Below are 144,179 nucleotides of genomic sequence, written 5' to 3' on the forward strand. Positions count from 1 at the left end.
ACCATAAATATAAGCACTGAATCTTGCTCAGTTGTGAGATGTCTTGCTGTGTTATTCAGTGCTGAATAAATTATCATAAAACAATGAAAAAGGTGAAACTGCTGGTTCAGATTCTCAACAGAGAATCTCTCACCCACTTTACATTTTAAACACTTTCTCTACGCAGTTGTTTTTTTTATTGTCACAAACGAAAGAAATATTTGTCCTGTTAACACTCAGGCCACTGACCTCATAACTGTAATTTATTAATGTGCTACAATAATTTAGAAACCAAAGCTAATTTGCTTACAATTAGTCTAACCTGATCATCACATAAAACATAAACTAAATGCTTAAAACACAAATCCCCACACGTCTCTGACAAGCTTAAAACCCGACAACTGAATAAACAACAAAATCATGTTACCGTCAGCAGAGATGAGTTCCAGCATGAACTTCCTGTTAATTAACATATACAACAATGCCTGTATGCAAAATTTAAATGGTAAATGGACTAATTCTTATATATGATGTTATATAACACTTTTATACTCTGAGCACTCAAGGCTCTTTACACAATTTGCCTCATTGGAGAGCAGAATGGAGCAGCCAGGGATCAAACTACCAACCTTTAGTAGATGACCTGCTCCACCACCTGAGGTAAACCTACCCCACTTATACAAGCTAAAGTCATGCAAACCAACTCCTTAAACCCAAACTGCAAACTCAAGTTGAATGTTTTTAGCTGGGTGTGGTCAGTATTGTGCTGCTACTTCGTTACACTTCTGGAGATCAGACCATGCACAGTATGTTAACTTTCTATGTTTTGTTACATTGACTAACTCATAAGACCCTCTAAAGCCAATATTATTAGTAAGTCATTAGGTTCTTGTTGCACTCCAATGATCTATTCTTTATCTCCTCTAAGTATTACACTTGTTTTTCATTTTCTCCACCTTGTTCCTCTAAAACAAATATTCCATATGCATCTCAACCCTGCTCTGTCCTGCCTAAACAGAAGCATCTATCTGTGTGTGGACAAGGCTTAAAGACTCTTGAGCATATTATATCACTATCATATCCTACCTATCAAACCATCAGGCTCCAGGCAGTGTTAAAATAGAACAGAAGTTGCACCGCGCTGTGCAATCTGCTGATGACAGCTGCAAGTTGCTTTAATAATCTAGGATGAGTGAGACTGCAGGAATGACACAGGAATCAAAGCTCTAATCCTCCACGAGAACAATATTAGCAAAAGTTGTGACCTGTAGTTCTGAGTTCATATTCAGCTGGTTGAATAGTAGTAGAAGCTATTGTAGTCTTCACAAAATGACAGATTCAAATGTCCATTCACTTTTTAATAAAATTATATTAAATGCTTCAGAAACCATTTAATGTGATCTCATCTGATATTATACATATATACAAGAATTATACAGTCCTACAAATTACATCCATATCTCCATATTCATTTCATGTTTCTATGAGTTGATTATTAGATATTATAATATTTTATGTCCAGTTCAGCGTTAGGTGAATGAGGCGTAGGCAGAGGAGAGGTGGTTCAGTTCCTCTATTGATATAGCTTTGTGTGTTTCTGCCAGATGTCCACACAGTAATTCAGTTAGTGCGCAGAAATGAAGTTAGACTTTAGCTGCCCGACAGTCCACTCCCATAAACACAGAGACACATATAAGAGGTAAAGGGGAAGAAGCTGAGTCATAATTCTTTCACTTCTCATTTTCTGATCAACCTCAAATGACACTCTGAACACAAAATTTAAAAATCACACGTATAGTTTTTTTTTTTACTATACATATTCAAATCACACAGTGAACAGTAAGCTCTAGAAAGATATGATTACAGTCAGAAAATGGCTGCCTTCATGACTCAGCAGTAGGAAGTGGGGTTGTATGTCTCGCAGACAATGCCTGGACTGTCCAATATGACTTTTGACTGATCTGTCTGAGGGCGTGTGTGGTTATTATTAGCAGCCTCTTGAGCCAGGAGAATATGAGTCTATCTGAGACATGCACCTGATCATTGCTGTGGACAAGCCAGCTGAACGTGCCAGATGACAGCCTGCGGTCAGTTCAAGCAGTCCTGAGTTGGGTTGGTTGAGCAATTGTGTGGGTATCCCCTTTTTGTCTCACATACCCAACCAACTATTTAAATGTCTTTTTGTCCTGAAGCCCATTCGTAAGAAAAAAGGAATGCTACGACTAATTACAGACATCACTACTCTACCCCCTGACAGAAAAAGCAGGCTGTGATCTTCCTCTTTATCACTTTAGTGCTGTACTGTACATTCATATAAAGAAACATCTTAAAAAACATATTTAAAAAGAGAGAGAGAAATATCCATATTGGGGTTTATAAAATACACATTTACTTGGTTTGTACAAGCCTGGTACTATATATCAGCAATATTAAATACTGGCATAGTTTCTTTAACACTTTGCTTGGTACAAATTTTTGATGATTTCATGTTAATGTGAACTAAAATCACCTTGTTGAATCTATGCCACAAATAATTAAAGGAATTCTAAAAGCAAAAGAGAATCCATCCCATTATTAGCAATGTGTACCTCATAAAGTGTCCAGGGAATGTAGCGATCTGTTGTGCAGACCTGTGCAGACTGGATTTCTTCAAAGTGGAGAACACTAAGGCTTTTCGAGTGAGGAACTACAGGTTTTGGCACTTCTGCGATTGCGTCATTTATCCCTCAGGTTTATTTCTTGAAAAAAAAAAAAATACTCAGAAAAAAGTTCATGTTGGCATGTTTTCACGTTGAAATCATTTGAATTCGTGGGCACATTGTGATCTACAGTTACATAGCTACATGCAAATGCTCCTGAAAGCAGCTGTGTAAGATGCTGCTATTCATGGAAAGTAGCTCCACATATTTGACCTGGCAGATTTTTATGCCAGATGCCTTTCCTGACACAATCCCCAAGGGAATTGGATCTCCTCTTGAGACTGAAGCAGGTGTGTTTTTGTTAGGGGAATGTGTGAATCCATACAGTATGGCGCCACCAAGTAGCATTATTGCTTTCCAGATACAGATGTTAACACAAATTGTTAACTGTGGGATATATATGTGCAAAGCAACAGCTGACTATGGATAATATAGACATGTGTAGAAACATTTATTTAGCTGTATTGTTAATTTGTTTCAAATATAATTTTATACGCTCATCACATCTTCCAGATGTACTTCCAATCGCACTTTTGCAAATCACTCTGCTGCACTCTCAGTTTGTAGGCTGCGAAATAAAAATAGACTTTAACACACTGGCAAGTAGAATGAGCTTGGGAAGGTGTGCGTCTAATTATTTCTCTTGTGTTTCTGAAGCTCATTAAAGTTGTCATACATTGTTTTTCCTGTAATCGCCAAATAATTATCCTTTGATACCACATACTGTAAAGCTTTGTTTACCCATCATCACAAAGCAATTATCTTTGATTTTGAGACATATGTTGAGATGAAGGAATAATTGCTTGTTATATTAAGATAATTGGACAAATTGTTTTCTTGCGATTTAACTCCAGGAAATCAGCATGTTGTTTTAGAAAGTCAAGTAAGTTCAAATGTACTAACATATTTTTAAAACCCTCTTTAGAAGTAGATTGCATCCACTAGGCAGGCTGCTTCTTATATTTAATGGTTAAAAGCTTCAGCTCAGTGTTTAGTGTATTGTGCCACTTTTCTTGGAAACAGATGACTTCACTTTAAACACTAGACTGGAATCAACAGGGAGCAGGAAACCACCCTGCCAAATTGTTCTTAAGCACCATCCATCCATCTTCTTCCGCTTATCTAATTCAGGATTGTGGCTGAGCTAGGGCCTGTCCCAGCTGTCATAGGGCAAGAGGTGGGGTACAGCTTGGACAGATCACCAGTCTATCACAGGGTTAACACAGAGAGACAGTCAACCATTGAGGCTCTCATTCACACCTACAGCCTATTTAAAATCACTAATTAACTTAACATGGATGTCTTTGGACTCTGGGAGGAAGACAGAGTAAGTTTTCTATTCATGTATATATGCGATTAGTCTCAGATGGCTCAATATAAATAAAAGAAATTTTCTGAAACATTTAGCTTTATCTGTCCTTTATCATTGGGTTCAAATGTGGAAAAACCCCACAAAAGCTGTGAATATTTTTCCTTTGCGGAGCAGTCACACATCACATTTTATTGCTCTGCACTTAGTGGCAGTTACAGCACTGTGCAAAACTCTCAGGCCACCCCTCATTTCTCTATATTTAGCTTCCCTGGACTCAAATACTCTTGTATTTTTTCTAACTTTTGTACAGTACTGTAAGTCCATAAGTATTTTGAGAATGACACGCACTCTGTATACTGTCACATTGTTTTTAAAATGAGAACTTAAGATGTGTCTGAAACACAGACTTGTAGCTTTAATTTAACAGGTTTTAACAAAACTGTTGCATTAACTGTTTAGGTATTACAGCCATTGCTATGCAGACATCTACACTTAATCAGTCACTGATAACAAAGAAGTTTCATCCAAGTGTTAAAATCACTCCATATATTTAAAATCATATTGGTCTGTCCTGTTACTTTTAAGCCTCTGAAAACTGGAGACAAACACTAATACCAAACACTCTGGTGCCCTCTAGTGGTGGCAACACCATGATGCATCAAATCAGACTAAAAAAAAAGGAATCCAAATAAGTTACACAAACTCAAACTTTTTTCTGTAGGTCAACTCGTCTATTTAATATATAAAATACGGTAAAACATACGCAAAAAGGGGAGGGTAAGAGGGGACCAATGGATACTTTGGTACAATAACAAACACTTTTTTTTGTAAAAGCAGTATAGAATTTGTAATAACATATCAGTGCATACTTTATTTATGAAAATATACACAAATTGTATATCATTCTCCAAAAACAAAAACAAAATTATCTTTACAACAAAAAAGCAGACTAGCCGAACACAATATATTAGCTATAATTTATTTAAACTTTTTTTTCTTTAATTTCACTTTTTTTTTTTTTATGTAATCCTGTGTGATGTGTTTTTGTGTCAATATTACATTTTATTTCCTATAACATGATTCACACTTCTGTTGTTTTGAAACGCCCATGCATTGACATAATTGTGTCTGGTCAGAAATAAGTTAGACGTGTCACGCTGCCCCACCCCCTTTAGACTCAGAGGTTTGTACATTGGACTCAAAGTTTTGCAGCATTGAAGCGATTTGTCGACTCAATCAGCGATTCCATCCACAGCCACACGTGGAAACTAATATCACTACTCGTGTGTTGCTTGTTACGTGTCATAAAAATCGTGCAACATTAGTAACACCCTTGTTGAAGAAGAAAGAAAAATCCCAAAAAATGAAAACAAAAATATATTTATAGAATATTCTTATATAATAAAATAAAATTCCAAAGAAAACAAGAGGTCTAACCTACACAAAAAAACCAAAAAACAAAAACAACAACAAAAAAAAAGAAAAAGAAAATGCAGAAACCTATATCATCATGACAGCTGATAAGAATAATAATAACAATAATATCAATTGTCAGAGAACAATTAAAAACAGACTGTCACCAGCACAAATTAACACTGGAAAGTGAGTGAGACTTCTAAACATCATTGTACAGGAGCATATATCTCTCTTTCAGGGGGGGATGCAAGTTCTTAGAACGGCTTCTCAGCACGATTGTCTGTTGTGTGATTACAGCGACCCCTAGTGTTGTTCTAAAGAACATGTTAGGGCTTCACGAGGGCTCTCACCTGCCTGCTCACAAACAATCTCATTTCTTGGACGAAACATAACAACTTGCAGACTTTTTTTGTTTCTCTTTTTTTTTTTTTTGTTCGAAGCTCAGGGCACAACAGTCTTAACAGTCAAAGTGTTTACACTCTGGGGATTTATGTTAACTCTGCCAAGCACTCAGAAAAGCAATATTGACACTCAGACTTGTCACAGAGGATGAATGTGTGTGTGTGTGTGTGTGTGTGTGGGGGGGGGGGGGGGGGGGGGTGAGTGAGTGACAGACGGAGAAAAAGGAAATGAGAAATCACTGATGAACTGAAGGGCGGATGATGGCAGTAGTGTGTGGGATGAAGCTGCAAGTCGAATAGAGTTGGGAGGGGGGTTGGTGGTGGTTGTGTTTCTCATGGAAATGACCCCAAAATAATTTGACTTGTCATTTCAGCGCTGACACCCGCTATCTGGACGGAGTAAACAGAAGAGGAGTGTGTAATGAAATGTGTGCGTGTGTTTGTTTGTCTGGGTGTAAGATTAAGCTTCCAGAGAGGAGGGGAGAAAAAAAAAAAAAACCAAGTGAGTGACAGGGGTGAGAGAGAGGTGACGAGGGCCTGCCCATGAGAAGGATGTGGTGGCTGGATGCGGTAAAACCTAAAGTCGACAAGTCTGCGTTGGATTTGGGAGGTAGTCATTAAAAGATCAAGAGTCATTCTGAAACCTCCGGCTTAGCGACGAACGACACCCAAACGCCAGTGCTTTTAACAAGCAAATGGACGGAGGCTGAGAGTGCTTTTAGGAAAAATAAATACATGAATTTGCACTTTTGACCACCACGTTTAAAAAGAAAAAGAAAAACCTAAATCAACCGTTGCCACCTTTATAGAGTAGAAAAATTACATCCTTCACTTCTCTTTTCCTTCATAGTCTTCTTAAACTCTCCATAATATAAAACTGCAGCCAACCAGTGACAGGCGAAGGAGAGATCCTTTAAATATAGAAACATGGCTTTTAATTGGAGGAAAAGGTAAACCTCTAAAAGGAGAAGAAGAAAAAAAAAAAGAGGGATCAGGGAAATCCTTGGCTTGCTTAATCATAAACTATCTATATGTATTTATTCTAGAGTTTGACTGATATGGTGGTAGCGGATAATAATCTTTTGCATCAAGTTGCACAAAATACCCAATATTTGGCAGTCGCTGCACGAGGAAAAATTCCAGTAAAGTTTAATTTAGCTAAATGATACAATAGGAATGGCATTTTTTTTGTTTTTTGTTTTTACTAATCTTTAGTTTTTAGCAGGTTTCAAATAAATGCTTCCATAAAAGATTCATTTGAAAGATGAAACTACATCAGCAATGACTTTGAAAGATTTACAATTAGTAACTGAATTTGACGTAGACAGTGCTACACAGCTATAAGAAAATTTCTGTTCCAATTTTTATACAACATAACTCTTTTGTTTGAAAAAAAAAATGTAAACAACTCCTTAAATTGGACTTATGATCCTTTTCCTTGCTTTCTATCCAACGTATGCAGCTCACACTAAACATATCCAATCCTTTCAGCCCTAAATGTTCGATTTTTGTTTTCTACTCTTGGTTCTTTACAAAGCCAGTTGCAGCAGTCATTTGAGACACAAAGCACTGGCCATGGCCACCTACCTGCTATTCCAAGTCTTTTTCTTGTGAGGGGCAGGCAAATAGAAAAGAAAAAGTAGTTGGCTTAAAGGGAGAGGGGAGGCTGCTTTCACAGAGTTGATAAACTGAGGGTCTGCAAAAAAGATATACAAGGATTTATTTGAACTGTGAGTCATGCAAAGCTGACTCACAGTTCAAATAAATAAACTTTAAGTTTGAAAATCTGGAGCTGGAAATGGGAATAAGAAGTCTCATTTAAAAAACTGCTTCAATCTATTAACTTAATATATTGACTCTTGCAATTATTGAATTATTAATTTAATTAATTAAATTGCTCCAATTAGGCAACCACACTGAGACCCTTACTGTAGCTTGTAAATTACTTAAATTAAACTACATCAAAAGAGAATTTTGAGAAATAAATAAAAATTGCAATATGTTACATGTACCTGCCATTTTTAGGTTGTTATCCAGCCAAATACATCAGTCTAACTCTAGTGTGTGCGTGCTGTGCGTGCGTGTCAGAGGTGGGAGTTAAGGTAAAGTGCCCTCCATCAGCAACAGAGTCCTAATCATTGCTCACTCTAAACAGTCCGAGTCACCACGGCTACGTCTTCCCTTCCTGCTTCTACAACACCCTCTCTGGGCTCGTCCACATATTACACTTTATATACACACATAAATAATAATAATATAAAAGAGACAGATCCACTGAGAATCAATGTTTGTTTGTTTTTGTTTTTTTCCACTTCCTTAAGGGATATCCTGCCGAATATATAGTTTATATATACAATCCCTGTCGTCTGGTCTAGTCTCTTGCCCCAAATGCAGAGCTGCCCTTGCTACCGCCTGAAGCTGTTTAAATATATACTTGAATATGATTTTTTTTTTAACCTTCAAAAGAAAAAAAAACCTTATCCCTGTCACACAAAAGCCACAAAGGTTACAGATTGCTTATATACATGGTACCTCACGATTCTCCTCTTTGAACATCAGCTATCTATTCAAAACATGAATTGCTCACAAAAATAATTTCACCTGTGTGCGTTGCAGGTGTGTGTTCAAGGATGAAATTGAAAGTGAAGATTTATCCAAATTCACTTGGTTTAAAAAAAAAAAAAAAAAAAAAAAGCAAAAAAGAAAACAACCAGTTGAGGTAACAAACCCGTATACACACACACGCACACAAACAAACCAAACACACACCTTTCTCAGCATCTGTAGTTGACACGATGTGGGCGAAACGAGGAGAATCTGCGTCATGTGTCGTTGAGCTGTGGCAGCTCGTCCCTGATTCAAAGAAAAGCAGTCTTTTACCTCGGCAACAAATCACGTTCCTCGTTTTACAGCTGGTCTGCGTGGTTCTGATTAAATAAAGACCCCTGGTGGTCGCCATTCTTGTACAGGACCCAATGCCGGCCATGTTGATGGAGCCGCCGACTTGACTGAGAAGGGAGGCAAGTTATTCTTTTAGTGTCTTCATATTCAAAATGAATCCAAACTCTAAATGTCAACAGTCAAGACAGAGGGACAAAACTCCACGCTTTAAAAAAAAGAAAAGGAAGAAGAAGAAAAAAAAAAAAAAAAAAAAGAGCACAGCTGCTCCTCTTAGAAAACAAACAAAAATCTAGAGTGATAGCAATACAACTGTGGATGGGCGGATGTGTACATCGATGTGGACTCGTTGGTGGCACCGTTTTAATACAGCGCTGTCATATTTGATCAAAACCTACCAGACAGTAAAGATATGAAGGTGAGAGATTGCCACCAGCCGTGAATCATGGCAGGGGCATGCTGGGAAACCAAGTTTGGCTTGTCTGCTTTTCCAGAAACTGTCAAGAAGTCCATGTGGCCAAATTTAATCAGGCCACAGTTCCTAACCACTGCAGCCTGATTACAAACTCATTCACTTCTATCCGAATCCAGCTGAATGATGCGCAGCATGGTCTTTTTTTTTGATAAATAATTCCTGGTCTTGTTGGGTTTGGTGTATGTCAGTGAGAATACATTACAGTTCAAACGTGACTGCACATTGCTATACGAGTGAGTGTCCACATGTGCGAGTATGTTAGCATGCTTGTGTCATGTATGTATCCATGTGAGGTTTACTGTGTAGACAGCAGGTTACTGGGTTGGTGGTGGGTGGATTTTGTCTGTGCGTATGCAATGTGGATATTGGGGCTGCTGGAGCTGGTGGGGCATGTACACAATCCACAAGTACACATCTCCATCCTCCATCTGTCCATCGATCCGTTTATGTGACCCAGGTGTCCAGTCTCATTCTCTTGACGTTGGTCCCATCCTGTTCTTGAGGCTCTGCTGATGAGGGCCGCAGAAGGACCATGGTGGGCTGCTGGGCTCCGGCGCCGACCTGGTGGTGATAATCCAGACCCCCACCTCGACCCTGGGTGCCATCGTCTCGGTCGCTGCCTTCATATGAGCTGCCGTTGCTGCTGAGACTGTCAACAGGTGAGCGGCCTTGGCCTCCCGCTTCAAGACGCAGAGTACCAGGGTAGGCGATGGACACCAGACCTTGTCCCTGGAGTTGACTCTGGCCCACTCCAACTCCAGCCACCCCACTGGTGGAGCTGGGAGTGCTGCGGTCACGGTTTGGTGAGACGGGTTCGGACTTGATATTGACGTTGGGGTTTGTGTTGACTGTCAGCGCGGCACCCTGTACTCCCACTTGCCTGGAGAAATGACGGATAGAAGAAGAAAGAAAAGAACAAGAAGCATTATGTCAGTATGAAATTACACAACTACACGTATTATCCATCAAAAGTACATGAGAGCAGATCTTCATTAGACAAAAGTTTGCAGGGATGGAACACAGAGCTCAGCCAAAACTGTAAAAGAATGGTCGCTTTAAAATGAATGGATCAAAGAATTCAGTAAACATATGCTGGACTTGTAAAATGAAAAGCAGGATTTTCAAGCAAAAGGCACCCAGGTAACACTATACACTCGGAACACGAAGGCGTGTGTGGACTTAAGCACATGGAGAACAAAGACACAAAGAACAGATAAGGCTACATTTAAGGGCACATTAAAGCAAATTCAGTAAGCCATGCAGCTGAAACACTCGGATATTAGGTTTGATCCCATAAGGTCTACAGCTGAACATCATACTGGAGCATCAAAAAAGATACTCAAGTCATTATTCAGTGGATGCAAGTAGCTAAACAAGAACATCTGCATTTTGTATTTGCTCTGTTTTATATCTTTGTTTGTGATACAACAGCTATTAAAGGGCCTAAAGAACATGTTTCCTAAAATAAATGAAAGAATGACACATCACACATTTTGAAGGGTTTAAATATGATAAGAAGTACGACAGAAATTAAATATATTTTAGTTGTCGTTTGCTAAAATTATGTTTATTAAAAAAAACTGGGAAAATCTGTTGCAGTGTAAAAATATAAAAATATTGGAATTGAAATGTTTTTACACGTCTATTTTAAAGTTATATTTTGTCTTTGCTGTACTTTGTATTTTATTCTTATGGGAAAATTTTAGGCACACCAAGGAGCAGTGCAAACCAAGACTACAATTAACACACAACCTGTAAGGCTTTTGGTTCAGGGTTTTTTTTTTAATTTTTTTTTTAAACACTATACTGTTATACTATCCTGTCATACTTGATCTGGTAAGGTTGCTTTCCTCCATGCCTGGGCCACTTCCACAGCTCTTTAATGAGCAAATCTCCCTTTGTGCTTGTGGATTTTTATCTCCATCTGTCCATTTTTTCTGCCAGGTGCGCCCCTGATTCCTTCTCAGAAAGCAGCTAACTTTTACTTTCCCTTGTACTCAAAAGAGCATCTTTTTCACAAGGTCACAAATTACGCATCCTCCACTCTTCTATTCTGTTTTCGTGTGCAAGGTCATTGCCATGTTCGTTTTTAGCTGCATATGCCACAGAGCATCTTTCCCGGCCGATATGGTCCATGCTATGAGAGCGGCATCGGTATTATATTCAAATAGACAACTAAAGCAGCAGCGTGATCTTCCTTCCTTAATGGCTTTTTTTCATGCTGTCCATAATTTTTTTTAGCATTAAAACCAAAATTTCTCTTGTGCTGTTCGTTCCCCCCGGAACATTTTAACATTATGTCACATTTGATTTGACTTAATTATTATTAGTTTACAAATCTATCAGCAGTTCTCTTAAACCTCCAAGTAGCGCCAACCAAGAGCGTCACAGTAGAGTGTAAATTATGCTCTATTGTTATATATGATAAATTGTATTCACTTGGTGTTTTGTAAGTTAGATCAGCATAAAACGTATTTTCCAGATAAACAGAAAATATTTAGATTCACACGTGAAATGTTCACAGGTTTTCAAATGAACCAATCCACACCTAACTCCTTGACTGCGCTGCCCTAAGATCTTCAGGACAATTATATGCCAAAAAGCTTTCGTCTTTGTCACCATCTCTGCTTTTACCTGCCAAAACTCTTTGATCAGCACCACCTCACCCTCCTCCGCTGGCTGGAGGCTGAGTCGAACCTGTCACTGTGGCTGACACCGACTGTTGACGCTGCGGTGTGGCTCGCTCCTTTTAACGCAGTCGACATGATTTTTTGGATTGGGCTCGTTCTATCTTTCCCTCTCCTCCAGCTTGACATGGTGGATCTGAATTTGAAGCTCCCAATTACTGCGTTTCGCCCCTTGGGTGTGTTCTAATATGTCATATCATGAGCCATCTGCACCACTGTATCTCTAATATTCCCTCAATTACTGGCAGACTGAGAGGGGAATTTAAGATAGGACTCCTCCAGGCGATCTGGGTCCGTGGCACTCAAATGTGCTCGCTGTCTTCCTCTGTCTGACACACACTTAAAGTTGTGCACTCTTCCTGCCTTACATAAAAATGCTCCTTCCCTCCCGTACTGTCTTACAAACACACCTACACACACACCTACACACACACACAACGACACAAATCCCTTGGTAGGACGATGCTCACGCAGTCTCTCTCGTACCCACTTCATCAAACCTGCGTGTCGTGGCTCGGGACGGTACAGGTAGATGGATGATGGTGCCACAGGGGTGCCGTTGCTATGGCGAGTGAAAACGGCTGAGTCAACAGTCCAGTGACAGTGATGAAGGCGAGAGCGGCAGGCTACCCCCGAGCACTAACAACATGGTGAGCACAGCCAGAAGCAGACACTTGGTTACAGTGCGGTTTGTTGAGCTGCAGCCGTGTTTCCCAAAATGCTCTGCTTTTCTCAGGATGAGAATTGGGAAGAGAAAAAAAAAAAGTTCATCTTTTCAAGAATTTTAACTCCAATCAGACTGTTGACCTGTGCACTATCAATGAAATACTAGTCTATTAATACTGCTGATCTTTTTAAGGGGTGTTACAGATCAAGATCAGTTTACTAATCACGAGTAGGCCTACTCATCAGCTCAGCAGGAGCTTTTTCAGGACTGAGAAATTAGCCCTGGTGATGTAACAGTGATGCTATCAGTATTACTTTGGCTTAACAGAAACATTTTACAAACTGAAGTACAGAATGAAGGAATAAACAGGTACTGGCGTAGCTGACTTCTTGACTATTACTTTTGAGTTCAGCTTTCTAAATGGTGTTCTGCTGAGGATGTCCATTACTGAATCTTAGCTCCTCAGTTAGTAATTGCAAGCAGTTCCTTTGTCAGATTAGTTTAGTTGAACCATCTTGGTGGTACATTAAAAACAAAGGAAATATTATCTGCTTGACGCCATGATACTTTTGTTTCTTTCTTACTACTAACCACTGCTGTTTTGGAGTTAAAGTACCAAAAGGTTCCTTTGTGAAGCAGATATTTTGGGAAAGCGGCATGCTGCAGCTGTGTGGCTTAAGTGTAAAGAGTACTATACCAGCAGAGGCCCTCCTCCCTACCAAAGAGCAAGTTGGGCTGAGAAGCCAAGCTGTGGAGGGAGGTGGAAAAAGAGACAAGCAAGTTTTAAAAAGCTAAAACAGCAGGGAGACAGTGGGACGGAGACCAGTCATGGTCAATCCAGACACGCTTACGACAAAAAACAAAGGGCCTTAACAGCTGCTTCGGTCAGGCTGGGATGTTGTTAGAGGCAGAGTCGTGAAAAGCAAGAAGTGCTTAAGCCTGTGCTGAGAAAATGTGATCCACATGCAAAGCACTTTTACAGACACTTTCAGTAAAACTGAAATGGTTGAGTTTCCTAAAATGGGATCAGGCAAATTGGCAATCTGTAGTACAAACTCTCCTTAAAGGAATATACCACTAATTTTCTGTGTAGTTTGCAGAGACCTTTATACTTAAAGTCATTTTTGAAATTCTATTCTTCTTTAACTTTCTTTTGCCTCTGCGTCAGTTGTGAAATTGTAATAAATTCATGCTAATTAGTCTGTTTATTAAAGTCTGCTTATTAAAGTTGAGTCCACGTGGTGCCAAAAATCAGCTTGCTGTTGCTAAATAAAGATTTCTGAGCCCCATAAAGTAATTCTGCAATTTAACAATCTAACATGTGACCATCTTATATAAATGTAATGGATAAATAAACAAATTACCCACATGGCACACACTTAATAGAAATAAAATTGTATTTTTATTGTACAGGTAGAGGGATGTAAAATGAATCCCCCGTGGTTTCTAATCTAGGGTTTGAGAAAATACTGATTCCCACCAGGAGGTTTAACTGCTCAGCCTCTGACAGCATGTACGCACCATGCCCTGCCAACAAACAGTGTGTCCTCTCAGCAATTTATCAGAGTGTGCACCGTCTCCAAAAGTTCTTCCTTTTTTTCAGTTTGTGTTTACGAGTTAGGAAACAAGTATAACGAAAAAGAAAAGCTGGGCACAAAAAAAAAAAAAAAAAAAAAGAGTTGGAAACCAATAATTTTTTTTAAGCTCCGTACTGATTGATTAGTAGCTATGTACATTAAAACATCACTTGTGTACTAGCAAACAGCCACCCCTGAAAGTGGGTCTGTTTGTTTCCTGTGAATGTCCCAAACGGAGGCTGTGTCTGCTGATAACACATCGACTCAGTGAGGAAACAAACCATGGCGACATGTCCTGCAAAACCAGTATGCAGAGACCACTTCTCCATAAACACAGACAAGCTGAATGCAAGGCTGCGCAGCGAGGGGATTTAGGGGCAGCCGTGACATTAACATTTAGATTAGGAAGTCAGGTCGAAGATGAGAGTCAACAGGTGTACACCAAATTAACTGAGCCTGACCAGGAAAGCAGGAAATAAGCAGAATGACAGAACTAGTGGAAGAAGGGATGATTAAAACGAGGGAAATGGAGAGAGTAAGTTGACAGGAATCATTTAAGCCTGTGGTGAGGAAAAGTGTGGCCGACAGCGAAGGCGAGGCTCGCAGCCAAGCTGTCAATCACCATTTGATTGGAGGAGCTTGTTTGCTCGCTGTGAGGCTGCGGTGTGATGAAATCAGAAACAAAGCAGAGCAGTCTGGACTGCAGAAGAGCCCACGTCTGCTCATGCTGTCCTTAGGAAGGCACGATTTTCCGTTTTGCCGAGAGAACAGTTTGGCAAGCTGGGAAAGCATCCCACATTTTCTGTGGTGCTTGCTTGTTTTCAGTGGCAATGATTCTGTTATTCTGATCCCACACACAACACTGTAAATCCGCCTGGTGTCAATTCCAGTGTCACACCTGAGGTTGCTGAAACTCTGCCACAGTCAGCATCTGGGCGGCATGATTATGCAGAAAATGGGAGATCCTGCTTTTTCGTATTTTGAGGAATGTCTTGGTTATTTTATTATGAAAGAAATCCTTTGTTAGAGTAGCTCAAAAAGCGATGAAACATGGCGATCAAACAATTAAGGAGTAGAGCAAAGCAAAAACGCCAACTTTCCGCAGTTCCATGAGCTCAAACGTAAAACTTCCTGCTCCTTCTGTTTCTTTTCTTTTTGCAAATACTTGAACATACTTGAACTTTGAGCTTTTATCTTCCTACAAAATTCCTGAAAATCATTAGTATGTTAAGAATATTTTTGATATGAAAAATGCTCCATATTGCTGTCGGTATAAGAAACAGTTGTTGTATTATTACAGCCAACGCTCAAGGAAATCACTGCTGGCTGCTTTTTCAGGATCTCCAAGTGGTTCAATTGATTTGTTTGCAGAAGGATTTCATACAATCTGGACTGCCATTTGTTAACATTTACAAGGTGATATGAAGAGTTCTGCTGCATATGAGCTGGTGGTGACTGTTAACTATATGCTGCTTTTTCAAAGATGCTCAACCCCCTGGAGTCACAGCTGTTGTATACACTAACAAACAACCCATTATCATATTTTCCTGGATGATTTTCAGCTTGTCAGACAGAGGAACAAATAACAATCTCTTTCCTGACAGCTAGAATTATTCTAAGTGTCTTTAAAAAAAAAAACAAAAAAAACCCAACAAAAAACACATTTCTCTTATTTGTTTTATTTTGAATCTGTTTTGTGATCAAGATTCGAAGCCAATGTTTAATTGAGATACATACATTTTGAACAAGAGGATAGCAGCACTTTAACGCCCTTGTCTGTGTGTATACGAGTATTTTACAGGGAATTAAATATCAACTGGAAATAAACACGTCTTTTTTTTTCTTTTTTTTTTTTTAAGAAATAGCTGCACTTGACAGTGATTCTATACCGTCGAGCTCTAAATTATTCTTTTAGTCCCACTAGTGTAGGAAATTCAGACCAACGTGTACCTGAGCAGTTCAATCTTCTGTCTGACTGTCAGCTGAGAGTGACAGCTAAATGGCTGAAAAGTAAAATTTTAATGCACTAACAATGCTGGTGGCGCAGAGCTGTGCGCTGGTTTTGTGTTAGGAATTGAAAGCAGCACCCAGAGACTACTTCCATTCAAGAACATAGCAAGGTGCTGCTGCTGTCACACTGAAGCTTCTTCCTCTTCGTTGATGACACTTCCAAAGAGCTTCAGATCTAAGCTTTAGGTGGCATAAAAACTCCTAGAACCAGACTAGTCAAATGATAATCTGAGAGGGAAAAAAAGGTGCTTTTGCCTCAGCAGAAGTGAACGAGCGGTGATACACGGAGAGAGCAAAGCAACAGGCATCACATCAAACATACAAATGGAAAGAGAAGACTGGCTGATATTGTGTTTGTCATGTAATTGCATCAATTTTGTATTTCTTTTGGTTATTTTGGTCACAAACTGTCAAGTTATTATAGACTCATAATTCACTGTGGGAGTATAATAATTTGACAGATAAACAGTGTGGCAGAGCACCAGATGCTATCATGTCATTCACCTCAGGTTAGCAGCAAAATTGGAGATGCAGTTAACCATCTCCGCATTCTGTTTCTCTGCACCCCACATGCTGTGGAGAAAAAGGGGGGGAGGGAGGACAAAACAAGAGGCAGTTACAAGCTGCTCCCCCACCCACACATTAACCTAGCAAACCCAGAATGGTCACATAAAGACTTAGTTGTACCAACTTAATTTGTAAAGTAGAAATGCAGTTGATTAGACTCAGGTAAAGGTCACATCAGTTCTGCAAGTGTAAAAATAATATCGTGACATTTCACTTTTTAAATCGCTTTCATGGTCTTGCAAAGCACCAACAAAGGGAAGATAGGTAAAAAAAAAAAAAAAAAGCTAACCTCGGTTAGAAGGACTTACAAAGAATGTCTCAATAATAAAGAAACATACTCCCAAACACAAACACTGAACTCAAAGAACGGACCCACCTTTGTAGCTGTGTTTGCAAAAGTAAGTTAGTTGTTTTAAACCTAAGAAACTTTTTAAGGAGCTGTTTTTCTTCATCAGTTGTCTGCTTCCTGTACTGCACTGAGCTGCAAAAAAAAACTGTTTACAAAGTAGCTTTTGAGTGCTGTATAATCGGTTAAAATATGATGGCTTGATTCAGCTACTAATGGTGTGTGTCTGCTCTGTAATGACCTCGCTTGTTTGGAATTTATAAGTACGTCTGACTCGTTATAGATCTGGTCATCTGAAGGAGATAAGAACGTCCTTAGAGCACAATTTAACCATGCAATGCAAATCGAGCCTAGTGTGTCTGTTAATACGCACCAACATACACATTATTTTTGTTTTGTTTTTTTCAAAGGCAGTCTGTGGTTTCACAGATGCATTAGAAGTATCCATCACTGGATAGCCATCAAGACACCAAGAACAATGGGACTACTAAAGTAAGAAGACGGACCATCATTCTAGTGATGATTCCAGGCTTTTTTTGCTTTACAGCAAAGCAAAATATAAGGTCTGAGGGCACTCAGACCAGCTGCAGGGATTTATTTTTTAATTACAAATTAGCTCAAATTCTTCAGGGTAAACTTTGTTCTAAGAGTAACCTATTAGCTGGAAAATTAGGAAGACTTGAAAAATGGGAACGTCCAAGAGTGAGTCCACCTTTAAAGTTTTAAATCTAGAGTGCCACATAATGCAGCTAGAAGCAAAGCCTTGCAACCAGAAGCTAAAGACTGGGACCGCAGTGGGAGGTGGAGCTGAGCAGGGGGAAGTATCTAGGTCACCACGAAGATGAATAAACCGCAGCTTGGGTGATGTTACAGCTTTGTATACGACCATGTGCTATGGTTTGTGTAATGGATCATGTGACATGTGTGGCTCTTGTAAAAGTTTTACTGCTCAGGTATTTCAAGGAGAAGGTTAAAGGTTGTAAGATTAATGGATTCATCTCATTAACGGTGTTTTATAGTAAGAAAAGGGAGCTTACACCAAGTTGCTGAGTGATGCCAAGCTCAGTTGCTGTTGCTGCTGTTGCTGCTGCTGAGAGACTGCTGGTTGCTGTTGCTGTTGCTGTTGCCAAGCAGCCATGTTGCCAGGCACCAGCCCCGGTGGCGTGAACGTCTGGAGCGCTGTGAGATCTGCGCTCGTCAGCTGGTACTCTGAGATTAAGGGATGGAGGGGGAGACGCAGAGGGAGAAAGGCAGAGAGAGGAGACGGAGAGGAGGGGTGAGGGGGATTGTTTTACATCATACAACTTTCGGGTGCATCAATATTAATCAGCGCTAATCCATATTAATGGAGACCTTTGAAGTAGAATCACTCCAGAAGCTCTCACACAATGAACAAAGTGAATATTCATAGTGGTTTGTGGCATCACACTACAAGACTTCCAAGTTTTGCTGCCTTCCACAACTCACCAGTGTTGTAGGCCGTCTGCATGCCGGAGAAGGGCGCTAGGAGACTGGGTGTTGCCACGGAGACCACTGGTGTGGTGAGTGGCTGTGCCACCTGGGAGCCGCCTAGTCGTTGAGCATTCTGGGAACACAGAGAGATGGACAGAGGAAGCTGAACATTGGGGCAGGTGAAGTAGAAGAAGTGATTCTAAAAACAAAGTCTGCATTGAGCTACTGACAAGTAGCAAGTTGATTTTCATATGCAACATTTCCTCTTGGTATAAACATCTGCAAGTCTCTCTCTGCACAGTGTAGTTAATCCATGCTAAAACACTTGCACTGTTAAATTCACAACCAAATCCTTCTGATGTTTTTCATGTTGAGGAATCTCTGATAAGACACGCAGTATTTGAAAGAGAGGGTTTGGTTATAAATCTCAGATGGATGTTTTAGCCAGAATGGTTTCATAGATCCAGTGTTGCGGCTCCATGTCGTGAGAAAACCTGGTCTGGATCCACAACAAATCATCTCTTTTTCTCCTTATATGGACTGAGTGTAGAGGTTCACGGCACATGACTTCATCCATTTTCAACAGCAATAATGATAATGGTTAGCATGTGCTTTTCACTGTACAGCAGAGTGGAAGCAGAGACTGTAATGTACCCAAGGTCAGCTACTACTTAAATAATTTTACTAAAACCACAGCTTGCTCTACTTCTATTTCAAATAAAAACAGACACATTATCTCCTGCATTCTACTCTGTGCTTTACAAAGTACAAGTGCAGCAACTCTAATTAACTTCCAGCTCTGAGTTTTACTGACACTTTAGAGGTTTTATTAAGAGATAGAAGCAAAGAAAACCTAATAACTAAAATCTAATATAATAAACATTTAGTTGATTTCACTTGCGCCTGTGCAGGGCATTGGAAGATTCATTATTCACCATGCCACAGCCAGAAGCATATCCGCTTCCAGCAAGAAAATCCAAGCACCTCAGTTCTCTCTGAGGTGTTTTAACTTTTCTGTGACACTTTAACATCGGCGTGCAAGATGAGAAATGTCTCGCATCTCAAGGTGGCGTTGGCACGGCAATGCTGTCGCCAGGGCCGGGTGCTTGTGTTATGTAGCATCACGGTGGAAGGTGTTATGAGAGGCATCGCTGTGCCGGAGAATCATGCTGACAGGAACGCATGCATCGACAAGGCTGACAGAAGAGAGACGAGAGGGGCTGAATGTGTGTAAGGACGTGTTTTTATTTAGTGCGTGCATGTGTGTGTGTACAGAAAGGAATGCAAGGCATGAATAAACAATGTGAGGTGTGCGTTTGCTCTGAGGGGTGGGTATTGGTATATTTATGCAAGGAAACACCCGTGAACCTGTCAACATGCATGTGTGTGTGCGTGTGTGTGTGTGTGTGTGTGTGTGTGTGTGTGTGTGTGTGTGTGTGTGTGTGTGTGTATGTGGACTGAAGAGGTCAGCGTATCTGAGTCTAACACGTCCATCTGTGTTCCAGGTTGGAGACTTTGTGAGCTTTCCTCACTCTGATCCTCAGAGCATCGACACTCGGATGAAACCAAACATGCACATGCTGAGCAGCTTTCACACACAGCAGAGAGTCAGGTGGTTGCTCCGGTTCCCTTGATGTTTTCTCTCTACAGTCTATTTGTGCTTCACAAATGTCACTTTAGGCTAGGCTCAACTGTCCCTTAAATATACACATTTTAAAATTCAATTTGCTTTCAGGTTTTCCTTCGCAATAATTCGCAATAATACTCCATCAATAACAAAAACTGGAAATCGTGAAAATGCAAGTGCTAAAAGACCAAGACTGTTTTCAATATATTTCAATTCAAAGGATAAAAAGCACAGTCTTTGTAAAAGAAAATACCTGGTCTCAAATGTTTTGGTAATATTTTACAAAGAGTACTGAGATTTAACCCTTTAAAGAATGAACCATGAAAAAACTGTCATGAAATTGTAAATTTTTTTATAAAGAGTGATTATTGAACCTTCAGCCAAATCAAAAAAATATAATAAATAAATAAATAAATATATTAAAATGCATTATTTATTTACATTTTTATTATAGTTGCTATATCTGGCATTTTCTCCACACAATCTATTGCTTAATCGATTGCTTTTCTTCTATACTATATATAAACTTTTTAAAAAATTATATCAAACACTAAGTTCTAAGTTCATTTTAGGTTATGTTTCCCAGACTCTTACGACCTTTGGTAAATACACATTAATTTGCAGTCTTGCAGAGAGTTGTTTAAGGAGACGGACAACCTGTCATGTTTTTATGAATCTTATTTTAGCTAAGAAATATTAAAAAACCCTCCTGTTAAAAGAAGATTTACACTTTTATGATTTGTGCACAGATTAAACATACACGATAAATTCTATAACACAGCTTTAGGGATGTTTATCACTAGTGTGCAGCTAAGCTTAGCTGATACCACCTTTTTCCAGTCTTAATGCCAACCTAAATGGAAGCTTCATATCACATCTTAGAAAGCAATACAGAGATTATCATTAAGCAGCTTTTGGATGTAACTTTATATTTACATAGCATCACATAGAAATGTTATCCATCTTTTCATCTGACTCTGAAAGAAAGCGTTTTTTTTGTTTTTTGTTTTTGTTTTTTTTCCCCCACTGGTCAAACTCTGCCTCGTGATAAGCTTGTAGCTAATAAAGTCTAAAGACGTTAAAATAATTAAACAGTGCCTTTTAAAACTTTATGTTCTGCATAATTGAGAGCGCATCTCATGAAAAGCTTTTCAGTCTAGTCGTATTGTAGCCATCAATATGCATTTAGTTCTCCGTTTAAGAAAATGATGTCTGTCAAATAAATGGAATATTAAAGTCCTTTCAGTCCTTGGGCCTAATGAATTAAGCATGCAAGGTATGTGGTTATGCAGAGCCTGCCTTTCTTGTATTGTGTATTGTTCCGAGACTTTCCCTGACAAACTTGAAGTTCAAGTCAAATCTTGTAGGATTGAAACATCACAAGTTCAAGTCTTTTCATGACTTTAATCAAGCCATAAACTCTGTTGGCATTTACAAATCTTGTGGTGAAGCTTGTAGTGAAGCATAACCCTTACAGTCAAACTCATCCAGGAAAAGAAGCAAACAGATGATTTCTCCACCGTCTGTGTGTAGCTCTGATGCTCCAGTGGCTTTACGCCTACTCTTCTCATAACACCAGTGCCACTGATTCAACCCTGAAGTGATGCGTTTGCTGACCGTGTCACACTCATGCTCGGTGAGATCACACACCACATCCATGAGCCTAAAACTCTAAAAGTCTATTCACCTCACTCACCAACTCCAGCTCTTCCTCAGTCTGCACGGCCGGTGGAAGAGGGGAGAGTAAAAAACAAAGGGCTGTTAAGTTTCTATAAAATCTAACTGGTGTAGAGATATGAACATGTTATGGTTACTTTGAGAATAATTATAGAGATGCATATCATGGTAATAAGATACTGAAAAGTGAAGGAGAAAGACTGGATCCAGAAGTCAGCTGCGGATCTGTCTGTCTGCCTTGTTAGAGACTGTACACCATGTATGGATGGACATTGTTGCTTTATTGTGTTTACAGATTTCTGGCTGTAGTAATAGAAATTATGTAATAGTGAGAAAGTTAGAACCATATTTAGAGAAGGAGAGCAGACATTATTATATTTTAAATTACATAAATTATTTCACTTTCTGGCCATTAAAAGGCACAGTGGCCACAGCAAAAAAGGAATCTGTGAACATGTCACACATGTGAGAACCACGTGAAACATTTTTATTTTCATCTTCTAAGCCTCTCAGTTATTCCAGACTACTGCCGAGTCCATCACCTGCACAATCTTCTTGTAGACTATTTTCTTCAGCCTGATGAATGTGGACAGGTTGTTCGCATCGCTGGAATAATTAATAACCAGAGTTTTCATATAAAGTAACTCCTCATCTTTATAGTTAGATTTAGAACAAAGGAATCTAAGGGTAAAGTGTTTTAAACACTTCTAATTCCTGCTGTCAGAACTCAGAAATGTTCAAAGTTGGGTTGTGTCAGTTGTCGTTTTTAAGTGACCCAAACAATTATTACTTCAGCTGCCAATGGCGAGTCCCCGCAAAGTTGTGCAGCAGCAGAAATAAAGATGAAATGGTTTGGCAGTTTCATTGCATGACTCAAACTGGAAGTGGCTAAAGAGAAGTAGCAGTCGTGGAAATATGTTTTCATGATATGACACATACTGCTGGAGGCAGACAGGAGGTCCTCCTGGACAGTGACTTGCACAAAGATCCTGACAAAAATCTCCCACTGTAGCATTTATGTCATTTTTGTAATACATTTAAAATCTAGATTCATCAAGTTGCTCATTCAACATTGTGGAGGTTTGGACTATCAATGCAAACTGAATAGGATAGAAAATATGAATGGTTCACCCACGAGGCAGGCCCCTATTGTATATATTATAGGCTTCATCAAAAGGCACCGTAACAAAAAGAAAGGAAAGATTACTGATACTCATCATTGAGAGACTGGCTGTATTACACTTGAGAGATTAAAACACCTGAAGCCTTCATCGCATAATTTTGACTAATTCTGAACTGAAGTGCTGCTTCCACTCATGATCTCCTTACCAGCTGCATGAGGCTCTTGCCACTCTGTGAGGTGATGACCCTCAGGTCCGGCTTACGGCTGTTGACCATCTGAGGGCTGGGTGGAGGTGGAGACTTAGCCGGGACTACTTTCCCCAGGCTGTTGCCATTGGATACAGAGAGGAGGCCTGGGGAGGCCCTGGCACTGATGTAGCCATTAGCTGGAGAGAAACAAATAAAGAAAGTGAGGTTCAGTGCAGAGGAAGTGTAGAAGAAGGTTGTGTGTTTGTCTGTTTTGATGCTTTTTATGTTTCTACCTGTGAACTAGTGACCTTTTGTGCTTGTCTGCCTGGATGTGTATATTCAGCTCTGCATGCGTGTGTGAGAGAGCTCTCATTAGTGAGTTGATCGCTCTGTCGCACCACATGCTCATCATTGTTTCTGTACCTCAAACAGCTTTTTTCTTTGCAAGATGATTCTCTGCAGCTTCTTCACATCAAAACCATGTCATGATCTCTCCAGATCTATGTTATTTCTTTATTTCCATGTTCACACTCACTCTCTACACATTTCCTCTTTTACTTTTACGTGTCTTGGCACTTGGTTAAAAGAAAAACATGCAAATCTTTCTGGACACCTGCCATCTGTGAAACACTGTGAAAACCCCCCACTTCCTTAGAAACTTAGCTTTCATTGCCACTGAATTATTGCTAAATTGGTCTCTATGACACAGTCAAAAATCTTCCATGCAGTTTAACGATTACACTGTACTTTCAATACTGTGACTGCATATAATGTACATGTGTAAAACCATTATATTGTATTTACACACATGTAAATTATTACTTGTAGCAATACATGATATTATAAACTGTTTTTTGAGAAAAACAAAATAAAAATGTTTCTTTTATATAAACTAAGGTCCATAAGGTTTTGGAAAATAACAGTTTTTGTCATTTTTCTTCTGTACACCACCACAGTGAATACTCTGAAAATCAGATGAAGGGACAAGGCAATGTATACAAATGCATTTAATGTCCTTACAATTCATGCAGTAGCTTTTTAAAAAACATCTTTTTTGCATCTCATTCACCAAAATTGGAAAAAATGATCATTACAAAAATATTTACAGACCTAACTATTAGGGGTGCAACGATATTCGTATCGATATTGAACCGTTCGATACAGTGCTTTCGGTTCGGTACGCATATGTATCGAACAATACAACATTTGTAATTTATTTTATCAACTTTCCTTCTGACGATGCTGTCTGTGTTGAGCGCTCAGTGAATCTGTGTTCGACTACTCCGCCTAGGCTGCACTGTCGAGCGCAGATCCACTGAGCGCTCAACACAGACAGCATAGTCAGAAGGAAGAGCGCAGGGCAAGCTAGCGAGACAGAAGTTAAGCTCTCCTTGCAACAGGCAAATTGAACCTCATTCAGATCTGGCGTTTGGAATTATTTTGGTTTTCATGTGACGTATGACCCTGAAGGTAAGCGAGTCATGGACTAAAGTAAAACAGTATGTTGAATGTGCCATGCAATGCTCAATTACATTGGTGTGAACTAGTGTGTTAGCGCAGTTAGCTCGTTAACGTGTTGGCCGTCTAGCCCCATGCACGGAGTGATCGGCGGTAGCTCGTTAACGGAGATTTGCCGTGTTGTGGCGTTAAGGTAATTTCAACGAGATTAACCTGAAAGCACTAGTGGGAACACAACGAATACGACTGCACATTTACGCCGACATCATCCTAGTGCAAAGACAAGTGGAAGCAGACAAAAAAAAGCAAGCATGCTACTAACTTTAGCCGAGTCATTTAGACAGCTGTTAGCACATGATTCTCCTTATGCTGCTGAGAATATAGCCCAGAAGAAGCGGATAGTATAGCTTTTATTTTGGAAAGAGCCATTTCTCTGTAATAAACTCTCTTTTCCAAAGATGAGTGATTCCTCAATCAGATACAGGGCTCGCAATATCGCTAGCCCGACGTCCCGGAGCTAGCGATTTTTTCAGTCGGGCTACCAAAATCTATCTCTTCCCTGCCCGTCGGGCTATTGTAGGAAAAATATATGTCAATGCTTTTGCATTCTTTCAGAAATGTAGCTGGGTAATTATGTCATTGGCATCGGTGAGCCACTGTCAATATGTGACATATTGAAGTCGCGTTTGAATTTGCGCTTGTTTTTTTGCTTTCACTTTGCAATCGTGCGAACTGTGTATAGAGAGCGACAGCACTGATCTGTGAGTGATGATAATTTGTGCACCAATTCCTCTGACATCGTCTTATTAATCGTTAGCTTACTATGCAAACATGACAAGTGAAATCTCCCGCAGCAAGCTTAAACATGTGAGAGGTTGATCGTGCAGAGAATCGCTGAGCTTATGTGAGTGAGTGTGTAAAAGCATTTCAGTTCTGCTGAGCCAAATAAGACAGGTCAGGGTGAAGAAGTTACAGCCAAAGAAAAGCTTACCACAAAACGGAGAAGTTATGACAAATCAGACTATGAGGCAAAAAGAAAGTGCAGCTTTATGGTTTCATGGACAAAAGAATTTCTGTGGCTGCAATATGATGAGCTAAATAACCAGGGCTGCACATAAGTGGTCCGCAGGTGCGCATTCGCTGTCAAAATAAAAAACACGCACAAGGGTTAGGGTTAAATTCAAAAACTGTACTTTTGAGTTAAAATATATATTTATAATTTTAATAAATGACAAATTAAAAATGCATGAACATTTTTTTGTATCGAAAAAATATCGAACCGTGACACCAAAGTATCGAACCGAACCGAACCGTGAATTTTGTGTATCGTTGCACCCCTACTAACTATGTGTAAATTGATCTAAGGGACTTTATATATAATATTTAACTTCATCTCTTAAGGCTTTCCTTCCAAATCATTTATTAAAATGAACAGATGTCAATTTGCCAAAAAATGAAGAATTATCCAATACACAAGATGCTTAAAAGAGTGCATATTAAGAAATTAACCCTGTTCTGATCTCACATGGAAGTCTGGTAATGTTTGTTTTGTGTTTTAGTTAATGAGAAATGTATGAAAAGTCAAAGATAATTTTTTAAGGCCATCTAGTCCAGATGAGTAGCTCACTGATAAGTTTTTAATAATTTCAACAGTGGAGCTTTACAAGGTCTTAAATATGCACAATACATTTAATTACGTTTAAGGTTAAATGAACTGGTTTTAGTCTTTTCATGAGGCTTGTTGACAGTATTCAAAGATAAAATAACTTCTGGTTTGCAGTGTAAAAGTTCTCTCCCCCTTGTTCTTTTGATCTTTAACGTCGATCAGGGCATTCCAGTAACATGTCTGGCCACATTACAGCATGCTACACCTGTTGAACGCACCCTCCTTTGAAATGGCACAACTGCCACATTCCAAACCTGAACACTGCCACACAACAGTTACTCTAAGAAACAAAGCCTGATTCGTGACGTGCTTCTGTCACAGAAAAACACTGCACGATACAATGCTGCTTCCTCTCCCATATTTACGTTCTTTTCTATTAGTAGGTTGTGTAGTGTATTTAAGATGGGTGTCGTTGGGGTTTTTTGTCTACTGTGTTTACCTTTGTTGCCTATTCATGTTAAATCAAGTTTAAAAAATTAAAACGAACGATGGATTTGGTGGTGATGTGGAAGATGGAGGATATCTGCTTGTCATAACAACAAGGCTCCAGCAGACAGCAGCCTGTTCGAGGCTAAAAGACAAGTAGGCTCAAACAGAGACTCAGTCACAGAGTATATAAAAAGGGGGACAGCAGGGACTTTCCCAGCCCTAATACACACACACACACACACACACACACACACACACACACACACACACACACACACACACACACTTCCCCTTGGACAGACAAGGGATATGTGTGATAGCAGTTCTCCATGACGCTGCCTCCAGACACAGTGGCATGTGACTCTGCTTCATCTCAGTCTCACACACACACCTCCCATAAACGAAACCTCACAACAACAACTAGAAGCGAACACTACCTCTGTTATCAGCTCAGCGGGAGGGAGACCGGGCAGAGAGGGAGGAAAGAGGAAAAGCACAATAGGAGCAAAGGAAGGAGTAATAGAGGGATAAATGGTGGAAAAGGGAAGGAGGCTTGAGAAGTTAAGGCAAAGCTTCTTAATGTGAAGCACCTTTAGACATCATGTGAGACAAAGAGACAAAGAGCTTTATAAAAAAACAAAAACAAAAGAAAGATATGAAGATGAAAAGTAGACCCGGACAAATAGATTTTAAAAAGAGTAAAATATGATTAAATATAACCTAAATAGGATTAGATGAACATTATGAAAGAAAATAAAGTTACAACACAGCTATAGTGCAGTACATGATAAGACCAAATTTACCCAAATTTAATTTAATCAGAGGCAGAGGCAAATAGAAAAATCCTCAGACTTGATTGAGCTGCCGTAGACTTGAACTTATCTGAGACTTTGTTGAAAATATATGAAGGAAAAAAACCCTGAATGCTGAGTCTTCATGTTTAGTTTTGACTCTGGGGATATTAAGCAGACCTGTTCTTGTCCTAGAAGATTTGACAGGTCTGGATAGTTCCTGACAGAGCAGTATCAGATTTGTTCTTTGGCCCTAAAACATGATATAGACAAAGAAAGAAAGCTGGAAACAAAAAGAGATAAAGCAGAGCTTAAATAATTGCACTGTATAGTATTACCATATAGTTTATGTTATTTCCTCCAAGTAGGAAAACAAAACAAATCTTCAATAACCCCTCAAAGAAAAGAAAATGATCATTACAAGAAAAAAAAAGAAAAAAAAAAAAAAAAAGAAAAAAAAACTATTAGCCTTTAAACTGAATTTCAAGTGTGAAGAAGGAAGGCAAGAAATGATAGAAAAAAGGAGAATTAAGAAATTACTCAGAACTGTGGGAGGGAAAAGAGAAAGGAGAGAAGGAGGAACCAGTATGGTCAGGAACAAAGGAGACAGGGAACAACCAAAGAGTAAGGTATATGGAAAAAATCATTAGGAGGGAAGGAGAGACAGGACAGAGAAGGTACTGGAAGGACATGTGAATGCTGGGAGGAAAAAAAGATGTTGCAGAATGCAGCAAGGTAGAAACAGATGGAATGAGACAAGCCAGGAAGATAACAGTAGAGGATGTCAGAAGAAGGTACTGTAAGTCAAAAGACAAGAATGAGATGAAGCAATACGAGATGATAAAAGAAGAAAAGGATGGTGGAAGAAGTAGGACGGGAAGCAAGGAAGTAGACAAACTATGACCACGACAAGAGGACAAAGGAAGCTAGCAAGGAAGAAAGAAAGTGGGCTTGAAAAGTCATTTGTAAAGAAAAGACAAAACAGGATAAGGATGGAGATACTGAAAGCAACAGGGACAGAAGAAGGGGGGAAGAAGGAGGAAAGAAAAGATGCCAGCAGGTAATGAGGTAATGAGACAAGAAGCAGAGGGCATAAAGTGACCACATATTAGATATGACTGAAACAGAAAGGGAATACAGGAGGAGTGGCAAGAAAGCTACTTAGGAAAAAGGAATGAAGCACATAGGGATGAAAGGGTATCTGGTTACAGAGGCGGGGGGGGGGGGTGGAAATAAGTAGCAACAGAGGAGGAGAAGATAATAAGGGAGGAGTAGAGATGAACAGAAAGGCTAGGAAAGGGAAAAAAAGCATTTAGGAAATGAGGGACAGAAGGTAGAGAGGTAATGCGAAAGGAAAAAGAAGAGTTTGTTTTTCAGCATCATCTGACCAGTGAGAACACCTGTGTCCTGTTGACGCACAGTGAACCCTCATTACATCAGGTGACTCGGGGAAATTCTGCGATCCTCCGTGTGTTTCATGCTGCACAATGTGCACCGAGCACTTGTGCATGTCTCTGATGGAAATCTGTTGCTGTTCACATTGTGTTCATGGCTCTGTGTAAACAGAGAGGGTGGTGGCGTCGTGGCGATCCAGAGTCAGGAGTTACAAACAATGTGAATACGAGTGTGAGCCTCTGCTCGAGTTTGTGACGCGTTTTTCACTCGCCCTCAAGCCAACTCCAAATCCCCTTAGAGAAAATAAAGATGGAGTGCTGAGATGCTTGTGTAGCCCTGTATGTGCATGGATATCTGCTTACACTATACTAGACAAGTGTTGGTTTTAGCTGGAATTTGGAGATGCAGATTACTGACACATTTTTGTGTTTACTGAAGTCATTTTTACAAGACTCCAGATGCATTCTTGTTTGGACACTAAGGGATGAAAAATGGTAAATTGTGGAAAAATATGTAACAGCAAGGAATAAAACACAAAGACAGTATAAAACATGGTCCCCCATTTCCTTGGAACTCTGAATTCTGAAACATCAACATCAGCTTTTTGAATGCTGCCATGCTTTCTTTTTTCATTTTGTTTTTTTTATTTTGAACGACAGAATTTAACTATTCAATTCTTTTTTTTTAATTACTGGAAAAACAAAATTGAGAAAATAACTTGAAATTTCGAGTTAGGCATCTTAAAAATTTGTGTTAGCTCTGCCAATCAGGAATCTCAGTGAAGGAAGTAATTTCCTTGTTACACGGAAGCAAATGGTGCAGACACGCACAATCAAAATCCAGGTAACATGGAGATAAGCTTCCTTATTGGCAGCACTAACTCGAGATTTCAAGTTTTTAACTTAAAATTTTGAGATACCTTAGTGAAATTTTTCAATTTTCTTGGAATTTGGAGTTAGGCATTTCCAAATTTTGAGTTATTAATTCAAAATTTTCTACTATAGATATAAATATATATATTTTTAGTGGTGGAAACAAGCTTCCATATTTACCTTATGTGGATTAAATGAATTAGAGGAGCAGATTCTGATTAGGAAGCCTATGAAACAACATGGCCACACCATAACTCATTAATTCAAGTGGATGAGTTACAAAAAAACCACCCCAATCAGAGCTGTTATAAAGGGGGAAAACAATGCAGCATCTGCTATAGGCATGCTTTCAATTGTTGTAAAGTCTGGCAATTTAACACAGCAGTCTATAGCAGACTTCCTTTTGGAGTTAGCCGCAAGTGGTCAAAAGAGAAATGTCAGTTTTTGCCACGTCCTCTTGCCTTCACTTTTCAGCTTTGGAGGTTGGCCCTGACCTTCAAAATGTACTTTTAAAAAACTGAAATCTACAATACAAATAAATCTGACTTATTTTCTAACATAACCAGCAACACAAAACAACTTAGCTTTACACGTAACTGTGAAAATCAACCGAAGAAGGATGTATAATCCCATATTTCTAGCTGTATCTAGTAACAAATATAAATTTGTCTTGATCTGCTGAGGTCTGGAGCTTTCTGCCTTGCCCACAGAATGCATTTGAATCGAGGGCACAAATGAAAATGGAAAAATGAAAAAAAAAGATAAAAACCTACAACTAAGGTAAGGCAAAAAACAAACATACACATTTTTAGAGGAAAAAACTGCCCTACTTACAAAGAAATGTGAATTTTGAATAACAGAAAAGAAATTCTTTTGTGTTTATCTCTGGTCTTTGTTTTAATTCCATGCTTGCTTGTTTTCTACCCTCTCAGTATCTCTTTTACATTCTAATATAATAACAAACAGAAACTAAATAATTTTTATGTTTTCCTAAAAAGAACTACAAGAAAAATGTTAGACTTAACAGAAGAGTTCAAACTTGCAGATTTGTTTTTGTTTTTTATTCCAAGCAGTTAAAAATAGCATACGCTTATTGAGTTGTGGACCCCGTGTTTTCGTGCCGAGTCGTGAAGTGACTGTATTTTAATACTTCGTGTGTTTATATTTATTGTTTACACTGAGCATCCAGAAGCTCACATGAATATAAGTCCTATTCTGAGCATGAGTCACAGAACCGCTCTGAGACATCTGTGGCTTTATTTGTGTACGTTGACTGTTCGAATGCACTTTTCCATATACTTTACATGTGTTCTTGTCAGTGTCCGGGTGAACATGTGTGACTACCGTCAGTGTGTGTGTGATGTCTCTTATTACGCGAGGCTGGGCGTGGGAATGTGTGGAATGCTGGGTGACGTCAATGGTGACATTCCCGTAGCACTGACTCCCTGGACAACAGCTGAGAATGACAGATTCAAGAGGAGGGGAGGGGAAGAGGGAAAAAAAAAAAGAGGGGAAGAAGGGAGGAGAGAAGAAGAGAATGGAGAAGAAGAGATAAAAGGAGTAAAGCAGAGAAAAGAAGAAGATGGGAGAAAAATCTGAAGAAGTGAGGAACTTGAAAAGAGTGGGTTGTACAAAAAAGTAAGAAAGTAAGCAAAAAATAAGACTCCTAGGTATAGAAAGAAGACAGAAAAACTGGGATGAGGAGAGCAGCCATAAAGTGAAAGAGGAAACAAAAGATCTGGAAGAAGGGAGGGAAAAAAATAGGTAACACTGTCAGGATGGTAATGGGAGACACAAAAGATGAATAAAAAAAAAGAAGAAGGAGCAGGCAGAGAGTGATTAATGAGATGAAGGAGTGAGATGGGAGGACGGAGTGGAGCAGCCATCCGGGTGGATCAGGTAACCTTAGATGAGTTCTGGTACAACGAGGTTTCATATTTCGACACACGAAGGAGTCGTGATGTGTTTACAGAAGTCCTCGTGGTCACATTCATCCAAATCGAAACACAGATATCCACCTACCTTCTGAGGGTCAACTCAGCACAGCCATTGACAACTAAACAAAGGCTTATTCTTACAAGAAAAATACAATGTGTGAAGAGTTTAATAAAGTTAACAATGACTCATTTCTGAAATACTGTTAAAAACAGCTCTTTGATCTTCAATAACAAGTCCAATTTACAGCATTATTAGTCAGGACATGACTTTAAATGCTTATTTATTGAATGATGACTTGCTTTTAGCAACACTTGGTAAAAAAAGAAAAGTCTCCACACTTTCATTAATAGCTTTGAAAAACTAATATCAATATTGAGCCTTGGCTTTCGAGTATTCCTCTCATACAGTGCAGGGAAGTTAATATAAATGCATTGATTCATTTTGGCCCACCTTACCCTGAGACAATGCGTTTATCAAGTGAATATAGACAGGAAAAAAGCTCCACACCTTTCCACCATATCTATTACTATGGGTTTGCTGGCAGTATCTTTCCCAGCTAATGGGATTTAAGGGGAGAGCTCTGGCTAGTGTCAAAGTCACCTCTGAGGAGAGTCCTTTGCCAAGACAGGGGACAGTTGGATCGGGGGGTGGGGAGGTGCTGAAGGTGGTGGTGAGCGGGGTGGGGCGGTAGATTATTCTAGAGAGAAGATGAGGGGGAACAGCTGAGAGAGACAGCATGAAAAGGGGGGGAGGGAAGCAGTGCAGCTAGAGGGTTGAATTGCGGGTGAGGGGTGGTGGGTAAGCACGGGAAGTGGTTTAAGTGAGGGGAGTTAAACAGGCTGCTCTTTTCAGCGCCAGATGACGTTGGAAAGGTGCGGGGTGGACGCCATTAATCCTATTTTTCAGATTTCCAGAACAAGATTTGACTGGTTGTTCATTTTTTTTAAGCTTGCCTCATTACAGACCATTGAATCACTCCTACGATTTGTTCAGTGATTAAAACAGATCTGGTCTTGTGATCACTGGAGTCTGTTTCCCTTGGTTGGAGAAACAATCAATCAATCAAAGCTTTGTAGGTCAGGATTAATATACAGTACAAATGCTGAGCAGACGTCCGATTCCACTTTTATATTAAGAAGACGACAAGAAATGATCCTAAATGATAAGAGTCTTAGTTTTGCATGGATGGAAAGAGCTTCATTGACAACGACTGTTAAACTGGCTAGTGCTTAAGTTATTACACTCTAGCTCCCAGCTAATCACGTTCTGACACTTTGCTTGTGTCCGTATGTGACAAATACTATTTTAAAACAGTGGCTATACTTTTATTGTTGATTTCTAATATTAGAAAGAACAAAAACAAAGAGAAGTGATGCATGGCACAATCATTGTTTTAATTTTTTTTAAATTTGATAAACTTTAGCTTTGTTTTGGTTTGATTTGCTTCATTTCCTTGGTTACCGTCTCACGCCAGTGACAAGATCAACAAAGCATTTTTGCCAGATGCCGAGGGACTCCTACTGAACTTCACTGGACTAACCCGCACAATTTAAAGTGGCATGCAGTTTGGCATATGAAATCTGTGGGTGTAAGTGCGTCACAAAAGAAACAGTGACTGATGATGTCTACGTTAGATACTAAACAGGAAACGGAGCTGACAGAGAGAGCTGGTCAGTATATGTTGTTGTTCATTTCTTTCACTGTGATCCTCTGATGCACTGAAGGGTCAATAACAAAACAGAAGATGCCCGTATACACGCAGCCTCTGTCCACCAATCAGGATGCAGCATTAAGTGGCCATAATTGGTGTCGCTTAGCATTGCCAATCAATATCCAAGTGGCAGTTTTGCCCATTTTCAATGACACTTGTGTTATGTTTAGAGGGACATAAATCTCTAAACTCTCTTCTCAATGTACCACAGTACTCACGATGATGAAACCAAAATTAGTGAGACTGACTATTGATCGTTTGGGTCAAAATAAAGTAGAAATAAGACCCTTATCACCCTCACCAGGTGACATCAGCACAATGTCAGGCTGAATAAATGAAGTGAAACAACACGGCACTTTAGTGCGATTAGCATAGCTCACACCACCTTTTAAAAAAGGACAGTTTACCCACAGCAAAATAATATCGACAAGAAAAAGCATCACATTCAGTACATAAAAAATAGTGGAAAAATTTAATTCAATTAAAAACTCATTAACAGTATCATAATTTGAGTATTTTAACATGCTATCGGGTGTTTTACATTTCTTTTTTTTTTTTAAATATCAAAGCTGCCAATTAAAAGTGAATGACTGTCATAATAATAATAATAACAATGACAACATATTCAGTAGTGGATTCAATCTTTTGTATTCAATACCTTGAGTTGCACCACAATTTAAGCTGCCATAGAAATCATGAATCTGAGTAAACCTGAACTTACAGTTTGCTTCAAATACATTTATCAGTACTCGGCTCAATTTTCATAATTCATTAAACTGGCACTAAAAATGAAATTTCGAACTCACTTTGAGATTCATGTGTCACATTAAAGCCGGTAGACCCCAGACTGGCTTTCTAATATTGCCGAAGATTTGAATTTAAAAAACAGCTGAGAAGCTTCACAGAAGTTATTCTGTAACATCGACAGTTTCTTTTCCTCTTTTTAAAGTCTCTGCTTGCCTTTCTCCCTCACAACCTGAAACCCATTCTGTTCTTTGGACTGTTGACAAGCAGCTTGTACTGTGACCCTCAGCTGTCGCCAGTCAACAGGTGTTTCATGCTTGTGCTTGCATTTGTGAGTTCGTGTGTGTGCGTGTGTGTGGCTGTTTGAGTTGGCGTCCGAGTTGTGTGAGCCTGCTGCCACACAAAATATTCTGCATTGCTCTGTCTCTACGTCAGTTTCAGAAACCATGTCTCTTCAAAGAGTCCAGCCAAAATACAGAAAGCAAAGAGGTGTGTGTGTGTGCGCGTGTGTGTGTGTGTGTGTGTGTGTGTGTGTGTGTGTGTGTGTGTGTGTGTGTGTGTGTGTGTGTGTGTGTGTGTGTGTGTGTGTGTGCGCGCATCTTTGTACCAAAACTGGGAAGAAAGGTAAAAAGATAAAAGAAAACATTTACTTACGGACTGGACTCGGGCACGCTCCATTAGAGTTCCCCAAGTCTCCCCCTAACAGAGCACCTGGGATAATAGGAAAACACACCACGGTCACATAAATAACGCTAAATATTACCTCACATCAAACAGTTAATCTGAGTAGCACTAATCTAAAATGATGCATGAAAAATGAAATCATTAAATCAAGTATCATTAAAAAGTCCTACTGCAATCGATGCTCATTTCACTCACTGAAGGACCATAATTGGTTTCAATTCTGCATTTCCAGTTAATGTTTAAGTGTTAGTTTCATTACTTCTCAATGGCACTTATGTGATATTTTGAAGGGAAAAACTCTGAAAGACTAAATGCTCACCTAAAGCTAATTAAAAGTACAATATTATTTAAAAATGAAAGCTCTTCATTGGGAGGAAGACAGTCCATGTTTACAGTGTATTTAACTGCCAGTCAAACTCTCTTGTTACATATTTAAGATCATCAGAATAAACAAAATGTTATATCCAAAGGTATTTCCTCATTCTCCTCATAGGATTACTATGAGGCTACTGGAGTGCTTAGAGACATTATTCTAATGTTAATTTACTATAAATGTGTGAATGTTGAAGCAATTCTACTTTAATCATAAGTAGATGAGTTCTCCTTCTCACGGTTATTGATCGGCACAAACCCACAGTGATATTAACAAAAATCCTGACTTTGGAAAATAAACATCAAACACATTTTACCCTTGCAGTGTAGGTTTGAGAGATTTATCTTCAGAGATTCACAAGCCGGTCTTTAAAATGCTCTGTGTCCGATAACACCAATGTGCGAACATCACAGCATCATATGTGCTGCCTCCTGCACGCTCTATCCAAGCAGCTCTCCCGCCTAAATCACACAGAGTATTTCCAGTAGCGCGAAGGTGTCTGAAGCCGACCATTTCCTGCTGTCTGTCACATGTGAGCAAGGACAACTGTGGAAAATACTTTGCTCTGATTCTCCTGAAATGTGCATGTGTGACAACTGATTTTTTATTTTGTTTTGTTTTAGCTTAGCCCCACCAACAGCGCATCGCATCAAAGTGAATATCATTAAAGAAGCTGTGTTGCTGCTAAATGTTTAAAAAAGCAGGTTTGTAATAACACAAACTTGTGAGAGAGTTTTTCAGTATTTTTCCCAAATAACCAAAAGCATAAAACGCATAAAATAGTAATTTCACTGTTGTCATAAAATTAAATCTCATGTGCTTTGTCTCTAAGCACAGGAAACCGAGACATTTTTATACACTGCAACAGCTACATACATTTATCTTCATTCTAGCAAACATTATGCTTGCTTTTTCCTCACATCGCAGGCAGCATTTTTTCTGCACTGACACTTATTTTCCCTCGGTTGGTGCAATTTCAGTTCTTTGGCTCCAATGCGCTTTAGAAATTTGGGGTCATTAGGGGTGACTGAAAAAAATCTGGCTGGACAGACACATGGAAAAACACCAATAAGCAAAGACAATGAACCCAATGCAACTCTGATAATGTGGGATGCATAAAAGGGTACAGCGATGTATTTGCACTGCTGAGGTTATGAGGAGTAAGGGGAGGGGAGGAAAGGGGCGTCCATTACTGCTACGTGAAACCCACTTGCCTCAGAGAACGGCATGTTATGAAAGATGCTGTAATGCATTTGTTGCGAGTTACATCACCTAATTCTGACTTGCAATGAGATTACGCTGGTCGGAACAAAGCTTGATAAGTAACCTTGTCTGAGTCGCAAAAATGGGGCACGAATCCTTTTAGTCAGAGGTTGAAGGATTGGTTTGCCACACAGAGGCAGCGGGCGCACGGTGTACCAGCCAACCAGTCATAGAAATGATGGATGTCTGTCATTATAGGTAGTGTGCACTTATTTCAACAAGCAGAGGAGTTATTTAGACTGATGGAGCATGCAGGCTGCACAACACATCACTGGTCATTTTGCTGCTTGTCGACTCAGAAGATTCTCTATTAAAACGCTGCTGTTACATAAACCGTGCTTCTGCATAGACCGAGGGCACTTTATGAAATGGTCTTTAAGTAACTACATCACTATGACAACCATGAGTTTAAAAGTGGTTCAAATCATTTCAGTTACAAGAGACATTTAGAAACCAGTACAATAACATGTTTGTCCACAGACTGACTGCTTGGGATGCAAAAAAAAAAAAGGAAAAAGAAAAAGAAAAAGGAAAAAAAATACAATTATTAAATGTCAAAACGAAACATTTGAAAACCGATAAAAATCAACTGTACGGAAAGTAGGCCAAACATCGACGGAGAACCACCAGCCACAGGTTTACACGGGGATTTGAGCCTCATATGCATAACACAGAGTGTTGACAGATGCTGCTAATTAACATTCAATGTGGCGTGACCCATATTTACAACAGTTTGCAGGTCATGTAGTTACTGAAAGTCCTTTTTCAAAATCCTTGAGACTAAGTGATTGTTTAATGAAATCAGCAATGTCTGAAAGACCTCTTTGTTCAATAATGTTTCCCTTCAAAATAAATAAAAACCGCTAAACTGTATTTCAAATGTTCAAAAAGACATAATTCAAGGCAAACTATTTTTGTCATCATGCAACGACACTAAGAACATTTTCCACTGACATGGCGTTGGTGCCAGTGTACGACTGGTTTCTCGCACTGTCAAGACTAAATAGCCCACAGAAGCACCGCACCACAAATCCAGCGCGCCCCATCATCAACATCGGCAGAGAAGGGAAATCATCAACGTCTGGCAGATTCAGCCTACAGAATCTGTATGCCATATTTTACACCCATGGAAATCACCTCAAATTCTTCGAGTAACAATGCATAATGACCGGTTATCAAACCTGACAAAATGTGGGCTGATTTCCAAAGACAGCAATGCAAAACTGGTTGTGAAACTGCACTGGCACCACACCGATAAGAAGAAGATGTATAATGACACCGTGGTTGCACGGAGTCTTTCTAAGAGGTTCAATCTGACTTGGACTCTATGACACAGGGGCAGCTGCAGTGGTCAAAAGGTTTTCCAGTTACTGTTACTTTTGTTGCATTTTTCCCCTCAAAAAACAGTTTTTTTATTTTTGTCTGTCATTAAATATGATAATCTCTTTGTGTGAGCTTTCACAGTGAACATGACTACACTTGTCAGGTTTTACAGAACTCTAAGGTTACACAAGGTTACGACTGAACTGCATTAAAAGCTGGAACACTGAATGTCAAATGGTTATCGGCCATTTTACTGAACAAAGAATTGCAGAATTTTAAGAATGATGTATTTCTGGCATTATTTAGATTAGGGGTACAAGTATGCACACATTTGAGAAACAGTGGCAAGCTGCAGCCACTAAAAGAAGAGGTTTTTAGTGGGTGCAGCCGAAAACAACAAAATATGAGATTTTAAAAGTTTTTTTTTTAAAATGTAAAAAATAAATAAATAAATATATAATATATTATATATATATATATATATATATATATATATATATATATATATATATATATATATATATATATAAAAAATCATATTATAAAGACTTAATGTAGCCAGAAATTTCTAGTCTGTTCATTTTCTTTTTAAATATTGTCTCCATGTTTTCTCCAATACTTGTCAATCAAGCAGTGTGGGTGGCAGTCTAATGGCTTTTTTTCTTTAGTTATCTTTTGAAGAAGTTTTGAGATTTTGTCAGTTTGTCTTCTTTGTTCTTCAGTCTATCTCAAAACTGTCGATGTTTTCAAAAAAAGTAAAATTCATCAGTTGCCTAGCATCAGAGGATCCTTCACTGACAAAACCCAATCAATGTTTAGAACTGCAAATTGAAAACCTACACTGTTGATCGATCAATCAGCTGCTGGTATTAAAATTGGAAGTTTATGTATGAGAAGATGTTTCAGATGATTATTATAAGTTCACATTATCAATCCACACAGAAAACAGAGCATTTTATTTTGTTCATGCTGTTTCTTACCTGCACTGGCTGGCCGCTGTGGTAACCCTGGCGACACGGTGTTTCTCTGCAGAGCGGGTTGCTGTGGGGAAAGGAGCCGGGGATCTGTGAGGGTGGAGGTGACAAAGGAGGTGGTGGTGACCAGGGCGCCGGAAGGGTTGTTACTGAACTGAAGGGCCGCCGCTGCCGCTGCGTTCTGGTTGGATACTGGCACGGTGACTGGCATGGAGAAGGTGGGCTGTGGGACTGTAGACTGGTGGAATGACAGGAAGAGGGCAAAGATTAGAGTGTGGCCATGTTTATCCACCCTCACATATAATTATATATTATAAAAAAAATAATGAACAGGTGATCAGTTAGTGATCAGCAGCAGTGCAAACAAGCCTGCAGGTCACACACACACACGCACACGCACGCACACAGCTGCAGCAATAAAACCGATCACAATGAGAAGAGTCTTCCCAAAACGAAACTTTAAAAAGTTACACAACAAAGGAGAGTCCTACTTTAAAGCAACAACATAAAAAGAAACGCAAGTGGAACATCTTCTGTTTTGCACGCTAATTATTGTTTCAAGAATTTGTAGCTATTCTTTCAAGCTTATTTCACCTTGATAAATATATTTTTCATTTAAAGGGCAATTTGTTGTGAAATAATACAGTAGTGAATTATTTCAGTAGTTCAGAATTACTTGAAAAGTAGAATTTTTTTTTTTTACCCCAAACACTTTATCTGATTTGAATTTGGCTCGTCTTCAAGACTGTCTCCTTTTGCTCTGCTGGGCAGCTTTCAGTGCTGTTGCAAAATTTGATTTTAATTAAAGAAAAATGTTTGTATTGTAAATTTTATTGTACATCCAATATACATACGAAGAAGGAACTTTTAATCCTTGCATAATGACTGATGTCTCCACTTTTTAAAGTTAAAAAACAGTTAATAATTAAATAAATAAATACAGAGGGGGGGGAAAAAAATCACTCTTCCCAAAACTAGAGCTTTGTATTCCAAAACAGGTCAGTGCACAAGAATAAAAATAGTATACAAAAAAAATTGCAAAAAACTGATTAGCATTGGGAATATTTGTTTCCTACACTGATAGATATTTTCACCTGTTTAAAGAAAATCAGATTCAAAAAGCTCAAATGCTGACACAAAAATAACTTCTTAAGTAGATCTTTGTTTTTCAAAGAAATCATTTATCATCATTAGCCTTAATGGCTAAAGTAATGAACAATAAACAGGAGTCCATGAATTCTGAATATCATATCATATGTTTCAGATCTAAAACTTTGCAGTTAGTAATAACTTTTAAATCATACCCGTAAGATATTAAAAATGATCCTCAATAACTGAAATCTACCTACACTGCATTGGTATTCTGTCACGGTGAAGATTTTTTGATTCTTTGCTTGTTTGTCAAGCTTCACTCTTGAGGCAGGAAATCAATTCAAAAGTATCAGACATGTCTGATGTTTGCTGTTTCTACTGTGCTTTAAAAGAACACAATTTTGTTTTGGAAATAAAACTCTTCAAAACAACCAAAAACACACACATCAAATCTCAAACACACGCAGACGCACCCAAACGCAGACACACGCACACTCACTCACTCAGTTGTCATGCAAGGTGACTTGGTGAAAAGGCCAAAAAGCTGTCTCGCCTTTCACTTTTCATGCCAGGTTAAAACTTGTCGCAGCAGCAGCAGGTTATTGCATCGGGTTATTGGTGACATTTCATAGCGTGCTTGTCACATTCCAGCAGCATCCCACCACCCCCACTGACATGTGCTCATCACTGGGGATTTAAGGAAATATTCAGCAGGAGCTTGCCTACCAAAATGGGCTTTACAATATTACTCTTGTTCTCAAAAATCCTGAAGACAGTCCACCTTTCTGTTCAAAAACGTATCAACTGCACTTTTTTTTTTTTTTAAAAAAAGAAATGATCAGTCTCGTCACCTGAGTTGATGAAGTGTATGACCAGACGTCCCCGAGTGCAAAAAAAGAGAGAAAAAAAAGGAAAATCAGGGGCAAGGACCTCGGGTTGTCCAGCAGTCCGACCCATTTCACCCTGTTCCAACTCAATCTGAAATAAGGACTTCTATATATAGAATATGGGCCACCGCTGCACTGTACTGTACTCAAACTGCCTGGGACCCAGTTTAATATCAAGGAGGACGAGGGCACCTTCCTGCCCTTGATCTCTACCTCTTTTCCCTCTGCACTGCATTGGAGATCACACGAAAATAAGGGAGTTATGGGACTGAAACCAAACCAAGTGCTAGTTTATTCAGTCAAATCTCAAAAATTGTTACTTGATCATAGGTTTTCCTCAAACAACTAAACAACTTTTTCCCAACTAATAAAGTGGTCTTTTTATATAAACCTCAACAACAAAAATAATCATCTTTATTCATTATTTTATAATTAGGGTTTTTTTTCGTCACACAAAGTCTAAACAGAGTAAAAACTGGCCCTTTTTTCATAAAACAAACAACAAATTATAGTTCCACAAAAAACCTTTCAATTTATTCGCTATGTTAGCCTTGAAAAATGACTAATCTTTATTAAATCTTCCAAATACATGAAATGTAAAATTCACTCTTCAGCCTACAAAGAGGAAGTTTGCAAAGCAGGCTGTACAGAGAGAGCTGTAAGTGGCTAACAGGGAGAGTGAAGAGAACGGCTAACAGCATTGCACCACTGCACACAGGCCAAGCAGAAGGTAAAGGAAGGGCATGGATAAATGGGAAAGGGTGGACAGAGGTGGGGTTAATCCAAAGTGGGCCAGAGGTGTATGAACGCAGAGCATAAGGATCCAGAAAGAGTTTATCCCTACAGTGCTTGGGAATGTTTTTTTTTCTTTTCAGTAATAGATTTCATTATATATTTTTTCTTACTGGGAGAACAACTACAAACAGAGGACAGAGCTGGAGTCTTTGCTGACGGCCATTTTTACCAAATACAAAGCAATCAAACTGTCACCTTTACCTGAGCCTGAAACGCTCTACTTTCCCATTAATCAAGTCTAAAACTTACTAAGCTACAGTTAAACTACGGTTAGAGAGAGAGAGAGAAAGTCTGTATTTACAGATTTAAAGTTGGAATAATGGAACTGTGGTTTTAAATAAATTGACAATAAGTAATAGCATTCAGGACAGAAAATATCACTGAAGACAATGTGACCTTGATGGTATATTTGTGGTGATTTGGAATTATGAAAAATAGGATTTGAAAAAATCTAATTAGACGTTAGAAGCAGAGTCAATTTTTAATAATAATATAATAATTATAAATATCGTTTAAGCCACTTTAAACTGACCTATGAATCATTCAAACACAAGGTTAAGCCAAGGTATGAACCAGTGTTGTATCAATCAACCATCTATCAGCAGTCTTTTGCAAAAACATAATTTGTTCCCAAATTTAACAGTTGAACTACAGAAGATTCTCAAAAGTAATATATTTGGCAGGCATAAAACAGCATTTTTTCACAAACAAGGTGATTCACCAAAAATTTTGAATGTAGGGAAAAAAGGATAAAAGAGGGATAAAAAGCTGAGGTATAGCAAATAAGACAAGGACTGGACTGAAAAATCAGTGGCCACAGCTTTTATGAATCAAAACTTAAAATCTTTGCTTCAAATGTATGTTAGTTACATGTACGGCCATCTGTAAAACATGGTGGACACTATATCATGGTTTGGGGCTGGATTTAATTTCAACTAAAGAAACACAAAAAAATATGACCCACCATGCAATACAATCTAGAAAGCATCTGATTGGTAAAATCACTATTTTTCAGTAGAATATATCTACAGTAAGCGTCTAGCTGAATAGAACAATGTACACTAGAACACTATAAGTCAAGGATTGGCCTCCAAACACCTAAACACTGCTGAAGCAGTGTGGGATCATCTTAACAGAAATCAAAAGGCAGAAAACATTCAAAGAAGAGCTTTGAATGTCCTTCAAGAAACCTGGAGAACTATTCCTGACGACTACTTAAAGAAGTTCTAAGAAAGCTTGCGTAAGAGAGTTTAGTAGTTATACCAGATATTGCCTTCCAAGCTTGTAATTGCATGTTTCTGTACCAACTTCCTATTATCCTGACTGAATATGAAAAATGAGAAATGACTCAAGAGTACTATGCATACCTTAAAAAACAATCCTCTTCAGCTGTCTGTCTCTTTATTGGTACTTTGTAATACATTTAGCCATCGACTGTTTGCTGCTCGCCACCATTCCACAAGACCTTCATATCTGTATCAGCCTCTGGTTGCTAGGAGATTGGTGACATAACTCCAAAACCTCTTCATTTATTCTGTAAATATGAATTTTAAATTTGTCTTGACCCTGCTCTCCACTGTGCTACACTGAGAATTAATCCATGTCTTTGGCAAATTACAAGAGAATTTACATCTGCCCACTCTGACTCCATTTAACACTGCTGCTCCTAATTGCAGAGAGGAGGGTTAACTGGGTACTGCTCCTCATCCTGTGGATTTAGCACAGAGGATGGGAACCATAGAAAAAAATAACAAGAACCTGTTAGGTAAATAATTGACTAGGAGCTTTTCCAGAGGCTCATGTGAGGAAGCTTAAGGCCTCTTCTGTGTGAAGAGAACAAAAAGAGGGGAGAGAAGGCTAACCTATTTTCCCTCGGAGGAGCTCTCTCAACAAGGGTGTGTTTCCTGGATGCAAGGGTAAATCAGAATGAATTAAACTCATGGCCTAGTTTCCCTTTTCCTCCCTCTTGTCCTGAAAGCCTTTGAAAGTTTTCTCTTTTTTCCCCTTTTTCAACTGTAGGATTGTCGCATCGTATTTGTAAGAGGCTGCAGATCTGAACACAGATGCAACATTGGAAAAGTGTTTGACGGACCTTTAGATGTCCCAGCAGTTGACCAGTAAATTAGCTTTAGTTGTTTAGTTCTATGCCCCCCTCACTCTAATTTCTTTCTGACATCACCAATATTTGATCCTAAATAAATAAAAAGAGGCTGAATGACTCGCAGCTCACCTTCTCCAAAACATCTGATTCTCACTGAAAATTGTTTTATTTGCAGCTCTTAACAGAAACTATTAATAGGGATGCTGAGAGTCCTCATGCTTTCATGGCATGAAATTCAAAGCTAAACTAATCTCAAAACTAAATTAGATGTGATTAAGTGTGCAGCAGTTTCAATAACACCATGTTTCACTTGACATTCATACCAAGCTTATACAGGAGACAAAACATTCAGCTTCTTGCTGAAAGGCACCATGGAGGTGGTTGTTAAAAGGCAGAAATCTATTTCTTATTCAATTTCCTGGCCCAGAATCTCAGAGCCAGAAAAGGATCAAACCAGGGGCCCTCCGGTTAGGAGAAAAAAAACAAAAACCCAAAGCTCTTTTCTCTTGCCTATTACAGTGCCAGTTTAACAGGAAAAGATACGTTAGCTGGGGGCTCGTTTAGCCAAGTGTCCTGCCCGTTCTCCCTCACCACTCTCTTCCTACCTTGGGAGGTATTTGAGTACAAGTGGGATTAAGCTTGTATATCCCGGCCCCTATCTGTCATGCTGGGGATTATGATGCTGAGGGGAGGAGTGGCAGGTGGTGCTGCATGTTTCTGATTACTGGTTGACCGTGAAAGGTGTGCTGGAAAACCAGACAGGTAGGCAGGCTGACTGGGACACCGAGGGGCAGAGTGATGTCGGGGCAGCTTGTCGCTAGAGTCATTTGCTAGCAGCGTTACGCTAGCATACAAATGGCATGAGCCAAGAGCTGTAGCTCTCTAAGTGCAGTAGATTGAATCCGCTTCTTCTTCTTCTGTGGTTTTCTCTTTTGAGAAAGTCTTTTTAGAGCTATTTGTCTCACACAGCACAGAGAGGCTGATGGAGGCAGGGTGGATATCAGGAGGGGAGAGATTCACTGAGCTGATTAATCTGAGAGGCAGCTCATTTTCTCCATTATGCTCTGATGTATGTGAGATTTTAGTAAATTAATATTAACATTAGCACTTGATGTCATTTTGAAGAAAGCCTTTTCTTCCCTCCAAACCACCAGTGTGTTTTTTATACTAGTTTTGTCCATAAAACTGCTTTTAATTTAACAAATAGTGTGTTTCAAGCCTTTAAACTGAAAACCAGGCGAAGGCATAGTCTTTCCATCGCTCTAGCTGTAAACTAGATATGTAGCTGACAATGCATACATTATACATTGTTCATAATTATATTGCTTTTCACAGTCCTATTTTCATAAACATATGAACAATTACAATTACAATTACAGCATGATTATGAGACTAGTCATGCATACCACAAAACAAGCCTAATACAGTAAAGAACAACAATAAGAAAAAAGAAAAACGCCTCCACCCTCCATAAAGGTGTAACACCAAAGGTGTGACTGTAGTAAACAACTACTGCCTAACTATTCTGCAGAACCTCAAAGTGACTGTGTCCCATCCCAAGCTACCAATCAGGGGGCCGGCAGACAGGAAGAGGAGCTGTAAATTAAGTGCTAGTCATTAAAGTGACATTAATGGCATTATTGAGCAGAGAGGAAAAAATGAATCACAGAGAAATTGGCAAAGAAGTAGAGCGGTAAAAGGGGATTGGCAGAGCGCCAGTCAGGAGGCAGAACCTGGATAATGTCAGGAGCCCATCGGAGGAACAGGACTACACTGGGACTAAAGTGACCTCAGTAATGCTGCTAATAACAGCCGGTTATCAACTGCACTCTGGCTTTCTATGTGTTATCTGAGAAACAGACACAGCCCTGGTGGATACAGACTATCTGAAATTGCAACGCTCTTTCTTTAATGTTGCTAAGTATTACACAATTGGTGCATTCAGTCAAAAAAAAAAAAAAAATCTGACTGCTCGAAGGCATGCTCCAAACGTGTTGATTATTACCATAAAACATGATTTCCCCTTGCAATATTAGTTGCTATGCCAACTTTTGTGAGAACCAGGGACCTAGTTATCGCTCCTCTCCCTCTGTTGTTTATTCTTGTACGTTTGCGAACTTGCAGAGGCATCAGAAACATTGTATTAAAAGCCATAATACTCCTGAGAATGTGCTTCACTGTGATGACTGTAACTTCAGATGAATAATCACAGTTAGCATGCCCTATTTGGTGTCATGCTGCTTTTTTAAGGATCACTTTCTGTCTTACACATGCGCAGCGCTGCAAAAAACAAAACAAAACAGCAAAAAAAGAATATTATTTGTCTTTTTTATGAGTCCTAGGAAATTTAACTGCAGAAAACGAATCTCCATGTACCCCATAAATTATGTCTATCTGAGCTATGTTACTTTAAAGTTATTATATTCGTGTTGGTTGTTGAAAAGACCAAACAACATTGGAAACACAACTTTAGGCTTTCTTACAAAAAAATAATACCATTCCATTAATTAATGATGAATGTGAACATTAGTTAAAATTTTACTTTTAAGAGGCTTCCCTTATGAACTTGGCTGCTCTTATTTCTTGCTGAAGCACACACCATCAGTGGGGTGGGGTGGTTGTGGGTAGTGATTTGGGGGATGGGGATAGGTGCTATTGGTAAGCGGTGAAGTAGAGAAGGTAAAGGAGTGGGGAATGGTGAAGGCGAGTGCTCTGTGAGTAGTCAGGCCACCATCAGCAGCCGGAAATCTCCGGTTGTCCGGTCAGCGGCAGCAGCAAGGTACCAACATGAAGAGGGGGCAGGGTTACGCAGAGTGGTGGGAGGTACTCACTGACAGCCTATAGTTCTGCATCATTTTATCAAACTCCTCGTCAATTTTTTTGTATTTCTCTTCAGTGCGGGGGGTGAGGGAGAAGGGCTCCTCGGGGTCTGGGCTCTCAGAGTCCCGGTGCTCTTTCTTGTTCAGAGCCTTCGATCCCCAAACAAAAGAAGAGAAGGCAGACAGGGAGAGAGAAAGAGAGAGAGAGAAAGAGAGAGAGAGGAAAGTAGAGAAAAAAGGGAGAAGAAGAAAAGGGTAGGTTAGATAAGGTGACAAAAATGTGATTGTACTCACGCCGTAGCGCTTGAAGAGGCTGTCCAGGTCCTCGGTCTTGCGGTCATTTAGCGGGCTTTGGTCGATGGAGTCATCGCCGTCGGGCTCAGGGCTGTTGCAACCGTTAAAGCCTTTCTTTCGCAACGTCTGAAGCGGTTAAAGAGGGGTAGAGGAGGAGAAGGAAGCACATTTACATTTCATTTTTCCATGCACATATTGAAATTAGCACACAGTGAAAGATTTTCATTTCTCAAACACAAATGAACATCTTGATTGCATAAAATGTGCTGACTCCTACGCTATTCATTGTATAAACATGAGCCAGCTAAGGTCAGATGGAACAATTTGACCCTGATGATGACATAAAAAGAGTTTGTCTTTTTTTCCTTGCGGCACCTTCTGTGAGCAGAAAAGCTGCCTTACAGAACACACATTCTCAACTTCAACCTTTGAAAATCCTCTGTCGATTTGTGAGGTCAAAGTTCGTAACATCTGCCACCCACCTGAAAGCAAGTTATTAAGGAAGAAACTGTACTTGCTTATCCAGCAGGTGCACTCAGGAAGTTATGGTTTAAAGGGCTGAAAAACTACTGAGTCTTATTCCAACCGCAGAAAGCTTTCAAATCGGAGGATGTGGTCTGAGAGAACAAGGCCAATAAACTATGTGCATGTCAGAAGATACAGCGAGGCATCACACTTGTGCACACGTTGGCTAATCAACAGTGTTAGTAATTGGTGTGAAGCTTTGCACTGAGGAATGTGGTAAAGTAAAGCAAAAGGGTAAAGGGTGAGCTAGGAAGCATGTGCCGGTATTAGCACTTCAGCTAACGGCAGACAGGTTGCGTCAGTGTTCGCACACTTTGGAAAGGGCGAGAAATGGAAGAGGGAGACCGACGGGCGAGAGAGGGAGATAGAGGCTCTTATTTTGAGAGGATTGTGCTAAACAAGATTTGCTGTTAAGTAGCTTTGCCTGGTGGGCCCTTGACCACAGAGCCAAGCAGAGAGATCCTCGTAGCAAAATGGATCTTAAACTGGAGCTGGAGATCCTACTGTGGTCCAAATACAAGCTTTAGCCTTGAGTGGTGCGAAAAGAAAGAAATCCCTCGCCTTGAAATCTATCCCAAAGGAAAAATAGACTATAACCATGGCCAAAAAAAAGAAAAGAAGAAAAAAGACTCTAGTTCTCACTCCAGCAAGTCATTCCATCCAAAACATTTTTTTATTGAATAAAAAAAAAAAAAAAAAAAAAGAAAAAGGAGGGGAGGGGAGGGGGCATCTGTCTGCGAAGCACTATATTTTAAGCAGCACTCTGTAGAAATCAACTGATTTCAAGAATTATCAAATGACCTTCAGTGTCTTACAAAAAAGAAGCATCATTAAGTCATAGGAAAGTGGCTGTTTAATGAACAAGCAATCACAGGAAAAGAATTTCTTTAAAAGCTCGTAAATCTAGTTTCTAGTATTAACTGTAATGTGCAGTCATGTGAAAAAAGTGAAAAACTAAGTAAGCTCTTATTGCTTCCATTGGTATTATGAGATTAAGGTGCTGCTAATCATATGTGCTTGATTAGATGATCATCAGCAAGTGTGAGCACCTCTATAAAAGCAGGCATACAGATGTGAGCATCCCAGCGAATTCCCCCCAAAGTGAGACCGTGGAAAGCACAGAGAACAACAAGAGCTACATCTCAGAGTCTACAGGCCAAAGTCACGACTTTACAATTACAAAGACACTGAATGATTATGGTTGGTTTTGAAGGGCTGCTGGGAGAAAACTACTTAGGTGTGGAGATGTTTGGCCAAATTGCACCACATTTGTAGAAAACCAAACACAGCATATGAACACAGAGCAAATACTAACAGTGATGATTCTGGCTTGTTCTGCAGATATGGGACCAGGGCATTTTTCAGTGATTGAGTCGACTATGATTAAACAGCTAGAACTGGGTCATGCAACAGAACAATGATTCCAAGTACACCAGCAAATCTGGTGTCTCGATGGTGCAGTAAAACCAGACCTCAAGCTCACTGAAATGCTGTGATGGAACCTCATTGAAAGGTGTGAATAAACAAATGCCTTCGTACCTGAATGAACCCAAGGAACACTGGAAAGAAGAGTGGGCCAGAATTCCTCCACAACGATGTGAGAGAATCATAGTCACACGGAAAGTGATTACTTCAAGTTACTGCTGTTAGGAATGGCTCTACAAGCTACTGAATCATAGGGTTGGGCATAGTTTTTCCACAGTATTGTGAAACAGTCCTTTTTCATATGTAAGTGTAATTTGGGGGTTGAACAAAAACATGTAGTCTACCTAATTTGTAGTTCAGTATGTAAAACAAATAAAACCACTGGCATCTTTTGACATTCAATTACACACAACATATAATGCAGGGCACTGTTACATGTATCACCCAACAGATATTATATTCAATATCTCATGCACCCTTTACTTTCTTTAATTAACAAGCACTTGCCGTGTCAGGTGCGACTATAGTCTAGTGGCGGTCTGATTAAAACCTAACCATGTGTTACATGAGTGCACAGCACACAATCATTGTTAAGTGAGAATGATTCAACTGCATGCAATTCAGCCTCTAAAGTGAAGCTGGCGGGAAGTTGTTGTATCGAGAGCTCCAGACTAAACCCCGAGGAGGAAGAGACAGAGATTCTTTTCATTTTTGATGTATTAGCCTGAAATCCTAAAAACAGGTGAGGGCAAGAGGGTAATGATGCCATTTGGATGTAAGGGTAAAAAGACTTTCAGTGTTAATAACAATACTGCTCTTTGATATGAATCTCATTAAAAACCAAAGCCATTATTATTATCGCAGTGTCAAAGCTGCTTTTTTATCTACCCACAGAAACGGGTTATTAGAAAGATTTGTTCCAACATGGAGACAGTCTCCTGATTCAGCTGTTAACTCTCACCAGAACAAGTAAGTGCTCTGATCTGCAGCTTAATGTAAATTTCACACACAGGAGCAGCCACCATGCGCTTTGTTGTGCACAGTTCATAGAAAACACACTCTGCTGAGGCAGATGTGTGTGCGCACTGACCTAAAAATTGAGAGAATAAAAGAACTACATAAAATAAATAAAAATAGAACAACTTTCAACTTGACAATGACGGCATGTGACAGAGGGCTGTGTGGAGGACGTGATAGAAGCGTGGACCTCCTGCCCTGACTGTCAGGACACAAAGAGATAAAGAGCCTGCAAACAAAACTGTGATGACACTGGAGCCATGTTGGTGCACTGTTCACATGTAGTGACACACATTTGTACTTTGATACTTGTGAGGAGAGACAAAGTTCCAGTTTTGCATTTCCTAAGCCTAATTTAAAAGGTAGATGGTTACACCAACCAAAAAATTAATCTCCTTCAATTTAAGCTTTAGTTCAATTAAACCTTGATCCTACTTTCATAGATCTGCGACCAAAACGTCGTCAAATATCAGTCCTCATTAGAGTTGATATGATGAACAGGGCCAAAATACAAATGGATTTGGTGATCATATACTTTTTTTTTTTTTTTTAAATAATAAGAACAAAAATAATGACAATAAGACCAAACATGCAACTGTCTTTGGGGTTTGGACAAAATTCCCTAAATGCCCTCGATCTTCTTAAAATCGTCCCATTTTAAGTGTGATTCATTTGAATTTCTGTACTTGATTAAATCTGGCATTATTTGTCATAAAGATGCAGCTATCATGCATATGCTATTATACGCCATGTGTTATTAACTCTGACACAAACATCATTTCCCCCAAAGGACAATAAAAACATTTCTTACAATGCTTCCACTAATGCTTCCAATAAGGACAGTGTTCATTCATTTTCATTGTCTTTATGCCATCGTGGCAATAGATTCACCAGTTAGTTGGCATACAAACTTACCTTCATCTGTAACTTCTTCAGCACGTAGTACTGAAGTCTAAATGCTTCTGCTTATTGCTTTTCCTAATTTGAGGCCGTAATTATCCACTGAGATTGCTAGCTTACTCTATTTTCTGCCAAAGAAGCAGGCCATGGAATAAGGTCAGAATGACACTGCATTTCAGTTCCACTGAAGTACAAAACGCCCGACCCATAAATCAAAAATCTGAACGGATTACCACTGGTCAAATATTCCTTTGTTTCCTCTCCATCTGACACTTTCAAATTCATATAAAAAGCAACAATCCTAATGGACACACTGACATATGGATGCAAACAGACGTACAGTAGGCTTCCTTCTCACACTGTCTCTACTTGCTTTCACACACACTTGATATTTTTTGGACATCACAGGCTTGCCTCTCTGTCTTTCTCTCATGTAAACTCCACTGATATTTTGTGAACATTACAGTGTAAACATGGGCATCTTTCCCCCTCTCTCACTCTCTCTCACTTTCTTTGTTTGTTTTCCCACTCTCTCTCAGACTGAACATTTTGTGTTACATTGCATTACATTCACATTCTCTCTTTCGCTCACACTCACACACACCCCTCTGTTGTGCACTGATCAGCTTGTCTCTCAGTCAGCCATCTGTTCACCTGTCCGCTGTCTCCCTCTCTCCCACTTTCCCTCTCGCTCTCTCGCTCTATTGTGTTGCCAGGGTAAGATTCACCCTGCAGAGCACCACGCCAGCCTCTAACTGGCTATGACTGCTCGCAAGCCCCGCCCCCACCTCACTCTCTTCGTTCCCCTCTGGCTCGCTCGTTCGCCCACCCGCTGTCCGCCCGCCCTCTGTTTCCAGCTCTCCATGAAACGCTGCTGCTGCTTTGTCCTGTCTCTTTTTGTCTTTCTCTCGGCCTCTCATCTCTCAGCCCACCACCTTTAACGTAGCTCTCGCTCGCTCACAGTGCAAGTGCAAACTCTCGCACTTGTCCTTCTGTGTTTTTCCACCCTTAACATCTCTCGCCATTGCTTCCTTGAAATGTCTCCATACGCAATACTCCCCAGTCGCTCATTTCCTCTCATCAACCTTCATTCTCTCCTCTGTTTCAGTTTCTTTTCCATTCCTCTTTTGCCCTGTCTCTTGTTCCCAGAGCTTTTCCCATCATAATTTCCTTCCCTTTTCCTCTCTCTTTCCTGCTCCAACCTTTTATCCCTTACTCTGAAAATGTGTTTGAAGCCTCTATGTGTCTAAGTCGTGAGTGAAAGTCACTGTACGACTGCATGCATAGTGTCAGTATTTGACGTTTGATAACAGTGGCAATAATACTTTGAGTGTATCAGGTTCCCTTCCTGGTTTTTTGCATTTCCTTTTATTTTTCTCACTTTTGCCTCTATCAGCTTTATCGTCACATTCATTTGGAAGGTGCCAGAAAAACAGACCTTTACCTAAAACATACATGTGTGTTTGGGTGTCACCATATCTAGCCATGTATAAGTTTAACAGATACACACACTGCCTCTGAAAGCAACTCTGGGCTCTGTGACTTGCCCAAGGACACTTTGGGAGGTGGGAAGGCCCAGATATGAAACTGCCGAACAGCACCGCTTGCACAGTTTTCCTGTTTAGCCACTTTAGATGTTTAAATTCTTATCTATGATAAAGTAATTGTTCAACATGGCAAAAAGACCATGAAACCTATCTTTGTTATCAAGAAGAACAAAGAGTCTTGCAACTGATAGCGTAACCTCTACACAAACCTAATCTCAACATCATCAAGTTAACTTGGAATCAGCTGTAATCCACAGAAACTTTGGCCAGTCCTCCAAAACAACTGGAACAATCACAACTGCTTTAAGAACAAAGGAGGGTCGGACTAATCACTGATTTGTACTGTACTTTAACTAAAGTTAAAGGATGTGAGTCACCAAACTATTGTCTGGTGTTCATAAGGCCACTGATCACTCCTCATTAGAAAAATTTATCTGAGAATTACAAACCGATTTCAGTGCTATGAAGGCAAATAAGACAGATAAAAATACAACTGACTTCTAAAGTGGCATTTACTTTACATACGAGTACCAAATTCCCCACTTTGACTTAGTGTTGCTGCGCTGCAGGTCAGCACAGAATCAAAATCTATGTAAAAGGAAGGTGGCCACTTGACTGGATGAATTTTGAAATCTATTCAGGAACCAAAGACTGGATTTTGTTCTTCATCACTTCTAACAGAAGTATATTTCAACATTATGCACTCCACACTGTATATAAATGCCACTTGTTTTGCACATATTCAACTCTGTATATTTTATATATTATTATTATTATTATTATTATTATTATTATTATTATTATTATTATTATTTTATTTTTTTTACTATTTAATTTGTAAAAATGTGTACACACACACACACACACACACACACACACACACACACAGAGGAAAATATTTAGTATACACATCCAGAAATGCATACACTATTATATATTGTACATATATTTATTAGTTTCAGGTTGGCCATTCTTGTATTTTGCTCGTTTGTGTTGTTGTGTTTGCACATCTCTGTTGCTTGTGGGGCTCGCACACAAGAATTTCACTCGCATGTGCTGTGCCAGTGTGCCTGCACATGTGATGTGACAATAAAAGTGATTTGATTTGATTTGATATTAGGAAGGGATGTTTTAGTGACAAACATGATCATGAAGGATAAACAGAATATTAACAGAGACATGTAAAAATCTTTCCTTTAACTGATTATTATAGTTTTCTAATCTCACTGTCTAACACTTTTATTTGCCCGGTACAGTATGTGCTGTTTATTGTTAGGCTTTCTTTTGGACTATGACGGTGCAGGTTATATGGTCCCAAAAGTACTTAGGTAGCAGGCAGAGTCCCTGCTGTCTAGGCCTGGTAAGTGCAAAGCAAACTGTAATGTCACCTCCCATTGTGGCTTGTCAAATACAGAAATGCAGAAGAAAGTCTCTCCCTCTCTCACACATGCAGCCCCCTACAGTCAGTCATTTGGGGCATCGTATCCACAGTCTCAGCACAGCAGTGGCTGCCAGGCTCCTCAGATGTTGTATTATAGATCAGCACTTGTTTTTTCTCATGTCAGTAACCTGCCAAGCCGTGAGACGTGAGGAAGTCATGTCCTCGCTGCCCACAAAAAAACACACACACTCGCTATCATGCGGGTTCAGAATGTATTTTTTTGAACGCCTTGTTAAAACAGAAAATCAATAAATAAAATAAAATAAAACAGAAAAGAACGTAAATGCATTTCCTCGTCCTGCTCTCTGTCATTTTTGTATTTAGATTAATTATGCTTCCTGTTCCTAGTGCTCCCCTGTGTGAAGTATTAATTATGCATTAATTTCAGGGTCAAAAGCGCATTTAACATGAAAATGTAAATGAAAACTCAACTATATGTTATGCATTGTGATGGTCTAAGTAAGTGGGTTTTTTTCTAATTAAAGTATAAAATTCAGGAAGTTAGGTTGGAATAATCATTTAAACATTTGGACAAAGTTTAGTTTATGACTTGTAGACTTCCTTTAATTTCTAACCATTTAGTTTATTAAAAACCATCACTGCATAAACAGCCATTACCCCTCCAGCTCTCACTGGAATTATTTGTCCATGAAAATAATGGACTTCTCTCACTTAGCCCTCAAGAGGCCTCTGGATGGTTTGCTATGTATCAGAGGAAGCTGATCGTGCATGATGCCCTACGTCAACTACAGATGACCTGTAAGCCAATCAGTCTTATTGATATATGACCGCCTACACTAATGACAACTAAACAAAATATTTCGAAGCCTATTTTTCTGCCCTCTAGGAGTACGTGTTCCTCATTCAGAATCTCCATAACACGCCTCATTCTGGGAGTGAGTCACATATTTTATAATCAAGGACTTCCAGTACTTAATATTGTTTTAATGAAATCTTGGCCCCTTTTCAGCACAGGGCTGTTAATTATTTCATAAGGTCAGGATCTCTGTTCTGAACACAATGCTGTGAATGTGTGGTATAATACTGACCATAACTGAAGGCATTGTATTGCATTCCTTAACCTTGAAGTTCAACTGCAAAAAACAGTGAAGTAATAATAAGAAATAAATTTGAATAATTTTGAGGCAATGACTAAACATAAGACAAGTTTATATCTTGGTTTCAAATCAAGTTGTGTGAATGTATCAGGTCACAAACCCCCAAAAAAATCTAATTTAAAAGGGAGAACACATTACAATTCTACTTGTAACGTAAAACAAATAAATAAATCCAAAAATCCTAATTATGGTTGAGCTTTGGGCCTTTCACACAAGTTTTGTGATTCAGAAACTTGGAAGAAACAAATCCCAGTAAGAGTGGTGACCACTAATGTAAGCACCAATAAACCTTCCTATGACCCCTTCTACTCCAGATTAGGACCTTGGGCATGGCAGGTCTTAGCAGGAGGACCACAGAGTTCAGACAGCAAAGAAGGATTATATGAGGAGCATCTACGGGACAACACAGGCATCAGCTTTCTGCGAGAGGACGTCAGAGGAGAAGTGGGCATGCAACTCTGCAGAGGGGTGAATTTCTCACTGTGCACTAAGTGGGGTAATCTGGGGTTGTATACTATTTGTTTGAAGCGCTATGGGCTATTGTAGCAACAAACTCAATCTGTTGCTTAGTAGGAAAATACTGACAAGTAATGTTTCGCAATATGTGAGTCTCCCCTGGCTGCAGCCCAGGAGGATCAGGGCGGTGCCCAAAGTCCTTAAGCACGAGCATTGAAGCTCTTGGTGAGATCTGTCTTCCCTGAGCCGCTTAAAGGAAAAAGGGCATCCCCCTTCTCCGCCCATCTTGCTTTCTCTCCTCAGCTATTCATCCCCACTCTTTTAGCATTGCGCTCGCTTGTGTTCCCTCTGTCTCTCGCTCACTTCCCTTCTTTGCCCTGATTGGGATCTGTAGTCAAGCGGATTAACACATTCTGACAGGAGAGGCAGGCTGCCCACACACACTTTCAAGCAGCACGTGCATCTCAGAGAGAGGCTGTGTGTGCATATGCACAGCCTCTCAAGCTTGCACTGAAGTGAAGGAATGTCTAACTGTGTGATGAATAGAGTCCACACACCCACACCCATATACACACCTCAATATGAACTTAAGTGCATCTAGGCATTTAGGCCCAGAGGTGCATGCATGTACAGCATAGACAGAGCAACATACACGAAGCATAGACTGTGTACGCACGTGCACGTATCAGTTTGCGTGTGCCTGCGTGATTATATCCACACTTCATAATTTATACTCAAAAGCACTTGCAGAGGCAGAGCAGCAAATGGGCACATTTTGAGACTATCCAATTATCCCCTCTCTCTTCTCCCTCTCCCTCACTCTCGCGCTCCGTCACTCGGTATGTCTCAGCTCTGTCCTTGACCAGCGATGTTACACCATGTGCCAGTGCAGATAATCTTTAATAATTATTGTATAATTCGCCAATCTTGTCACACTGACTGTTCGACTGTACAGGGCGCCACTGAAAGCCCCTCACCCTCTATGTCTAGCATTTCTGTAACGCACGTCCAGTCACAGTTGCGGCATTTAAATGTACAAAATGTACAAAATGATAATTATCATTTATTGCACATGGAGATAAAAAGTATTTTACAATATTCACAAGTCTGTTCAAGCTGTTTAAACGGCGGTTCTCTTTTGGACAAGAACATGTTAACAGATTTAGGTCATTTTTACTTTGCAAATTTTCTGCATTTCTTTACAGCAATTATTTAATAAAACTAAATAATTCTTGCTAGTGTTTCACAGTAAGAGCCCTTCAGAGAAGTAAAGACATTGGGCTCTTGTCCCTTATAACTTGCCAAGAAAATATCTAATGAAATCTTAGTCAAAACTGAGTTATTAAAAGGATACATGTGATGATCTTCTTTATTTTTGTTACAGTCAACAACCAACACTATATTTATTCTAGTAACAAGTACTTTGAGGGCATCCAAAGCCAGATCTATCTTATTTCGCTGTGTCACAAAGCTCCATTGTTTATCCAAAAACTTTCAGCAAACCACACATTTGTACTGGGGAACTTTTCCTTTCATTGCCACAAACACAGACACTGTTGAGTACTTTCTTTTGACCAAATTCTACATGGACATTCCTAACTTGAGCACCCAGCGTGTATTTATCTGCCAACAAGTCCCCAACAAATACACTGTTCGTTACAGACAAATGTTTACAATAACTCTGCTTCCAAAAAGGTGATTACACTGTGTGAAACAAAATTCAATGATTTGCAAATGATTAAAAGCCTGTAAGTGATTTAAAAAAGTAAAAACTAAACTAAACTGAGAAATGCTATTGTCAGTGATGTTCATTTTGAATTTTATGCCAGCAAAAATGCTTTAAAAACGTAGGACCAGGGGCATGTTTACCACTGTGTTGCATCATCTTTTTTTTTTTCAAATGTTTTGTCAGCCAAATGTTTTCCAATTTCCAGCTAATGCAGAATATCAGCTCCTTAACAGCTGTCAATGGTTCTGCTTTTCAACAACCTGTTTTGGAGCTAAATATTACACATTTCCCTCCACTACGTTTATGCAATGGTTGTATTTACTCATTACCTTGGAGATTTAGGTTTCCCATACAAAAAGTGACAGACACATTTAAATAAGCTGCAGTTTTACTTAATTGCTATTTTGTGCAGCTATTAGCAGTACACTATATAACGTATTCTGAAAAAGGTTCTGAGGGTTTTATTTTTAATACTGAAATGACTCATGCTACTCTACTGGTAATGTGAAATAGCAAGAATTCATGGAAAATGTCAGGGGCAAACGACACTGATACCTGCCCAACAAGGTGGTGTTTAATGCAGTACATCTGTGGAAGGGGACAGTTGAGGACAAATGCTGGCGAATGTTGCTTAATGCCTCCTGGCTTATTAAGAGAATGGGTGGCAGGCAGTATAAAGGCCGGTATAGGCAGGAAGCTCCCATGTAGGACACACACACACACAAACACACACACAGAAGCTGACACAACCAAGAGGCTCACCAAGCCTGAATATTGTATGAGGCGTTCTCATGGGCCACTGCAGAGCGTGCAAACAGAAAGAGGTGGACTTATGCATGCACACATACACACTCAAACATAGATACACACACACACACACACACACACACACACACACACTAATGAACACACAAAAAGAGACAGAATGAGACAGAGTGGCACACTCGAAAACACAAACACATGTACGCACACAAACAGAGCCAGTGGAGCTTGAGCTGATGTGGCCCGGAGCAGCCCAACGCCCAGCCACGACACACACACACACACACACACACACACACTTAAGAGCCATCTGCAGCTGAAGATACAGCCTACAGAAAGGCTTTACTGCTGACACTCTGAGACAGACAGAAAGAGAAGGACAAGAAAGAAGGGAAAAACTGTCGTGACCGAGTGAATCAGGAGATTACGAGGAAGCGAAGCCAGGAAGGGTAGAAGGAAGAGAGAAACTGACAGACAGAAAGGTGAAGGGAAAATTATGGCCTCAAACTCTCAGTCTTACCTTCAGCCCACTCAAACACAAAACTGCTTCACCAACACTTTCACTGAGATTTCAGCAATTACTGAATGCAAGCCCTTATTGGATGAAATTCCCCTTAGGAGCATTCTGCTCAGGCCCCAAAGATTTCATGCCTCTACACAACCAAATAATAACCAATAATGACAAATCCCAAAACTCAGGAAGTTTAGGAGTATGTTCAGACAAAGTCCCCTTTGTGAAATAAATTAGATAAATCTGTTATTCATTGCATTTTCTTTAGGCTTAATGTAGCTAGGCTGGCAAATTCCTTTTTGTCCATGTGTGATTTTAGAGTGCTATTTTGGCCATTTCTGATGAGAACCAAATGATCCCATCAACAGAAAAACAGATGGAAATCAGATCTAGTTGAATGTGGAATTTACTTTCTGCTATATATGAAGTAATTCAAGCTTCAAGTATGACCCTCTCTTGTATTCAAGGAAAATGGTTTCCCAACAGTTCTGGTCTGAAAAGCTTTTTATAATCAGAAATTCCTCAGGAAAACTGTTGGAAAGAGGATTTAATCTCACAGCCAGAGAATACTCAGATGCAAACCCAGAGCTGGGACTTTTGTGATCCAGGACCTGAATTCAATCAATGAGTCCTTCAGGTAGGTTCCTACAATGGAAAATAGCGCTCTCCATTCAAAAACACCTTTAGCACATAACTGTAGCTAGCCATTGATTTAGGTGTTTGTGGACAGTTTGAGAGAACTTGAAAAAGAATTACGCCTTAAAGCAGCAGTTAGAGGTCAGATGAGCTTCTGAGCGCTTCATAAATCTAATCAAACAATGTTTGCAGCCTGTGGGTTTCTTCCAATAACGTATTTGAAATAGCCTGAAAAAGGGAAATAAAACTCATCATTTGCTGTCAAAGTTCATCACTCCAGGGACACAGGTTGGTATCGCTTACTTCATAAATGTAGTGAATCAAAAACTAGTGGAGAACAAAAGGTTCGAATAATATTTATTGCTGTAGCATCAATCTCAATTTTATAGGACTACGTTCTGCAATTTAGAAGCAGCTGATAAAAGAGGGAATCACTCCCACTCTATTATGTTGTTGTTCTCAGGCCATTGCCAACACAAGGTTTTATTCCAAAATCATAAGGGCAATTTGACAAAAAATTCAGATTGGGAAATTGCTGCTGACACAGATCAGGTAATGCTAGTGCCCAACTAATAATGGCCTAAATCCATTCATGAGCTAGCCATCTCATTTTTTCAAACCTTGCTGTTTTGCTGTGCGTTGTTTGAAATACGATTTAGCCCGAGCATTCAACATGACAGTAAAGCCATGGCGGTGACTGCATGTTGACAATGTTTGTGGTTGACTGATCGTGAACTCCTGCAGCAATATTCAGTGAGAAAAAAAACCTCAAAGCCAGGCGAGATCCAGCTTTAAGTCAACGCTCCATATGAAGCGTAAGTGCTGTACTGCAGTGCACACGGCTCGCTGAATCATACCTAACCATCTCGTGTTGAATTCATAAGAGGGTCCTTATGTATAAAAGGGTCAGCAAGGCATGTGAATATGTTCCATGTTCGCCTGACAAGCTCCAGCGAAGCCTTTTCCCACAGGGAGGAAAGACGTTAGGAAGCAAATGGATTCCTATTACAAAAACATAAAAATGGAACTGACGGACTGCCCTCACAATTTCTCTGCTGACCTAACCCGTTGACCTCTCTTCTAGTAAATACGTAAATGAACAAAGATTTTTTTTCTCAGAAGTTTCTTCCTCTAACTGGTGGGCATTTTATGCTGAAGTGGTTTCCAACTGGTTCTAGGCGTTGTCCTTTGGCTTGTTGGTGTTTTGTTGTTGTTGTCAGAGAGGTCTCCAGGTAACAATACGACCAAAGCCAGAGTGTTAAGGGGGGCGGGGGATAAGATGGGGAGGCCCAGCTGTTCCTATCTCTCTACTCCCATTAAGCTCAAAGGCACCGAGCCAGAATCCAACCATAAACAGCACTGGGACTGACTGGACTCCACAATTCTGAACTGGGCAATAGTAAAGAAATACTAAAATATATAGTTACTTTTCAGTAACAAGGGATTTCAGGAAAGAACAGTGGGTTATAAAAAGTTTTTTAAAAAATGTAATGACACCTCTAAAAATGCAGTGTTTAACCACTTCAGTTTCTTAAAGCCTAATTTATAATGCATAACAATTTAGAAGAAGGTTAGATTGCTACAAACACTGAAGGTTAGTGTGACTTTGGCTTCTTTATAGATTAAACATGATGTAATATATCACATCAGCAGATTTTTTTTTAAGCTAAGCTACCTTAATCACCCTCTGCCTCTAACCTGCCTACAAGTAAACAGGCATGACAGTGATATCAATCTCTAATCTTATTCTTGGGAAGAAAGTTAATCAATACACATCTGAAAATGTCCAGCTTCCCCTTTTAATGACTTGATGTACAATAAACTATGATACTCAAAGCCTTATTGCAACAGAAGGCAACACAGTTTGTTCAGGAAGTGTATCTAGGTCAAGATTACTTTAAGCCTAGCATCTGCTAAAATAAATAAATGTATTAATTAATTAAAATAAAGGTAATCAAATGGAAAGTGGACCTTTTAAGGATGTTAAAAAGATTTTGAGGTGTTAAAGACGCAGTTGTTTCCTGCTGTTTGACCCACTGCCCTCCCTCCCGTCTCCACGCTTTACCTCGATAATGTCAGCGTTAGTCCGGCTCTCGTGTGGCTCGTTGTACTCGGTGTACTTCAGCAAGACCTTGTCCATGTCAGTGCTGGCATACTGGAACAGCTTGTTGGAGTGGTTAAAGATGATGAGAGCGATCTCGCAGTCGCACAGGACGCTCAGCTCGTAGGCCTTCTTCATCAAACCAAACTTCCTCTTGGTGAACGTCACCTGATGACAAAAACGAAAACTGAGCTGAGAGAGCTCTAACACAATCTTAGTAAAATTATTCATAGTTCCCTAAAACAATTGTAATTTTATAACATTATAAACGACACTCTATTAATGAAGTTAAACTGAAATGAAAACAAGGGCATTATCTACATATTCTGACATTTTATTTCTTGTTCTAAGGCAAGAAGGTTTTCATGGAGTCTCTTGGTCCTGAATGATGATGTGGGCCACGGAGCTAGAGTGTGGATCTGGCAACAAGCCACAGATTATAGATTTTTAGTGAAAGATCTATTTCAATTTTCACGAGAGGAAAATTTTCTTCAGGGTCTGTTTAGAGTAATGTTCACTTACGAAATTAAAATGTCAAAATGTACAGGTCGCAACCATTTACAGAAAAAAAGAAAGAAAAATACATGCTGATAACCATATTTCTTTCATTCAACCCAAATCGCATACTAACGCTAAGACAAACTGGATACTAAACCTAAACTAAAGCCAATATTTTGAAAAGGATGCAGGCGGTGCACACAAGTTCTACTCAGCATTTTTTTTTTTTACAAATAATAAATAAAAGAAATGAAGCAAGTGAAAGGGATTTTGTTATTTCAGCTTGAAATACAACACATTTTGAATGTGTTTGAATAAAAACATATAGATATAAATAAAAAAATCTGTTCACCAGAATTTAAAAAACCTATAATCTGCAAATAAGACACAAGGCATGATGAAACTGAAAGGAACACACTGGGAAATCTGTCAAATGCTGAGAGTAAAACTGATACTAAATATGACTGTAGAATAAGCGACAGCTAGCATCTGTCAAAGCTCCCCTAAAGCTCTCTAATTGTCATGTTATATCCTGTTTTATCTGATGAAAAACCAAAGAGTAAAACTGACAACTTGCAGCTTTACAGTAAATTATCTGACCTCACTGTGACTCTCAATCTTGGCAGGAAAGTAAAAAAGCACATTTACGCAAATGTTGAGCTTTTCCCCCTCAAGACCTGACTTAATATCATTTTGGACCAGAGCCATTCAAACCAGCTTATTCTCAGTTAAACTGAAAGTGTAATTTGAGCTTTTTGCACTTCCAGACTCTAATGACGGCACAAATCGTGCTCTGAAGCGTATGGTTTGGGTATCTGAGACAAAGCAAGACTGACTGCATGGAAGCACTGTGTATTAAACATACAAGATAGAGACATTTTCAGGAAAAAAAAGACTCCTAGACAGAATGTCTAAACATGCTCTTTCAAGTACTCAGATTGTATTTTGTGCACAGACTTTCACTTCAGTCCGTACACTCCTTTCTCTCCCGTCACACTCGCTCTGTGTCACTTTCACACTATGATATGCTCTTTTCCATGCTCTCTTTCTATGTCACACACTCTCTCCCGCTCTCTTTTCTGCACTTTCCTTCTCTCACACGTTATTTCTCCCTTTCCCTTATGCGCGCACACACACACACACACACACACACACACACACACACACACAAGCCCGCTCAGTTGTGAACAAGCTGAACAGAACTGGGAGTGTTGCTAAAGCACAGGGTCCCTTGTTGTCTGCCGGTTGGCTTTAGAAGCGCTTCCCCGCTATAACCAACTGGTATTTACAATCCAGAGAGATTTGGCTTTGTTTGGATTAAACACACAGGATTGCACAAACACAAACACATGCAAGGAGAAGAAGATTAGCAGAAGAAAAAGAAGAAAAAGCTTCAGGTACTGCTACAATATCGAGCATTTGATATGGGAGAAATGGAAATAAAAGTCAATGTGTACACAGATGGTGTTGAAGAGGCAGAAAGATTTCAAGCATGCTGCACTTCAGGCCACACCCACGAATGACATCAACACATTTTCCATCAGACGTGCAAGCCAAAAACCTGCTGTGACATCAATGATTGTGGCTGTGACCTGAAGTGCAGCATGCTTACAAGTTTCCTGCAGTTTACTGCACTTTCTTATGTAACCTTAAGTCCTAAAGTCCCTTTAAATCTTTGATTCTCATTCTAAGAAAGCTTTTTGTTCTGTACATCTGGAGATTGGTGACGTTTACTGAGGGAGAGGGAGTCACATGTTTGACCTTGAAGATTTTTAGCTATTTTACATTAATTTCAGTAATGGACTGATTGGTTTACTTTTTTTGCTTTTAAATTGGAAAAAAAAATCAAGAATATTTCTGACATTTTTAATATTAAGTGAAGTGTTTTTACAAACGTTGCACTGATTTCACTGCAATTTTTTACAGATATTCGAGACCTTTAAAAAAGTCTTCATCAAAATTTAATCGCATTTACTAGGCTTTTAAGAGCAAAACTGCAACCCTAATGGAATAACCATCTTCTGGTTTTATGTTTAAGAATGAGAGTGTTGAGCTTTTTTTGTCCATTTATGGTAATTACAATGCATTATAATATATCTGTCGCCAAATAAACGTATTAATGATATTCTGATACTGCCTCTAGGGTTTACCTGCATCGACAGAGGCCACATTTCTGTGGCAGAAGGCTGCTCCGCTGGCAGCTGAGTTCTGAACTGAAACTATAATTGAAATGAATTGAATACAGAAAGAAAGAGAGAACAAATAGAGTGGTAGAGATAAGATAGAGACACTGAGGATGAAAGCAGGAAAAGCAGCAAGTGAGACCTTCAATCTGTGCATCGTTCTCTCCTACAATCACTTCATCTCTTCCATCTCTTGCTCCTTTCTGCACCCGACATGTTTAAGCCTCCCTCATCCCTCCTTCTCCTCTCTTATTTTCTCGCCCTCGTTTTCTCTTCCTCTCTTCTCTCTCTCTTGCTTTTTCCACATCCTCCCTTCCTCCCTCCCTTCGCACTCGCTCACTCATTGCTTCCTGCTGCCACAAATCAAATTATATCGGGGTCGTATCCATGGGCAACCGACTCCTCTCCTCCCCTCCGCCCCCCATTTCCCACCTCATCACACACTGCTACCATCATCTCACCCCCACACCTCCTCCCCATCTTTATCTCTCTGCCTATCTACATATCTCTCCACTCCTCTTCCTCTCTTTCTCTCTCTGTCTCACACACACAGACACACACACAGAATGAGCAGATAAATTATGTGGCGATGTTGGTAAGGGAGGAAATTACAGTTGTGCGGGATGACAAGACTGGTGATGTAGAGAGAAGCCACTGCAAACAACAACTGCTCCCTAAAAAAATTATAAGGTCATCCACCAGTGCTTAAAGCAAACAAAATCAGTCCCACATCCCAAACAAAACCTCTGTCCGTCTTTCTTTTTTTAGAAAAAAGTAAGCAGTGGGGTAGTGACTTTTGGTCTGAGCTTCAATCTTGCTGTTTACCACAAAGGATAAACAAGCTGGAGGTAATTGACATTAAGAGCTGAATTGCCAGGTAACCAATGGCAACTGAAGAATAAGACATCCTCAGTGAGAAGAGTAAGAAAGAAAGGGGGCGAGTGGTTTCATTTGAGTGCGTGTGCGTGCGTGCATGTGTCTTGGCGAGGTTGTGGTTGTGTGGCAGATGGATGAGGAAACCACCACTGACAACCACAACCTCCTCTTGCTGTTTCCTGTAGCCAAAACCCTCTCTTTCATTTGCTAGCTTACAGTCTCGCTCACACATACAGTTTGAACAGTTGAGGAAAAAATTAATTAATAAATAAATAAATACACCGGGTCTCACTATACTAATCAGTACAGGTACGAGCTTTCAAGGATCTACAGAACAATGATATGCTATTTTTATTTTAAAATGTTAAGCGATTCAAAAGTTATTGTAAATAAAACTGTATCTACTGGAATTGCATTTGTTGTGTGTAAAAGAGAGACAGAATTGAACTGTAAATTGCCATTACAATATCCTCTTCACTTTTAATTAAGGTGCTCCTCTAGTAATATTTTAATTGCCAAGAACTGTGCTACAAACAAACAAATGAGCAAAATAATCAGCTGCTTCTCCAGAGTCTCTCTTGTCCTATGGTATCGCTACACTGTATTGTCCTTCATTTTTTTCACATATGAATTCTGGAAAATGTTGGGAGAATGATGCTGGACCATTTGTCAAAGCTCTGCTTTTCCACAGCACACCGCAGGAGATAGTCCACTTCAGAGAGAGTTTTTACTACTGGAAATACTGATTTAGGCCAGAACGCCGCCTGGGTTGAGTGTGCAGGATACAGTACACACAGTATCCCTCTGCTAGCTATGAATTCACCAGACAACTATGTGTGCCATCGGTGCAAATCGGTGCAATAGCTGACAGGTAAAAAAACAAAAAAACAAAACATCAAGTGTCTAATATTAGTGTGTTAGAGATTTGTTTTCTCATGTGCTATTCTGTTGAATAATGCCTAGAAGTTTAGAGTTACAGTGCATGTGCAAAATTGAATCTTGATCTGCTTTCCAACGTGGGTTATCTCAGCACAGGGGTTTTTCTGCACGTTGGACTACAGTTCACGATGAACTACAGAACAGGATGAGAGCTACAAATTGCAGTCTAAGAGAGTGGCATTGGATCCATTTATATGCAAGATAAGAAACTATGGAGAATAATTCAAATGGTATCGAGATTGCTCTTGATAGTGCTCGGGTCAACTTGCAGTTAGCTTCTTTCTCTTGCAGCCTCTTCTAGCTCTTTTTGAGGGGAGCACTAAGTGTTCCAAGCTACCCAAGCATGTTTTGGGTATACCCTGGGGTCTTCGGCCAGAAGGACATGCTCAAAAAAATCCCACCTCACAGATGCCTTAAGAGGCTTCCTAGTCCGATGCCCAAACCACCTCATCTGGCTCCTTTTAATATGGAGGAGCAGCAGCTCTGCCCAGACACCCTTCCGAGGAAGCTCATTTCCACTACTTGTATCTCATTTTTTCGGTCACTACCCACAGCTTGTGGCCACAGGTGTGGGTAGGAATGGAGATCAACAGCTTTGCTTTCACAATCACTTCTCACTTCAAGAGAGCAGGCCGATACAATGTCCACATCGCTGCGGACACCACACAACAGATTGATGCTTAATGCTTCATAAATCGTTAGACTTTTAAATACTTCTTTATGCATGACTATATTCCAACAACTACTAAAAGTTATCTGTTCTAAAATGTTAATCCTGTGGACTCTCAGTAAATTTGCTATAACTACAACTACTTCAGTTAGGAGACTGATTATTCTTCAACAATGGGCTACACTTGAAAAAAATTTAGATCAGCTGAAATGCTGAAATTCAACTTATTTAGCAGTGAAAGAAAAAATTCTGCACAATTACCTTTTTCCATTCACAGATATTTTAAAACATTTATTGAAAGCTGCTTCAAGGCTCATAAAAAAGTACTGCACATGAGATTTTTTCATGTGTAAAAGATCATGCAGATTCAGAAACATGGCTTAGAATTGTATGTTTTGCTAGATGGAAGCAAAAAGCAAATGCTCAACTTTGTAGAACAATCTTTAGCTTGGAAAAGTTCATGTTCAGATTTTAGCTGAATTATGAACGTATGCATCAAAGCTGTAACGTTGGCTGGGGGTGCCGCTGAGGATTAGTTTACACCTGACTCATATCTATTTATTTTTTTTTCTACAGATGGGTATGTGAATTCCCACTGGAACATTTTGCATGAAATTGCCCCAATAATTGATCTACAGGCCTACAATTAATTCAACAGCGATGTTAAAAACCCCCCAAAAAATTAATGGCACGACAAGCTTAAATTAGTTTACTTTTAGAGTCAGCGACAATACAGAAATACTCATTACAATATGCTAAATCTGTATCAGGAGCTGGTTTAAATGTTAAAATCAATAAATATTTGCATAAATGTAAAGAAGTGCTTTGATGTGTCTAATAGCTGATCATCTGAATTAACCATAAACTGATAAAGTCCCATTTGCTTACTGCACATGCATGTTTTATTTAACAGTTTCTAATCTGAATGATCAGAAAATGCTTTGCAATGGGAGTTGAGGCACAAGGGTTTCTTAATATTTAAAACTACACATCATAGAGACGTCTGTGAAATCACGTTTTCTCCAATCAGTTTGGTATGATGGACTAATAATAGTGACGCTAAATGCACGACTACAATACTCATTAGACTTAACAAAGAAAAACAGATGGAGAAGCAGTGTACTGGAGAGCAACTGCCCCAAAATCTGATGCAAAATCAGAATCAAAATATCATCTCTAACTTTGGGGTCAGTGTTAGCAAAACAAAAAGATAAATCTTAAGCGGATAGTTTATACTAGCATCCCTGGAGTAATAGTTTTAAGTGAGTTTTCTTGTTCCTTGAAATTTAATTTCCAAAACAAGCCGATGATGAATGTAATTCTTGCATTGCACTATGCACTACAGCTGTTGCTTAACATAAATCTGATTAGCGATTCAGGATTCTTTGATTTCTGGCAGCGAATCTTTCTTCTTCTTACATCTTCTTGCTAAAATGGGTCACAGTGTTAATGAAAAGTCAACTCTTTCTGTGTTATCTTTGATGTGACAAACACTCTTCCATAAAAAGAAATAAACAAATAAATCAAAGCATTCCAACATGCCAGTCCTGTTCTTTTTCATGCGTCTTTGTCTTTGTAAGAAATGTGGTATTTGAGATGTTGTCATGTTTCCAGCCGGGGCCCACACTCTGAACGCTGTTTATTTTGCAGAGCTTATGGCAGCATCTCTGAATCAACATGTAGGAGGGTGACGGGCTGCATGTACTCCAAAATTCATTTGATTTCCTTTCAGAAGCTGCACTGTTCATTAGCTGAAGCAACACAGAGAAAGCATCTAAAAACCACTTATTTCATAGTCTGTTCCATATCAAACACTAAATGTCATTGAGAGAACAACTGAATCCTGCTTTACTGTGTCAACTGCTCTCACTGAGAACATCAGATAAACAAGAAAAAAAAAAGGGGGGGGGGGGGAGAAGGTGAAATGTAAATGCTCACTACAGCTTCGGTTCGATAGGAGCATCAGAATGTCATCACGCTGACTGGTTTGACAAAGTGATTAAGAAATCATTTTCTGCGGGGAAATCGCTTGATCGCAGTCAATGATTAATTTGGGATTGTGACATTATGATCATGTATTACCACAGAGTTCATCACCTTATTGATAAACTGTTCAACACCTGACACAAACACTGGCTGCTCGAGCAGAAACAGCTACAACCCATTCCTCCTTTATGTCCAATTGTGTACTGATGAATAACAAGTCATCATACTTCACCGACCCCCTGCAGGCACTGCTTCCTCTTCTTTATCGAAATGCAACCTGCTAAGATTGATGAGAAGAAAACTGAGGATGATTTTCCAAACCCTACGGCCACCTCGCTTTTACACTGCTCGGGTCTTATTCAGTCAGGCACCTTGTTTCTCTCCCTACGCCTGTCTCCATCTTGTTTTTCTTCTCTCTCTGTTTTTGAAGGTGGGCACGTCAAATCCATTACTCAATCTGCTCAATGGAGCGAAGCCCATTTACCAGTTGACTCATTTTAGATGGATCATTTACCCTTTCATCCTCTCTGACAATGCCACTGATGTAACCAGAGGGACCGAGTCTGTTTTTTGGGGAAATATCATACTTTTTTTTTTCTTGCCTTTTTCCACTGTAGGAAGGGGAGGTGTCAGAGAAACCCCCCGACACATATGAGCCTCATAAAACACAATGCTATTATACTGTTCTGTTGTGGCACTCTTGAGAGAGCTGCAACTATGTTGTTCATGCTACATGGGACATATGAAAAACGGAAAGGATCCCTGTGGGAATTTCTTATTGCCTGAGCTAAAGTATTCTGTCACCACAATGGAATTCAGTGCTGGAAAAGTGAAAATGATCATTTCTTTCTTAGATCTGAGCAGGACAGATGAGAGCTATACAGAGAAATCAGCTCAGTGAAAGCCTGCATCTACTGGCTATATATGGGTCATTTAACACTCCCGACTGGATCGTGAAGTTTAGCTCAGAAATTAAACAAATATGTGTGTGGTTGTTAATTTTGTCTTTAGCCTTCAGTGTAACCATTTAGCTACAGCATAGCTAATGAGTGCATTAACAAAGTTAACAACAATGTCTGGACTGTGTGCTGCCTGTGTTTTCTGCTGCAAGTTTCTCAAGCAAGTGGAAACTGAGACCGAAGAAGATAAAGTAATGACACAAACTGTCCCACGATCACTCCAGATGGGTCAAATACAACTGCCTTGTGGTACAGTGGTGCTATCAGCAGAAGAAACCCACTCGGCGACATATCAAAGTCATCTAGTGTTGTCTGTGCAGAGATACTTACCCCATTTTAACAACTGCAAGGTCCAGCTTTATTATAAATGTACATCATAATGTATAAGCTGTGCAATTCATTTCTTATATGAACAACATAATGTCTATAGCAATGGACCACATTTGCAAACAAGCTATTTAATGTGTTCATTTTATATTACAAGTTCCTTACAATAATTATGCCAGTTTTTATGAAATTAAGCTCCTGAAAAAATTAAATAAAACTCAATATTAAATCTTGATTACCTAACACTGCATGACATTTATCATATTCTTCACTACAAGGGCGTTTGGGATTTCCTTATGCATGCACATGAAACAGGGTCAATACAGGATTCATTTTCAAATACCACAGGACTGATCCACAAATCCAGCTATTTATAATTATCCAGCTACTTATATTAACTTTGTTGAAAACTTTAGTTCTTTAATTTTGGTTTCTGAAACAGGAAAGTTTAACAGGAGTTTCTTTCCATATCATGACAGTTCAGGTCATTTGTTCTAACCTGTTTGTTGCGTTCGTCAGTGATCCTCTGAATCTGGATCTTTTTCCTCCCCATGGTTCTGGTGTTGCAGTGGGAGGATCAGGGGAAAGTGACAAGATGTGAGGTCACGGATGGCTGCTGTTACTTTTCCTCCTCTTTGAATCTCTATTCGCTTTCAGTTTGCCCTCGCTGTGCACACTGACCCTGTTTGAAGGACCCAGGCAGGGAGGCTTTCACCAGCAAGATAGAAAAAAACAAAAACAAAAAAAGAGGGAGAAGGAAGAAAGGAAGAACGGGGCTCTGTGTACAGCACGCTTTTCAGATCATGGTCCTGTTTCTGGGGGCAGGTCATCCACACTCAAGCTGAACTAGGATCTTCTGCCCTCCCCTTCACCTCAGCTGGGCAGCTTCTGGAAAACAACACAAGAGACATTTATCAGGCTGAGAGAGACAGAGATTCTGAAAAGGGCAAGGAGAGCGAGGCTTTGTTTGTATATTATGACCTTATTTAGCTACTACAAACCCAACATATACAAGAGAATAAATGATGCAGCAATCCATTTGAGGCACTATCAAATCAGAAGCACATTTGGCTGAAATGAAGAGTAGGTGAGGGGGGTGGGAGTGTTTGTGGCTCTACATGCAGAGCAAGAGGCCCTCAGGGGCCCGCGAGTCGGGAGGCTGTGCTGTGTCAGCTTCATTAGAGGCATCACCGCCACATCACTGATCTGCTCGTCGCCCACGGCAACCGGCTGCCCGGCCCAGGCCGCCTGACACGCCGAATGTGAATCCCCGATCAGAGGCACATTAGAGAGTCTGCGGATTCTGCTCATTTCCCATTTTCAAAACACCGTCTTATGCATTGATCATTTCTCTACAGGAAGCTCAGTAGTGACAAGACAATATGACGATCTGCACTATGCTAAAGGGAATTATTCTCCCTTTAAATCCATGAAATATCCATATAAATAATCAATGTGGTTAAAATGCAATTTTCAGTCTTTTCAAACAGATTTTCTCACGAAAGATACCAGACACATCTGCAAACAAAATGAGTGGGCAGATCTCCAGTGACACTTCATATTTAAAAGACAGGATGGCGAATGTCATTTTCTGACCATTAATATCATTACGCCTTATTACCTAAACTGAATGCTGACCTAATTCCATGCAGAACAGCGAAAGATGACGAGTGTAAAAACGTGTGTCTAATTCACTCATACGTCTAACTAACCATGAAATAAGGGTGGTCTGGGATACGCTACGGTGCCTGATCAAAAACAGAGGATGGGTACATCACGAAGTCCATATTTTAAAAGGGCAAGTCAGAGCAAGAAAGCCCAGAGTGTTTCTGCAAATTCATGCAAACTCATGAATGAATGAGACGGCAGCAGCCCAGGAATGGCAACAGAGGCAAAGACCGTTTTAGGCCCTGTTACTGCTATTTACGGTTCATCTTTAAAAATAGCACTCATATATATATATATATATATATATATATATATATATATATATATATATATATATATATATATATATATATATATATATATATATATATATATATATATATACACACACACACATACATATATATATATATATATATATATATATACACACACACAGATTGTGTGGACACACAGCACAGGCTGCACGTGCGCACACACACACACACAGTGGCAGCCAAGTGGCAGAATTACAGAGCTAAATCATCTGGAAAGCAGCAAGTACACACATCAGGTCCGCAGCATTGTTTGCATTCCCTCTACCTGGGAGAGCAGCAGCAGAAGAACGCCCTCTATTTACATCCATTCTTATGAAACAAAGAACGTGAAATAGTCTGTCATGAGACTGACATTCCTTTTGTGCTGCTGTGGGAGCTGCACTGCATGCTCGTTTAGAGAGGATGCAATTGGCTTAGCTTTGGAGATGAGTTGCCTATGAATTATGCACTGATGGGAAAGAGTGGAAGGGGGCTGAAGAAAGAGTGTTATGAATGTCATAATTGCTTTGTAAAAAGGCTTGATGGAGAACTGGAGGCTGCCTGAGCCCGATTTTTTACACTAAGCATCTACAGTGAGCTGCAGGAACTGAATGTATTATACTGGCAAGATCTTTCACATATTTTGTTCCAGCCCCTTAAACAAAATTATTTTATAAAAATCCATCTCATCCGCTTTCGTTCATCCTCCTCGTCTCCATTTTCAGTATCACCAATTTAATAGGAAAACTAGCAAAGGATAATGAATTCTACCTGGATCACCTAATTAGTGTACTCCTGGAAAGAGCAGGCATTTCTTTATGTTGCACATTCATTCCTTTCATTCAGCTTCAAATGAAGGAAAGTAAAGAAGTGGTGGCGAAATATTTTAATAAAATAATAGGGTGTGCGTTCATTCTCTCTTTGTCAGCCACAGAGAGAGTAGGGGACTCACTGCAGTTGCAGTGAAGTTCAAAGGCAGCAAACTGAGGGATTTGTCTTTAGGCTGTGGGCTGATCACACATGAAAAGGCTGCTTTATCTGCCTGGGGTGGTCAAGTCTCGACCTTTTACCCTTCATGCTGCTGCAGCTCGCTTCCCATGTCTGATGTCAGGCAGAATCTCTGCTCTCACATGGGAAGCGGAGAGCCTGGAGTGTGTCTGTTACTTCACTGAGCAGACACGAGTGATAGAGAGGCTCTGGACAATGAAAAGATAAACACTGATAATTAGGAATCTACCGTGGACCCAGATTAGCACCCTGGGGAACGCCTAATGCGTTTATATGCTTTATTCCCCAAGAGGCCATTGAAAGGCTAGTCTTTAACAATTTATTATGGCTGGAGTTAGGAAAACTGAATAAAAGGAATATAGAACTTTTAAGGAAACTGCAATCATTGAAAGTACAGCTGTGCTACATTTCTATAGTTTTTAAGCACAAATATCGGCTGTTCAGGTTTGATGAAAAATTCATCATCTCTTTAGATAAATTGGGCAATTTGAAGTTGATAAAGCTCTGTGGCTTCTAATGCGAGATGTTTTCATACACTTTGTACCAAAGCAGAGACGCCCTACCACACAAGAAATCTAGAAATGAAAAAAAGTATTCGTACAAGATGTCAGTTCTTTTCTGTTCTTCTTAATTACATCAGTTTGGGGTTGTCTTCAGTGTCCTTTGAAGATGCACACTACATTCTATAGTATGTACCAAAAAAAAACCCACCAGCCTCAAAATATCTGACAATTAAAAAAAAAAAATGCAATCCATTATAATGTGCTGTTTCATAAAGACAAAAAAGGCACAATGCAGAAAAGTAAGCCAACTGAGAATCTGGTCATCAAATTAAAGAGCCTTAAGAGAGCATCATAAAGAGCATAAAAATGAAAAATACTGTTACTGTAGAAATGTGTCAGCTAAGTTCTAGAGAGGGCACATCAGGTCACAGCCTTAGGACAGTCTGTAACAAAGATTAGTCCATAAAAAGAATGGTTAGAAAATATTGCAGTGCATCACCATCCCTGACATCTACTACTGGCTGTTAAACATTTCAAAGCATCAAATCTTCTATTCCAATGATGTGGGTGGAAACCCACGAGGTACAGGGGCTATATTATGATTTTAACATTTATTCATGAGGAAAAAGTTGACAAGAATGCTCTATTCTGCAATAACTTGCTTCACTTTTATGCAGAGCCGTAGCTGGAAGCTTCATGTTGCAACTGTCTTTTACAGTCAGACAATAAAAAAATAAAAAAATCTTCCTTTGGGCAATCAGGGGTTAAATGACTTGCTAAAGGGCATGCCATCCAGATTTTCCCAGCCAGTCAAGGTTTGTGAACTACTGACCTTCCTTCTGACAACCTGCCTGGCTGCCCCCGAGGCTAACACTGCCCTCGATATTTCCAATTCAATACGACCAATGTTTCTGCTACGGGCTTAATGTGCCAGAACCTGGAGGGAAAGAGATACACTTGCATGCCACAAAATGTAGCAGGAAAAGAGGGTGTTTGGGTTAAACATGATCTCTGTCAGTATAGCATTCTGTTGGCTTTTACGATGGACGGCATGATGTAATCAGATGATGATCCATCTCTGTGTGTGCACACTAAAGTCTGACAGCTACTGTGAGATATTTGGGTCAGAAATGAGTGATAATTCAAGCAGAACAAAACCTGAAACAGGACAGTTTTAATTAAAATACACTATAAGTGCTTTATTTCAGCAGTTTTTCCCTGCTGTTATGGGTTCAGGCACGGGTTTTTTAGTGTCGCACTGCACCCTGCAATGTCAGCTAATAACTACAAATGTATGTTATATGCCATTTTCACTAGTGTGAATGAACATAGACTGCGTGGCATGTAAGAAAATGCTAATTTAGACATTGCCCCAACTTGACTCTTATATCATTGTACTGAGTTAATTTTTAAAAATGAGTTTGAGACAGAATACGCCTGGTTAAAAAGAAACATGATGATCCTAAGAAAAGTGATGACCATTGTTTTCCCCAATGATCTTTAAGCTGATGAATGTTTACTCGCTCATAATGAACAGAAAATACATTAGTCATTAAGCTTAAAACATTTTTGGGGGAAGGTTATCGGTATGCCCATATGATAAATCTCCAGTACAACACTAGCGCGTCTATATTGGTCAGGCCTGAGTATTATCTGTCTCTGTGCTTGTCTGTGTTTATGTGTGTTTTCCTGTATGTCCATTCTTTACCATCCTGGTGTGTAAAGTGGCAGTGGAGCAGCCTGGAGCAAAGAGATAACAGTCAGCGGTAGAGGGTTGGCCGTCAGGGGGAGGAGTAGTGGTGGTGAAGATGGTTCTCGGCTGCTGGAGCCTTGCCAAAGGACTACAGAGAAATCCATTACTTTTCCCACTCAGCACCAACATCTGCTAAAGCTGATCGCAACCAGCTCCACTGCAGACACCCACTATGTGCTGTCCATTCGAGCCCAAGCTATGATTACATCAACCTAGACTAAAATCAGTTTCTAACGCTTTATGGACAGAAAGCTGCCAATGTCATGGGAATTGTCTGAAACCTATATGTATGTGCTTATACCAATTGTAATGAGGGTCAATTTAAATACCCAGCAGACGTATAACGTTTAATGGTTATGAAAAAACTAACACAAATCCAGGAGTTAAACCAGCACAAAAATGCAAGCCGAGAACAAATTCAACACAGGAAATAAAATAAGCTGTAAAAACAGGCTGTTCTGAACTTAAGGACCAAGTAAAATAAAAAATAAAAAAAAACCCAACAACACTGGCACAATGTTCACACAGTTGTTCAAAGAAAATTACTGAGGCAATAAACTCTCTTATTGTTGAGAAAAAGCATCCATTAAAGTTGCTAAAAAATGTCTTTTTCAGACAACAGACAGTGACCCTGAACAGAGGTACACAATCACCAGCCAGTGGCATTTAAGTGAAGAATACATAATCCAAAAAATGCCCCATGAATCACCGGCTGCTGTTTACCAATGTTGATGTAGCTGGCACTTCGGGGAGGTTCATGTGACTTCTGGCTAACAACACAAAGTGGAAAAGTATCGGGTGTTTTAAAGCCACAGTCAAGAAACACGAATTTTAAATAGCGTAAAAGATTCGATTCAAATTACACTTCGATAACTCTTACTGATGCTGGGATTGATAGTCAGTTTGTGTCAGACAGGACTGTCTGGTCAATTGATGTCAAATGTGTTTTGTTTTTTGGTCCTAAAATAAGTTTTCCCAGAAGATCTGACAGGAGGGAAATGGTAACAAATGGTGGCTGGTGATGTGCCAGCCACAATTTACTATGCATAATATGCTGACTATAAGAGAGTACCTCATAGAACTAAACTTAAAAAGAAAAAAAATCAGTAGAAAGCTAGGTATCACAAATTGCTCTCTGTAGCACAGCTTACGTGAAAAGAATCAAACCAGCAAACTTGTTGGTTTTTGCAATCACTGGCAAAAAGATACATGATCCTCTAAAGGAAGCTAAGCTAAAGTGCACTATCAGTAACAGTGACTGTTTGTCATGATATAAATATAAGAAAATTATATTGACTGCTAATGAAATATATAAAAATATCATTAAGCAGGCCCTGCTGGCAAAATATCACAGACATAGCCTAAATATCTGCACAGGAGTTCAGGGCTTCATGTTTCAAGATGTGTGCAGTTTGCCTGGATATAGCTGTTGAAGTCATGACCTCTGCACCAGGCTTGGAAAATGACTGATCTGTGGCTCACTTTGAGGTAGACATGGATCAATAATTTACCAATATTCATTTATCACTCAAGGTTCCATCAAAATAGGTCTGACAAGTTGGACAAAATACAATTTGACAAATGATCCAATCAGATGCGCTGTTCAACTGGGAATCAAATGAAATCAAATCAGCAGGTGTCTGAGGTGGTCTTGCACCTGTGGTTTAATTTGACCAAAAACAGAAAAGATGTAGCAGACCAGAAGAGTGATCAAAATGAACATGCTCTTCTGCCTCATTAAAAACAGAAGGACCAGAAATAAACTCTCCAGTGTTAGGGGCATTTAAAGGTTGAAGGTTAAATGGCAGGCTGAGCTCAAACCAGTGTTAATCGGTTGATTAATTCGTAAGCTGAAAATTAATTTGAAGACATTTCATTTTTCTTGCACAAATGAAAAGCATCCACTTGGGATTCTAACCACTTTTTTCCCCTGGTCTTTTCCAGTCCCCCCCCCCCTCCTGTCTTAATTGCAAACACATATAGGCACTGAGACACTGACATCTTGAAGGCATTAATGCCAAGGTTCATGCATTGCACACCAGCTTCAAGATGCATTACAATAATGAATCGGGTTTTGTAAGAGGAGGAGGAAAAGTCTAATAGATTTGCTCCTCGCTGGGAAACAGATAGAACCATCAATGGGGCTGAGAGTGAAGGGTTGGGGGTTGGGAAAAGGTTGGCGTGTAACTGGGCCACTGAAAATGTGACCCGGCGAGCCCAACCTTGAGGGTGTTCTGCCAGCACCAGCTGTGTGATATTTACAGCCTGTTGCCTCATGTTCCCGGGCAACTGTTGGACACAGCTCCCAGCACACTCAAGCTTCAGATCACCCAGCATGCATCTTTACAATATCAACAAAACCCTATGGCTGATTTTGTGGAATATCAGCAGGTGGAGTAAAGGGAGGGCATGGTGACAAATAGTGGAGGAGGAGAGGGAGATGGACGAGGAGGAGGGAGCTGCTGGCCTCGTATCTGAAGCCTGGCTTATGATTGTGATTGTGCCTGTGCTTCAGCGCTGCCAACCCTGGCAGTGGAATATGATCTCCCCTTCCCCCCTCTCCTCTTAACCAATCATGGGTGAGACTTTAGAGAGGTGGGAAAGAGTGGGTAGGGCTGATGCAGTGCAAGGGCAGCACTTCTGAGGTGGTGGTGGTTTGGGGCAAGAGATGAGATGGGATGGGAGGGGTAGTAAGAAGATCTGTGCCTCATGGCTTGTGAATCACGCCCGCACTGCTGGGTCGCTATCAATACTGCAGTCTGCCCGAGCACGTACACACACTCCCAAACACGTATACAAAAAAACAAACAACAGCACGCACAAAAAGAAAAAACACACCTACCCACTTAACACAGGGCGCCCTAACTGTCACTGATCTGCTGTTTGTGCTCATAGCCTCTGGCATGAATACAGCAAAAATATCCCGATAATACCCATAATGCACGTATATACTGTATGCGAGTGCAAACACAGATTCACAAAGATGTCTTTTGTGCTGAATTTTAGAAACCATGTGGAGTATAGGGGACTTGTTGGCAGGCCATACAATACTTTAACTGTAATTTGTTGTCGATCTGAGACCTACCCCTGTCACTGCATCACCAACATGGACAATGTGGTTTGGCCTGTTGGGTTACATCATGACCAAAACATAAAACCTCCTAACATGCTCAGGGGCACTCCTGTTCCTGAAAGGTGTGGACTGATTAGAGGAGCCAGTGGTAAGAGTTTAAAATGATAAACTGTAACCGCGTAAGAACTGTGACAAATAGGAAAAATGTGAAACCGTTTCTTGATTAGAAATCCTTCAGATTATCTAATAAGGGCTTGAGGCATTTTTTAAATGTATTTGAAGATCTGCTGTGGCCTTGCATGTATAAGAGGTCACTACAAGTTCTAAAGTTTTCGTGCATCGATTTAAAGGTGTATTACAGTCACTTAAAGTAAATCAAATTGAGTCTTCTAGATGCTTTTTCAAGAACTGAAACCGATGTCTAAAATCTCAGCTAAACATGCCATTGATGGTTATTTTTGTTTGATCAAATAACCTTATCTAAAATGACTTAATCTTCAGATACGTAGTGCTTGGAGATACTCAAATGTGCATAATTTGCTTCTTCTTACTGTTTGTGTAATTGTAAGTTGGATATATTTGTTTTTCAGACATGATAATTTCCCCTCAGGCTGAGAACTCCTGTGATCATAAATTTCTTTATTTACTGACAGTTTTAGGACATAAAAAAAAAATGACATGATAAACTGGTATGATAATGACTAAATAAACAACTAATCAATCAACGCTGTGCCATTACATTGAACTAGCTCTTACATACAGTGTTTTGTTTTATTTTTTTGGATCACAGCAAATTAAACAGCTGCAATTTGATTTATAAATGAGAGTTATTCTGGCAGCGGCAGTATTTAATGAATTTATTATTCATTCAAGTACTACCCATTACTTTGGGCTTTGTTTGTCTTTGAGATCAGATCATTTATAATCTATAATCTGCCTCATTAGGGCAAATAGTTTTGAAATGCAACTCTTGAGATGTCTGGTGGAATCCAGGTTTCCTCCCTGAAAGCTTTTCCCATCGTTTCAAATGTGCTGCGGCACAATAACAAAAGGTATGTGACAAAGAAGAATGCCCGCCAGACAAAACACTAATGACATCAATGTGACACTCGAGGACGAAGGGCGTGCATGCCCGAGTCAGCGTGCGTACGATAGTTTGACATCACTAGTCGAACATGTTTTCATCAATGGGACCTTATGCAAGAGCCAGACAGGTAAGATCAAGACAACCGGCTGGCTCTAACACATAGTGCTTTAACGCAAGTGCTGTCGGGTTTATTTTCATGAATGCAGGTGAGTGGGAGGAGGAATTCTGTTTTTTTTTTTTTTCAGCACGAAAATACCTACCTATTTTTATCATCCACCACAAACGTTATGTTTATTTATCTGTCATTAACTGTGTAATGTGGGCACCGCAAGTATGCTAAAGGTACTCAGTAATAATAAACACTCCACGGAGTGTGGCACACACACACAAACACCACTGTTCTAAGAAGTAACTGTAGTCCTTTCAACAATTTCACTCTCCCTATAGAAAACATTTTTGGTAACAGATATACACAGACTCAGTCATGATTGCGCGTGTGTGTGTGTGTGTGTGTGTGTGTGTGTGTGTGTGTGTGTGTGTGGTCATTAGAAAGCACAAGCTCCTTCAGCTCAGAGAGGCATCTTTCAATCTAGTCACAGGAGATCGAGCCAGGTCGGCTTTGTTGTCAAGAAACCTTTCAAAACAAGTGCGGAGCAGCTGCTTGGAGACCTGCAAGTCCATCCACTCTTGTTCTGACTGGTTTAAAAAGCAGAAGGCACCAATGCAACTCAATAAAACTTGTAGAAATGAGAAAAAACATCACAACCATGTTGAGAAAGGAAAACTTATTTCCTGTCATCATCCCAAAATTAAATGATGATCACTATGGAGCAACCAACAACAGTGCAGCGCACGATCCATGTAATAATCTCCCATCTGTAGAACAAGACCCTTCAAATTCCTGATGTAATTCTTTTTCTACAAACAACACAAAGGCAGACAAATCAATTTAAGCCTGGAAATCAAAATAAGCCTATTATTTCTAGGATAAAACAACCTCCTGCTATTAACCTTGTGTTTTTCCTTTTCTTTTTTGGGAAAAAGCACAGTAAAAACAGGGTAATCGCAAAGGTTAAAGAACCCCAGCAGCTGTATTCAATGCGATATATCTCACCATACGTAAAGTACAGAACATAGTTTTAACAGGTGTCAAGGGCACAAGCGTCATGGCACTCAACTCACCATTAATGGTCATGCAAGCCTTCAATTCAAGGAAGAAAAAGAGCAGGTGTGACGTTATGAGCTTCACAACAACACAAGCTTTCGACCATAAATCACTACAACAGACCCTCCCTCCACTCTTGAGCCTCTCTCAGCACATTGGGGACTTGGGTAGATGTCAGTTCAGCAGCTGACAAAGGACAGCCGGCCACACAGCAAGTCACCTCGCACTCTTCCATATCTACCTCGTAAAGACCTACTGATTGCTTCCTGGACTGATTAGAGACCCGAGAAATCTCTGAATGTTCATGAAAAACATCTTTTTTCAGAACTTCAGCTAAAACGTGACTTTTAAACAGAGACGAGGTAGTGTGAAATCTTAAAAGAAAAAAAAAACGACTTTCTCTCTTCATGGTTTTAAGAAACATAGCATTCATTTCACATCAAATCAATTTAATCAAACCAACTGTAACATCTCTATCGACTGCTCTTACCAGCGAAGATTTTTGGTGCCAAAAAGTTGTTTTGGAAGTTCTATGACACAGCAGAAAACAAAACACAATGTTGAGGTCAATAGTTCCAAAGTAGTCCAAGTCAAAGATTGCAGAGGTATACAAAGTCCTGAATAGAAAGACAGTCCGGCTTAGAGCAGCACATGTGCCACTCCACCCACCATCGACTGCCGAAGTGACAACTGCTGGTGGAACACCTCACTCTGGACGCCCCAAATTACCCTTCTTACTGGACCCCAAGCACCACCAAGCCCCCTCCTCTGCTGCTGCTTCTTGTCACTCTACCTCACTCCTCACAATTAAACAGTACACTCATCCCCCTCTCTACCCATAAACCCCTCCCAGGTCACCCTTTGCCCTAATATGCCTTCAGCAACTGCCACCAATTCATCATAGTCTATGTTAGCAAATGAGGTGTGTGTTGGTCAGCTCTTTAAAGAATTTTTTTCCCCGCATTTCAGCACATTTAATGCAAATCCTTGCATTTCCAATTTTTTAGTAGGTCAAAATTTAACTTTATTGAATTATAACTAATTGAACAATAGATTATTTTCTAAATATAAATCTCATTCCTTGAAGTTTAAACTGATAGTTAAAATACGAAACTTGACATTATATGCCACAGCAAAAAAAAAAAAACAACAAAACAAAAAAAACAGTGCAGTACACTATCAAAAAAATCTGCATTTTTGTTCAGCATAAAATTATTATTATCTCATATCTGATCTGTTTATTTTACTCAAACTTTCACTTTAGTGATCATCACAGCCAGATTGATCTGCTCCACTATGGTAAAATAATACAGTGAGATTTTTTTTTTTTCCATGTACTGCCAACAAACAATGGAAAAATATGCCCCCCCCAAAAAACATGTTGGAATGCTGAAATCGTCAGCTGACAAATGCAAAAGTTAATAACTTGTGTTTTGATAACTAAACCTAATTTTACTAAGCTTCTGACATAATGTTTATTGTAATTCCCAGTTTATAGGCTAAACAGAATATGGCTATATGTATGTGTCCCAAATGAGTGAGGGAGTCACTAGCTGCCTAACTGAGGGTGTGAGATCCTTGTTGCACACCAGTCTATCCCTCGTGCACGTGTGTCTATACATCTTCCATTTGGATCATAAGCTGCTAGCAACAGGGTGGCAGCTGCCTACATACCTTTTGATCCTCTGGACTCTCTGAGGACCCCACCCCCCAAAAATCTGGACACATACACACACACAAAGGCAATGCAATGCAATACACACATATACTCGAATGCTCAGCTGTCGGAGAATTCAACACAGCGGTAATGTCTTGTGCCCTTCTGCCCTACCGTTCAATATGCGATTTTGAAATTCTGCTGTTAAACTTCAACAGCTACACTGCAACATCTCCACCTTCCCATCATCTCCAATGTGGACCACTGCTGACGGTTCTTATCTGATGCCATATCCAAATCCTAGAAGATCTGATCTTGGTAAGATACGGTTGTTTGACAGCAACCACTGTAAAAGGAACGCTTCGCTCTCTGTGACTTTTTTGCAACAGCGACTCTGCTTCCCAAGACATGAATCTCAGCCCGTGCCCTTTCCTGACCTTGAAATCTCCAAAGGGGGGCCGGAGGGTGTGGGAAATGGGAGGCCACTAGTCTGCTAAACAGTTGTGTCATTGAGTTTCCACACACAGTGAATACATGTATGGGTGCAGGCACGTATGTGCCAAGAACCCAACGGGTTAAACAAGGGGCAAAAATTCCAAAGGCCATATTCATCTTGCAGCAGTAACTTATATGGATAAATCTGTAAAAGGAGAGAAGAAAAAATATTTTCCCTTTGTGTATCTGGAACAGGAAATCTGCCCATGGTTAGGAAAATATACACCACTACTAAACCCAACAATCCTAATGTCAGAGTATTGAGGGCACAATTACTTCAACAACAAACACGGTTGCTCAGATGGCCTTATCTTTCTGCCCCGTTCTCCAGGTTTTTTCCCCCGCTTGCCATCCACATTTGTCATCCGTGTGCACGACTGCCTGGGGGCTCTCCGTGTTGAACACACGGTGTTGGCCCGGAGCCTAAAATGGGGATCTATGAGCCTACCTCCGCTCTCACTGACAACTGACTGCAAGCGCGGGCCAAGACTGTGTGGTGCTGGCTACATGTGGTGGGGATCCGGCACTGAGGAGAGGTGGGGGAGGCACAAACACTAAGCAAAGGATATCTATTCTCTCCTCTTTAGCAGAGCAGTAAAAGAAAGCAGCTCCTTTGCCCAGAGGCAAGTGTATTTATGTTTAAAGGAAACACAAAAGCATATAAGCTTCAGCTCTTGCAATGATAAACATCCATCCATGTAACTGCAAATCCTTGGAACAGCTGCAGAGAAGGCAAAAAGATTTGTTTTTGCGTATTGTTCAATGTGAAAGGTGTGCCACCTGAGTGATGTGCCATGAAAAAGAAAAACTCAAGAGGTTTTGTTGAAGACAAGCTTATTTGGTACTTTGTCTTTGTACCAAATGACTAATAGGTTTGTGAATAAGCATGATATGCTTTCAAGGGTCTGACAGTGAATACCCTGATTATGCAAATCTGCCTCCCTCCCGAGGATGGGGTAAATTAAAAAAAAATGACAAAGCTTTTCTTTGGTGTGGCACTAGTGTGAGCCATTTTCTCGCATGTGACCTACATTATTAAGGAATTTTCCACATTTTCACATCCTTACGACAAATCTCACAGCATAATAAAGCTCAGAAGATGAACATTTCCAACAGAACGTACTCATCCAAACAATGAGGCTGTCTAATTACTCCACATTATCTGTGCCAGCATCCAGAGCCAATCTTCGTTTTACTTACATTTCATGTTAGAAATCTAGTGATTTCAAACCAGCAGGTTTTCAGATGCCCTAAAGCATCTTGAGTGGATCAAACCAATTTCAATTCAATTTTCACCATTTATTTTCACGTATGTCTATTCAGAAAATATAAGATAAGCACATTGAATTTGCTTTCATTTCTTTGCATCTGATTTTAGCCATTAAGGTAGGGATGTGATGCAAATGAAGAAGTACAAAACAATGAGGCAAAACCATTAACTCTTCTAAATCCTTTTATGTCATAATAAACTGGTTAATTGTTGAGATCATAATGACAAAAACAGTTGAAATCTGTTGTTAGAATTCCCGCAGCCATTGACGTCTCTTTTTGTGGGACCAATAAAGATGTGCAGTTTAACAATGTAAATCAATATATCAGTCAAGAAGTTACGAAAAAGATAAATGATTTGTAAAGCAAGTAATTGTTTGCCACTTAATAAATCAATAGATCCAGTTTGGCACTCTAGTATTTAGAGTTCTACTTTAATTCAAAACTGCCTTCAAAATGAGCAAGTTCCAACTGAAACACATTAGATTAGCAAAAATTTTAAAAATGTAATTAATTAAATGAAGCTGGAGGAGTTCTGTACAGAATCCAGACGGATATGATCACTGTTCCAGTTTGTTGTGGCTGAGCTCAAAGGGAATGCTTTTCATTTACTGATCAGTCTGCCTTCCTTCCTTTTCTCACATGTGGCCACGTAGATCACAGATACAGAAGTTGCAGAAATGAGCTTGCTCCGATAGGGCCCTGAGCTCACCCTTAAGGCGCGTCCACACAGGAAGTAATTCGTTCGTCATGCATTGCTTTGTTGCTGACAGCTGGCAACCGTGTTTGCCAGACATTCCAGACTCCAGTCGCCTAGGTAACCCTCTAATACATTTAAAACTTTGCTATATGTCAATCAATGGTATCCTGCACTCTCACTAGCAGTCGCTTCAATCTCTTGCTTTCAAGTCATAAAAAAGTTTAACTCGGGACCTGCACACTTTGCGTCGCCAGCAATTGCTTTCCATGGTCTCTGCTAGCTGCGAAATTAAAGTCATCACTTCCTCTGTGGACATCTTCAGAGATAAGCCATGGAGCTTCTCTGCATCAGAAGGATCTATTTGAGGTAGTTTGGGCACTACCAAAGTAGAGTCAATGTCCAGTCTACAACCAACCACAACACCATAAATTCACTGGCTCTGGTGTCAGAATTGGCATCGTCAGTGGTTTTGGTAAGGGCGTGTGTAAAAAATTCTGCAACGACTCAACGATGTAGCCCACAGATTGTATCTGCCAATATTTTTCCATGTAAATTATCCCATCTTTTGCTTTACTCTTCTGAAAATACACCAGAGCAGGAGTGACTGTACACCAGCACTGTCAACATGTCAGGGGAAAGTAGGGAGAAGCGGCCACCCACTGAGGTTTTTCAGGCATATCCATGGTTGGATAAGCTTATAACATTTTCAAAGAAATAAATCTAAACTACACACAGAATGTGAGCTACTTAAAAATAGCACGAGACTGCACTGGAACACCTTTAGGGACTGCTGTATGTCACAGTACCGACCAGTATTGTATTTGTCTTTATCTAATCTAGCCCTTGCTCACTCAATCTGGGGAAATTTGGTATCTCCTAGCCCCTGGAGCTGTCGCAGCTATAGGTTAGAAGTCAAGAGCAGCAAGACAAGCCCCAACAGACGCAGCAACCTGTTCCCTTCAACTGTCTGCCTCACTCAGCTGGCTCCACAAAGGCTGCAACCCCCCCACCCCATAAAAGCCTCTTGTTGCAGCTCCAAGCGCACCGCTTTTCCAGGCTGTCACTGCCCAACACAGGAACAGTTTTAGGGACAGATTATTAACATCAAACTCTCCTTTGAATCTGTCTTTAATATAACACGAAGCACTAAATTAAGCAGCGCTCTGATTTCTGCTTATTTTATGGAGTAATCAATGAAGTACCATTGCCTTCGTAAGGGAAATCAATCCCTGTTGACTAACAACATGCCTTCCTGTGTACAGTATACATTTTAATATGTAAAGTGTAGTAGTAAGCTTTTTCCATGTCCCTGCCAAGCGATTTAAAGTAAAATTACAGCTGGCTCAGTTATTCTAATTAATGACCTGTGCGTGAAACTTTATCATATTTTAATCTATCAAGTAAATTAAAGCCATAAATCACTCAACACCTGTGACTCCCACACCAGCATGACATAGTGCATTGTGCAGGACAACAGACATTCAGCTTACGCCCTGAAGGAAAAAAAAAAACAAAAAAAAAAAAAAAAAAAAACCCCACACAACAAGAGCAGACATCTGGAATCAAAAGATCACCTATGTTAATTTCAAAGAGCTGTTGAGATCGAGAGGTCTGGAGGAGGAAAATTATCTCCTAAATGGTCATTCTACATAACAAGAGACCTTTATTACCACAGATTTCAAAGCTCACTTGCTCTGACCTCCTGTAATCTATACGATTGGTTGTTAGTGATGTTGGTGACTTGGGAGCTTATTATATGTCTGTACTTACTATAAATTATTATTTGGAAGCCCATCAGCTGAGTGAATAGAAGGAAAAAAAAATCAGAACACATGGAGGCGTGGGGTGTGGTGTGGGCTGGTTCTTCTGTGACTCTCTCAGCCTGTGGATAATCTCACAACTTCATACACCGCTTTGCTCTGCAGCTGCTAATGGCAGTCTTTGTTCTGCTTTGAGCTGCAGTGAGCACATAAACCAGCCCCCACCTGCTGCAGGTTCTGGTTAGAGGAGCCCTCCAGATCTCCAGAGCAGAGCTGCAGTCCATGCTTTGGACTTGGTGTAACCACAAAACAAGATCCTCTTTGGAGAAGCAAGTAAAGCATGCCTGTGGTAAACACTACATGTTGCCATATAATTACCTGTAATTGTACTACTGAAATGTTTGAAGTGTTACAAAGCCTTTTGCCAAACACAGAGAGGATTATTTCATGCCACCTGGACTGACAATAAGCTCAAACTGGCTGATATAGTGGCCCAGCCCTCCATACCAATAGCAGGAGGAATAATAAAAATGAACCAATCTGAATTTACTGGGCCAAATGTAAACAATGTCTTCTTACATCAGGATAAGCAGAGATATAGTAATGTGAAAATAAAATAGTGATAAGTGTTTCAGGAGCATTCAAATCAGCTTAGATCTCGAAGGTTACTGCTCCTAGAAACTACTAAAACCGTTTCTTCAGCTGTGGTTTGTCGGTTCATTTGCTACTGATTGGTTAGGGGAAAACAAAACAAAATAAGCCCCCTTGCACAAAGAATCTATCAACACGCAACTACTGCCAAACAGAAAGAATAAAGGAAAACAGAAAAGCAGTTCAAGATGAACATTAAATGTGATTTAATTTACCATATTTTTTAAATGATACATGCAGCTATTCTATCAAGCACAAAGATGAAAGAGTGGAAGTTAGCTGACGTGGTCAAAATTACTTCTCGACACTAAAAGATCAGTGTCAGAGCCAACAGCTGAAACCAAAGCGCTATCAAAGTTTCCACAATGTCAAACTGAAACACAGTCTGCTTAGCTCTAGGACCACGCTGTCAGGTCATGAGTCACACCTTTGAAAGTTGCTACCACATTCTTCTTACTGTCTAACAAATAAAAGTTTAGATAGCACTAAATATTGAAAATTACTTTCCTAACATTTAAACTTGAAGTTTTTTGATCATGACTGATTCTTTTGGACTCATTTTTGTACAGTAAGATCTTAATTATATTTAAAGTTTTAGGGTTTGGTTCAATTGCAAAAAAACAAACAAAACAAAGACATCTGTCATGTAAGGAATCAAACTTGCTGCTCATAAAGAGACAAAATAGAGACATTGTTTCAGAGATGCTTTCTGATTCTGATTTTTTTTTTCTTTAACTGAACAATTGAGTCAAAGTGCAATGAACAGAAAAGAGGCAACGTAAGCACAAGCCGCTGTGTTGTGCACTAACAAATCCCCAGAGGGGACAAGGCGTTTGATGTGCAATGGGGCGGTGAGTGCCACACAGAGCCAGCCCTCCCCCCAACCTCCACAAGCTCCCTGACATTGACTAACAGACATGCACACAAGCGCACACACACATACACACACTTCTCCTCAGAAACAGCTGACGTTTTAACAGGCTTACAACAGCTGACAGGCTACAGGTGGGGCAGAGGGGACCCTTCATAAGTCCTCTAACCCACCCCTCCTCCTTTTAGTACCCGGCTCATAATTCCCCCTTTGCAATCCACACACACACAGAGACGCACACACCTGTTGTGACTCCAGAGGAATTGTCCTCTGTGAAAACCCTTACTTCATACTGTATCACCCACCTACTCTCACAGACACACACTCTGTCTCCCCCTCAGTACATTAAAAACAGGGCTTTATGACCCTTCAGCATGTGTTTGAGTGGTTCGAGTGTGTGTTTGCTCTGTCCGACTGTAACAACAGATGCTACCAGAGAAGAGAACTACGGGCTAAAAGCACTAAGCTCCTTTGCCTTGCTTCAGTGAAGCCGGTGCTGGCATTACAGCGAGGAGAAAACCATGCTGTCATGTTAATCCATAATCATTTTAACCCACAATAACCCTGGTTTTCACTTCAATCACCACTGTGTAAAAACAGTTTGACTGTATGTGGATCTTATAATCCTAAGGTCACATTAAAGTCTGTTTATTATCACAGAGTATTAATATTCTTTAGATTGTTGAGAGAGAAACTTTTCGGGCTTTTAGATTCTGCAGCCACACAATGCAATTCTTCCTTTGATGGAGACAGAAAAGCTCTGTCACACAAGCCTTATTCAGGAATTTGGAGATACCACCCCTCTTGAACATTCTCCAAACGCTTTTGTCAGACATAGTTCTCTCCAAAGTGAATTGTGGTGAAGCGCAGCTGAGATATTTAGGATGAGTATCTGTTTGTAAAAAGGAGGAAAGCTGGAAAGAAGAGAGGGGATTTGAAAGCGCAGCACTTCTTTGGATTGGATGAGAAACCATGGGGTGAAAGAGAAAAAGAAAAAGAAAAAGAAAAAACACATATCTGGATTATGTATTCTTGCTGGGTGTGCAAAACAGAGCAGAAAACAAGTTTCCATAACTTCGAGTGCAGAGTTTTTCTTCTCTTTTCATCCAAAAGGTTCCACTACAACAGGGAGTTATTTACCAATATTCAGTCATATTTGATTGTATAACTTAATAGGAGAAGAACACATAAGATAGGAGATAGCTGGTAGACTTTTCTCAGGCTTCAATCAGGAACTTTAAGAGAAAATTAACAAGTAACAGAACTGATAAAGAGCTGCTCAATTCAGACATTAATTTTATCATTATATTATCAGCTATACACCCTAGCCGGCTAATGTGAGTTACCGCCAATGGCTAACGTTAGCGTGTGTGCTGGCCAGGTTAACATTTATGATGACTGTTTAATCTCTGTTATTGAAATGAAAGCTTTACTGAGCTACCAAGTCGCTTTCATAAAGGAAGCGACGTGCACTGACTGAAGGTGGGGGGAGTACTATGTATTTTTTTGTAGCCACTCATGATTTTTACATGTACTAATCATGCCTGCTCCATATCATTCTGCATTTCTATTGAATGTATAGCAAATGGTGTGATGCACAAGTGTTCCACAGGCAGCCCACTTGTGCTGTGCTTTGCTGGACACAGCAGGGTGCCGCTATTGCACAGTGCATAGAAAAGAATTGGTTGCAAAGTCCAACACAGCACATGCATCCTATGTGAAAGGCCCTCAGTCTTTAAGATGCTTTGCCAAGATACCTGCGCTACTGTTCATGTGTTCAGCTGCTAGTGAGGGAAAGGGTTATGGGCCTTCTTGCAGCCGTGTTTTATGAAGTTCTGTGTCAGCAGGAGGAGGCAAAGGTGTCACTCCTGGTATTTATACTGTGGCAACTGAGTATCTAATCTGACAAATTTTAATATAAGTCAGCGTCAGAGTATCAACTTTTCTGACACACATACTCAGTATGTCATGGTCCTGGGTTGTGCGACCCAGTGTTTTGTGTTTAGTCTATTTTGATGTTTATTGTTTGTTTAGGTTCATTAAGTTATTCCAGCTCATTTGTAATTATATTACCCTTGTATTAAGCCTCCCTTGCCCTTCATGTGTTTATGTATGTGTGTCTTGTGTTGTCAAGTTCATGCTGTCGCTTCTGTCATCTTCCCCTGTACTCCGTCTCCCTGGTTCGTGCGTCTACCTGTCATGAGTCATGTCTGCGTGGTTATGTTTAGTTCATGTCATGTCTAATCTCCATGTTTCCTGTTTTACTTTGAAAGTCTGTATTCAATGTCAGTGTATTTAATTTCACCTCTCCTGTCCTGTCGTTAGGTTCATGTGTGTCAGCTGTGCTCCCATGTGTGGCCACTTCCCCTGATCATCCCTCATGTGTATTTAGTCTCGATGTTTCATGCAGTCTGTGTCGCGTCGTCTGTGTTCCCACCCTCCATGTTGCCACAGCCAGTCTTTTGTATTCATAGTTATGATTTCCTGTGTCTTCATAGTTTATCCTGGTATCACTTTCCCAGTTTAGTTATAGTTTAGTTTTGTCACTGCGCTTCTGCCCTGTTTGCACTCCTTGTCTTCAGCCACAATAAAGGCTCGCTTTTCGTTCAACTCAGTTTCGTGTCCACGCCTGTGTCTGCACCTGAGTCCTCCACACACTCTCTACACGGTCTGCCACTGCGACCGTGACACAGTACACATACGAACTACAGTACAATACAATAATATTTTTGAGCTGTATCTGTTGTATGTGAATTATGACAGTTGCAAGCACATAGAAAAGCAGCTGGATATTATTATAGATCTACAGCTACTTAGGAAGGATGGATCAATGGGTGATGAATGATCAAAATCTGTTGCTTTGACATCAGACACTAATATAGAATTCCAGTTTTGCTTCTTCTGTCATTAATTACAGTCTGGCCATAACAACTAACCAGTGGATAAACTCATTAGAACTTTAACTATTGCAGTGGTAATTCAGTTAGTCACACATCTGGTTATCCAGTTTAGAGGAAGTTAAAGGCTGTTGTTAAATCACTAATAAATGTAGTTAAAGTATTCTGGAAAGATCACAGACAGACATGGTTTCTGTTTCCACAAAACAAGTAAAGAAACATGGTGATGCTGATGAGTGCACTGCAAAAGCATTTGAACATATTCTTATCTAGTCTTCCCTCTGCTCTTGTTTTTCCCTTGCACTCTCGCCGCCTTTCTTTTATTTCTTAAGAGAGCGGGAGGACTCTTTCTCTCTGAGCCTGGTGGTGTTCCAGCTGTAATGTGATAACCAGTTCAATAACATAAACAACTGCCAGAATCCTCCAGAGGAAGGATGCAGAGAGAGCGGGAGTGTGTGTTTGTGAGTGTGCGTGTGTGTGAGTCAGTGGGTGGATGTCTGTGTGTTTGGCTTTACATGGGAGCGCATGTGGGCTGGAGAGCAGGAGAGGCCTGGGCGAGAGGTGAGGACGAGTCAGCCATTGAACACCATCAAATAAAACGTTATCTAATGCCTGCACTGACACGGCCCGCCAGAAAACAAGTACACTCTCTATCGACTGAAAACACGGCTGTGCTTTTGCCCGCGAAAACACTCCTCGCTGACGCCGTGAGCTGGGTTTGCACATCAGAAAAGAGACATGGATTTCAGCTGCACTTAGAAAAGCCATCAGAGTATCTGAAGCCTTTGTAAGAACAAATTTAGTGACTTTTAAGACCTTTCTAATATCTCCAAAAACAAGAAAAATACTATTTTCTTACAAAAAGATCCAAGAAAAAGAGCAGCATCAAAAACTGTTCCTTTGTGCAAAAGTGTTATTACAGAATGGCTGGCATCAGCACCTCTTGAACTTGATTTAAAATTAATTATCATGAACAGTATATTATACATCAATCCCCCACAGTGTATTTAAACCCAATGATTACAAAAAGTGTGCAACTAAAGCATAAATAGCTTAATTACCCATTATCTCTTAACCAAATCTCACCATCTTCATCATCACGTGGAAACATCTTATTCACTTCCTGTAGTTTTAGCCAGTCTCCTATAGTGAACTTCAGAGGTGGTATGAAAGTACTAATCATTCTGTCCTTTAACTGGAAGTTCCCATATATGATTGAGTAGAAGTGACTTGGTTTTTCTTCAAGTGTGTAGCTAATGGATTTTCTCATGATCATGATCTCATGAGACCTCCGCTGCCTCACAAGGTAAATTCTGCTCCATTGCACTTCCCCTTAGTAAAACAGTATAAAATCTTAAACGTCATAAAAAGATGAAGCAGCACAGTTTCAATACGAAGATATATTTTGAACCTCATGCTCTCAGTCACTGACAGATACCAGTGTTTGTGCATAAACACACACACACACGCCTGAAGCCATAGCGACATCACATGCAAATACACAAGCAGAAGGAAGTGTGCAACTTTGGAAGAGTGGAAAGGGGATTTTTCAAGCTCCTCCTTCCTCTCTTCTCTCTCTGGAAATAATCCCAACTGGGGTAAGGCTGTTCTACAGAAAAAGAAGAGGAACAAGGATGAATAAACACCCCCCCCCCCCTCCCTCCCTCCCTCCCTCCCTCCATGCATATTCTTTCTCCACATTAGCTTATGGCTATCTTAATGAGCCTTGTGCAGATGGTCCCATAACACTGCCACAGCTGTGTGACTGTAAAACGATGCCACGCCCCAGCAAGGAGGAGGCTGTTATGCATTCATATATTCAAATGAGGCCGTAACCTCGCGTTGGGCTTTACTGGAAGTGGATGAGAGGTGTGGGAGGTGTCTGATTAAGAGTGGGGAGAATGGGCGATGAGATAGAGGCTAGATGATAATGACGGAGAGCAAGAAAATGGCAAGATTTCAGATTAAAGACAGACAGAGTAAATAAGAAAGATGATAGGAAAAGACCGAAAGAGCACGAAAGAGAATGGGAAAAAGAAAGAAGGAGAGAGGCTTAGTGAGAGACGAGGAGAGTGTGAGAAGCCTGGGTGTAGCGTTTCAGCTCCTGGCTCTTGCTGCTTGCTATTTCAGCTGTGCTGGAGTGCTGGCCAGCAGCCCCTGCTCTCACGCCATCGTAACCCCGTCAGTATGGTGGCACAGCAATTCGGTTGCATTCACAACTGACAACTGAGAGTCTCCCAATTTCTACTTCCCCCCCGTCTTACAAAGATCACATTTTTCCCTCCTTGGTGTGACTGGCAAAAAAAAAAAAAAAAAAAAAAAAAAAAAAAAAAAATGCTGACTGGAGTCACAGTTTCTTTCCAATCCCAATTGAGACCACACAGATCTGTGCCACCAACTCAGATCCCCATGTGTTATAGCCTTCACAGACTCTGATTAGAATCCTCAAAAAGGACCATAGAGACCAAGTTAATCTCACGTCATTTATCAGTGATGATACCCAGACCTTTTGGTAACATGACAGCTAAACTGAGCCACCAACAGCAAAGACAAAACAAAGCAGGAATGAAAACCAAAAACTTAATCAGTTTGTAATCATGGAGTTGCCTAAAGGTAGAAACTAAAGGAATGTGGGGAAGCCCAAACAAAATATCACCCAATGTCCTCTTCACAGCCTGGTACAATTAAGTTGTCTGGTCTTTTTAGCTAGTTTCTCTCTTCAGAACAACCTTATGGGGTGCTTAATCTTAGGACATACTAGCACAGGCAGCTATAGCCCAGAGCTTTCTGCTAGGCTTCTCATCCTCTAATTTAGGTTACTGAACTCAACCTCTAAAAAGTCTTTGTGATATTGCTGCCTTTTGGAGCATTTTAATGGAATTATCTTACAAATAATGTAGAGTGTTGTCTGGAACATCCTGTCCAAGAGGTTTGTGCTCCAGTGTTGTATGTTATTAGTCTGTTGCACCTACAGTGGGGCAAAAAAGTATTTAGTCAGCCACCGATTGTGCAAGTTCCCCCACTTAAAATGATGACAGAGGTCAGTAATTTGCACCAGAGGTACACTTCAACTGTGAGAGACAGAATGTGAAAAAATAAAATCCATGAATTCACATGGTAGGATTTGTAAAGAATTTATTCGTAAATTAGGGTGGAAAATAAGTATTTGGTCACCTCAAACAAGGAAAATCTCTGGCTCTCACAGACCTGTAACGTCTTCTGTAAGAAGCTTTTCTGTCCCCCACTCGTTACCTGTATGAATGGCACCTGTTTGAACTCATCATCTGTATAAAAGACACCTGTCCACAGCCTCAAACAGTCAGACTCCAAACTCCGCCATGGCCAAGACCAAAGAGCTTTCGAAGGACACCAGGAAAAGTATTGTAGACCTGCACCAGACTGGGAAGAGTGAATCTACAATAGGCAAGCAGCTTGGTGTGAAAAAATCAACTGTGGGAGCAATCATCAGAAAATGGAAGACATACAAGACCACTGATAATCTCCCTCGATCTGGGGCTCCACGCAAGATCTCATCCCGTGGGGTCAAAATGATCATGAGAACGGTGAGCAAAGATCCCAGAACCACACGGGGGGACCTGGTGAATGACCTGCAGAGAGCTGGGACCAAAGTAACAAAGGTCACCATCAGTAACACACTACAACGGCAGGGAATCAAATCCCGCAGTGCCAGACGTGTTCCGCTGCTGAAGCCAGTGCATGTCCAGGCCCGTCTGAAGTTTGCCAGAGAGCACATGGATGATACAGCAGAGGATTGGGAGAATGTCATGTGGTCAGATGAAACCAAAGTAGAACTTTTTGGTATAAACTCAACTCGTCGTGTTTGGAGGAAGAAGAATACTGAGTTGCATCCCAAGAACACCATACCTACTGTGAAGCATGGGGGTGGAAACATCATGCTATGGGGCTGTTTTTCTGCCAAGGGGACAGGACGACTGATCCGTGTTAAGGACAGAATGAATGGGGCCATGTATCGTGAGATTTTGAGCCAAAACCTCCTTCCATCAGTGAGAACTTTGAAGATGAAACGAGGCTGGGTCTTCCAACATGACAATGATCCAAAACACACCGCCCGGGCAACAAAGGAGTGGCTCCGTAAGAAGCATTTGAAAGTCCTGGAGTGGCCTAGCCAGTCTCCAGACCTCAACCCCATAGAAAATCTGTGGCGGGAGTTGAAAGTCCGTGTTGCTCGGCGACAGCCCCAAAACATCACTGCTCTCGAGAAGATCTGCATGGAGGAATGGGCCAAAATACCAGCTACTGTGTGTGCAAACCTGGTAAAGACCTATAGTAAACGTTTGACCTCTGTTATTGCCAACAAAGGTTATGTTACAAAGTATTGAGTTGTATTTTTGTTATTGACCAAATACTTATTTTCCACCCTGATTTACGAATAAATTCTTTACAAATCCTACCATGTGGATTCATGGATTTTTTTTCACATTCTGTCTCTCACAGTTGAAGTGTACCTCTGGTGCAAATTACTGACCTCTGTCATCATTTTAGGTGGGGGAACTTGCACAATCGGTGGCTGACTAAATACTTTTTTGCCCCACTGTATAAGGTTTATGAAAATCAAGCTTACAAGGTTGAAGCCAAGATAGTGGGTTTAAAATTTAGAGTATGGAAATCACTGGGTATCATCAAGGCGGTTGTGTCACTTCAAGTTTATCGTTCATACAATGAACTCACGCATGATTCCCCCTCAACACCACCAAATGCAAAATAGTTCAGGGTTAAAAGTGTATAGTAAATTCAACTATTCAGACGGTACCATGAAAGCCACAAGTGACTTTATTTCTTTCTCTTTTTTTTACCCATTTCAACTGCTTCCTTCTGTAAGGCGAAGAGTTTGAAAAATCTGGCGTTCACTTTAACAAAACAGTTCCTGGCAAAAGCAACTTAAGGTATGAGTTAACGTTCAAGTTTTGAGTCAGCAAAAGACTTCTGATTATGAAACATTTCTGTTTCTGGAGGCAGAATGATCCGTGTTTCTGAATACTGAATGATGCATCTGAGGTAGTACACTTTCCTAAAACAGATGCATGACATTTGAAACAAAAATCTCTTCTCTTATACATCTTTTTTTTCCCTCTTGTAGCTTCCTCCGGTCTTGTAGGTGTGCTCCTTGATCCATGTCCCAACTTCATCTTTTTTTCTGCTTGCTTCTTCCTTTTTAATCTTTTTGCGAGGGATTGTTCTCAGAGTTCTCTGGCAACAATACCAGATAGACCTCCAGTGAACCATCAGTGTGCACAAAGGAGACTGCAGCTTGAGTCATTCAACAGAGAAGCCTTAATCTAAGCTAAATATAATGCTGTGGATTGCTGGCCATTGTTGATTCTGATTCTCAGTAATCCTCCTGGTATCTGCTGCTCTTACTGGATTTCTGGCGAAGTCAGGAACCTTCGATTCCAGCTGTGTTATAAAATGCCGATTTTGTGATGCTATGAAAGCAAGGTCCATTACTATGAGACAGAAATCCAAACTAGGACACTTGTTTTTTTATTTCCTTTAAACATCAGTAGGACACTGGAGTGAGTATGAAAGCATTAAGTTTTGAATTAAAGTCAGAAGCAAGACAATACAGATCAAGTTGACCTTATTTAATAAAGTTTCACTCATTAGAAGTATTCCAGTTTATGGATTTAAATCAAATGTTCATTGATATTAGAGGTTTAAATATGTTGAGTCCAAGTCATCTAATTTTTTGATCTCATAAACACAAAAATGTTATTTAGATTAAATAAGCAACAGTGCAAGCAGCTTATTTGATTATTTCTGCTTTTACTAAGTGCTGTTTGTTTAGTTTATCATTTCTCTTCTTTTCACTTTCTTTTTTCTCTGTTTAAGAACTCCAAGCTTACTAAGTGCATAGGAGAATTTTTAAATAAAAAGGCTGTAATGCTGAAGGTTGTCAGAAGCTGAACTAAATGGATTCAAACTGAACGCAAGTGGATTTTGATAGTACGGCCTTGTCAAGGTCAAACCAAGATTGGTTTTCTGCAGTGCAACCCTGAGAGTGCTGCGAGTGCCCATCAAGCCCTGTTACTAAAGGTTAATCCTGCAAATTGTGTTGGGTTTAAGTTGCATTAAACCTACAGAGAAGCAGCGGGCTGTGTCTTGATCCAGGGCCAGTGGCCTTTGATCCCACTGAACACTCTGTACGATATCCATTTGGCTAGTTTTGCATTAGATTATTTCTTTGGTAACAAGTGTATTAAAAGAAGGAAAACACAACTTAATCTGGATAAAGTGCTACAGTGAAGCACACTGCACAAGGCAACAGAGTGGGATCACAAAACACCACAGACTCCAGGAGATGAAATGTAATGAGAGGGGCAGAGACCTGCAGACTCCAAAATCCCTGATCAAAACAAATGTTACGTGCATTCAGTGTTTTTATTTTCTCATCTGCTTCTACCTCGTAGTCAAAACGAGGTCAGCCCAGATTTCCATTTTGGCTCCAAAGCTGGTTTTCCAGCAATTTCTTCAGAGGCAGACCAAATATATTTAGCACCCTGAACAAGATATTTTTAGCCAAGAAGGAAAAAAACGCCAACAACTGAGGGATTTACCATTCAGTTTTTTTGTTTTTTTCCCATTTCTCTTCAACTTTTATGCACCAGACCTTCACATAATAATTGCATCTCACAGAGCGAGCAAACACGGTATACATCAACAACCTTTGGAAATTATTGCACATTTTTATCAGCGCTGAAACCAAACTTTTGTTTGTTTTTTTTCAGTGCTATTAAGTAGTTCAGGATTCAGCATCTAGCTCAAGGGCACTGGCAGAACACTCAGGCTCCTGTGACCTTTCAGATTACCAGAAGGTCTCTTTAAAGTCCAGGCCACCCTCCTGCTCTACTTCCCCAGAATCTGTCATCTGAGGACAAGGAAGAGAAATTCTCTGCTGCTGTTGATCAGGGAGATGAATGGAAAGTCTGTGGTAAACCACAGAGGGCTGATTATGATTTAGGTCATAATTAGAATCAACAGAGAGCAAATTTTGTCAAACAGGAATTTGGGATCCAACTTTCTCTATAAGATCAGAGTCCCTGAGTGACATATAAAGGTGAGACCAGCAGTCACCTTCCATATAGAAAGCCACAACATCTCAAGTTGTTTTCATAGCAACAAAACTTCCAAATATTCTGCATCATATTTTGCTGATCAGTATAGAGCAGAGGTATATCTCACAGGTTTCCTCTTCAGTGGACAAAGTGTAATGGCCATATTGATTAAATGGCCCCGGGAACTAAATATCCCCAGAACCTTATTCACAAACCAATTCAGGAACCAACACGAGAGCATTAGCTCAACTGAAAACACTGATTGGTTGGCAAATTGGATCAATAATGGATTAAATGAACTCCCTTTCATACTATAATGACACTAACTTCTCATTATGCCACCTTTGCTTGTTCACAGCGAATGGAACAAATGGCACTGAGGCTCCAGTGTGTTTTCAGATAACATGCTGATGTACCCGAATCAGAGGTGTGACGTGAAACAGAACAGAGTCGTGGTGTCTGGTGTAGAGTGCACCATAATACTGGATCTCCCTTTCCCACAGACATTGATTCAGTCTCTGGGACTTGACTCTGGTGCCGGCTTAAAGGTGCAACAACAATATCTGCCTATTCCATTCCTTTACCTTTCACACAAAACACATACAGAATATAAGCACAACAGTCCTGCACTGAACACACTGTATGAAACTGGTCATTGTCAGCATGAATATTACCTTACACCTGCCATTAAACCTAATTCAGTGCTAGAAAGTTTTGGTATCAACTGCAAAGAAGTATCAAAATAGTCTTGTATCCAAAGCTACCATTAAATACCTGATGGTGTGATTTTAGGATGGATCCCAAATTAGAGTTTTGCCAGTTTTAATCTATTTGATGGAGGCAAAGTTACTTTTACTTCAAAAGCAATTAGAAAATTGTTTTTGTAGAGAAACAGGCATTAAGTTACAAAAAAAATCTATAAATAAAAGGTTAGTTTTGGTATTTGTAACAGCAGTGGCATTGATTTTTTTTCCTAGCCGCCTGCATGTAGATGAGTCTGTAGACATGTCATTGCAGTTTGGAGCTTCTGTTTCATATGTTACTGACAGTGAGAGCTCCAGAGCCCCAGAAAGTCCATTCTAATAGTTCCAGTCATTGATATACCTTTTTTCTGATGGTCACTTGCACTTTTCTATTTCCTGTGGCAAATAATTTTTTAGAAGATTATAGTTTGATTCTTGATCCAGTTGGCCAATCAGAATCAGAACCTAAAATATGACATTTCTGCCCACAGCACAATAGATAGAGGGTTACTAATGCATTTAAACTTAGGTTAACCAGCTCTTGGATATACTGAGATGTCTGGTTTTCATAACTGAAAATGTTTTCATTTTTTGGAAAGTAAAAAAGATAGAAACTTCACTTCTATCTGATTGACTGATTGCAGTTTTGCATTCAAAACTATAACTTAAAACTTTAATTCTAGAAAGAAATGTGGTTGCTGTTTGAACAAGCTGATGTGAAGCAATAAAAAATGACTGCTGACATGAAAGAAAAGCACATTCTAGGATTCTTTTAAATCTACAAGTGAACTTAAGAGGTCTGCTTATAAAATAGTTATGTATTTTGAAGATTGAATCATCTGTTTTATTAAATATTGAATGGTGAATTTAACGGGGCAAAAGTGTTTCAAATGAATTCTTGCAGACATGTTTGACATTTTATTGACCTCTCACATAGTGATACAACATCTTCTCACTATTCAGTCAAATGAAGACAAGTAGAAAGACAAATTGCAGTATATTACAGCATCAAAAGCTTAGAATGTTTCTCTAATGACCATCTCAAGTATTTAGGTTTTAAACAGGTTTAATGCTAACCTTATCAAAACAAAAATATACCAAAGGCTTTTTGGGTTCCTTTCTAACATTCATGGACTACTACTCAAATAAACAACCTATAGTATTAACACTTTGAGGAGGAGCTGGACAACACTCCTAATCACATCCCTAGTTACATACAAATGTGAATTTTTTTTTTTTTTTTTACAATGTAGCTACTAATTTTCTCAAAAGTACTAGACAATGTTATACTATTTTGGTACTCTTTGATGAAAAATGGTTTTTCAAGTAGTAACTTACATTTTAATTTTATATCCATCTTGTCCTGTGCCTTTTAGATATCATCTGTCAGTCAAGCAGTATGGATGGGAATGATGTCTCCTCCTCAATGAACTTTCAGAGAGTATCATAAAATCATCAATCAAATCAATTGTTCTTACTGGAATGTTTCTCAGAGGAAAAAACAGAATAAGTAAATGTTTAAAACTACATAGAAGAAAATATTTGATTCCAAAATTACAAGACATCTCTGAGTAAGGAGCAATAAAATAATTAAATAATTTATAATACTCAAATTAAAAACAGTTAGCCAATTGATATTATTTGTCATATTTTGTACCTTAGCTCTTAACTTAATTAAGATTTTTACATCATTGTTATTTTAGTATTTGCATTCTGAAGAGCAGATTAGACATTACTGTCCTGAAACATGCTGAGGATCTCACCCAGACCACAGCCTGTCCAACACAAACACAGCTAAACTAACAAGAAGTCTCCATTGAGCTGTTTGAAGCAGCCTCCATCCCGCACAGCCATAATCAACACTCCACTCCACGACTCGAAAATCACTCCACTCGTTAAGCTACCTCTTCACAGAAACACACACACACACTTCAGTCTTCCTCAGGGTGGGCCCTGATCACCTCCCTGCCCTCCGGACTGACTCCCCCCACATCTCCCCAACCCGATCTTCTTCCCTCTTCTCTATGTGCTCATTACCTTAATTGATGTTTAACCCATAGATCAGCAGCTGATGATGGCCCAATTAAGAGCTTGCTGGAGGACAGGGATTAGTCCTGTGTAAGTAAGGGAGTTTGTTGGCCTGCAGTTACAGCTTTTGTGTACCCTGATTTTTCACTTTGGCCTTAAGGGTCAAATCAGAGAGACCATGTTGGCAAGTACTTACAGGCTACATGAGGAAACAATTACAGTATGTACATTAGGGAATTTTCACCAGTCACGACAGCAAAGCTGGTAATATTTTCAGCTCGTGAGTCTGTGTACATTTGTCTTCAGTGCCAAATGTGGCCCTGAAGGGGACCTGGTTCTGGTTTGAGTACTTTGGCAGGTGTTTGTATGTCTGTACAGAAATTTTGTCAACATGAGTGAATGACTCCAGAAGTTGGGTGGCCAAGGGGACCCACAACTGTCTGTTTGTCCGCATGTTGACAACATAAGAGCTTCAGTACCATCCAAGATTAATTTAAAAAACAAACAAAAAACACTCATGTGTTCGAACCATATGCATCATATACCGGTGGAGTCCAGTGCTGCCCAAAGTGACTAGTTTCATTATCAGTGAAAACACTTTTCTCTGTTGCCCCAATTTTTTTTTTATTATCTATCTATCTATCTATCTATCTATCTATCTATATATATATATATATATATATATATATATATATATATATATATCTCTATCTATCTATCGAGTTTTTTAAAAATATCGATATATTTTCATACGAGATATAAGATGTGACAATATCGTTTATGTCGATATAGTCTATGTTACGTTATAATTATACTTGTGGAGCCGCAGGTTTGCCTCTCTTTCGTCCACTTTTGTCTCTACGCAACGTTACTCGGCCTCGCCTCTCCTTCACTGAACACAACTCCGCCTCCCCCATAACTTCACCTGCAGGCAATGACAAGATGAAAGCGGAAAATCTCCGTTAGCGAGTTACCGTGCGTGGGGCTGGACGGCGTCAACGTGTTAGCGAGCTAACCGCGCTAACGACATGCAGCCAGGAGGGGCTGCACGGCCTAAAATCCTTTCATTTTCTCAAAAATCGACAGTGCGCCTTATGTATGAATTCTGGTTGTGCTTACTGACCGCGAACCGATTTTATGTGGTACACAGCGCTCAGCAATCTGTCAAAAAATGTTTTAATATGACTTTGCTATTCTACGGAGCTGCACCGCTTGATGGATTGTCGGAGGATTACGGCTACCGAGGAGGAGCCTCGCGGAGTGATACGTACTGTGTGTGTGTGTGTGTGTGTGTGTGTGTGTGTGTGTATCCGGTTGTTCAGTGATGACGCGACGAATCCTACTTCCGGGTCTAAAGTAGTCTGCGTTTAATATGGCTTTTGTGTTGTTAACATGTTTAATGTTATGTATTTTCTTCTATTTAATCTCAAAAAGCTCCTAAAACAGTCAGTGATCACTGTTGACCTCCCTCGGCTTTTATTACCGCTAATCATTTATTTAAGCTCAGTTTTTAAAACCTTAGGATGTAACTACAGCCCAGCCCATGCAGCAGTATATGAATGACTAACCTCGTATTGTGGATGGATTATCTCAGTTGTTCTCCTGGCTGAAGTTTGGTCCTTTTACAGCATCCTGCCATGCGATTACATTTGTTCCTGACCACCGAGAACACTCACGTTAACTTTTATCGAGTGGGAAAAAAAGTTAGCTTGTTTATATTATGCTAACATAGCTGTGTCGCAAGCACGTAGCACATCATTATATACCAGCTAGCCAAACTTCAGTAACCCCACAAACGTCACTGCTATTTAGTTTTCTGTCTTCATTTATGCTGGAAGTGATAACAGAGCTGTACGTTTGAATTTGTTTCCAAAACCCCGCAGTCAGGACATGCTATATTGTATTTGGATAGAAGCTAGCGAGCTAACTTCCTGCTAACTTCTAACTCCGTTAAATGTCATAAATTCAGTTTTCATGGATGCCTGGATGTTAAACTCAATTGTTACACCTGGTAGAGCAGAACGCTGATCATTTTATTAAAGATGAAAGACTTTAGACAGTTTTTCAACTCTCAGTAATGCCATAGTGATTGTTTGATATATGGACCTGCAGCAGAGTTTAGACCCAGACACGGCTAGTGACGTCAGACTGAACAATCGGATAAGGACCACAAATGGCACCTGTTCAGAGACGTGGTGCAGCTGTGAAATCTGTCTCTTTGTTATTATGCTCAGCGTCTATTAGTTTACATTTTGACTGCACAATTGTGAGCTTTTTGTTATGCACAAAAACAACATTGTTTTCTTTTATTTATGGACCATGATTATTTAATAAATGCTGATAATTTATTTTTGAGTAATTTCTTCATGTACATCTACGCTGTATATAAATAAAAGTGCCCGTGTGACATCTGGGACACAGTGTGACTAAGAACTCTCTTTTTGTTTTTAACTTATGGCTTTAAAAAAAAAATCGAGATATATATCTTATATCGCCATCCAGCTAAAAAATATCGAGATATGAATTTTGGGTCATATCGCCCAGCCCTAATATATATATATATATATATATATATATATATATAAATAAATAAACGTCCAACACAGACTCCACCAACCATATCTTTTTCAATTTAAGAAGCCTACATCAATTTAATTTACAGGTTGATGATTTTAATTTGGTGGTCAACCAAAACACGCCATTGCTGCAGCAGCTCTTTTCACCTTCTGGCTTCTTTAAATCGCTCGTGCATAAAAGCCCAGTCTGTTCTGAGCGACATAAAAAAAACATTGTTTGCATATTTTTATGAACATAGCATAGTGAGGTTTAGTTACACAAAACTGGTAACTAAACCTCACCATTCATGTGCACACATTCAAGCCAGAGCCATAAACAAGTCACAACATTACAGGATGGCGTTAATATTTCCTGGATTATATGTGTTATATTGTCATGGATTACTCACAAACAAGCCATCTGAGGACAGGTCAGAGACATGAAAATACAGTAACCCAGACACTGATTTCCATATCAGATGTAAAGTTTCTGACAGTCTGCCTGTTTTGCAGTTATTTCTGTTTTGTTTTGGTTTTTTTAAACATAGCTTTATGGACATGCGAGCAAGGCAAAGGTTAACTACATACATATTATCTTTTGTGACTTTGCAGACCTTTTGCATGCACAAAAAATTATGTAAAATGTTAAATGGTACATTAAAGATCGTAAAAATTGATATGGCTAAACAAGATATTTCAGGTCTTAAACAGTTTTAGTTCCTGCCAATAAAATAACTCAAGTTTAGAAATATCTCTTTTCCCTGATGTATTCAGAGGTTTATTTTTCACTGCTTTAACATCGCATAAAATAGAAATTACAAAAATCTAAACAATCTGTGACGATGTTTGAAACCAAATAATAAATGCATGCTTTTATGGGGTGGTATAGTACTTTTAACAAGGTGAGACAGATGGTGTTCTCACTTCACTGAGATCCTGGAACACTGATATTCAATGCCACGTGTAAACCATGAGGAAATATCCTAAATCCCACGTAAATGTTTCAAAGAGTTTAAGAAATACAAAGGTGGATCCTGTTTTTTTGTTTTGTTTTGTTTTTTGTAAAAAAAAAAAAAAAAAAAAAAGGACCAAAAGATAATCATATGCTGGACGAATAATCAGATTTCTTCTCTTCTTTTTTTCGTCCAAGTGTTCCCAGCTGGTATGAAAACAAAAGCTGGTAAATTACAGCAGAGCTCAGAGCCGAGCACGGTCATGCTTTGCCAAAAAAAGCATTTCAGATCTCCCTGATATCTTTATCGCCAGTAGTTCTTGTCAGGAGACGTAACACTTCTTGGAAAGTTTGTTTAAATTCAAATTTTGGCATAACCAAACCCACGATCGCAGATACTTACCGTTTGTCCTGATATCTGATTTTATTTAATCATTTTAAGAAATACAGCAATGTTCAATTGATAGTTTTCTGTAATTCAAATTCTTTGTCAGTTGCACATAAAGGCTGTTTTCCAAACCACGACAATAGCAATTTGACAAAAAAAAAAAAAACAACAACAAACAAAAAGCCTTATCTCAGGGTCCGCATGTTTTTTTCCAGTGCTTTCAGCCACATCCCGTGGTCTTCCATTAGTAGACAGGAAATGTTCCGCTTTAATAAAAGCTATTTTGGTATTCCATTCGTGAAGTTAAAATCAATTTTAAATATTTCACAGCATTACTACAGAGAGATATACACACAGATTTGAAATTTTGCAGTAGATTTAATTTCGATTTACTACCACTAAATTGTATTTCAAGTATCGATGCCCCCAGATTGCCAAAGAAAATGTTGGCTTGATTGGTTAAATGGATTTTTGCAATACTTAGCGCAAGTAACAGCAAACTGTATCCGTGTCATGTAACATTGTTCGATAAGTCCTATTTATTTTGTTTTGCTTGTAATCCGAGCATGTATAACTAAAAATAAATCAAATCTAAAAATCTAACACACTGAACTCTTCCACTCGAGGTCAGGGGAAAGACAACAAACAGTAGGCGCGATGAGCCGCGCAAGGAGTGGCAAATCTCGCCTGGGCTGGTTCCTCCACTACACGTGGGGCTTCTCTGGCTGCAAGCACAGAAGGGAGGCCATTTTAAAAATCACAGCAGGGGGAGAGTGGATTGTGAGGTGAAGCTTGCTGCTGCTACTTCCCACATTAAAAGGCTGATGGTCTCCTCTTGGTACAAAAACACCTTTGGCTTTAAGTTCCATTAACAGAGCGGGAGTGAGGACATTTTTTTTCCTCTTTCAATGTGCCAGGCTAAAGCATTGCCCTGCAATGATTGAATCATGGCCATAATAGCAGAAGGCAGAGGCCTGCTGTGCGGCTGAGTTCTTCCTGTTCTCCTTGCTCAGCGTGGGAACAGCCATGGATAGAATCTGCCCTGGAATCAGCACACAAAAGAGGCCATGAAAGCAACAGGACCAGAGCAGGTAGTAATTGCTCCTTTCTGCTGAAATGCTCCGTCAGTTTGAAAAGGAGCATGGCTTGTGGTGCAAGGCTTTCAGTTTGACAACGGTGAAGGGGTGACGCTTATCTAACCCAACCTACAAGAAAGGCTTTTGCGCCATCGTGGGATGAGAGCGTGGGTCAGCTGAGGGTGAAAACACAGGGAAAACACATACCCAACACAGATGCTTTACTACTATTATACAAGGCCAAGTCTGAGTTGAAAGGGTAAACAGGCAAATCAATGAGATGGCAGGTGACTTGCCCTGCACAACATGGTAGCTACAGTAGCACAGCTTGCCTCTATTCAGCAACTTTCTTATTTCTTTTCTCTTCAGTTTCCTTGGTGCTGAAATATAAAACAGGGTTTTTAAGTTCCACGGCATGCTGATGTAATTTTCTGCTCTCACTAGCTAATGTGGCCTTGGCTTCAGCAGTGATTAAAGCCCATCAATACCCAGCCCAGCCAACAAACAAATTGATTAATGAAAATTAGACCTCAGACTTTTCCACTATGAAAGTCAGGAAGGTCTTGACTAATGGAGGGCTCTGGAAAATCTGTCAGGGAACAAATGCACTGCTGCTCACTTGTTCCTTAGTTTAATTCAAATCTCTGGTACAGTGTCTAAGCTTTCATTATCCCAACGTAGGTAAGAAGTGTTAGAATTTGGTCGTATTTTATCAAAGCTGCTGCTTCAATTAATGATCAGGTTTAACTAGCACATTAACTAGCAGGCATACTGCCAGAGCCCAATTATCTAAATACCCACATAAATTTAAGAAAACACACTTGCAACATTAGTACCTCGTGCATTTTTTAGTCATATCACATTACAATTCTTGGTAAATAGAAGGGTTTTTTTCTAAGCACTTTAATGGCATTTCATGCCTCCTCCTGCAGTTTAAGACCAACATGCCTCCTTAAAGTGCTCGGAAAGATTACAAAAAGTTATTACTTCAAATCTCCACATGGCATGGTAAATGGGGGCAAGGTAAACAAACATTATCCAACTTGCTGGTTAGTACTGATTTCAAATTAGTCAACCTTCTGAGTCCTTCTGGATAAATGGCAGAGAGTGGTGAAAAGGAAACCAGAGCACTGATGAATGATTAAATACAGAACTCATTCCTTTTAAGAGGCATTTTATTCTTTCTTCATAAAGCTGTGATGGCATCGTTAGATAACATCTCTTGATTTCATTATACTGTGAATTATTCCACTAGTCACACCCCTTTGATGTTAACGAACTGAATGTTAAATAACTTCTAGATTGAGTTGACTGGCCAGTTGATCAGGGGAAAAAAATTTTTAACTCCGCAGAAAGAGGTGAGGTTCAATCGGTTAGGCATTCTTATTGTTTCAACAGGCTGGTCCTAGAGGTAATTACACAGGAATTACATATGACAGGCAGGTCTGTCAACAACCTTTGATGTTGCTTATCATTTTGAAAAAAATAATCCGCCTAGCGTGAGTCATTTATTAAAAAGGTTGCTGCTGGCTATTTCAACACATAATCCTTACGTGCGCACTAGTGTCTTTAGCAGGTGGCTTGCTTCATTTATGCATTTGCTAGAATTAAACTTTAGAGGCCTTTTCTATGTCCAAGAGATAAGAAAGAATATAACACGTAACATCAGTACCACAGTGGTTCAATGCAAAACATAAATTTATATATTAAAATAACATTGAATGTTTTTTTTTAAGATTTTTGCCACTTTATTTTACTTTTTGAGTGTTCTGCTTCCTTGATAATTAAAATAAGTAAATATTCAATAATTAAAAGACCAGTTGCTGAAGATGGTCCCCTGTAGAAGATGTGAACTGCTGCTTTTGAGCCTCATGTAAGATTCACCAATGGAGAGCTGTTGAGAGCTGGAGCTGGTCAATGTTGAGCACTGCAGAGCAAAGCGCTGTGTGGAAGTCCACAAACATGCCAGCTATCACCAGTTGTTGGATTGACAGCGGCAGGTTGGAGAGTTTTAACACGTCGTCCAACCCCAGCCCTAATATGAACTAATTAGCTGACTAAATTCAAATGAAATTAATGAATAACTCAGTCGGTTCAGTCATTTATCATCAAAACATTTTCTTCTCACAGCTTCTCCAAAGGGAGGATTTGCAGCTTCTCATATTGAAAATTAAATTAACATTTTAAATTAATTTATTATTTGGCCAATTCACAATTTTCAAACACTTAACTAAACTTTTTTTTTAGTTAAGTATGAAAAAACAATCAGCAGCCTCAGCATTAATGCAATTGCATGCATTGATACATATAAGGACACGTCCTACGAAGCCATCAAACTGAATGTTTAAATGCTGTACACACAAGAAACCACAGGGCTGTGTATTTAAACACGTTCAGCTATGTCACTGTGCTTCTGACAGACACCGACAATCTCTGCAATGTCTGGAAAATGCGCCGGCTGACTGCCTGTGTTTGCAGTTCAGCAGGAAGCTGCACCAGGAGAGAATGATTGTACTTCCTCAAATTTGCAGAAGCAAAGAGAAGGAGGCGGCACACTCCCCCCACTGTGTTTTGACTGTGTCCAACAGAGCACACGATGGGAGCACATGGTAGAGCTCTGGCATGGAAAACCTCAACCAAACCTGGTTTTGTTCGTTTTGTTTTTCCCCATGTTCTCAATCTCAACTCTTAATTTGGATTCAGCAAAATTTATTTCAAGATAATTCATTTCAACGATAAAAGTCATCTCTGTAAGTTCTATCCTAGCTTGGATGGTGTTTTGACTGGGAATGAGAGCTATGTACAGTTTGCCGGCAGTCACAGTTCTCAGGGACACAAAAGCCCATTATGACAGTTGAGCCTGTACTGTAAGTTATCTGAAGCATAAGCCTCTTTTCATTGAACAAGTCCGGTTACAAAATAAATTTTGCTCAATTCATGGGTTGTATTCCTATATGGCCACACAAGCATAGGGGAGAGTACTTTGAGACTCTATTGCACACCTAAGAGCAACTATTTTGCCTCCTTTTAAAGGTGCACCAGAGTGCAGCAGTGGAATAAACTTCTGAAGGAGATGGCAATGTTTTATATAGGACCTCTGATAATGTCAGAATCAGGATTACAGCCAGCAGGGTCACACCTCACAATCTCGCATGGAAGTAAAAGGATAAGAGAGATAAGGTGATGCATTAGTAAGGGGGATAATCGCTGCCTGGACATTTTGATAATGTCAGAAACACAAAAAGCATTTCTTTCAATCAGTCCAACTTCAGATTTTACTCACATATCTTTTTAAAAAGATATGGCTGATGTAAACGTTAGTGTTTTTAGTACAAAACCTAAGCTAGAGATTGGGGGAGAACAGCATACAATACAGGTGTTAAGCTAGGGATGCTGCAGTTACACCCAAACCTGTGACCACCTTTACGTCTTAGACTTAAACTATACTAGAGAATTAAACTGGGATACTGGCAGCTTCAAAACAGCGGCAAACTTTCAGGCAGCTATCACATTTAAGATGTTAGACCAAAGGAAAGCTGAGGGAGACCAGGAGAAGATCTGATGTTGGCAGGTCCAGTTTTCTGGATGACGTTCTGACTCTGTTTTGAAGACTGATTTCACTTGAGAGTTGTAATTTGTTACTTCTTAGAACTTAACTTTCATGTCTTGATGCACGACATGTTCATATTAAGATTAAAAAAGCAAGATAAAATCTATTTTCGGTCTTAAGTAGTAAATAAGCAAATTCTTCTGTGAATTTTAACAAGGTTTTTTTTATATATATATTTTTTTAGCTTTCTGATTTGATGTTACTTGAAATGAGGAATTTAGTTGCAATTCGTGATACTTTTATATATTCATCAGTGGTTTAATGCCCACAGTCAGTTCTGCCCTCCATCTCCATATTACCTGTCTTATCAGGACAAACACTCATCTGTGGTGTAAGCTTCTAAGGCGAACATGCCCTACTGACAAAGACTCACAGAGAACACCTAATCTGTTCTCCTCTGGCTGCTGCGACGCTCGCTAGCACCCTTACCTGGACTGGCTCCCTGGAGAGCCACTGACACCTTTTTGGCAATCTGGACTTTACCTGCAGGCATTGTTGAACCGCTCATCTGCCAGTGTTGCGGTGCATTCCTCTGCTGCACTAGATAATGATGTAATAGATAACTGTTCCTCCTGCCTCCTGACATGCCAGACTCGTCTCTAGGGACATATTCTCATTGTCTTGCTGCCCTCTAATCCCAATCACCTGCCTCTCTGAGATGCTGTGCGTGGGAAAAGAAGGCAGACGGGCCCCTTCTGATTTCAAGCAAAACTCAGAGCTGACTTGACAGCAGCTTTATTTGGGTTTATTGATGCCATCATTACGGGCTGCTTCCACGAGTAAAATGGTTTCCGGGTTTCAGGGGGAAATTAGAAGTTTGATGGCACTCTCTCCCGGGAGAGAAGCAATTACGCACGGCAATGAGAGCACAATTGTCGGAAATGGGCTCATGAAAGAGACATAAAATAATTCAACAGCCGCGATAGCTTAAAGGATATGAGGGAAAGCGTCCGATGTGGTTTTTGATAAAGAAACACAATTTCACCAATCACTACAGTTTTCCTAGAGCAAAAACTGCGCTCTTCTCTCTTCATCTGCCCACTTTCTCCGCAATGTAAACCTGTCATTTAACACGTAAACGAAATTGATGGCGCAATAAAAGTTGCCAATAAACTAAACATGCGTTCTTTTCATGGAATGAAATTGCTTTGAAGAAATGAAGAGAAATCACGTCAAAACCCGGCTGACACTTGTCGTAAATCGTTTCTGACAGCTCTTAATGGAGTGTTATTACTGTTGCGCACAACGCTCAAATCCACCAGCTGAGAGATGCTGTTTACTGAAGGTCTGTGGGACTGAAACGTGCGAGCACGCAGTGAGAAGTGAGCTCTGACTGTGGCACTGGCATTAACTTAGCAAACTACACGAAGAACTGTTTTCTTGATACAAACACTGACAGACACTTGGGAGGTTTTACACGAGCACCGTGCACATCCTCCTCAGAGTTACCACAACCACGGCTCTGTGGCAGTTTTTCAACTCCGACACAAACATGCAAACACCACAACAACAAACAACACGGCGACTGGACACGCAGTTGCCAGAACTGCCCAAACACAGGAAGAGGCAGGAAAAAAATGAGGCAAACGTGAAATGCGGACACAAGCTGGTAAAGAGTGACTTACCCGGGCAGTGTCCACATCTGTTGGATGAGACGGGAGATTCAAGCGTTACACTTCGTTGCATTCAACGCGTTCAGGCGGTTTGGACGAAGATGAACTCTCCGCCGAGCGCGGTGGACTACCAATTAAAACAATTCTTCCTACTTGATGTACAATGTAACTATTTAGTTATGGCAAATGGTGCCTAATCTATCCTGAGTGGCATTGCTTTAAGATTGACAGGTGCGCGACCAATGGGGGGCGGCTGTCCGCGATGCCTCGACCAATGAAATTGTCGGTGCGGAGTTACTGGAAGGTGAGCTGAGAAGTAGGAAGGGCTGATGGCGACATCATGTGTTAAGAGTTTATATCCCTCCGCTTGTCTTGTTTTGAGAGCAAAGACACTCTCACTGCTTGTTATTGTGGGCTACATTAACCGGAAAATTGGAGCTTATGCGACTTAAGCATATTTTGATTGTTTTTTAATTCTTGCTTTAGTTGCTTTGAATTCCCCCCTTTCCCAGATCTCCCACCATTTAGGAGATTTTCGTATAATTTTCGCGGGGAAACGAATAAAAACAAACGTTTTAAATTATCGAGTGCCATCTTTTTCTCTCGCACAATAGATGTTTAGGTTGTACATTTACCTAGAAAGGCCAAAATACTGCCTCTTTTCAATATCCAGTCCCTGGATAAATGTTAGGCTACGTCCTTTATTTGTTCTATTCGCATAGGCAGTCCTATTATACATGTTGCAATTAAATGAATAAAAATTAACTATTTGATTTCCGCGTGGAAAAGTTGTGTTTGTACTGGGTGTCCACCGAGTGGGGTTCAGTAACTTTCCGCCGCCCTACTTAACCGTTCTTGGCGGAGGAACACGATGTTTACAGTGGGGACATAGGGACGTTACCTTGACACATGTAGTCAGTTGGCGCTTGTGGCGGAGCAGCGGGAGAAACACCTGCATGAAGATTACTTTTGCACCCTCCCGATTAGACTTCTTTCTTTCTATGTTAAAACATTTTACTCTTTCCAATTTCAACGGCGTGTGTGCGTTAGACCACGTCACGTTACGTCAGCACGGCGCAAATGGCTTGGCTTCGAGAAGTCGGCTAATAAGGCTCGTGCATGAGATAGCGTTACGACTACAAAAGGTGACGTCACGGTCCTGTAAAGTTAGTTCAGCGGTTTGTCAGTAACTTTTTAATACCCGTGAAATTATAAAATGGAATAAAGTCCGACTTAGAGACGTAGAAAATAGACTTTAAAAAAAAAGACCCACTTTGATGAATTTTCTGTGTCATACAAACTAATAAAAAATCTGCAAAATGCCTGCAAAGTAACTGACAGCTAAAATGTTCATTAAAATGTAGTCCGGGCGAAATATAAAGTACTTGGCAAGAAATAATACTTCTCTAAATGTTGGGATGAATGTAATTTGTTACTTTCCAGCATTTAATAAATCAGTGGAATGTCAGGTAAAATAATTTAAAATAGAATAACAAAAAAGAACTGAAGATGAACAAAACATATGATGTAGCATACCAGCATATACCATCTGCATGCCAAGAGTGTGTGAGTGTATTCCTGTACACGGGCCCACACCTGAATGTGATGTGTGGGCGTCATGCAGAGGGAATGTGCCACACAATCTGGACTACACTGTCACATTGCATGGTAATGCCACATATGACAACAGCAGCACACAGCAGGGAGTGGACAGCTGACTTCTCTCACACAGCAGCAAGATGGAAATGCTTCCCACAAGGGGAAGGAATTTGTGTTCAGGAATCTTCTAGTTTGCAGTGTTTTATCTCAGTGAAACTTGCTGATGTTGAGCAACAATATTTCACATAAAAACATACTGAGGGAAAGTAAGGCCGAATAGCTGGTAAAGCTTATTATACAACATCACAAATCTTAAGATGAAGATAAGATTTCCTTGTTACTGATAAAGTTGAATAAGGAAGAACCAAAGTGATGAATTAACAAACACTAGTAGCAGTATAGTGACAACAGCTCAGACACTAAGAGAGGGAGTGACAGAGAGAGAGATTACCCAGTGTTTTCTGCTTTACATAAGAGGCTTATACGGTGGGGTTTTTCAGAGGAGAATTGCAGTAGTCAGATGGACGTCCCGCTGTCCTCCTCTCTTACAGCTGGGTAGTCCAGCGGTCAGCTGCTCGCCCCCGGGGTCAGCGAAATGCCACGGGAAAAATGACAGCAAACAATCGCAGCCAGACTAGAGTCTGGAATAAAAACAGGAAACGCAGCTCATGTCAGGCAGTACAAGTGGCATAATCAAAGCTACTGATCCTGCTGACATATAAGTTACTGCATTATTTAGAAGTTTAACTTTGTCGTTGTTGGATTGCACAGATTCCATTGTAGCGGCATAAACTGCTTTTGTGGGGACTTTTTCTTCTCACAATAATAGAAGTAAGAGCTTTTCATTCAATCCAACTTGTACCTTTAGCTTGGCGCCCCCTGTTGAAGCAAAGATGCTACACGAGGCCCTGTTAACTGTAATTCATTCGATAATTCATTTGAGATCATATATAGAGCACTAAACAGATGAAGCACAAAGAGACCTGCATCACATACACATACACTGAGAAAAGCTGAACAAACTGGCTACTGAGCACTAGTCCGGTGTTAAATGTTATCTTCATGCAGTACCTGTCTGTGGCTGTTTTTTATCTATTTTTGGTCTGTGGTAGATTATATTTTGCAGGGAAGACAAATTGCTGTTGCAGCATGCACTGATATTTTAGACAGTAGTCGTACATGAAAAACAGTTTTCTCACTCTGGTGTTGGAAAAAACGCGGCTGATCTGCACACAGCTGTTATCTCAACCTCACCTTTAGGAGGAACTGAAGTGGGTTTCACTGATGTTCTGAGGTGTGAATGGAAGTAAATCCCTGCACCAGGTTTAACATGTGTTAGAAAGCTTGTATAAACAACTTCAAAGGAGAGAAAAGCTACAAAACTTAAATTAAATTAATTGCTACAACCTATAAGCAATAGTTCAGAGTTGCTTCAATGTATTTTTAATATAGGCATGTCGTTGTCTTGTACTGTACTTGTACTGTAGTAGGCTTCTTCTTTCAAGGTGGCCACCAATGACCGTAAGTAGGTTACTTATGGGAAGGTGGTAGGCTAGTCATTGTAATTTTTGTCATTATTATAAATGAAAGGGGTGGAAAATTGGTGTTGGTGCACTGGTGAGGCAAAACACTGAAGCATGTTTCACTGAGTCCCAGATCCCAAAGAGACAAACAGGAAAACATCAGAATCTCTTTAGTTGTAGAAATGCCTTTATTTTAATGTGAATCTGAAGATTGCAGTCAGTTGTGCCAGTGTCTCAACATTATATTTCATGTTGCCATGGTATTTTAATTGCTTGAGCTCGTGTTTGTGCAAACTGCAGTTGTGGGGGGGAAAGGGCTCAGTTGGGCTCAGTTGGTCTCATTTAGCAGAAAGTTCAGAGATATAAGCAGGAATTCAGTAACCCCTCTACTGTCCATCAGCTTGAATTCCCAACCCACAATGCTCCTGAAGACTGCTAATGTGTTTGGGAGGGCATGAGGTCACTATGGCTGGAGAACACTGCAGAAAATGACCGGTGTTATGCAATCAAAAGAAGACTCTTCTTTCATGAACCGATGAATACTGACAACTGCTCCATGTTTGTGCACTAGCTCCAAATTGTTAACCTCTCAGAGCACTGCATGTTTTGAAGACAGAATGATGAATTAGCTTAGTATTTTTGAAGCTACTGAGCTGGCATATTAAATCTTACAATCAGAGTGCTGAATAAAAAATTAGAATATCTTTTGTGTATAAAGTATTCACAAAAGACGGCATGGACAGCATTCTGTACTGGTGTGTAGAGGTGAGGCTCATTGCTAGTCAGACAACCCCTTTAGTCTGCACTCAAATTAGCTACTGGATGTTATTTTCAAAAGTTTATATCAAGATTTAAGACTTTCTGAGAAAAGTTGTCACTGAGCTTGCTGATCCCTTAACCTCTCCTCAGATTGTCTTAAAATGTGATTTTTTTGTACTTTCTTTAAAATTATGTGTAAAAAGTTTCACTTCAAGTGCAAATGGTTGTCTGTGTGTATGTGTTAGCCCTGCGACAGACTGGCGACCTGTCCAGGGTGTACCCTGGCCCCCGAGACGCTGAAAAGGATAAGCGCTAGAGAATGGATGGATGGAAGTTTCACTTCAAATAGTGCCATCATCAAATCAGACTCTGATCATCTCTGTTTTCTCTGTATTATTGTGGGGCAACTGCTGTTGTGATTTAATGCTATATAAATAAAATTGAGCTTGTTAATATGCAGCCTGGAGCCCAATAAGCACAAGACAAATTCATTTCTGAAAATTGACCAAGACCAAGAGGCAAAAGTGTCAAGAAGCAGTATTTAATTTTAAGGGAATAGTACTGTATTTTCCACATATTCATTTTGTTTTCTTTCTTTTTTTAAATGTACTTTAAGATATTTGTTGTGCAGTAAAAATCAAATAAGAGTTCCATAACAGATGTTTGCTTTGATTACACAAACATTATGTAGGAGTAGGTAATGGAGCCATTCATTTGTAAACAAATGGACTAAATAGCTTGAGGATATTATGTAATATTATACTACAGTATGTTTCTAACTAAGCAGGCAGCTCATTCTCTTTGTCTTGACAAGAACTTATTTAAAGATATGTTTGAAAGAAATGTGAAACATATAAAAGTGGAATCAGAGGTGACATGCGACAATATATTTGGATGCAAACTATAATGTGATATCTATAATCCATGTATTCCAGTATAACTTCCTAAATGTTAGCACCTCCTTAGCACTTATTCAATAAATTTGTTTTGAAGATAAAAGACATTTTCTGATGATTTGACCTTAATTGACCTTGAAGAAGCACTCAGAGGTCTAAAGGAATGATATTTAGAATCCACATATTTCATTCCCTATAGGCTTATATGTCGCCAATACAAACAATGGCAGTAAGAAACATAGTTCTATTTAAAACTATAATAGTATAATTACCTTCAGCTCAATCTATTGGATGTAAGTAAAATTTGAAGGATTATTAACCTGATCCCCTCTACACCCCTGCAAAGTTTTATCAGAATTCATTCAAAACTATTGTGACTACAGACAGAAGGGCATGAATGCAAAATTTATTTATTTATTTTATTTAGGACAGTGCATGTTAATGAACATAAATGTAAAAAAAAAATTACATGAATGTAAACATACCAGATTATAGCCAAGGGCTAATTTCCATCTGTTGTCCTTAAGCATAAAAAAAATAGACATAATAATTCATAAAAATCATCATTCATTCATAATAAAAACTCCATCACCAAACTTACACATACACACCATTCTGTTCCCAAATAAAACATTAAAACTATACAAATCATAATCTCCTCAACAGAGGGAAATATTTGCATTCAGTAACACAGTCATGAGTTAGGGGACTGTAAAGTTGAGAGCCTGTGAACTGATGCATGGTTACTATAACAACCCACAGTCTGCCTATGAGGAAATCAAATAAACAATACCAGACATGTCAAGGTCTGATTGTACAGTTATCATTTTCCAAACTTAAAAATTTTATTATTTATACTTTTAATAATATTAATGATAATTGGAGGTCAGAGTCAGATGGTGACACCATATGAGGACCCTGATATGATACCATAACCTGGCACAGCTTGATCTTTAAGGCTCCATTCATTTTCACACATTTCCTCTCACAGTCCTGTCACGCTGTGAAACATCGCTGCACAGATGGACGACTTGTTTGCGTCTGTATAAGTCAAATTTAAGCCACTCTGCTGACCTTCTGCTTCTCTCACTCCCAGGTATAATTTATGAAAACACTCAGCAGTGTCAATGTAAATGGATACATTAATGGAAAAGGTTGAATGAATGAGTGTAGAAATTAATGAATGTGGATTCCCCCCCAGTACACAAGGCAACGATAACAGCAACAATAGTGAATGAGTCATGATGATTTAAAAAGCTTCGCCTAAGATCTCCCACAAACACGATTAAATCCCATATTTGTACAGGAAATAAAATCAGCTTTATACTGGATGATTTGATTTATAACTGACATTATATATGTCCCTTTAACTTTAACTAGAGCTCTCTAATACTATTTTTTAAGACGCATGACCTTTCCAAAGAAATCCAAGTATTAAAATCAACATTGTGCTAATCTGCTTCTTATTGCTGGACCTATTTGTTCCAGCTAAAGATGTAAATCTTTAGAAACATGGGAATGATATTGTTCCAGTCCTCTAAAGACTTTCCTAGCAAAGCTGGGCACTATTTCACCAAACTTTACTCAAACAGGAGGAAATGTTGCCTCAGTATTCAGTGGGAGATTAATCTTGTGTAGTCTATTGAACATTTGAGGGAGCCGGATGGTGAAAATAAATGTCATAGTATGGCATCCCAGTTTATCTAAATCAGTATAAAACATGCTATGTGCAGTACAGATGCACAGACCTTGATGTCCATGTATTTACCCAACACGAGACTTAAGCTGCGAGCCTGGATTCTGTGTTGACGCTTCATGGGTTATGACCTCACCATTTGGTCCTGAGAGTACCCAGCTGGTAGATTAGAGTTTTCATCTGCATGTTAGGAAGACATGCTATATGTTTTCCTCTTATGCCCTGAGCAAAGTATCTAAGCACTGTAGGTCCTTGCAATCGAATGACCTTTTAGCAGAATGACTGCAATAATTCATCCTCAGTGACTTAACATGTATTATTTACTGGTACTTCTATGCAGAGGGAAATGCAAGAGTAGAATAAAGTTGCATTTATGTGATGATTTCAAAACCATGAAAAATAGAAAGACACAGTTCTCATCTGTGATCCTTTGTTCCTCGTGAGACATATGCTTGTCTGGTCAGATGCAGCTAAAGCTGAATTATAGTTATATAATAGACATGAATATAATGTGTAGACTCTCAGCTTTCATTTGATGGTATCCACATTCAAATCAAATGAAAGGTTTAGGAGTTTTAGCTTCTTAACATGTGCCACCTTCTTTTTAAAAGGGAACAAGAGTAATTGAATTGACTCAAGGTTATTTAATAGGCTGGTGTGTGCAGTTCCTTTGCTGTGCCATAATCAAAAGGCCTGGAGTTGATTTGAGGTGTGGTGCTTGCATTTGGAAGATTTTGCTGTGAACAGACAACATGCAGTCAAAAGTGCAGCTCAAACAAGCCATCCTTAATCTGCAAAAACAGAAAAATCCCATTCAAGAAATTGCTACAATATTAGGAGTGGCAAAATCTACAGTTTGGTACATCCTGAGAAGGAAAGAAAGCACTGGTGAACTTGGCAACACAAAAACACCTGGATGTCTGCAGAAGACAACAGTGGTGGATGATTGCAGAATCATTTCTATGGCAAAGAGAAACCGCTTCACAACAACCAGCCAAGTGAACAACACTCTCCAGGAAGAAGGTGTATCGATATCCAAGTCTACTGTAAAGACAAGACTACGTGAAAGTGAATACAGAGGGTTCACTGCGAGGTGCAAACCACTCATAGGCCTCAAGAATAAAAAGGCTAGACTGGACTTTGCTAAAAAAAATTTTTTTAAAAATTAAAAAAAGAAAAACACATCCAAAGAAGCCATCACAGTTTATGAAAAACATTCTTTGGATAGATGAAACCAAGATCAACCTCGACCAGAATGATGGCAAGAAAGAAGTATGGAGAAGGCGTGCAACAGCACATAATCCAAAGCCTACCACATCATAGGTAAAACACAGTGGAGGCAGTGTGATGGTTTGGGTGTGCATGGCTGCCAGTGGGACTGGGACACTAGTGTTTATTGATGATGTGACACAGGTGAGAAGCAGCCGAATGAATTCTGAGGTGTTCAAAGACATACCGTCTGCTCAAATCCAGCTAAATGCAGTCAAATTGATTGGGCTTAGTTTCTTTATACAGATGGACAATGACCCCAAACATGCAGGCAAAGTTACCCAAGAGTTCATAAAGCAAAGATGTGGAATTTTCTTGAATGGCCAAGTCACTCAGCTGATCTTAACCCATGCATTTCACTTGTTGAAGACTAAACTTCGGACAGAAAGGCCAACAAACAAACAAACACCTGAAAGCTGCTGCAGTAAAGGCCTGGAAGGAGGAAACACAGCATCTGGTCATGTCCATGAGTCCATGAGTTCAAGACTTCAGGCTGTTATTACCAGCAAAGGGATTTTTATCCAAGTATTAGAAATACATACATACATACACTTTGATTTTTATTGTTTAGCATTCAAATTCAAATCTCAGTGAAAACAGTGAAAAAAAAAACAGTGAAAACAGAACAAAAAGGTATTGGCTGAAGCATTTGCTTATTACGCCAACCCTTTTCACAAAATATCTTTTTGTATGCAGCTCCTGTACACAGGGCTTGAAGAAAATAATAAAACAAAGCAAAAACCAACCAACCAACCAACCAACCAACCAACCAACCAACCAACCAAACAAACAAACAAACAAACAAACAAACAAACAACCAAACAAACAAACAAACAAACAAACAAACAAACAAACAAACAAACAAACAAAAAATGAACATTTTAAGTTATTTCATTTGCCCAATTACATTTGAACCCCTGAAATCAAGGGATTGCGTTAAAAATGCTTTAGATTCTCATATTTTTATGCAATCTTTTTATTCAAACCACTGAAATAAAGCTGAAAGTCTGCACTTCAATTGCATGTGAGTTGTTTCACTTAAAAATCATTGTGGTAATGTTCAGAACAAAATTGGAAAAAAGTTGTCTCTGTCCAAATATTTATGGACCTAACTGTATATTAAAGTGACAACATTTACACAGAAGCGTCAGCAGTGACTCTACCACAACAGCATTGCTGTGACAAGTTCATGACCGAGTTATGGACAAATACTGGGAAGGGAAAGCAACTTAAGGAAAGACAAGTAAAGAAGACAGTGAAGATTCAGGCACAGAGATGAAAAGGTGACTAAAAAGATTAATCAGGAATTTTGTCAACTTCGAAACTTTGTTCCCTCTATGTAGATATTGCTGAGTTTCTGGTTATTATTTGCAACTTTGCTCCTGTCACTACAAACCAAAAAGCCTAGCAAATCTGAACTGAGATTAAAAATAATAAAATTTAAGGCTTGTCTTATTTCTTGAACCTGCTTCCAGTCTGACTCCCTACTTTCAACATCCATCTTTTCTCTTTTTCACTCTTATCTTCTTTGCTCTCTCTGTCACTCATTATCGCTCTTTATCTTTTGTCAGTCTCACTTCTCGTGTTTTTTTCCCTTTCCTCTCCTGATCTCTCTCTTATCTGTCTGCCCTAATCTTCTCCCCTCCTTGTTTACTTGTCTCTCTACTCTGTGCCTTTTTACTTGCTTGCCAGATGATGATTTTTGGAGATTTTGCTTTTCTCGTTGGGTCTTCTTTGAACCACCAAGCTCGCTATGCCTGTGAAAATCCAGCCAGATTTCCTCTTTTTCACAGTAGATTTGTTCTTCAGATTCACATAGCCTGCTCAGAGTGATTTTCAAAGCCTTTGGTGTCGTGTGTGTGTTTTTTGTTGTTGAAATTCCTCATGTTGGGTTTTATTTAGCAGTTTTGCAGAATTGTTTGCTCAGTTCTGCAGTGGGAAAACAAGAAATTCTAACTATTTGAACAGAAATATACTGATATAGTATCTTTAGAAATAAAATTTTTACTCTCAGCACAAAGTTCCGATGTTGTTGTCCTCTACATACATGGACATCATCAAAGATTTTAGTCTCTCCAATCTTGCTTCACATACTCGTAACAAGCTACTTTTCAAGAAACAGGTACTGCACCTTTTTACCACGAGATGTGAATTTTTGTCTGTTAATAATTTGTTTGTCTTTCTGCCTGGAAAAATTAACTACTCTGATTTGCTGAAAGACTGTGGGGCAAATCATTTAAACTTCTGTGCCTAATGTTTGGTCTAGCACCTAAATGTCAGCCCCTAATTATCAGGAAATGTTTTGGGGACTTGTGTAGCTCATACAAATTATAGCCTATACTTTTGTTTTCACAGCACATTTTCCGTGTGACTCAGACATCTCCTTTCAGCAGCCAAGCTCAGAAACCGCCTGTTGACATTGCAAACAGACACAGTCACAGACTAACCGCTGAAGAAAAGCGCTAGAGTAGCTAAATTAAATGAAAAGAGGAGATATTTTTTCCAAGTAGTGTGTGGAAGCAGAACCATAGATCAAATCAGAGAGAATATAGGATTTATGTCCTCCAATAAGTGAATAAGAACTATATTTATCAATGCAGCTTTGGTTTTGAATTTACACAGTCTGACATGGTGGACATTTATATATGCTTAAAACACAATGCACAGCTTTTTCCTGTCTCTTCTATCTTAACTAACTCATTTATCTTAACTCTATCAATAACTGAGACAATGATCCTGTTTTTTTTTTTTTAAGTGAAGTCTTATTTTCTGTTTCTGCTTTGATTCAAAGTTTAGGCTATTTTGCAGGTTGCAGCTTTAGGTTGAAGTTAAATAACCATTGGCGCTCCTTACACCCAATCAGTTAGTATAAGGGACTTGTCATATAATTTATTTCATCCCTTCATATTTCTTCTATATCTGCTCTCCCTATTAGTCTCCCCGTTCAGCTCTGTGTGCTGGGTGTGGTGCACATCATTAAGCACAGGATCATAAAGTTTGGGGATCATAATGAAAAGGAAATCGAATAAATTTTTGTCTTTTTCTGAACAGAAATCTCACTGTATCTGTTCGATACACTGTGTAAAACTTCCTAGCTCCTCTATACAGAAAATACCAGACTTTAATCTGGCCTGACCGGTTATATGTAGCATCATATGTGCATAGTGTATTCCTTGCAAAAGATGACTCCAGCATCTCTGCCAGTGAAGATGAGGCACTTTTTAAAGTGAATTCCTATTTTCTGTCTCTACTTTGATTCAATTTTACCATATTTTATAGAGTGCAGCTTTAAATTGCAATATTAAATAATCATTGGTGCTCACAGCAGCCAATCAATTAGTATAAGGTACTCTTCATCCAATTTATCTCATCCCTTCTCATTTCCCTCTCCATCCTCTCTCCCTATTAGTCTCCCCCTTCTGTTTTGTGTGTTGGTCTGTGTGTGTGAGTGCACATCCCTCTCTCCACAGTGACCCACTGCTCTGCTGCACTCCGCTTCCACAGCATCCCTCTGGCTGCCTAGCAACGCTCAGTGTCCATGGCAACAGAGCCAACAAACGCCCCCACACCTCTTCAGCTTGCACCCTTCAATTAGGGCTAAAGTGTGGCAATCAGGAGTGAAGAGTCACACAGCAGATTAACAGGGAGGGACATCAGGAACCGGGGTGTACAGGTTGGAGATGAATGTTACAGTTTTCTGCAGTCAGCCTGCAGTCAGCTAATGCCAGTGCAAACAGCAAGGAACTACTAATTTAGGTCTGAGACCACTCAGAGATCGAGATGGGGTCAAGCAGAAATCTACACTTATGGGTGCTGTGCAGCTGTGCATTGTTTTTTTCGCCCCCCTTATTATAAATGACTGACATGTGTAGCGTTCGTCCTTATGGTGAGGAAAGTTTCCAACAGACTTATGTCATTTTCTATATGCTCAGGTATAATATACAAGTTTGTATATCTTCTTTTAATGTTTTTTCTTTATTTTTGCTACTTTCTACATTGTAGAATACTTAAGACATGAAATATATGAAGCACAATATATGGAATTATGAAGCAAAGAAAAAAAATTGATAAATAACTCTAAATTTGTTTTATATTTTAGATTCTTGAAAGTAGCCACTCTTTGCTTTGCTGACTGCGCTGCAAACCTTTGGGTCTTCTCTCACTGAGCTTCATGATCAGCTGGAATGGTTTTCACTTCACAGGTGTGCCTTGTCAGGGTTCATTTGTCATTTAAGAACTGAGGGTCAGTCAGTAAAATTGCTCAGACTTTGAATGTGTCCCCAAGTGCAGTCACAAAAACCATCAAGCGCTATGAAGAAACTGGCTCACATGAGGACCGCCCCAGAAAAGGAAGACCAAGAGTCACCTCTGCTGCTGAGGATATATTCATCCGAGTCACCAGCCTCAGAAACCAAAAGTTAACAGAACCTCAGAATACAGCCCAGAAAAATGCCACACAGCATTCCAGTAGCAGACACATCTCTACATCAACTCTTCAGAGGAGATCAGGCCTTTATGGTCAAATAGCTGCTAAGAAACCAGTACTAAGGAAAAGCTAAGGAAATTTGTGCTTTGGCCTGATGAGTCCAAATTTGAGATCATTGGTTCCACCCGCTGTGTCTTTGTGCATTGCAGAAAACGTGCATGGATGCCCTCTACATGCACGGTTCCCACCGTGAAGCTTGGAGGGGGAGGTGTGATGGGGTGGGGTGGGGATGCTTTGCTGGTGACACTGTTGGGGATTTGTTCAAAACTGAAGGCACGCTGGACCAGCATGGCTACCACAGCATCCTGCAGCAACATGCCATCCCATCTGGTTTAGTTGGACCGTCATTTATTTTTCAACAGGACGATGACCCCAAACACACCTCCAGGCTGTGTAAGGGCTATTTGACCAAGAAGGAGAGTGATGGAGTGCTGCTCCAGATTGCCTGGGTTCCAGTCACCTGACCTAAACCCAGTTGAGATGGTTCAGGATGGGGTGGATCGCAGAGTGAAGGCAAAAAGGCCAACAAGTGCTCAGCATCTCTGGGAACTCCCAGAGATGCTCATCTCATCGAGAGAAAGCCAAGAGTGTGCAAAGCAGTAATCAAAGCAAAGGGCGGCAATTTTGAAGAATCTAAAAAACATGTTTTTAGTTATTTCACACTTTTTTTACTACACAATTCCATAAGTGTTCATTCAATATAAATAATCATGAAAATACAGAAAAACTTTAAATGAGGTATATCCAAACTGTTGACTGGTTGTGTGTGCGCACACGCGTGTATAGTTAGGTCTAAGTAGTTAGACTGTTCCAGGACTCCCAAACATTAAAGTGATGTGTATCCAGCAACATCACATAAAAATGTTGGCTCTGTACATATTCAGCTTCTGCCTCTGTAGCAACACAGCTGTCACACCTGTGCAAATAACCACAACTGCCATATTGTCTCAAGCCTCAGTATTAGGTTTGAAAACACAAGAACACAAAAGTATAAGCTGTGATGAAACAAATCAAATGCATCAAAATAACTCATTGTAACGTTTTGGCACCTTGATGCGAGAGAAAAAGGTGTTCCCAAGCCAGCTGAGCAATACAATCTCTCCAGTGTGTCCTTTAAACACCTCACGCCAAGAGGCATCTTATAAGACTGATGGATTAGATACTGTCACAGTCTGGCAGAGACAAGGTGGCAGTGGCGAAGCAGGTATAGCTGGCCACACTCGGGCGGCTTGGCAGGCGGCCGGCGGCGATGTGGATGAGACCTGTTGGGCGGTCGATGGTAGTGTGGATGTGGATGCGACCCCTCAGGTGGTGTGGTGGGTCTCCGTGGATAGACTGTTTTGACAGGCCCCGGAAACAGCCATGCTGGACATGGCTTGGCCGGTGAGACAGGACCAGGGAGTGCTGGACGTGACTTGGTAGCTTGGCAGGCGAAGGCAAAGCTGAAGCAGGGCCAGGCGAAGCCGAGGCGTGGTGTCGCCCTCAGGCTGAGGCGCGGGAGCTGCAGGTGGAGAAGCAGAAGGTGGCCGGACGGGCTCCTCGGGCCCCCCAGCTGACGTGGCATGAGGCTGGACGGGCTCCTCGGGCCCTCCAGCAGACACTGGAAAAGGCTGCACAAACTCCAACTCAGCCCCTGGCTCCAACCTGGATTTCAGTCCCACAGCGGCTTAGCTGAGCCTCATGGCTAGCATTTCCAGGGCAAACAGTCTTATAATTTGGCTTCCTGGACGCATAGTTCGTGGCATGATCAATGCACAGAGAAGCTAGATAATTTTGCAAAGGGATAAGATGGTCTGTGAAAGACTTGGCCGAAAAATTCTCAGTCTTAGTCATTTCAAAATCATAAACAGTCTTTTTATAGCCGGGCCCATTAACTGGTAAGGCAGTGTTAGTTTTAATATTCTCCTTAGAAAAAACATGAGGAGCCAAAATATAGTCACTCACTTCAAAGCTTTGTGAGGTACGTTGATGACGTGAATGCTGTTTTTTTCTAAAAGCAGTGGTTGTGGAGGCAGGCGCTGTTACAGCTGCTATCAGGGAACCAGGGAAATGCCTCAAAACATCCCTGCAGCTGATAAACTTTTTTCTCCCGTGCCTCTTTTTCCCGAGAGCTCCCACATTCTCCCATCGACACCAAGTCCGTCCGAGGGGCTTGGTGTCGCTGGGTCCGTCATGGTCTGAGCATACTGTCAGTCTGGCAGAGGCAGACTATAGGGAGTGGAGAGGTTGGACCCAAGTGCCTGCACGCAAAATAACAAGACTTAATATTAACTGAAAACGAGCCGTTTATTGAAGGCTGATTTTAGCAAAGAAAAACTAAAGCAAAGACAAAACTAAATCATAACCTAAACTGGGTGAGCTAAACATAACAAAACCCTGGAACGTGACCATAGACATAGAGACAAAGTAGGATAGCAGACGCTCGGACAAGGCGTGAATGAACACACACAGACTAAAAGCACACAGGAGGTGATATGGGGAAGTGGAAACACATGGGGAAAAACAGCTGACACAAATGAACATAATGACATGCAGTAGAAGAGTAAAACTAAACACAATGAACACAGGAACACATGACCTCTTCAAAATAAAACTGGAAACAGAATGAGACAGACAGGACAACATGAACTTGACAACAAATGACATGCAGACATGAAACACATAGCACAGGGAGACTTAATACAGGGGTAGAAAACACAAAGGGAAACTAACAAACAAAGAACTATAATGACAACCTAGGCATGATAGAATGAACTTAGAAAACCTAAAGGACTTAAACATAACAAACTAAAACCAAAACGCTGATCGTGACAGATAATTACTTTTAGGTGTGGTGTGTTGGAAAAAAAGACCCCCAAAGAACAAATTGTAGTTTAATCTCTGTTTACCCTACAATGGATGTTAAATGTAGTAATGCAGATGCATTTGAAGGACATACTTTTGGTTTCAACTCAAGTTTTTTAGAAAATTCAGTGTTAACTTTTTTAAGAATAACAGTCCTTTTTATAGCTTCCATTTACAAAGGGTCAAAATTAACTAAGAAAACTGCCATCATTTTAAATACAATGGTTGTTTTTATGCTCGGATGATAATCAGTGGCAGTGAATTACTGAAGTTTAGAAACCATCACCAAATACTATATTTCCTCCCTTGAGATGCTCTGACAGGCCTTTACTGCAGCTACCTTTAGTTTTTACCTGTTTGTTTGTTTGTTTTCTTTCTGCATGCAGTTTAATATTTACCAAACTTAAAAACTGCTTTGTTGGATATTGACGAATATCCCCTTTCTTTGCTTTGCAGCATTTGGCTGAATTTCAGCAGAGAGTATAGCCCTGCATGTGCCATAATTTATCCTGGACTTCTATCAGCCATCACACCATCCTGTCCATAACATTGCCCCCACCATGTTTTGCTCATGATGTGGTATGCTTCAGATCATGAGTTGTTTTCCCCTCTCTATACTTTTCTTCCCATCATTCTAATCGAATAAGTCTAATCGGGCTTTCTTCATATTTTAAATTACAATGCAAAGCTGTAGAGTACAAATTCAACACTTTGAATCAACTTCTTATACGATACCTGCTCAATTTTGTCATTAAATAAGGTGCACAGACTTCACCTGACCACACATTTCTGAGATTGCATTAGATTACATTTATATTTGTAAAAGCTATTTAATTAAAGCTGAAAGTCTGCACTTCAATCACACATTGATTGATTTAAAATCCAGACAGAGGCAAAACTACAAAGATTGTGTCTTAATCCAAGAAATTGACAACCTAACTATGTACTATATGAAATTACATAAAAATACTATGAATCTAATTTTGTTGGTGTGCAGAATCTTTTCATCGTGGCATGAGCATCTGGTTTCAGACTACAAGCTGAAAGGAAAGCAGATCCCCTACTCATACTGGAGCTACAACAGAAGTTCTGGTGACGCCAGTATTAGTAGTTGCAATCGGAGTAGTATATAGATAACATTGTTAGCATTAGTAGAGATAGCACTACAGATATAAACCATAAGGAAATTACATGTGCATTTATTACTTTTTCTCAGCAGTTCGTGAATGAAATGACGATGTGTTGTAGTAAAGCCATACATCCACTAGAGGGAGATATTAGTCTTAGAATGGACTGAACTGAAAAAAGCACCAATAGGGGGCAGTTTACACCTGCTGTTAAATGTTTCTCAAGCGCCCGCCTTGTCTTCTACATGCTTCAGTATCATGTATGGCAAAAAGGTGATAGGAGCCATCTCAGCCTTCCCTTTGTGTATTTATTTATTCTGGACTTTTCTAATTATTTTTGCAATGCAACAAATGTCTGCTGTTGTGTCTACCTCCCTGCCTTCTCACTGCTTGTTTTAAAGCTGATTTGTGGTTGGTTGGTGCCAAAAATGTGCAGATTTTAAATGCATCCTGTTTAGAAAAACATGTAAAATAGTAATAGATCATTAAGGATAATCTTTATTTTTTTTAGGATAATCAACAGATTGTTCCAGAAACTAAGTACGTGTATGGACTCCTCCATCCGCTTTGTTCTTTAATGAACTCTATTTATTTTAGAGGGTCCCTCAGGGTACTTTGAAGTATCTTTAAGGGTTTTCTTAGGCAGTGTTTGCTCCCAAGGAGTTCCCAAACAAAGCCTTACTCAAAGGGGTCCTTTGATGAAGAGAAAATGATGAAGAGGTTCACCAACTTCCCAAACAGTTAATCGGGACCTCAGGTGTTAAATGGGTTCTCTATGAAATGCACAAATTCATGAAGAATTTGAAAGATCAGGTGACAAAAAGGTTTTTTCCAAATAAACTGTCTAAAACGTAAAGGCTTCACACTGGCTGCAATCGCTTTAAACAGACATTTTCTTTTGATTGTAGAGCCTTTTCACTGCAAACATTTACACTTCTCATAGATGGAAGAGACTCAATTCCATCAAGTGTGGATGTCAGACACAGTAAACGTACCACACTTTTTACCCTTATACACATCTTCTCCTGAAGTTAATCAGTTTCTTTTTCTTCTTCTTCTTCTTTTGGCCGTGCTCCTTTAGGGCTGAATCATCTGCCTCCATCTCACACTACCCAATGCATCCCCTCCTGTGATATCTGTTGGGTCCAAAACATTTTAAAATGCCCTGCAGACCAATTCATAAACACATCAAGGCTATATGGTTGTGTTTAATATTTGGGGAAGGCTGTAGGGACGTGGCTTTTATTCATCATTATGATCTGATGTTTGGTTGATATTTGGTTGTGGTTTCGTTGGTGTGTGGGGTGGTGATCTGTAACATTACATTGGACGAAAATAAAGACAGCTAAAATGAAAACTTTCATAAATTCCATCTGGTTTGCCTTTTTGTATACAGTATGCACTTCAAATCTGCTGGAGTGTGGTGTATGCTGCTGGGGGCTTGGAGTATGACCAGTAATCTGCTGTGTGTGTAATTACTGGGCTTCCTGTTAAAAGCAAATGATGTAAAAACATGATGACAGACTGGTGCAGGGGATGAGAGTGCATACTGGTGTTTTATAGTCTTCCAAATTGATTATTGATAAAGGATTATTTAGACTACATATTGATACACAATACCTTGTTTTTAATGTTACTGTTAGGGTCTTTAAAAAAATCTTTTCACCACTTTTCAGCACCACTTCCATTTAACCATTAATCATTTTAGTCACTAAAATAATAATAATAACAATAAGTGGAAAAACTTGTGTAACTGTTTTCAAATAATACATTCAGAATACACACATTGATGCCTCTTGTCAAACGAAACACATCATAAAGGAATCATTTTCAGATTTCCTATATTCTGCCCCCCTCTGTACATCTTCTCCCTTTAATGCGCTTCACTTCCTTGCATCGTTTCCTCCTTCTTTCCCTTCTTCCTCCTATTCATTTCTCTTTGGCACGTCATCCTGCCATCTTCCCCACCTCTCCTTCATCACCGCTTTCCTCTTTTCCTCCACTCCATCCATCATCTATTTCCTCCTCTTCCTCAATCCTGCCTCTCCTCCTTTTTTCCCTCCTCCTCCTCCTCCTCCTGCTGCTGCTGTCCCGTGTGAACAGAGCCTCTTTTTTCTCCTCTCTCCTCCTCTTTGGATGACCGCCTGTTCCTGGAATTCAGAAACCCCTCTCACTTTTAATTTATGCGCATATTAATTGCTCGCTATTGTAATTTCCACCGTGGGATACAACATGCAAATGCGCCATGCATTCGTGCGCGCGCGCGTGTCTAATTGTGTGTGTGTGTGTGTGTGTGTGTGTGTGTGTGTGTGTGTGTGTGTGTGTGAGAGAGAGAGAGAGAGAGAGAGAGAGACAGAGACAGAGAGAGAGAGTCATTCATTTTCCCTCCTCGATCAGTAATCCGCCAAAGACATTTCTTTCCTCTGGTTGTTAACGTTTATATACTTTTAACTCTTGATTTCGGTGACATCCGATTTATCCGAATACTTCGCATTCAAAAATTTAAACATCTCGCAGAACAAACAGATATCTATTCTGATATGTAAACAAGTTAAGTCATATTTTAAAGAAGAAGAAGGAAAAAGTCACACTTTTGGGCTCATCGTATCTAATAAGAAAAAAAAATATTGTCATTTCAATATTTTAAGCCCAGATCTTTACGAACTCTTTGAAAACTGGACTTTTGTCTTCTTTCGTTTTGTTTTGTTTTTTTACTTAAATTATTTGTACCAATTAGTTTTCTTCTTCTGTCACATATGACGTCCCGAAATGACCACAGTGACGCACTGAATCGGGAAAAAAATATTAAAAATGTCAGAAGAAAAGAATCAAGTGATTTGTTTTACACAGATCTGTAAACTTGGCTCCTTTTTGCGTCTCCCTGTGGAGCTGCAGTGTTTACATTTCTTCATAGGAGGTGTACCGACAGTCCAGTCAGTCTTTGAAGAAAATATGCGGACAAACGTACATTTACCGAAAGCGCATTCTGCTGTCATTAAATGTGTGACTTATTTCATACAGTGAGATGATTAGTGTTCAGGATTTTCTTTCAAACTCTGGGAAACGAACACACACACAGCAGGAAATCTGAGCTGCATATTTCCTTTATTAATCTCAGGTGTATCTGGCAGGTGTATTTTTCAGGTATTACTGGGTTTGTTTTTGCGAGCCCGTTTGAGTCAACGTGTGAAAATGAAAGCAGAGTGTGCATTAGCTTTTCACAGGTCATGCTTATTATTCACTATAACCAAGTGAATTGGTGTGATCAGTTCAGGTCATCACCGATTGGCTTGATTTATATTTCTTTCTTGCAGTGAGGTGGCAGCCAATCAAAACAGTTCAGCAGCAGAACATTTTTTTTTGTTTTTGGAAAATTAGGCCCGCGTTTCACTGTTCTGTTGATTTTATTTATTATTCAACCATTTATGTTCTTAATCTGGTGGCTTTAGAGATCACTCTCTGAACACCTCCCATAAAATGTTTCTAAGTATCAGCTCTAGCTCTCCTGACCTGGAAACTGCTGTGAATAAACGTTAACAGGTCATTTAATTACGACATACCTTAACAAAATAAATCTACTTATACTCACCATAATCTGAGTGAATTAATGTTCCCTTAAATCTCCGCTTTTAGTGGATCAGTCTTCTCGCACTTTGCGAGCACAGAGGAAGCAAAAAGGCCTAAACAGGGGCTTAAATAAAGCGACACCCGAGAACAGAGATGTGATATTAAGATTTGCTGTGGACTGACAACTTTGTTTTTATGCTCCCTCTTTGTGTTTTACTTTAAAAAAATCTTTTAAAAAGAGTTAGAGAAGCTTCAAGATCTAATTTCTCTTCTTGCAAAGTGAAAGGAGTGGAAGCTGTTTCTCTTTTTTAATCATTCGTCATCAATCCTTAAATATAGAAACAAGTAAAGTTAGAAAGCCACTATAAGATTCAGGCAGTCACTTTCAGAGTTCTTGAAAGCAGACTACAGCGCCTTAATTGTTCCAAAATAGTCATTTCATTTAAGGGTGTATTTTAGGTTAGTGAAATGACGGATATCTTTACAGCCAGCGCAGTCAACAAAAACCTTATCCTCTCTGTCACTGCATCATTTCTAAATAATACTTCTTGCTCATTTGTCATTATTATGATTAATAAAGGTCGAGCCCATCCACTCTGGTGATGTGGGTCTCCAGTCAGTAATGAGTAATCTTAAAGGAACGCTTATAGAAAAACGATGATTTTAAATGTATTTTGATGTATTGTCATTATTTTGCACTTGAGTCTTTGTTCTTGAAATGTATGAAAGAAGAAAAAAAGAAAGAAAGGTGCAGGGTGTATCCCAAATTGCAGTGTTTCATAAATGCTCTTATACAACATTCTTAGACAATAAATTAATTTATTATCTAAATAATCTGTGTTGTAGACGCGCGCGCGCGCGCGCGCGCACACACACACACACACACACACACACACACACACACACACACACGACTCATTCCTCCACACGTAACCCGCCAACCCCGTTTTTTCCTTCGTCGTGCACGTCATTGTGGATTCACAATTTTACTGCGCATGCCCGAACTGCGAAAGCTTCAAGCCTATTAATTTCTAATTAAGCGTCATCTCATCGTCAGTGGCAAAACTCCCAGGAACTGATTTTAAAAAAATTAAAGCGAAGGAAGTAAATCCTTCTCCTGCAGCCGTGACCCACTGAAACACGCGTGCAGACACGCCCGCGGGGCTGCTGCTGCTGCTGCTGCTGGAGGTAGAAGTCACACCAAGCTTCAGCAGCTGCACCAGGAGCCTTCAACAAGTTTCACTCACCATTCACCGTCTGCTCAGGAGAACAGACATGTGCTTTTACAAAAAGAGACGAGGCATGAAGACACTCCATACTTCACTTTATTGTCACTTTATTCAAGGACATCCGAAACTCTACTACAGATTTCATTTTTGCGTCTACACCGTTTCGAGTTCGTCGTCAATATTTTCTAAGATCCAACTATTGGGTTTATTGATGTTAATGAATATTCATTTTTTTTACATTGGTTATAATCTGTTAATAATAATAAAGGAATAACAAAAGAAAGAAAAAACACACATTAAGCTCCCTAACAGGGACAATTTCCTCCAGCAGGACAGCTGCCTTTTTAGGATTTTGATTAATCAGGCAAACAATGTCATGACAAATCGCTTAGTGCAAAAAAGGGGGGGAAAGGACATAAAACAAGTATTTTGCATGTTATACGTTGGGAAAAAAAATATAACACGAAATTTGTGCATTTTTAGGGAGTCAGAAGACTTCATAATTCACTTTCAGCCTGTCTGATAGCAACTACTGATCTTATATTGATCTATAACAGACACACGAGGCATTAGTAAATGACTTAGTTGCCTTTAATAAAACCATTTGTTTCATCTGATAAACCTTGCAGAAGGGATTGGTCACCAGAAAGAGCTGAGAAAAAGTTAACTAAATAAAACCAGCGTTTCCTTTAGGATGGTAAAAGAAACAGTGAACCATGGCTCTTTGTAAGCACTGTTAAATGGACTGAAAATGACAAAGTTATGTTTTTAATTAGATGTGAGTAGTGGCCTATATATTCCTAATACAGGATTGACTAAACAGGAGCTTTATTTAAATGTACGGTATTATTCTAATTTATTAAAGTTATTGCATCTGGAAATGTACGATGGTAAATATTACAACATTTGTCAATTTTGCTTGTAAAAACATCATTTCATGAAACAATGGACACCCGATTTAAAACACTCAAAGCCATAAACTGTTATGCAAATTACATGCAGATGATGCAGATTTGCATATATTAAAGAAAAAAGAGAAACAAAAAAATCTTCACAGAACTAAAAGATGAGTCTAGAGATGAGAAACTATTAATTGGTGATGATTTGTGGTGTTAAACTTGACTTGAGAGCTGTCACTTCCAGAATAAATTTTCGTCTTATCAGCAGGCATATGAAGCCTCGAGAAGGCAGCAGTGTCTGTTGGAGCACAATGCAAAACCAAAACGGTGTTGACTGAATCCTAACGCCTGCAAATCATTAATTCAAACAGCACGCTTTAAAAATCTGACGGCGGCCACTTTCAACCTAAAAATTAATCATTTGGGAAAATAAAAGCCTCCTCGGGCCTCCAGCATCCGTGTGAAAATCCTTCTCCCTCTTCAAAGGCCACATGAAAAAAAAATCCCCTCGTTTCTCTCCAGTGCCGACATGAATTTCTGACTCATTAGCATTTATGCAAATGACTTTCTAATTGCAGGCGTAATGACTCTGGCGTGGGAGATTTTTCAATCCGCCATGTTTTTTTGTTGCTGCATGCTTTGCAGGATGCCCCTTTTTTTGTCTTCATTTCTAAAAACAAAAACGATCCATTCTCTTGTTTCCAGACGCTCATCTGACGGGGATCCTGCTGGAGCTTTATGTAACATTTAGAAAGAGTGGGACACTTTTTTTTTTTAAACAGGCCGCGTTTATCTGAGGCACCGACAAAAGCCAGTTTCTTTTCCTGCTCAGCGCCGCAGTGAAGCTCTGCTACCCGGGTGATTTTTTAATAAAGAAAAAAAGGTGCAAAGGGATGCCAAAGGAGGCTCTAACTTCGAGGTGAGTGGGGTGATCTGCAGCCGCAACTCAGTGACGCCCGTCCAAGCCTGTAGCTCCTCTCACGCAATGCATGCAAGCAGAGTGGAAATGCAAAATGGCAGCACGTGAATAATTATTTTGAGGATTGTAGATTTTATTTTTAATCAAAGAATCAAAGACAATTAAAAAGCTGACTAAAGTTTAATTGTGAAAAGAAAAGCCAGCGCTTGCTCTCATGGGAAAAATTAAAGGTTTGACCTTTGACAGAAATATTTATGACCCAGATCTGCGGAATTTAATGTCCTGCAGTAGAGATGTTAGTATTTATGTAATGCAATACGTTGCCTTTTGTCTCTGTTCACCACGAGACACCTTTAGTTTTTCATTTTCCACCACTGCTCCCAGTTAAATGAACTATTTAGAAAGAAGCTGGTGTATATATGTGTGTGAGTGCAAGTGATGGTGTTGGTTTGGGGGGGGGGGGGTCCTGTCTGGTTTGGCACAAGAAGGCTGTTTGGCCCCCACAGAGCTGCAACAATATGGGCAGATTTTGAGGGACAAAAGATCCAAAGCCTTGAGTTGCAGAGCACGTCTCTGACACTGGGACACTGATGTACTGGGAATACTGGGATGTTACACTGGGAGATGGTCAATCAGAGCACTGGGATGACAACATGAGCTTCTGCAGTGCCTGTGCAGCTGCCCAACAGGTAGCAAGATTTGGAAAATGATTTTTTTTTTTCATTATGATTTGGACACAATCATGTAGATAGCTGAAGCCCAAAATACAGGAGATCCCTTCTAACTCTGTGTAGGACAACATATTCTAAGATAAAACTCATAAACGACAGAGTCTGAGGCTGTGAGTCTGTAGTGTGTAATGTTTCTTTGTTTGGATTGTCGTGGAAAGCCTCTGCGATCTCTAGTCATTTCACTATAATCAAACATTCACGCTTCTCGTCCAGCTTTTCATTGTTCTAAAGAGTCATTTGTTCCATGTCAAACCGTGAATAAAAAGATATGATAAATGAAACAAATGCAACACAGACAAAACGACATGTGGCCGTATGAATGCATCCGAACCCGATTTCAGATGAACTGGTTTATGTTTGCCTGCATCTCCTGCAAAGTCTTGGAGAAAAATATGCTGTCGCATGATTTAATCAAGATTTTTATTCACAATATTTAATATCTACCTGGTGCTGAAATACATGGAAAGAACAGGGGCAATTAAGAGCTCAACATTATCACTGGTTCTGAACAGACTGGACAAATGGATTAAAGTGTTAAAATCCTAAACTATACTAACATGGAGGAAGTGTAAAGTCTTTTCACGTTTCATGTGAAAGATGAGAGTGGGGGTCTGGATAGGGTGCTACCTTTAAAAAATGCTGTGTTCTTAAAATTAATCTGTATTTGTGTTTAGTGTAATGTTGAGCGTTTTACACTGAAGGCAGCGAATCCTGCACATTGTGTATTATCCTTGATGATAAATTACCCAAACAATGCACTTCTGAAAAAGACAAAATGCTTCATTTGTGGCGTGTATGTCATTTCTAAGATGTTTATCTATACAATATGATCTTTAAATACATGAAGCCTTTACACAAAGAGTATAAAAAGACAAAAGAGCCAGCAAAAACAGTTTCTTTTCAAATTCTGGATCATTTCCCAAATACTACTTTGTATCCCTGCGCTGTTCCCTGGGTCCAATTTTTTTCTTTCTTTCTCTCTTTGTTTTTTGGCCCTTGGTTTTCATTCATGATAGTCTTTTACATGCTGGTCAGCAGCTAAACTGGCTCACGGAGGCTTTTTAGCTCAGTGAAGAATGTGTGTGGGCTGTAAACACATCCTGCTGCTGGTTTAAACACACAATGTCGGATCCAAATGTAAACAAAGAAAAAGACAAACGCAAGACAGGACGATGCTCTCAGATGGCAGTTATTAGTAATATTGTCTAATCTTGTTAATGCTTTTAAACATAAAAACAAGCACAAAATCTGTTTCTTTTTTCTGAAGTTGAATATACCTGCTACTAGTGGAGCCTTTAGGAGACCTCATAAAGGATGGACAAAAAAACAAAACACTTGTCAGTCAAATGCAGAGCAATAGGCTACACCTGACAGGTGGGAATGCAACATAGTGATCTTTTTAGATTATAGTACAGAAAATAAATAAATTAGAACACACACACATGCACACGCCTTTTATTAGAAACCAAGAAGCATGTAAAAAGATGTTTGTGCACACGCTGGTTTTGTTGGTTATGACTATAAGAGACAAATTAATTTTTTTCAGAGTTCATTATATTTTGCAGTTTTCTGTTAAGATTGCTGGCAGGATTTTACACATCCTTCCAAATGGTGTCATATTTGCGTTGGGGGTAGGAAGCATTGAGCAGAACACTGACGGTTCCTACATGTTTTAATTACGGCTTCTTTTCCTGTCATTTGACGTTGTGGTGTATTTCGGGTGCAGAGTTGCCAGTCACACTCATGTTGCTTCTGTAAGAGACGCAGATCTATTATATGAATCGCATAAAGAGTTGAGCTGATCCGGTAAATGGTTCTGGTACCAGGTGAAAACCAAACCCTACCTCAGTAAAACACTGAATGGGTATACTGTTTTTAACCTAAATGACCAGCTGCACAAGAAAATGCTGACTGGCATTAACAAGCACAAATTCATTAAACAGCTTTGTGTGTTGTGGCAGTCTTACTGGTAGTAGGGAATACAGAACTTTAACTTGTAGAGGCACATCTTAACATTATGGCATTTCTAATTTCTTAATAAAGCAGAAGATGTGATTCCTTTGGTGGTTATGGCATTATTGTGACTATATTCCAATAAGGAACATATTACATTAAATATTTTAGTTACATTTTAATTGCCTTATGGCTGCAGCTGAAGTCATAAAAAGTTATAAATCCGGTCAAAAAAAACTACTCTGCTGTTAGTCTATTGTCACCAAACTTGCAGTTCAAAATTGTGATTATTTTTCAGTCTTGCATATTAATTAATCTGCAATCCAAGACTGGTTAACCAGCAGAGAAATTCATAAAGTCTTTGCAGAGTAAACTGGTTGGGGGGGAGGAGATTGTGGTGGTGGTGGTGGGAGGATGGGTTAACTGCTATGCCTTGCAGGAATGGCCTGATGGGTGCTAATGAACTTGGGATGTGCCACCACAATGCTGAGCGGCCCCTGGTGCACCTCGGTGTCCGGGTTCCCATGCAGCCGATGGAATAAGAGGGTTGATGGAGGGGAGGAGGAGAAGTGATGGGGGTTAGGAGGAGGGCGGGCGGCTGGATTGTGCACCCAACCTATTGTGCCCGGTCCTTAGCCCATTAGCCACCACCAACCACTCTTGCTTTCGAGAGCTCGAGACTAGCCTGCCTGCCTGCCCGAACTCGGTAACCAGGCATCGGCGAGGGCGAGAGGAGGGGAGGAGAGAAACAGTAGCCGTATTTAGAGTTTGATCTCCAGGAAAGCGTCCAAAATTTGGAGAGAAAGAAAAGGGGAGCCCGGGACATTGGTAGGCAGGGAGAACCCCCTGACAACAAACCCGGGCCTGACAAAGTTGTCTCTTTGGCAGTCGCGCCTCCTATTGAACCAGTAATTTATTCAAAGGAGATTTTTATCCCCGCGATCTAATTATTATGATAATCAAGTGACCCAGACCCCCTTTCTTGGCTCTTGTCTGCGGGCTCTGGGCTCGGCGGTGACAGTAAAAGCTGATTTGCACGGTCTTCACCCCCTGGTCACATTCCTGGACTCCTCTGTATCAAAGACGTAGACAATGAGAATAGTGGATGTGCGCACTTGATCCAGGCATGAGCGGAGGCCGCAGTCTCCGCCGGGGGCTTTGTGTCAAATGAATACTAGTAGCCAGACAAGATTACACGAAACTTTTTATAATCCCCACATGGTCCAAAACGACGCTCACAACGACACCCTTGATATGTGAAACTAAATAGACCTGAAATAGAGATAGCAGAGACGATGCTGAATATTTGATTGAGCTGATGATACCAGTTTATAATCAATTAGAGAACTGATTATTAATATGATGACCAAATGTCATGCAATATAAGGAGTGTTGCCAAGATTTTGGTATCTGTAGTCTCAAATATGACGTCGAATAAAGCCATTCTACACTAACTCAGATTATTAGTTTCGAGGATTCTTTTTTATCATTGAGGACAGAACTTGAGCTTGAATCCTTATTCAAGACCACTTATGCTTTCATTTTTTTAGAGGGTGGAGACAAAAAAGCAGACCTGCATCGTGTCATAAAGGGGAGGGCCTTGGTGGTGGTAGCCTATATGTTTTTAGAGCAGGCATGTTTTGAGTTCATATTGCATCTGACGAGAGGAATGGCGAGTACCGGGGACAGCGCGGGGAGGAAGGGGGGAGGCGAGATCCACCTCCGAGAGAAATAATGGGGATGATAATAAAACAGGGGGAAAACCCGTCCGAGGGAAGCTGAATGGATGGAGCAAGGCAGACGTCACGGCCAGCCGCAGCCATGAAGACCGTGCGGTCCAGCCTCCGGCAACTCAGTTGGTCTCCATCTCCCGAGCCGCACGCTTCTCGATTTTGGAGAGCGGACGCCGCGGAGACTCCCAGGCGACGGCGTGAGTATCAATATAATCTGTGTTTTCTCCAAAGGGGGGAAGGTGAAAGCGGTTGGGGATTAGCGGCGAAAATCACGGAGGAAAGACCGTTCGCATCCGCGCCGTGCACGCCGCCGATCTGCACGCATAACGGAGCAGGATGCACACAGGCTGGATGTGTCAGCAGCAGGCGAATATGGGCGCTGTGTGTTTGAGCAGCAGGTCCTGGGCTCTGAATTTACCGTTATTTTTGTTTCTGTTTTGATGCTCTGATGAGGGTAAAGTAGGAGGTGATGTTTCACTCACAATGGCAGCTGTTGAGAGGAAAACCAAGTGGCAACTCAGTGTTCATGACATTTTGTCTCTTAATTCAGTGTGCTTAAAAAAAAATACAAATCGATATTGAAAGCTTCAGAAAGAAAAATTATGGGTTGATTCACTTAGTAGAATATGGAGTAGTGCACAGGTGGAAAGTAACAGCTAAAACATGTGGAAACAAACCTGCACTGTGGAATACGTGTGTGAAAGAGCAACTTCTAATTTGAAGTGGTTTGTCTCTGTTTTAAAGAAAAAGTACTCTTTTTTCAGACCCAGCCTTTATGACGCATTGTGTGCAGGCTTCATACAAAGCGATTCACAGAGCCACACAGGCCAAAAGGCGCTTCCAGCCTTGATTTCATTTCTCATACACACCTCCAGGCACTTAGCAGGGTCACTTCTCAAGCTCTGTTTGCTGCAGAAGCGGGAGCTGCAGAGACAGGCAACATATGGCACGAAAACCCAACAAAATTTGACACGATCAGGATGTGGGGAAAAAATTTAATCCTTTTGTGTCTTTTCCCCCCAAATTAAGCCCTTGCAGGACTCTTTGCTACCATGTGGCTCAGATATGAGGATTACTAGCACACAGACCTGCAATGCATGCGTAATAAGACAAAGTGATCGTGTTCACACCCATGGTTGGCGGATAAAGGGATCACAAGGCCAAATATCCAGTCCACACGTGTGCGCCGAGAGGCCTGTACAGAGAACACGTGTGCGCCCCCGGATACATTAGGGGAGAAAAACTGAGGCCGTTGAGCTTTCAGGGGGTTTGAAGCAAAAAGAAAAAAAGGAGATTATGAAATATTTCACATGATGAACATGAGGGTATTAATTTGTATGCAGGCTTAGGGAGGAGGGGAGAATTTAGAAAACAACGATTTTGTGCAACCTTTGCACAAAATTCAGATTCATTTTCCAGTTTAAGCCAAAATATATCGGCCACGCAACTTTAGAGTATTTATCTAGCAACACACACACACACACACACACACACACACACACACACACACACACACACACACACACACACACACACACACACACACACACAATTGGCAACTGTGGGGTGGAACAAATAAGGAGAGGATTTCTGTACAGGGCTTTAAATGAAGTTCATATGCACCGTGTATTTTAGAGATATTTGCGACACCACTGTAAAAATGGCAGGTTGTACATTATTGTAAAAATACAGATAACAAAGTATTAAAAGTACTACTGCTGAAGTATCACTCAGTGCACCTTACTTCACCTACTATCGGAGTTTTTGTTTTAAAAAAATATTTTGTCCTTGTCGTGACAAAATAGAATTTTCTGACGATCTTTGCTGGTTAAACGAAGTCTACAATAACCAAAATTGGGCAGTTAGGCTTTGTAGTCATTTTGAAGAGTAAAATCATCGTCTCTTTTTTCCAGGAACCGCTGGAGAGACATTCAGCGGCCTCACAACACGTGATTTACTGTAGGTAATATGGATAACCAGCTCTCACTGTCACTCATATCACCCTCAGGCTTCCGTGGTTATTTTTTCAAAGTTTGATGGAATAATATGTTTTATTTTGACGTAATTGCTTTAAAAAAAATACAAGTGTATTTATCTACAACAACAACAACAACAACAACAACAATAATAATAATAATAATAATAATAATAATAATAATAATAATAATAATAAATATATGAAGTGCAGACTCAAGTTTAAAATCTAACAAAGAATAAGATGAAGACACTCGAAGCTGCATGTCAAAATCTGGGCTCTTATTTTAAACGTCACAGGATTTTGTCATAGGTTGTGGAAATTACTATTAATTGCGTAATTTCTGCAAAGCCTCATTTTAAGGCGAGTTGCCCTATCACTGCAAAAACAGTGCGTATGCTCATCAGACACAGTGGGCCTGCCTCACCACAGTGTGACTTACACTCTGTTTATTTCTGTATTCATCCTTTAAAGTGGCTTAAAATGTGGGTAAAATACTTTTGCCCTCCTGCACAATTGTCTTTGTTGCCTCCAAAATGCAGTCGCTCAGTCGCGATTAAATGAAACGTTTTAATAGGACTTATCGCGCGGGTTTAATCAGATGAGAACCAATGACACTTTGCAATATGAATCCATTTCTTGCTAATCTGCTCTGCACCTTTGCATATTTTTTTCCCCAATTAGAGGCACAGGATTTGTTGACGTCATGCTCATCTTTGGCCAATAGCAGGGCCTGATGAGGTTTGTTTAAATAATGGAGATCAAGAAGCTGGAGTTCCATTTATGCCCTAAACATGCTTTGAAATTTTGGAGAAAAGGGTCCAAACGAAGACTTAAAACCAGGGGTTTTTGGCTCATTTAAACTTTTAAAGAACATATATATATATTTTAATGTTCACAAACTTCATTTTGTGAACACATGGTGTTAATAATAACATCATGAAAGCTAAACACTGTAGGGACAATAAGGCAGAAGACAAAATGATGCAATTGTATGAGATTAACAGAATTATATGGAATGCAGCACTTAGGGGACTACGACTGAAAAAGCAAAAATAACTGAAATAATCCAATGCAGTCTGAACATTTTAAAAATCGTGATTTTTTTTTCCTTTTTCAGCTTGAAAATCATGAAAAAAATATTTATTTAAATGTTAATATTGCACCATCTGCATTCAGAATAATTACCATGAATTACTAATGAGTTAAAAAAAAACTTACTAAACACTAAAATTGAAAACAACAATACTTATTTTATTTTAAATTGATGCTGCAAAACATTTCTAGTTTTCTAGATAGAAATTAAAAAAAGCATTAGGTTATTGTTGTAGCCTTAATTAATGTAAAATATGATTGCATTAAAAGAATAGCCTACTGAAGTCTAATAGTTTTGTAAAAGACTACTTAATAATAAGTGGAAGTTATATCTTAACATTTAGTTTTTAAATATTCTGATTCACTTAATGTAGACTATAGCTAAAATACATCAAATGAGCTATTAATAGTATTGCATTTTTTGTGTATGTGTGTGAGAGAGAGATTGCATGTATCTGTGTGTATTTATTTCTAAGTCACAGTGTGTAGTTTGATGTTTTCTGCAGTTATCTACTGAACATCTGAAAGCACACACACACACACACACACACACACACACACACACACACACACACACACACACACACACACACACACACATACCTAAATGTGGTACATTTAGGTGTGTGTGTGTATGTTCTCCACTGAAGCAGCAATCTAGGAACTAAGGCATGTTTCTGCTTTTCTGCTTTGTCCTTGTGGATTGAAACAAAGGACATTGATGAAGAACAGTGTAATGCTGACAGCCGTCTAAATGGAAACAAAATACTTTGAAATCAAAATATTTTCAGGCATTCGAAGAAGAAAAAGAAGACCTTCTGTAAATTGTAATCAAGAGGGAGAACAATGGCCGGGTGATTTGTTATTTGGTAACGGAGATGTAGCCATCTCTGGTAATGCCAGTCAGGTTGTGTGTTCGCAGGTTTGGGTGTGCGATGAAGACTGAGGATATTGAGTTAGTCTCTCATTCTCTCTCAATATCTCTCCATCTTCCTTCAGTCAGTAAAGCTTTACTTGGTGGTGGCGTTTGTGGGGGAGGAGCCTGCCACAACAGGGATCTGGGCACACAGAGCAGCCTTAATTAGATGGGGCCTCGTGCCATGTGCCACCACAGCATGTGTGAAAGGGAGTGTGTGTGTCTGTGAGTGTTATAGCATAGTCCGTAGCCATGTAGGATAAGATTTGTTTTGTGTGTGTTTAGTTTTGTTTTTGCATGGTCTCTGGACACATTTGGATACTAAAGGGTATGTTTAGCACTTGTTCTTTCATGATATGTAGGAGAATTTTTCTCTACATATATACATATATATATATATATATATATACACATATAATAACCCCCCCGATCTATGCTTTGGCGCCAACCACCATCATTGGCTGACTGCTTTGGCATCAGATAATTTAAATGAAGACAAACCAGTTCCTTTTGTAGTCAAACAGCCGGGATCTTCTTTTAATTTAAAAATGCATTTGGGTCATGGCAGGGGGCGGTGTTTGAAGCCATCACCCTCCTATGGAGCTAGTCAGCGGGTGAGGCGGGTGCGCTGTAGGGATGGGCGCTGGGCTGGAGAAAGGAAGGTTGTAGCCTTAGTTGGTTTGGACTTGCTCAGCAACCTTTTTTTAAATTGGTGCCTCTTGCTGATTGTTTGACTTGTTGGGTTTTTAATATACAGGCGTTACTCACAGGCCAATCAAAGCTTTTGGCGGACAAAGGGAAGTTTCCAATTGGTTGAGGTTGTTTGAGGCGGAGAGAGGGAGCCACATGATGACATCATAAAATAAAGGGTCAGGACATTTAAGGGCTGCTGTAGGATGAGCGAAGAAAAAAGGCCGTAAGCCACAAAAGAAATGCTATGAACTGCTCTTTGATTTTTCTCTCCCTAAAATCAGACTTTTGACATGATTTTTAGCTCCGTCTCAAGTTAGTTTGTAATTCTTAAAATCATTTTATAAAAAGCAGTGGAGACATATAATGATATAATAGGTTTTAATTAACAACCCTCTCCTCTGCTTATAGGTCAGAACTTGGCCCATGTTACTTCGCCTGCAGATTGAGAGGATGGGTAGCCTTAGGGGTTGGTTGTTATCTTTGGTTATCTAGCTGTATGAGTGATGTACATTCTTCATAAAGCTAGATAACCGAAAGTAACAAGAATCCCATTACACTCCTGAAAAGGCATCAAGACCCCAAATGCGCCTCCCTACAAGAAAATGCAAACTTTGCCAGAAGAATTGTAACATGAGAGAAGAAAATGGACTACATTTTAAAGAAGACGGGAATGCGATGCAACAAAAGGTAGGCTGCATGTTTTTCTTGTGTCTTATCTGTTGGTGATGGAATGTGTGTGAATACATGTGTGTGCCTTTTGTTAAACTCAAGTCTGAGGCCCCTTTTTTGATCCATCCGCAGCTCGTAATGCTGGGTATCGTTGTTAGTCATGTACAAATAAATGGGACATTGCCACACATATTTCCTTTAGCTCTCTGTAGCCAGTGGCAGTGATCCATAACAGTAAGGTTGGTACAACAGGATCACTTTTAATCTAATAAGCCCCATGATCCTTCTGTGTGGGGCTGCATGCATGGATTTAGACTTAGTATCACATGGTTAGGAGTGACAAGCTTGCTAAAAAAAAACAACAACCCCACACCGATTCACCAAAGTAACTGGTCTCTGATTAGCCAACACCAAGTGACTAAAGGACTTGCCAGTTTACTGGCTAGTTTGGACAACGCTCTATTTATTTGTCTCCATGTAATTCAGTCTTACTGCTTGCATTTTTGGCATTAAGAGACCATGCAATATGAAAAGAATGTGGGCCTTTGAGCTGCATACGGTGCTATGAATTATACATATGTTCCAACTTGGATTGGATTGTGTGAGTTAAGAATGGTCCCTCCGAGTTAATCTGGTCTCCCAACGCCCCACTGGCAGCTAAGCGCACAGACAAGAATTTGTTTGAGGCCAGTTTTGTTAAGTTAGCTGTTGTTGATTTTTTTTCTTCTTCGTTCCACCTACTCCCTTTTTCCTTTTGCATGAAAAGATGTTTAATTTGGGGTCCTGGCCGTTGTTTGATTTGACGTGACAGTTGGCTTGGTTGTGAATGGGCCGTGGCAAAGCCTCCATTGCATGAGGTGCTACCATGTGGAAAGGCCCGATGGGATCTCACTGAATGCTGCTGTGTGTACATGTTGGGTTCAGAGGGGGAGTGGTCCAGGGGCAATCAAGCAGAAAGTACCCCTAGTGACAAGATCCACGAGTGAGCGAAGGAGAACAATCTCAGCCTTTAGGTTCTTTGCCTGGACTCATGGTGAGGAGTAATTGGTCAATCAGATCTTCAACCTCAAGGCCTCTGATGGCTGATTGAAGGTGTGATTTCTGTTCTGCCCATCAAAGCTGGAGGGTTACTCCTGCTGAGAAAGGCCACTAAGAATTGTATCCTAGGTCTCAAAGCTCTGGTGGTACATAGCGAATTCCACGTGTGGCGTGCTATCTCATTGTGGTGCAGCTAAAACATCACCCTCGGGTTTGGATATATTTAGCTTGACAGGGTACAAATTCTAAACAGTTGTGCAGGACTGAAGTGAAATTACTAAAAGCTTGTGAGGCAACCTTACCTCGCAATGTCAATCTCTTCGAGCCCTGCGGTT

The 144,179-nt window shown here is 39.8% G+C and overlaps 1 protein-coding gene across 11 annotated transcripts; it reads right to left on the minus strand.

The window, feature by feature from the left end:
- Positions 1–8,516: 8,516 nt before the first annotated feature.
- Positions 8,517–110,430, minus strand: mef2d (myocyte enhancer factor 2d). 11 transcript variants are annotated; one of them, XM_085366311.1, is made up of 14 exons: positions 80,360–80,661; positions 69,816–70,204; positions 60,843–61,046; positions 46,711–46,836; positions 46,429–46,566; positions 38,729–38,960; positions 34,760–34,816; positions 23,120–23,298; positions 21,801–21,830; positions 18,502–18,619; positions 18,072–18,243; positions 16,626–16,694; positions 13,232–13,282; positions 8,517–10,060 (listed from the first exon to the last, which is right to left on the minus strand). In XM_085366311.1, the coding sequence occupies exons 2-14, from the start codon at positions 69,867–69,869 to the stop codon at positions 9,625–9,627; spliced, it is 1,866 nt and encodes a 621-aa protein (XP_085222437.1). In that variant the 5' UTR covers positions 69,870–70,204; positions 80,360–80,661; the 3' UTR covers positions 8,517–9,624. The 11 variants fall into 11 exon arrangements, with proteins under 11 accessions (XP_085222437.1, XP_085222433.1, XP_085222439.1 ...); XM_085366307.1 differs by lacking the exon at positions 80,360–80,661 and adding an exon at positions 110,241–110,430 and having other exon boundaries at positions 46,429–46,836; XM_085366313.1 differs by lacking the exon at positions 46,711–46,836.
- Positions 110,431–144,179: the final 33,749 nt, after the last annotated feature.

Source organism: Diplotaxodon limnothrissa, linkage group LG11 (genome assembly GCF_057381915.1).
Source record: "Diplotaxodon limnothrissa isolate DT_005_m linkage group LG11, D_limnothrissa_male_GT1.1, whole genome shotgun sequence".
NCBI classification, from domain to species: Eukaryota; Metazoa; Chordata; class Actinopteri; order Cichliformes; family Cichlidae; genus Diplotaxodon; species Diplotaxodon limnothrissa.

What these genes read in the sequence shown, in the direction of transcription:
- mef2d (XM_085366307.1), bottom strand. Translation starts at nt 69,869, where the DNA reads ATGGGGAGGAAAAAGATCCAGATTCAGAGGATCACTGACGAACGCAAC. An exon ending in TGCAGAACTATAGGCTGTCA is followed by an intron (nt 38,961 to 46,428) that starts GTGAGTACCTCC and finishes TCATTCCACCAG; the next exon opens with TCTACAGTCCCACAGCCCAC. An exon ending in AGCTGGAGTTGGTGAGTGAG is followed by an intron (nt 18,620 to 21,800) that starts GTGAATAGACTT and finishes CTGTGTTCCCAG; the next exon opens with AATGCTCAACGACTAGGCGG.